The sequence below is a fragment of the Lepisosteus platostomus genome, chromosome 19 (genome assembly GCF_059453375.1).
Source record: "Lepisosteus platostomus isolate fLepPlt1 chromosome 19, fLepPlt1.hap1, whole genome shotgun sequence".
NCBI classification, from domain to species: Eukaryota; Metazoa; Chordata; class Actinopteri; order Semionotiformes; family Lepisosteidae; genus Lepisosteus; species Lepisosteus platostomus.
In genome coordinates this window covers 673778-815901 of record NC_142629.1, presented here as the reverse complement: position 1 = coordinate 815901, position 142124 = coordinate 673778, and the positions used below count along the sequence as shown (strand labels likewise).

The 142124-nt window shown below is 47.0% G+C and overlaps 3 protein-coding genes and 1 long non-coding RNA gene across 7 annotated transcripts in view; 2 read left to right on the top strand and 2 right to left on the bottom strand.

Annotated features, from left to right (window-relative positions):
• The window catches only part of LOC148644755 (neuronal pentraxin-2-like), an 11832-nt gene extending 7045 nt beyond the window's left edge, over positions 1-4787 (top strand). For both annotated transcript variants that reach the window (XM_088612606.1, XM_088612605.1), the window contains exons 4-5: positions 918-1097; positions 1652-4787. In XM_088612606.1, coding sequence (XP_088468732.1) covers positions 918-1097; positions 1652-1879 — 408 coding nt within the window. In that variant the 3' untranslated portion in view covers positions 1880-4787. The remainder of the gene's footprint in view (positions 1-917; positions 1098-1651) is intronic.
• A 22219-nt stretch (positions 4788-27006) lies between these two features.
• On the bottom strand, positions 27007-32469 carry tmem130 (transmembrane protein 130). 2 transcript variants are annotated; one of them, XM_088612829.1, is made up of 8 exons: positions 32307-32469; positions 32017-32129; positions 31471-31642; positions 31070-31227; positions 30610-30694; positions 29796-29998; positions 28603-28718; positions 27007-27445 (listed from the first exon to the last, which is right to left on the bottom strand). In XM_088612829.1, the coding sequence occupies exons 1-8, from the start codon at positions 32447-32449 to the stop codon at positions 27254-27256; spliced, it is 1182 nt and encodes a 393-aa protein (XP_088468955.1). In that variant the 5' UTR covers positions 32450-32469; the 3' UTR covers positions 27007-27253. The 2 variants fall into 2 exon arrangements, with proteins under 2 accessions (XP_088468955.1, XP_088468956.1); XM_088612830.1 differs by having other exon boundaries at positions 27007-27395.
• Positions 32470-33917: 1448 nt separating this feature from the next.
• On the top strand, positions 33918-133099 carry trrap (transformation/transcription domain-associated protein). Of its 2 annotated transcripts, XM_088613408.1 has the most exons (72): positions 33918-34014; positions 35127-35290; positions 36231-36280; positions 36497-36607; positions 37457-37561; positions 37902-37985; positions 38283-38339; positions 38441-38566; positions 39117-39194; positions 39781-39869; positions 40042-40138; positions 40241-40379; positions 41147-41225; positions 42377-42611; positions 43127-43457; positions 43840-43937; positions 44402-44596; positions 44766-44957; positions 46165-46330; positions 46697-46953; positions 47296-47496; positions 54363-54514; positions 57461-57660; positions 58154-58371; positions 58958-59155; positions 59330-59590; positions 59686-59847; positions 60144-60240; positions 60641-60762; positions 61498-61668; positions 62008-62076; positions 64251-64271; positions 65765-65884; positions 67343-67462; positions 67559-67723; positions 68293-68474; positions 69283-69481; positions 72557-72685; positions 73142-73408; positions 73910-74116; positions 74446-74604; positions 75110-75244; positions 75684-75794; positions 76638-76784; positions 78949-79162; positions 79476-79601; positions 80044-80190; positions 81861-82060; positions 82425-82546; positions 83429-83642; positions 85410-85589; positions 86490-86636; positions 87063-87182; positions 88606-88893; positions 89016-89153; positions 89420-89532; positions 89807-89942; positions 93777-93968; positions 97638-97833; positions 98620-98885; positions 99862-99962; positions 105082-105283; positions 106123-106284; positions 109785-109875; positions 110176-110375; positions 111230-111491; positions 117730-117955; positions 118171-118388; positions 120325-120509; positions 121586-121789; positions 125064-125258; positions 131280-133099. In XM_088613408.1, the coding sequence occupies exons 2-72, from the start codon at positions 35191-35193 to the stop codon at positions 131562-131564; spliced, it is 11532 nt and encodes a 3843-aa protein (XP_088469534.1). In that variant the 5' UTR covers positions 33918-34014; positions 35127-35190; the 3' UTR covers positions 131565-133099. The 2 variants fall into 2 exon arrangements, with proteins under 2 accessions (XP_088469534.1, XP_088469535.1); XM_088613409.1 differs by lacking the exon at positions 64251-64271.
• Positions 125929-131353, bottom strand: LOC148644753 (uncharacterized). The gene is made up of 2 exons (XR_015928605.1): positions 131222-131353; positions 125929-126433 (listed from the first exon to the last, which is right to left on the bottom strand). It is a non-coding gene; the product is annotated as an uncharacterized LOC148644753 (long non-coding RNA).
• Positions 133100-142124: the final 9025 nt, after the last annotated feature.

The window sequence follows — 142124 nt, the reverse complement described above, 5'->3', positions numbered from 1 at the left end:
CAGGCACTGCGCTGCACGAGATCTGTGCACAGCATCCACATGATCTCTCAATAATTCATCACAAGAAACATCCACACAGTTGGGATAGATTAGTGTTCTTGTTTTGTTTTTTTCATGTTGTTTTTAATTCAGGGAGGGGGGGGGGGCTGAAAACTATTAATTTTGAGAAGTCAAGCAATTTTTGTGTTTTTTTGTGTTCAATACGATGCTGCATGGTTTAATTAAAGGATTTTTATAGCCGTCTACTCAACCTCATTTTTGTTGTGAATCAATAAGCCTCTTTTAAAACTTAAACGTGTAGGCTGTGTTGCCATCAGTTTGGAGTCAATAATTCACTAGTTTCTGGAATTGTAATGTGAGTTCTGTGAAGTCTCCTGGGCTCCTCCAGTCCGGGGTGGGCAAACAAGAAGGAGGGCAAAAGGTGAACTACCTTTTCATTCGGAGACTAGAACAATATGCTGTATAGTGAGTGAGCGCTCGACAGCAGACCCTTCAAGCCACTGAGTCAGTGGGTTTACAGCATTATTTCTAATGGTCCAACAATGTCACCCAGATCTTACCTGGAAGATCCCAGCAGGTCCACCTTAATGACCAGGCTTAATAATCTCTTACAGACATCCGTGTCTCTTCCCACAAAGCAATGTCTAAATGCACTTGTTCTAGTCTTAGAGAGTGTGTTTTGTTGCTGAGCCTGAAGTCATTGATTTGACTTCTGTAAGTACCTTTCAGAGATCTGGTCACATGAATCAAATTGCCTCATCATCGCCTCTGTTTGAAAACTAACACATCTGGGTTCCCATCCGTGCAACAGGCTGTGCATGACACCCTTCCACATGCCTGTGTCAAGACTGCACTGTTCTTCTGCCTGGTGCTCTTGCGGTGGGGTGGGGCTCTCACATGCTCTGTGTGATCTGCAGGTGGCTCAGCTCCCTCTGTCAGTCAGCGATGGCAGGTGGCACCACATCTGCATCACCTGGACAACCAGAGACGGGCTGTGGGAAGCCTACCAGGATGGAGAGATGCTGGGCTCTGGGGAGAATCTGGCCCCCTGGCACCCAATTAAGCCTGGTGGAGTCATTATCCTGGGCCAGGAGCAGGTGAGCAAACACTCGCTGTCCCCTGTGGCGCGGAGACAATAAGATCACAGTAGCTTCTTCTCACGCGATGTGTATCTCTTCATTCTGAGGACATGCATCTACTATCTCTCCAACCTCCACATGGTGAAATATTAATGCAATAGAACATAATCTACTGACTGCTGTTGCCTGCTTCTATCAGGGGCTGTGCTGCTCGTAATAAGAAGTCAGGTCATGGGAGGCTATTTATAAATGAAGCACAGGTTTAGACTGTGTTTCTACAAGGCGATGGTGGGAATAAAAGTCTGGAAACATGTTGGAGAATACAATTAGTAGCACGCTGCTCTCTGTACTCTGTTGCACTTTTGCCTGTGAAAAATGTAAGTACTTCCCCATGTCATCTAGCATCAGGAAATGCCTTTTGATGCTATAATTAGTTGGGACCTGAAATGTGAATCTTATTGGAAACATCAACATAGAACCACAAAGAGCAAAACCTTCATGATACTGATTAACAGGGAAACCACAATGTTCTAGAAATAATTATGGATCCGTTTCCTTCGGTCACCCCACAGGACACTGTAGGAGGGAGGTTTGATGCCACGCAGGCCTTTGTGGGGGAGCTGAGCCAGTTCAACATGTGGGACCGTGTCCTGCGACCGCTGGACATCGTAAGCATGGCCAACTGCTCCTCCTACATGCCCGGCAACATCATCCCCTGGGTCGACAACATCGTCGAAGTGTTCGGTGGCGCCACCAAGTGGGCACTGGAGATGTGCGAAGACCGGCTTTTTGATTCGTAACTGTTGCAGTCTTTGACCAGACACTCCCCTCTCCTTTTCCCCTCCTAAGCATCGAGAGACAATCCTCCCGAAGACACCTCATTTAAGACGAGAACTTGGACCTGGTGTTTGGGTAACTGGGTAGGCCAAGATCTAGAGTAAGGGTTTCACTGTGTTTATACATACCAGCATACTTTATCAAAAGCCAGATGAATTTGACACAAAATCAGTCTGAACATTTACATGAACTTCATTCTTTTTTCATTTTTTTGGTACACTGGCTTTACATTTGTGATGGATTGGAAAAAATGGTGCCACTGGAGAATATATTTTCATTTTCAAATGTCTGTTTAAGAGAGAGGTTTTTTGTGTGTTTTTGCTGTTTTTCAGCAGACCATGTGAAAACAGGAAGGGAATGGATTTTGTCTTTAGACACGCATAGTTTTTTGTACCTACAGGGTTTTATATAATATTGCACCATATATGAGTTTAATGTCTGCACAAGCAAATACAGTATTCTGTACTCAACCGAGGCAAGACCACAGGACAGGATTAGAATTTGTTCTACACTGTGTTGTGCTTTTCTACTCTAAATCTAGACATCCATATATTTTCATAGAACAAAAACAACAAATGCGTGAATTTCTAGTGAAAAACAGCAAAAATGCAGATGAAATGGAGTATAAATGTACCACTGCAGATATCTGTCACTGGCCCCTGTTGCAGAAACCTGGTCAAGGTGGCGAGAGGTCAGAGCGCGGTGGTCTTCGGCTTCAGGAGGCCCAGTTAACTCCGCTGCTCCGACTCCGAAGGCCCAGGGCTGCAGATCCACATTCGGAGCTCGCCCCTCTTCCCCACCCAGTGGGCCATTTGAGCTGTGCCTCAGTAGTGTTACTGCTGGCTGTTTGTGGCAGGAGACAGTAAACCCTCTGAGAGCTTGCTGCTCATACCATTTTGCATTTTTTTTTTTAAGTTTCAAATCCCCTCTCTTGGTGTTGTCCAGTGTTTTTGCAACTCATGTACTGATGTTTTGGTGTATGTTATCCATCTTTTAAGAGAGGTTTGGAATGCCAAATGTGAACATTTCTATCCTTTTAAATATTTCTATCCCGTCTGTACACATCTGATACAGTACGATCCCCATCCTCTCTCCATGTGCCGTTCAGAGCTATCCTGGGTGGTTTAGAATGGGACGGGCTGAACAGAACGAATGTCGCAGCTCAGGAATCCTGGGACAGGACAGGCTGGATGCCAAGCGAAATGCCTTACTTGATGATTTAAAGAAACTGGGCTCATATCCAGGACAGTTGTGCTTTCTTAAGTGGTTAGTTACGCCCCACACGCATGCAATTGTTAACAGTGCTGTAGCACAGAATCATGAGATGTTAGGCTTTAACACATACTGTGTTCAAGATATGGTCTGTTTCTGTAACCTCCTTCTCCTGCTACTAATTTGAACACATGCATGAGCACATTTCTGCATTAGGACCATAAAGACAAAGAGGCTCGGTCACTGCCTGAAGGATTTCTTCATTCATGCAGCTACAGAGATGTAAAGGGTCACTGACTGCAGACCTGCTCTGAGTTTGCGGTGAAGGCTGAGGTGTCTGTTTCACAACGGTGCAGATACTCTCCACTGCTGGCATCAGTATGCAAGCCACAGGGACCCCAGAGCTGCACCTCCACAAGGAAGCACAGGGGGCTCCAGCCTGCAGAGCTCTGCTTATGGTCCAGGGGGTGACTACACTCCTTTGAGTCAAAATTATCTGCAGTTAATAAAGAAGAAATCTATTTTTGTTTTCCTTTTTAGGACACTTAGGTTCTGTGGTTTAAATCTCCTGATCTGATGCCAAATTAGTTTAACATACAAACACTGTTAGAAGTCATATCTTCTTTGTTATCTAGTATGAAGAACTAGTATCTAGATCAGCGCTAGACATCCAGTTTGCATGGTAGATCAGGGCGAATTCTCAAGCCTTTGGCTGCAGTGTCTTATGAGAATTCTGGTACATTCTGTACGTACATTTTCAAATCTCAGTCTTTTTACTCTTGCAGGAAAAGCTTTGTTCGGAAATAAACAGTGGAGTCCATTTTATGGCATAAAACCATGTTTCTACACACTGAGTAAAATATAATGGTCTTAATGTACCTGTGTAAAAACCCCTTCCCCATCTTGATATTTGCACATTATTACCTCTTTTTGCAAATAAAACAAAAAAGGGCATATATAATTTATATATATATCTAGGAAAAGTACTAGTTTTCCACAATACCAAATAAATATTAAAACATTTTAAAGTGTAACTATTGAAAATATAATTAGAGTAATATATCACTATTCATGAGTTTAGCAAATATATTTACAGAAGCAGCTGTTAGTTAGAACCAGGAAAATGATTATCTTTCCTGTTCATGTTCTTTGAACCTCTGTTTTGAAATTTTATATGTGTATTATTTTTTCAGAAAACAAGCATCAAAGAGATGTGGGAATTTACTGAGCTGTACAGTATGTGCACAGGCCTGTAAAAGGGTGACATGATTTTAAATAAAGAATACCAGAGATAGTCGTGTTTGTTAGACTAATGGCCTTTTTCATGAGCACGAAGTGCCAAATAAGAAGCTCCAGGTATGTCGGTAAAGTAAACTTCTTCTGCCAATGAGGGAAGTGAGACGTCTGTGGAGGAAGGACACAGAAAACGCAAAACTCATTCAGCTTTTGTTGAGGTTATTTTGTTTCTTCACGTGCTGTGTCTGTTGCTCGTTTCTTGACGCTGTAAACCGTGTTCTTGAGACTCATTGTGCTTGGTTGAGATGCTTAAGGATGTTGTTTTACAGGCTCTACAATTACCTGTGCAAAATGTCCTCTGAAGTAAAGGCATAGCTTTTTCTTCTCTACCCATCCATTAAAGGCAAGATTAAAAAAAAACAACAGTGTCCTTCTTTATTTGATGTTGATGATTCTTATTGACCACTCACACTGGAAACAGTATATTTATGGTGCCAAGATTAACAAACGCCACATTTCTGAGCACTACTACAGTACGTGATGATACAGCTGGTCCTCTGCTCCGTGCTTGGAGTTGCTAGTTTGGAGGTCTGAGCTTCCCCTGCACTGGTCTGGTCTGACTGTTGGACAGTCAGCCAGAAGAGGAGCAGAGCCCCAGTATCTCCAATTCCAGTAAGCAACTGAATGGAGGTTACTGCTCTAGTTGGGGAATTAGGGGTAGTGACAGCAGCCACATGCACTCTGCCTGTTCTGTTGTGCCGTCTGTTCATCATTTCCACAAGCGAAGAACAGTACCCTGTACGTCAGCTCCCTCTCTCCTTCACATTCATCTCCGCTGCCTGTGAAGCTGCCCCTCGCTGACCCCTCACTCTGCAGGGGGTCCCAACCTCCTCGTCCTCTGGCCAAGACAAACCCTACCGTGACCAATTCCTCAAACAGTGTCAATACAGTTCATTCTTGGGCGCTGTGGTTCCTAGCAAATGGGTAGCTGGGAATGTCATGGCACACAGTGGCTGAGCTCTTCTGGGCATGAATCAGGATACATACATGCACCAGCAGTACGAGAATATTGCTTCAGGTTATTTTAGAAAGTCACATTAGCTCAGCCAGAGCAGCCGTCTCTGGTCAGACTCCGCCAAGCAGTTGAGACTGAGCTTGATAAAGAGGATGTGTGTGTGAGAGCGAGAGAGTGTTTACGAGGCAGGGAGAGAGAGAGAAGGAGATTTAGTAAAAGGTCAAAGGTTTTGGCAGCTTGAAAATGTGCATTATGGAAGGTGTTTAAATACCCTGCTACAGTGGGCCACAGAGCTGATGACGACACTAATCCTACACGGGCAGCTGCTACGCTCCTGATCCAGGCCTGGAATATTCCTCTCAAACCGCCCTGCTCCCAGGCTGCAGTCCTGACTGCTGTCAAGATCTAAATTGGGAAACAGAAGCAGCCCTGCATGACGTCACAGTGCTGATCCAGGGTGTGTAGTGTCCTTCGTCACCTGGCCAGCTTGAACACAGTGCACACACCACCCAGACAGGGTCTGTGGTTACCATAGCACGTCTAAGATATTAATTAAAATAAGATTATCAGAGATTTTTGTAATACCCTCACGTTCCAAATGGGATTGAGGATAAAGTCACTTGATGCAAAGTGAATTAATTTTTTGATGAATGAGGCTGGTGATTCAGTTTTGTGCACAATGCTAGATTGGACAGGCCGCTTACTCAACAAAGCAAATTCTCATAAAGGGCCCTCTAAACCAATCCAGACCCACTGCATTATACCTCCTTCTGGCAGGTGAGCTTTAATTTGTTTAATGCTTTTGAATGAGTTTTTTGCAAACTGGGGGGAAAAAGCAAACAAATCTGAATGCTTTCCAACAAGCTAGCCTGGTATTGTGGAAAATCCCACACTGGCAGGCAGACAGGAGGGTGTCGCAGGGTTAAGAAAGACCTGAAAAGCACATACCGCATGAAGACGAATTCCTTGTGCGTTGGCACCTGTTGAGCTGGAGGTTACTGCTGGAAGTGTGCTCTGCTGAAACTACTTCCTGAGACTGGACTGTATCTCCACCCTGGAGTCAACGGGTGAATGGCGGCTTCGGAATCGGGCCAGGAAACCAACTGTACAGGAAGTCCTACACTGACGGGCTGAAGCAACTCCACTTACTCACTAGAGAACATTACGACGGGGCCTCATCTAAGTACGTAAAAACCTCAGCAGTGAGGAAGTCAAGCCAACAGATTCAATGTCTGCAATGGACTATTTTAGAATGAACAGTGAAACAAGTAGAAACTCGGCGCAAGATTGTTACACAAAGGGCTGTGGGAGTCTGGAACGTCTTTTCCTTTTTGTGCCTGTTGCTTGCTCCTGAACTAGACAAGGAAAGTAGCAGACGGATGGATGGAAACTTGGCGTCTTTAACCCAAAGATTGTGGGCTGAAAATTACTACCAAAAAAAAAAAACAACTTTACTTTTGAATTTTATCCCAAATCCCAAAGCTACAACGATGACATGGCTTTGAAATAAAACACAGCTCTAAGACACAGCTGACAGCTGTCCTCCCTGTCACAGAGCCTGGAAATGTCCTCACTGGCAGCTCAACTCTGTTCATAAACATTCCATTCCCCCCCATGTTTTTTTTTTTAAAGAGGTGATAAGAGGTGTAAAGGCTTGCAGTTTGTGGACACGGTGCCCCCACAGCACAACGTGACACCTGGAAAGCAAGGCTTCCCATCTTTGAAGCTAAAAAGTTTAAAGCAGCCTGGGGGTTTCCAGTCTATTTCCAGAGCGGAGGATGGCGAGAGGCCGTGCGGACTGAGCCGCACAAGGAGCTCCGCCTGCCTGAGCACTCGGACACTCGGCTTTCCCACAGGTATCCCCTTCCCAACGCTGCGCCCTGCCGCCGGGTCCCTCAGGGCTGCCGATGACACGCTGGGACGTACAGGAGCTGGGAGCCAGTGCAGTACGCCGCCTGGCTGTGGAGGCACACCTGGGTGTTCAACTACCTTTTTCCGTCTAACTGTGGCATAACTCTAGAACAGCTGTTCCTTCTGTAGGAATTGGGAGCACTCTGAAGGGTCTCCCCGTTTCTGGGCTCGCTGACAGTTCCTGAAAGACGTCTCATCTCGTTCAGGAGCTCAGCAGGCCGGCCTTGTTGGTCAGCATGTCTTCTGAACGTGCACTTCAGCATCAGAGTAAGGAATGAGAACAAATACTGCCTATTGGCTACAAAGTGCCCTAAAACCATGGCCGAGAGACATACTGAAGGCAGTGCAGCCTGATAGGAACCACAGGGATCCGTGATCTGACTCACCTTCTGCTGAAGTGTGCCTGGTGCCACATGGAGACTGAAAGGCAAGACAGAATTGAAACAGGCCGAATGGGGTGTGAACAGCTGACAGCTCCCTATCTAACCTGTGTGAAGGTCACTTTCCTCAAGTCAGGGGGCTGGGATTTAACGAACAGCCCCTGGTTTTTCCCCAACAGGTCATCAACACAGGAAATCGATGCAGAAGTGAATGCTGCCATCTTTCTTGTGTCCTCAGGCTGCTGGACAACACCTGAGGCTGGCAGATGGCTCACTGACATGTAGCCAAAACCTGGCAACGTTATATCCATCCCTTATCCAGAGACATACCATCCTACAGAGTCGCAGTGAGGCTGGAGCCTAACTTGGATGCACAGGGAGCAAGCTGGGTTAGCAAAGCCATCACACACCCAGAAAGTAGAGACACCAAGTGACTGAGCCAACGTGCATTTAGAAGTTGAGAATAAACCAGATCAAATCCACATGAACACAGAACATGCAGACTCCACACATAGGGTACACCAGACCATAATCACACCAGGACTCAGGAGCAGTAAGACAACAGCACTGTTCTCCATACCATTATGTATAGCCTGATGCTATACATTAATGCACAGGTTTCATTAACGTGACAATTTGCAAACATTGCCAGACAGGGAATGCTAGGTAGAAGCACAAAGCAGGTATTATTACAAGAGGCGATGGTGCAGAACAGAACATACTGTCATAACATTTCAGACAAACCATCGCCCGTATGCTCTCTGTAGATTTATGCCAATGACATTTTCTAAAGCTCTGACAGGCACAGACCAGATTTTTTACATTTTCAAGAGATGTGTAGGCAACTGTAGTTAGAGAACACCTTTATTAATTCAGATAAATGAAGAGAAATTTGAAAGCCAGCAATCATCTACTATCCTTATAGACAGAAGCACAATTTCAAGACTCCAATACTGTTAATTTTTGGGCTCGAGTACAAAAGTACTACAGGACATATGTGACATTCATCTACAGCAGTGCAGACCTATTTTTAATAAAGAAAAAACCTAACAGAAAACTGTAAAATTGAAGGCCTGTTGCAACAGGATTTGGGATCAGATGAAAATGTAATCTCTCCACACCGGGCTTAACTGAGCTGTTCCGATTACAAAACTAAGAGCTTTGGAACAAAAACATTCGCTTCTGCACATACAGTAGCAGCACAGCATTTCTTTGCTATAATAACAAACAGCATAATTTATTAATGCTCGGCATCTGTCTTTCAAATTAAATGGTGCAGTTAATAGCATGATTAGGATTGCCTTTTAATCAGACCTTTTGGTTTCCTCATGCTCTCTGCTGACTAATCTTAAAGCTGTGGAAGTTTTTCAGCTTCCCCCATCAATTAAAGTCTCTGTACCTTTTCAGTGCTACTTTACATCATTGAAGGAGCAGCTAGCTTACAAACTCCTTCTTGACCTGGACAGCTTCTTGGGTTTACGCGTTTATCTACGAAACACCAGTCGTATGTTCCTCATCTTTCACTAAGGCAGTAAAATCCCCATTGGTTGGTCCCTCAGTGGCTCAAGGTTCAGGAACTGTGTTGATCTGCTCTGGCACTCTCCCAGTCTGCGTTCAGAAAGCTATAATTCCAGACTGAACAGGGAACCTCCACTCTTGTGTTACTGGGTGTAATTTGCTCATGAGCTTTGTTTCATTTTAAATTTCATGAAGCGCATGTCTTATTGTGAAAAGTTCCATCTCGTATTGTTGAGTTTCATGGCACTGTCTACTTATGTACAGTAATTCTTTAAATAGATTCTTGGCGTTAGCATATGCACAGAGTGTATTTTAACCCTCCGCACCTGCAGTCATGACCTTCTCTTCAAGTCAAAACAAGTAGGATAATCCTGAGCAACAGCGTTAAATTAAAGCTCTTGCTTCAAAGTGCCAATTAAAATGCCATTGTGTGTGCTGTGCCTGCCAACAGCATAACTGCACCGCTCAGCTGAGGGACATATTCTGCCTGAACAATGAACATTGTGACCAGCTGATTGCATACAACACATGGATCTTTCAGGTCTGTAATTATTTTCTGAAGGGTGTGAGAGCAGACAGTTTTGGGCTCTGGTTTTATACATGAAGTGTGGTTTCTTTCAAGGTGAAAGAAACGTCCTGAACTCTCATTATCTGCACATATCCCCTTCAGCCTAACAGCTTTATTTATATTACAAAGACAAAACATCTTTCCCCACTTCGTCTCTCTCAATCCACATATTTCTTTCCTAAAGTCTGTCTTGAAGTGTTCCCAAGCTCTCTGGGGGGTATATTGTGCTTTAAATTGGTTTTCAGCAGTTTGGTCAAAGTCTGATAGCGATAAAATGACATAACAGGGTAGCATACTTCATTCTGGGGCACTAACCAACCTGACTGAGGAAGTTACTCACTTACCAGGAATGAGCCAGGGAGCCGCCCCAGGGGTACAGCTGGGGTGCAGGGAGGGGAGCTGGAAAAGGTGAGCATGGAGCTGTGTACAGCCAGGGAGTATTTCTACACAGGGGAGCAGAAGTGTGACATTAGAATTTTACCTTCTCCGAAAACCCTGTTGTATAATTACCATTTGTGAAGCTGTGGAGAACTGCTGAACCTGCCTGCAGTGTAAGGCTTTTGCTCCAGATCTACAACAGTAGATCCCCAGCAGCTCACTCATTAAAGCTCTTGTTCGTGCGACTGATTAAGCTCTTTTACCAGACGTGGCCTGCCTGAGCAGGGAGGTGTGAGTTGGTTGTGATCACGATTCCCTAAGCAATGCCACGGTATCATCTGGACCGCCAGGATGGGATGCCTTGGCCACACAGCTGTGAGACACCCGTGAGCTACAACACAGCACAGGGATCCCTGCTGCAGCAGAGCCAGCTTGGAGCGGGCAGCACCCCCTGCTGGTCTGGAATGAGGGAGCAACTGGAAGCCACAGCAATCAATAAGTATCACAGAACCGGCAGGCAATGGGAAAAGAAAAATAACCAGAAATGACACTTCACCTTTAAAAAAAAAAAAAGAAATACACCTCTATAGCTACCATAAGCCCAACATATGAAAAGTTTCACGAGCCAGGATGCTGGGAATGGGATTTTCCCCACAAGGAGAACTGGGCCTGCTCCGAGCTGTGCTCTAGATGGAAGCTGTTAACTGAACTTGGAGAAGGAAACTGCCCCTCTACTCCTCCTTCTGACTGGGGGTCCCAGCCCCCTCATTCCCCAGCCAGGGGGCCAAACCTGAACCAAGGGGTCATCCTACCTCAAGTGTTCAAACACTCACGAAGCATCTACAGTAGCTCTAGGATGTCATTGTCCCTCGCGAGCTCTGCCTAAGAACACTGATCAAAAGCTAGAACATTGCTTTTTCTTTCTGTGACGCCATGGGTCTACCCTCAGCTGTGAAAATCAGGGGCAGTTTTAACCTAGGATAATATAATTTATAAACCCTGGCTTTAAACTACTTCCAGCTGCATCACATAATTTAAAAAAAGGCAGAAGGGGGATTTCACAGAGCCACATTGGATCACAGAAGTGTAATTTAAATGAACATTTTTATGGATGCTTCACAGAACAATTTAAAACAGACTTTGCGGATACTTCAGAGATATTGATTAGAGTTACCTTTATCTGCAGTTGCCAAAGAGTATTCCTTTACAGACTGGCACTGCAATAGCTAAATACATATTATAGTGCTCTTGTAATCAGGACAATAACAGTTCCCATCATCTCTCCTTTAAATTCCTCAGGTGTTACTAAAATCTAAAATGAAATTGGTGCTAGGATGATTGTTGCCAGAAGCTTAATTTTCTGCATTCCATTTCCTTTGTCTGCATTTCTCACATTAGGGAGAGAAAAATTCTTACATTCTTGATCAAATTCCCAGGAAACAAAATGCAGCCCAGTACTCTGCTCAGGAGACGTGTTCAGAAACACGCACAGCAAACTCCTCTGGAGCCACAGCTCATCTAGCAAGGAGAACACCACCCCTCACTGCTGCCATTTGTATCCCCTGCCTCCAAGTGTGAATCAATTAACTAACGACTGTCTGATTGATAGACCAATCCATTCCCTAGCTCACTCCAGGTTCTTCGAATTTTCACATGAGGGAAAGCTTATCTCAGAGGTGGGAATCAGCTCTTTATCAGTAAATGAAAAGTATTTGATTTTAGGGTGACTGAAGTCCTCACCCCTTCACCACATGCCTGCTGCACAGGTCATGTGAGGTGCTCTTGTAAATGCTCCCTTTAGAAACAACTTAATTAAGCTTAATGAGGATTTGGTGATGGATAGCCGGGGGTGTGTGTGTGTGTGTGTGTGTGTGTGTGTGTGTGTGTGTGTGTGTGTGTGTGTGACAGTGGCAGGGTGGTTAGCACAGCTAGTGCACTCAGTCCCGGCTCTGATTCTGGCCTTCAGGCGTCTGTCTGTACAGACTGTGGACGTCTCCTCTGTGTCACCAGGGACTACGGCTCTCCTTCTGCTTATCCAAGACTAGCTAGCTAAACAAAGTTAGCCACTGCAGGTGGTCACTCAAGAGGAGGGCCACAACTCATCCCTTTAGCTGTCCAAGCGTGTGGAGAGGCTGTGCTACCTGCTTTGGGTTAAGGGTCTACAAACTAACCTTTTCTACTGTGTTAATGCATTACAAGTGTCCCACATAAATGGCTTTGAATTGCAGTCCTTCACAACTACATGACAACTGGGCTGACAAATCTGCACTGTGCTGCTTGTCACATCCTGTTATACCGTCCTGGCAAATATACGCAGGTGAGATGGGTTTATCATTCATTGTCATTGACAAGCATGTTAACAGCATTAAGTCTAATACTCCCAGATTCTCACTATTCAGATTAAACCCACTGTAAAATTGAAATGTCTGTGGGAGTCTTTAGTATAGTTTCTTAAGACACAGTAGATTTAGGTGGACATCAAAGGCTTGTAAATGGAAACGATTCGGACTGCTGGTGTCCCTTCTGTGGATCAGTTCTCATACAGTACCTAGGCAGGCTCTGCTGGGAATAGTGGGATATTAAAGCAGGCCAGTGTGTCTCTGTGGCTGTTCCCATGAAGTCTCTCAAGTGTCTGTGCCTCTGACTCACTCACTGTGTCTGTTTTGCACTTTGCTCTCCTATGAAACAAGAAGCAAAAAAACAAAGACGGTCCAATACAAACCTCTCTCTTCACCAAGTCAACAGTATGTGAATGAACCAGACCCTCCCATCTGATAAACAACAGGTTCCACCACAATAGGCCAGGAACCAGTTCTCTCACCCCGGGTTGGAACATGTCAACAATCTGGCAGCACTTCTCAATGGGGGTCAGATGGGACAGCTTTTGACTTCCAGGTCTGTGAGATCTTTTTTTTTCAGCTGGGATTCCCAATCCATGTCCTTGTGATGCCGGGTCCTGCTGGGTTTTGCTTCATCTGAGCTCTTGTATTTTTAATACACCTCAAATCAACCAATAATTTATGGAACTTCAGGGAATTTGATGACAGCTCTGGGAATGGTAGCACTTTTATTTTGCACATAACAGTTTCTGAAGTATCTTCATATTTTAGGAGAGGATAGCAAGCAAAAAGATTCCATTTATCAAACCGCTTCAGGGTTTAACAGAGCAATTGAAAGTCATGCTGCTTTGAAAACCAAGACATTGGAACCACCAGGACAAGGACTGGAAGGTTCTCAACAGCTCGGCCTGTCTGAGGTTTTATTCACGGACAACTTTTGGTTTGTGTCAAATAGTCCTGGTCACTGAGCATTGCCATGATTTAACACAGGCTAAGATGCCTCAATGAAATGTCCAAATGGAAAATGAAAGCAGAGAAGTCACACATTGCCTGAAGCAGCAGGTGTGTTTTATGAATTGACGCAGTGTTTTGTCACAGTGGTCTCTGACTGACCCTCCCCTGTGATGCCTATCAGAGCTACGTCAGCAAACGTCCAGCGGCTCTGTGCCTGGGAGCCCGTCAGGTTCAGCACTTCCTGTCGGAGTCCAGGCAGACCCGAGCAGATTACACTGTCACGGGCTCATGCTGCTGCCTCCCGGCTCATTCCCCATGGCTGAACGTGCTCCCTGCAGATATATTTTCAGCAGTAAATGTATCAGCTGGCTATTTTTATTAATTTGTTTGCTTGTGTTTTTCTCTATAACCTTCTTTTGCCAAAAAAGTAATTTTCCTTTTAAAAATAGCTGTTTTCTGAGAGCGGGATAATAATTCACAAAGCCAGGCTTAAGTTTTATGTCAGATTTTTTGCTAATGCTTGGTAACGTGGCTCGTTCTACCTCATTTGACTCCTTAGCTGGGAAGTGGTAGCCCAGACCCAGAGTTCCCACTGGCCCCTTCAGCTCCTTGCAGCGTCTTTCTGTTTTGAATAACCCCCTTTCTTGTCAAACGTGCAATTGCCACTCTTGTTTGTATCCACTCTATCTGAATGGGCTGGTTGTCTCTCAAGTCCTTTTGAAGATCACTGCTGACTCCATGCACGCACCCCTCCAGCTCACTTCAGGTCGCAGACATCAGCTGTTTCACACGTGGAGAGCTGGCCAGTCTCACAGGACAGCTAGCACCAGCTGGAGGAGGTCTCTGCAGGGTTGTCCTACCCCAGCCTCTTCAGAGCTCAGACTGCCCTCTCTTTTGTCCATGTCGTATAGTATTACAGCCCACAACTTCCAGACTTACTAAAACTCTTACAAAACATACAAAACTCCGCATGATGGGGGAAAACCAGGAGGGGCTGAGGATTTAATCGAGCGAGAGTGAGCTTTGTGTTCATTTTGCAGGAAACGTCAGTGTGTTCTGGCCCAGAGCTGCTCTGGGCGGGTAATTGAGTTTGAGACGGGGCCTGGGGAGGGCTGACAGCGTGACTGATACACAGGAGCTGTATATCCTGGCAGAGAAACACCTTTAATAATGCAGGCCGGCCCTCTGTCTCTGTCTGCATCTCTCCGAGAGGGGACAGGAGCTGTGGGCTCGGATCCATCCACGCCCCTCCCCCAGCCAGCCTGCCTACGGGAGGTGGGGAACGCACAGACAGCGAGAGCCGTGACACCATGGAGCTCGCTGAACAGTTTTGCCTTTTTGCGCTATGACAAACACCGGCCCGTGCTTCCGTCCTGATTAATAAGCCATCCTGAGGGGCCCAGAGCCACGCCGTGGAGGCTGTCCTTGAACCCTGTGCCGATACGCCAGGCCGGCCGTCCGCAGCAGCTGCACTTTCCCCCATCAAAGCAGGCGCCGGCCCCTGTCTTCCATGTAATTACTGTGGCCCAGTGGGATGCAGGAGGGAAGCTGCAGGCTGCTGGAAATGAAAGGGGATGCGATACGAGCAAAAGACACTGAAAGTGCGTCATATTGGGGGACTGTGTGTAATCAAAGCCACAAACAGGCCGCCTTGTTCAGTACTCACCGCGTCATCTCGATTGCCCAAATTGAGGAAATATAAAAAAAAACACTGAATTTCTTATTGCAACAAAAACATGTTCAACAATAAAAAAACACTATATTGTGATATTGTGAAAAACACACTATGATGAGCTTGGATGGTAATAGAAAGGCCCTGAAGCAAAGCACAACCTTCTCATACAGTCACAGCCAGGCCAGGGAAAACACCTAGAAGAGCAACTGAGGCTGTCATTATGGATCCAAGCACATTACTGCCTCCTGACATCTCAACAACAGTGCGATTGAGCCTTTGAGGATGTTCCTGGGGAGTGTGGAGAGCAGGTCTGGCTCTGGCCCTGTCACCTGGAAGGCTGTGGGTTCAAACCCCAGGTGACACTGTGTCCAGGGTCTCACCTGGTGCTTTGTGCAACCTGCTTCTCCACAATGGTTTCCATCGCATACACACTGTATTACTGGGGTGCAAATGTAAGATGCTTTGGTAAAACTCAGACACAAACTTTAGCCAGCAGTAAGTCCTGCTGATCCATTTGTAAGTCAAGACAGTGTAATTCCTGCCAAACCTTCAGGGGCTCAGTCCAGCACAGCTGGCGTTAAGATCTTGCCCTCATTCCACCCTTCGTCTCCTTTCACCATGAGCAGAGAACGTGAGATACAGATAAACAGAAAGATTTCACAGAGGTTCTTTACTTTACTGCCCCTGCAACCCTCTGGTTCTCAAAATCCCACTCCTTGGCAAGCACCCCAGGATAAGAACCACTGCATCGGAAGAATATTTAAAGCTTTTTTTGCTCAACATTAGCAGCCTTGTCCTCCCTTGATCTAAAGTGGTCGTGTTAGATAGATCAGTTTTCATATATTAACTTTCATATGGTATATGAACTTTGTAGCTCACCAGTTATTCCACGTGTCTGTGTGTCCTGATACAGTCTGTCTGTGGTGCCCAGGGGACACTTGATCCTGTACAGTATGTCAAGCTGGGTCAAGATACCTTTTAGATAATCCTTCATGTGCCAATTCAAATGTCTGGATCCTTAGCTTTTCAAAAGGTCAAGAGACACTTGTGGTGCAGACAATAAGCTTATCAGCACCTCTCACGATGGTGCTGGTCACTCTGTGTAGCAGTGGAATTGAAGAAAAGTACAACCTGGATTATAAATTGCACTTTTAAGGGTTCCTTTCATGCGACTGTGGGGTCTTTTTTTAAAACGAGTACGTGCTGACTCCTGGAGTTAATCTGATTGTATGAACAACTAATGAAACTGGAGGATATTAACAATAAAAAAATGTCTAAGAAGACTGTTACAAAGTGTTAGAGGGATGGGCCTGTCATAGTTTGTGGAAAAGGGGACAAAATTCACTTCCTCTTCATGACACAATCAGCATGATGAATGTTCAGTGGTGCTGTTTGGATTGTAACAGCATTAATCAAGTAGCTGCGGTTAACATGCAATTGTCTCTCTGTTGTGCCCTGTTGATGGCTGCTAGCTCTTTATGAATAGATGGTTGTTAACTTATGAACAGGGTCCTATATGATTGAGCAAAGAGTGTAGGAAGTGATCTGCTGCCGTCTGGAGCACAGCAGTGCAGCACTATGGGTAATGTGTGGAGAGAGCCAGCTTGTTGGACACAGCATGGGGAGCAACTGGGATACAGAACCTCTCTCATGACACAACAGGGGTGTGTGCCACAGGGACCCGAACCCACAGCCCACCAGCCACAGGTCCAGATACTGTACTTACCCCCACACTACACTGCACCAAGGAGCACAGCCAAGAACATAATTCATTTATTGTACGTTGCTTATAAAGTGTTAAATAAGGCATTGTAGCAGACAAACACGTGTGACTGCATGCCACCCTTGATTGAAAGGTTTGGACATGAACGTTTTTACTCTGTAGAAGATAAAGAGAAATCTTTAAAGCCACCAATGGACACTCTGAAAATGTAGCAAAGAATGTCTTGGAAGAGAATCTAATGACACAGGACTCTTTGGTTTCCAGTATCTAGACATACCGAATAACACAGAGCACTTTATAAAGTATTCCCCTGGAGCTTTAGATACTGTAAACAAGAACACAAACTCAAAACAGATCCAATCACTTACCTTCGTTTTCCGAAACAACTAGTATTTTTTTGAACCCTTGTCCCTATGTACCTCAACTCTTCCCTCTGTCAAGAGTTCTCATTTCCTTTAGCATGAGTGGGGTTTTAATTTCCTGTGACAGGACTTCAAGGACACTGTGTGCTCTGAAATAAATGAATTGGGAAGGGAATCTGTGCAGCTGGTGCACGAGGAAACAGAGCCAGGGTCTGTGCAGGGGAAGACATTAGGCCTTCCTTTGTTTACTGTTCTTCAATCTAAAAGTCAATTAGCAAGAACGTTTGGAGGAATGTGGCCTGTCAGCCATTCTGCTCAATTCTCACAGATGAGAATTGCCTCCACACTCCCGCTTGAGAGGAAACTCTAATGCTGGCCAGGGCTGCGCAACATTCTTCTCTCCACTGGCGAAATACATCACCCAGCGCCGACGACGGAGAAATGTGTGAGGGGAGTTTGGGATGGAGGGCGGAATCGTTTTTCTTTTTCTTTATTACTCTTCTGCACTTGTTCAGACTCACACTCTTTATCTAAGACTGGGGAAGATAAATACTACCCAGTTCTGAACCCTGAACTCAAAGCAGGTCCAATCCCTCAGCGTCAGACAGGGCCAGGTGAGAAAGGAGAGGACAGAATAAATTAAACTCAGAAACTCCCATGTGACACTGCTGTCTGTCAAAACCTCATTCCCTCACTTTCCACTTATGGCCTTCTCCATTTAAAGGGATATTAAAGGGTCTTGATTGCCATATATTTACGGTAACCAGAGCATCAAAGCACTTGAAACTGCCACAGGATTGTACATTTATCCTCTGAAGCAGTCTTTGCTCTAGCAGCGCTGTGGTGTTTAACTGAAGAGCCGTGACACAGGCCTGTTCATTACGCTGATGACATTAACCTCAGTTCATGGCCAGGCTGGTCAAGAGCCCTGTGTAGCTGGCTTTGGAAACAGTACAAACTACAGTATGCTCCTGAGGCTCATGCTTCGCAGCAGGTGCAGATGCTGGCCCAGGGTCTGCTGTCCCATTGCTCTCACAGACCCTGGACAAGCCTGTGCCTGTTTGGAGGGCTCTGAACCCCAGACCCCTCATGCCACCATGATGTTGGTGACTGTGACCCCTGCTATACTATATAATCACTCTCTACTCAGCATCAGCTGAACGATAGGGCAGCCACATTACCACAATATTAAAAATGATCTTTTAATTCAATTTATTGATCTTTTAGTTCAGGGACAGTTCCTTTTATAAACGGCTAATGAGAAGATTTTGCATTTCCTTTTAAAGACAGTACTGGAAGTGATCCCACTGAGCAGATTACGGAGCTCAGGATCTGAGGATTGGGAATCAGGGATTAATCCTTGTTCCGAGATTGAAGAGATTAGAACCGCAGCACAGCGCAGCATAACCCAGAACAGCGTTCTGTCCATGGGTGCCACCAGACCATAGTCAAATTCAGCAGTCATTTTGAGTTTTATATACACGGTTGTACAGCAAACTAAACTGAATAACGGTATTTTTTAATATGTATGTTGAAAATAAATTAATTGAAGAGTAAATTGACAATTTGTATTGAGCACAAATGTGTTTCTATAAAGTTCAGTTATATATAGCTGTTAATGCTGTTCACCGTGGCTGCCACAGAACTCTGAGATTTTTCAAAAATGTATCTTACACTCTAAATACTTAGTCAAGGTGATGCAAGAAGAGGTTTCATTGTGGTTAAATGGCATTTCCGTCTTATCCATCCCACTGCTGGTAACCTGTGTTAAATGACAGAGAAAGGAAACTCCAGACGCTTCCTGATGTCCTCAGCTCTGGTCTCAGCCTGACCTTTCCCAGACAGCTCTTCCTAATTTGCACACCAGGGTGCAACAGTCGCTCTTTTAAAACATGGGGGTGAAGAGTGTGTAATAATTAATAAGCACTAATTAGATCTTATATCTCTCCCGTGAGCCAAGGAACGGGGAAAAAAAGAGATAAAAGAATGCAGCTCCCTGCCTCCTGCAGTGTTTCTGCGAACTGAAGCTTGTTCGTATTTCCCATTAAAACCCACGACAACATACCGAATGGAAATAATCTGGCCACTTCTGCTCGTTTTGTGTTTTCCTGCAATGTGTTCTGTACAATTAACCTGGAATGCAGGTCTTTGTGCTGTGAGAGGAAACAGGATTATTTCATCTGTTAGAATCTGTGGGGAGTTTGCACATTCATCCTGTGCTCACTTGGGCTTTCTCTGAGTTCTTCGGTTTCCTGCCTCAGTCCAATGACAGGCCAAGGTTAGGTTGCATGAATGAGTGAATGTTTGTATGTGTGTGCAAGGAACTGTTCCATTGAATTTCTATGAATTGTTAACCTCTTCTACTATACAACATACACATTCATATACATACAGAACAGGCATTTATCAACTGGTTGGCTCATTGGTGGCAGAACTGTGTGGTTTGTGCTTTATGGAGCGAGAACTTCTAAATATATGTTGCAAGACCCATGAGAGGAGCAAAACGCGCACACGAGGGCCAGGTGAGCTCTGGTTTGGGACCCACCTCTTCTGCCAGCCAATGGCGTTTCTGGGTGGTGACATCATTACTCCTCGGATCTCACTTGCTGTGCCCAGTCTCCCTGTGCTCACCCGAAGCAGACGCCTGGCTGTCAACAGGCTCTAATTGCAGAGCACCTGCAGGCACGCAAGCTTTCTTTCTCCCTGAGAGTATTGCCACTTCAGTTAGTAGAATCCTCCTCATTCTCAGTCATTAAGCAACTGCAATGAAGGCTTTGAATACTTTGCTCCTCCTTCTGTATCTGCAATGTCACTGAATTTCCAATTGCCATGTGAGACAGGGTCTCTGGCCTCACCAGCCTGTGCCAGCCTGTGCCAGCGTACCTGGGGACAGGTGTCATGTAGCCCTGACAGAGGGCAGACACAGCGGCTGTACAGTCCACCGAGGAGCGCCGGCTCTGGCCAAACGAACTGCTCACAAGCACAGACTGGTGTACATCTGCACGGACAGCTCTTGCAGGACAGGAGGCAGTGGGTGGGAGTGGGAGTGGGCTGTGTGGGCTGGTCTGAGTGACTGTATGTCACTGCAGAGCCAGGCTATTAGGTAATCCTGAATCAGTGTAGCAACTGCTCAAAGCACATGGGTCTTGCCAGCCTCAAACTTACTGTTTCATGCACATTAATCAACACTCCTCAGGCTGGTCTTCCTCGTATTATTTTTCTCACAGGTCACTAAGTTTTATAGTGCCAGTCGTGTCCTTTCACAGCTGTTGGTCCTCACTGCATCTGATATTCTCTGAGCTGTATATTTAATACATTTTCGCCATGTAACTTTGACATGTCATAATTATTCTCTTCGTTAAAGCTGACATGAAGCAAATCCCTGGAAACTTCTGATAATTTCAGGAGTGGTGTAATTTAAAAAATCCCATTTTTCTAAATTAAAGGTATTTGTCATTTCTCGCATCTCATACATAAGCTGTCAATTTTAAACTGAGGTCTTGCTTTAGAATCTGGGAATAGTTTATGTTCATATTCGATATTCAACAGTGCTTGATAAACCTGACAGAATTTCTGGATTCTGAACGTAATTGAATTTGGAACGTAAATACCAAATGGGGTATTTTCTTCTTTTTTTCCCCACACTGTTCGGGAAGCAAATGTGACAAGGAGAAACTAGGCATCCAAATAAATCTTTTAGCAAAATAGTATTATTCATTATTATAAACATTTTATTTTCCTGGCAGAGGATCAGTGAGCGCAGAGCATCCAATTTTCTCAGGAGCCCTGGAGGTATGTGCAGTTAACATACACTAAAGAAACCTGTACTTTCCCCAAGTAATTAAAAAGGAATCTATTATGTTTTAAGGAATATGAGTTTATATGAATGCTACTCCCTTCTGCTACTAAACACCTCTTTCACATAATTTTACAGTGTGATAGAGAGAAAGTTAAAGGGAACACTAAATTTCTCTGCCAGGGTTATTCAGTAAGATGTGCTTATATGTCTTGAAAATCTGATAATATTGCAACTTCCTTTGTCTTGATTGCTTTGCTGCTCTTCACCAAGGTATTTAGCAGAGACTACCGCACTCTTCTCTTCTCATTACAGAATCCTCCCACGTCAAGTTTCTCTCTGCTCCCAGGTCAGTGAGGAAGAGCCAGCAGAAGCAATGGCCAGGTGCTGTCTTTTCTACAGCAGTGTTTCCAAACCTTCTCCCCAGGGACCGACACAGCGAAACCCAGCCTCGCGCTGGCCTCTCCGCTACAGGTCAAACCCTCCCGTCTTGACGCGACCGCACTCTGCACACGGCGCAGAACAGGTGAAGCCACGCGGCACAGCAGCGCACTTCATCGGCATCCGTCACTGCCCGAGCCTCTCCCCTGCGCAAGACGTGCGACTGTCCAGCATTCTTGGAACCTGCAGCCGCAGTGGCGCTTTGACTTCTTTCTGTCCCATTCGAAAGGGAACAAACCCGCACGGCAGAACAACAAGTTGCTCCGATCGCCTTCGCTAACGGGCCCTGAGCTTTCAGAACGGGTCTTCTCCCTCGCGGCCCTGCCCGCGCTGCCCACCCGTGTGAGGCCCTGCCCTTTCCATCCGCTGCAGAGAAAAGCGCCAAAAAATACAAAGAAGGCCTGACCCCTTCTCTTTCACCCGTTTCAAATCGCGTCAGAAAGGCGACGGGCCCTTTGATGTTGAAAAGGCCCCAGCTGGTACTTCTCCTTTGACGAGGCTGTTCAGATACATGAAACATGAGGTGAACTCCGGTTAAAGACCCCTGGACGAGTGCTGTTGCCACCTCTATTTCCTGCTCAAGAAGAAACTGAGCCTTGGCTCCATCGGTTTCGGGCTCTGGTCTTTATTACTTCAAATCTGAGTCCTGCAGCTTTGTGGCTCTTGGCTCAGATGGTCAGGATGGCAGAATGACGGGAGCTGAGTCAGTGTGCCTGTGACAAATACAGTGTCTTCAAAAACCATTCTCTCCAGGAGTAAAAAGGCACTGCCAGTGAGGCTGGCCAGACCTTCACTTAACAACATCCTGGACTGAAATAGTGGAAATCCTCCCCATTATCCCTTTCCTTCTCAGAATGATTAATTCTGAACTCTGAATTTCAATAAACTACAGATGAATGCATCTCCCGGAGGCTGGATCTGTAGGGGCCTTGCAAATCTCTTTCAATACGTTTCACGCTGCAACAGAATGAGCAGTTCTGGCTCAGGTGTGAGTCATAGCAGCCAGGACTTGTACCATGAGGCTAGAACGTGATTCAGGATATTTTACTGAAACCAAAAGGCTCCCAGCTGGTTTGTGATGATGTCTAATGTGCTCCAGAATGCCCGCGCAACTAAATTCAGAGGGGAATTACTTTCACAACTGTATGGAGAGAGGGAGTGCAGGTCATCCATTAGAGAGGGGTGTTTTGCTACGGCCATGCTCTGTGTGGCCTGGGAGGCATGAATTCTCAATGCGAGACAGCAGCTTGCTGCAGCTGTAATTGCAAAATTTCTAACTTAAGTATCCACACTGGTTAATGAAACCATACAACACAAAGCACTGGAGGGCTTTTATAGATTTAAAAAATGTGGTTTGTACAGATGTCTTGTTTTTGTTGCAGCAGGGACTACATTCACAGAATTCCAAATTGAAATCCCCTCCCAACAACAAAAATATACTGTGTGTAAGTCCTCTTATGTAACATTTTTTTTATCTGATAAAAGAAAATAAAGAGCAGCACTGATGTCAGCAGCTGGAAATGCAGAGATGAAGCCTAGCTTTGATGTTCCAACATGAATGAAAATAAAAATATAGAAGTGGAATATCGTGGAGTTACAAGCTGCCATCTGGACAGAGAGATAGCAGTGTTATTGTATGCCACCTGCCTTTTAAACTGTGGAGTCTCACGTCCTGCTCAGAGCCCAGGGTAAGGGGAAATGTCACTTGAAAGCCTGATTGAATTTCAGTAGCAGACATCAGTGCTTTTCGTGACAAGCACAGCCCGATCAATATGGGTGTTTAAACCACCGCACAGCAGGAGTTTACAGTTCATTTCATTTTTTTAAGTCTGCACTTAAGTGTTTATTTACACAGCTGAGACTCTCAGATCTGGGTTTAAGAAACTGTATGATTGCTGGTGCAATACACTGAACAACACTCTCAGAACATGTTTGTACATGGTTTTCACATTTGTCTCATACATGGTCTAATTTTTAACTATGCAGCTTAAACATCAGCATCTGATATTGCTGTAAAATGCTGTGTTACTCAAATCCTTTACAACCCTTAGCATGACAAATGAGGTCCTTCCTGTTAAATTGGTCTAATTATACAGCACAGATCAATCACAGTTCCTCTCCTGTATTATAATTTCACAAGCCCTTTCTTTCACGGATATTAATTACCAGGTAAGAAGCAATGGACATGTGGCTCTAGCTCATCAGAGAAGCATAGCTACATCTTCATCAGTAGCTGCTTCCTTTAGAGGAGTTTCTGCAAAGCACAGTTATAAATGTCTTAAAAAGGTACTGCTTTCTTGAGAAGTGGATTCAAAACTTCCACGTGCTCTTGAAAATACCACAATCCTGAAAGATACTCCTGTATAAGAATCTAATTTTTTCTGAGGTATACATTGAATGACTTTATCCCCTTTTTTCTAACGCCAAGTCATCTGTTTTAGGACTCTAAATACACATTAGCCCTCTCAGGTATTTATGAACAGATCTCTGAGAGGTCACTCAGCATCTCTGCTGTGAGCTAGGGAGGTCTTGTTCGCAATGTCTTCCTCCTTGGGACTAGTTATTTGAAAGAGGATGTGCAGAGGAGCTATCTCAGATTAGGTTAACACAGAGTTAATGGTGTTGTTATTATATAAGATGCAGTATTTACTATAAAGGAGAAGCAAGGAGAAGAAGGCCTGTGTCCATTCAGCATGGGATCAGCGAATTGGGAGTCATCGTGCCCCAGGTATTGAAGTCAAGTGCTCTTTACATTCCCAGCTACAGCCCTCCACAGGGACACAGGTTTTCAGGCAGGCTGATGCCATTCAATTCAGACAGGAAAAAAAATCATTTTAAATAAAAAAAAAAATCCTAAAACTGTTTTTAATGCGGCCAGAAACCTTGTTAAATCGTGAGAGCAAGTGAGAGAGAAAAAAATCCTTTTGAAATGTTTTTTTTTTCTCCCGACTCAAGGAAAAAGCGTATTGCAGAGGCTGTTCATTAAAGACAGGTTCCTGGATGGCCTTGAGATGGGTTGCCATAGTGAAAATGAATGTGGATGCGGTCTAGTGCATTCTCATTCTTAAATATTCAGAACAAATGTTTTTGTGACAACATGGAGTGTAATAAATAGAATGAAAAAGACAGTTCTGCCCTTAGTATCTATCAGTCTCTATCCTGAGCAGGCTGAACTGCATTGCACACACAATTCCCCAAAGAGAAAATGAAATGGGTATTTTGTACACAGGGTTTAAATTATGAAAACAATGGGCAAAAGTCAGCTGTTTAGAAAGAAATGTAACAGTATCTGCCATCACTTTTGTCTAAATCATCTTGAGACTTCCAGGATTAAACATTTTGATCCACGTCTGGTGCATCCTGATGGACTGAACCTTGGGGAGGGTGACAAAAAATATCAAGTTGGCAAAGCAAGCTGGAGCTCAGCTTGAACGGTCCCCGTCAGCCTGGGCTGATGTGTCAGAAGTGGAAAGCAGCTGCTCCAGTACCAGTTGGTTCTCCTTCTCTGTCTTGTAAGACCATGGAGAAAACCTTAACATACCTACACCCCCAGCTGCAGAAGGGTTTGAAAATTCAGCGCTCCGTTTACACTCTTCCGACTGCCAGTTAATCTTGTGTTGCTTTATGGCAGAGATGCCCAGCAAAGCATTAAAACTGAGCACTGAAAAACAACTGTCAAGACAAAGACTGCACTATCTGGGGGACAGCTGAAGAAAGCACAGAGCAGAACAGATCAAGGATCCCCGAGGAAGACGCTTTGTTTAAAAGCTAAATGTTTTGCCATCTGACAGTGTCAGCGCTCCTCGGCTCTTATACTTGTGTCACTGTTACACGGCTGAGGAACCGGAGAGCAAACCGGCCGTGGAGGTCGGGGTGCTGACAAGGGAGGAGGCAGGGGGACGTGGCGCGTGTGCGTGTGTGCGTTCGTGTGAGGGCATGTGTTTGCAGGAGCGCGTGTGTGGATCATGGAGGGGCCAGGCGTTGCACTGTGCCATGTTACACTGCCATGGAGGGGCACCAGCCAGGCCCCCTGGGAGATGATGGAAAGTGAGACTGGTGCAACTCCCTGCACAGTTGTGAATTTATCCGAAATGCTCTCCCCTCCATCTGTGCATACGTAGAACCCCAAACACATGAAAGGCTGTGCGTGCTTATTTTCATGTATAATTTATTCTTCTGCTTCAAATCAATCAAATGATCAGTGCACCCTCTCATTATTATTGCAGAGGGACTGCGATCACCACCGCCTGGCTCCGTCGTCATTCAGGTGTCGCTACGGTACCGTTCCCAGCCTCAGGCAGCGTCCCGTTGGGCGCTTGTGCTGTCTGGCACAGCGAACCGACTGCTCCAGGGCCGCAGGGACACACTTTCATCTCTTATTCATACATTTCCTCTCCAATACGCAACATACCATCAGACGAGCTAACAACAAGCTGAGCCAGCTGCCCCCCCACCAACATTACCGTCCCTCACTCGCAATTAAAAACATTTTCTACTGGCCAAACCCCACCACCGGCCTACTTTTAACATCCAGCTTAGCACTGATTGTAAATAAAACTATTGGATGTTTTTTTTTTCAGGAATTTTAACCGTAGTCATCTTCTATCTTTGAAATGCTGCGTGCAGGGATGATCAGATTAAATAACGATACCAAAGAAAAAAAAAGAGTTGCTCTGCTTTTTGCTAATGACATTTATGCAACAACCTCTTATTCTGCAAGGTTCCTTTCTCCCAGTGACACAGGGGCTGGGAGGTTCACTGTATCCTGGATTTTCCCCTTTCCGAGGGCACTCTGGAGCTACACACATCTCTCATCAGTTTAACCTGTTTTTGAACAGATCTTTCAGAGATCCACCTCCCCCTGCCTGAAGCTGGTGCATCCTGCAGTCCAGTTAACCAACAGTGAGGGCCTGTCCACAGCCCTGCATTCACACAAACAGACCTCTCCACACAGCTCCTGACAAAGGGGTAAAAAAAGATACCACTTCACTGCTTTGGAAAAATCTAAAATAGACCCACCTACTTGTACTTGTAAGTATTAAAGCTGGAGTGTAAAGAGGCAGTGATTTTCTGCAATCTGAGACAAGGCTGACAAGTGGGGACATTCATTAGGAACGTAGAGAATGTCACAAAAACATTCATCACCACCACCCCCTTCAAAAGATGGATATCATGTCCACCAGACACTGCAACACAACCAGCTATGAGCTTTGTGTCTTGCACCAAGTTCTTTTGACAGGAACTGAAAGAAAAAATCATTTTATCGGTCAGGCACATGTGCGCTAGAAGTCATCAGTTGAAGGCTCTTTTAAGTCCCAAAGGTGTGACAGCACTAAATTATAATAATAATTATAATAATAATAATAATTGCTTACACTTATATAGCGCTTTTCTGGACACTCCACTCAAAGCGCTTTACAGGTAATGGGGATCCCCTCCACCACCACCAGTGTGCAGCCCCACCTGGATGATCTATAGATGGTCTATAGGCCAGAGCAAGGTGACCAGCAGAGCTTTGACCATCTGCAGCTAAAGCAACAAACACAAGCAGCTTCATCACAACTCAACAGACAGCAAATATCTTCATATTAAATAATTTTTAATTCAATAAGTTCTCACTGTGTGGTGCCCACCGAAACTCTTAATACGAGCTTCTCATTACAGAAACATCTTTCATCTTCAATGCGCAGCACTCAAAGAGCAGCGTGCGCGTACCCTCGTGGAGCTCTCCACTAAAGCCTCAGCACTCCGCTCATGGCCTTCTGGGATCAATCGTGATGCCTGGATTCAGGCAGGTAAGCAGGCAGTGACCACAGGGCGGGGCAGCGATCAGATAAGGTACGTCACCACAGGGCCTCCCGGGTTGCCAAGGAGAGGAGTGGCCTCCTCATCTCTACCAGCCTTCCCCGCCAGCGGCACAGAAGCGGAGCAAGTGGATCTGGCCAATTCCTGGGAGATCTCCAATTCCGGGCTGCTGGGCGAGACTTTGTTCAAGCGGGCGGTGAAATCAAAATTGGCCTCCTGCAGAACAGAAATGCGCGCCCACGCACGCACACAAACACACACAAATGAAGTCAGGAGCGTGCGTGACAAAGATCCGAATGTTGTGCACGGCAAAAACAAGTTTAAGAATGTATAATTTTGCAGCAGCTGGCCCGGGAGGTGCTCATCTGCCTGTCGGAGGCCTGCGAGGGAGGATCACACACCACATCCCTTAGCCCTGCCTCACTGGCACTGCACAGCAGCACGGCTGCGTCAGGCAGCTCTCTGCACCGCAGGCCTCCCGCTGCAGGCCTGGCAGGTGTGCCCATGACGCCACCGGCCCACCTCGGCCTCCCAGCAGCGTCCTCCCTCTTCATCTCCACAGCACCGGGGACAGGAAGCCTCAGCAGTGTGGAAATGTCAACACTTTGATGCAAGACACAACAAAGCTCCTTCTCCCAGCGAATCATCTACAATCACACTACACAGAGGAGTGCCTGAATCTGAGGACGCCAGCGCCATGCCAGCACGCTGGCTCATCTCTACCGGCAGGGCAAGAACCCCCTGCACTGGGGGGCTCCCAGTCAGGAACTGTCAGCTCGTTACTTGGTTATTGCCACTTCTTTTTAAATAGGGTTTCTGTTCTTAAAACCACCCAACAGGATGTGTACGTGGCATCGAGCCTGCACCCGTTCCAGAAACGTGTCCTCGTTCAAGCGCGTCGCCCAGCAGCTGGGCCTGTGGGGACGGAAGACGTTCTGATGCACCGTATCCGCTCACACATCGATCACTTATGCAAGTGCACAGATTCAAATGTTAGACCACTGTGTCCCAGATCAGAACCCAGGTTGATAACCGCTGCCCCAACATACGATTGCGATTGATGAGTCTTTCCTGCCCCCTTGTGGACATTTATAGAATGGCCATGGTGAATGAATGCGTTAAGCTGACACTTGTATCCAAAGTTACTTACATACTGCAGCGCCCCACCCAGAACCTGAGCCCACACCCTTCCAGTTACAAGTCCAGGACCCTGCCAGCTGGTCCACACTGCTGCCCTTTAGCAGGCTTGTAGCAGCTTCCTTGTAAAGACCGACTCACTCTCCATTCTGTTCTCCCTATCTGCCACAATCTGTTTTTGCAGAAAGGCACGCTGGCGACATCACGATGGCTGTTTTATAGGTCAGGCAACTCACCTCCACCCTGTGCTTGTGAGTGAAGCGGCGGGGGCGGCAGGCGGTGAAGACGATGAAGCCGAGGGTGATGAGGATGAGTGTGGCACAGGGCAGGATGAAGAGCACGTGCTGGGTCGCTGTGGATCAGTCCGCACGCATGCAGGGTTGGCACAGAGAAACAGAGGAACAGGGAGAGATTGCTCACTAACTAGCATGGCATCCTGAAGCTTTCCTTGTCCCATTTCTCTGTAGCCCATAAATCATGTAGCAGACAAACTGAAGTGATCACAAACAGCAAAGGCCCCCTTAATCAATGTGTTAATTTCAGAGATGTGGCCCCAAAACTGCACCTTGACTTAGCACTGGTGTCATCACTGATCATCTGCTCACACAGAGTCACAAGCTCCGCGATAATGTGACAAGAGCCAGGCTCTCTCAAGGTCTGTTGCCAATGCATTTAGCAAGCTGCATGCCACATTAGTGTTAGTCACTTTCATGCAAAGTCACATGTCTGGACAGCGTCTACAAGCATGGCAGAGGGCAGGCACTACCAGGAGTGAAAATTCTGAGCTACGGCTGGAACGTCAGTAGAGAGAATAGAAGCCGATTTGAGTTTTAATTTACAAGGGAGGGATTATTTTATTTCAACCTCAGAAGATAAATTTAACATGGCTTGAAACAGGCATGACACAGTAGCTGCAGATTTGTTCATGCAAATTTCCAGAAATGTATATTTTCCTTCTATACCCAGTGCCTGTTCCTTAACATCAGAGTGAAAAAAGAGAAGTCATGCAACAAGAGCTTCTAGGACCGTTCCCTTGGCGAGACAAATGTTCATGTAATCATACGGATTCAGTTAACAGGCTGAATTAAAAAGCAGGAGATTGAGAAGAGCTAAGAAATTGTCTCCATAAACGCCTGGCCCTTCCTAGGATGAGATCACCAGCACACATCAATCAGGCGCAGCTGTGCACATGAGCAAGACCGACTGATCGAAAACCACAAAACGCAGCGAAAGGAAGAATCCCTCCCCGCCAGCACCACGGAAATCAGTTCTACATTCCTTCCCGAAGAGCGCTGCGAGACGAAAGCACATTCCCGCGGGCCGGCAGATGGAAGTGTGAAGACCCTCAACGCAATTTTAACCCCCTCCTGGAGAGGAGAGCCGCGCAGCTCCGCGGCCGGGGTCCCAGTAGCCCCCAGGCTCCGCTCACCGTCGCTGCCCACGGTGAAGGCGTGGAAGGTCTGCAGCAGGCTGACGTGGTTCCTGGCGGTCAGGCGGAGGCAGTACCTGCCGGCGCTGCCGAAGGTGTAGCGCAGGCTCAGCGTGGTGCCCTGCAGCCTGACCAGGTGGCACCGCACGGGCGGCGCCGGGCCGCAGTCTGGCACCATCGCCCAGCACAGAGTCAGCGGGGGGCTGGGAGGGGAAGAGGAACATGCTCACAGAGAGGAATCATGCAGGACAGATTTTTACTGGATGTAGAAATTTGGAGCTGGGCAGTAGATTGTTTTGTCTCTGGCCTGCAGTTCTGTTCAATATCTCACCTTCTACTTTTCCTTCCTGAATGCTGTATAAATATACGGACCAGCGCCGAGGCACCACAAACCGCTACATGTGGAGCAGCCCTGCCCTGAGGATCGGAGAACCGCGGCTGCGTTTGACACCCTCAAACCACAGAGCCAGGACCTCTCCGGGTCAGAGCTCCGAGGTGTCACCCCAGCCGGGTCTGGGCAGTACTGGGATGAGGGAGCTCGAAGGGACTGTGGTGTGAGTGGCCCAGTAGCGTGAGGACCGAACAGTGTGCTGTCGGACCCTGTACACCAGGGTCCTGCCTGCCTGCTTGGTCATTTAGGATCCCATGGCACTGTCTGACAGACCACTTCCTGCCTCCCTGGAGCCCCCCCCCGAGTGCGAAGCGTGAAACAGCGTCTCTCTTCTCCAGCTGACCGGCTGTGGGCTGAGCTGCACTTCGATGGCTGATGAAGCGAGCCCCCTCCTGTGTGCACCGAGCGGAGCTGGGCTCTTACCTGCCATTCACAGCCAGAGACAGCAGGGTGCTCTGGTCCACCTCAACACTAGGGGGGCCCGTCACCTCGACACTCCGCACAGCGTCTGTAAGCGGCAGGGGGAAAGAGGGTCACGACCTGCGCCGCAGCAGCCAGACAGGCCACAGGCGCCAGTCTGCAGGTGCCCCAGAAGGAAATAACCGGATGTCTCGCCCCGAAATCCACTTTATCTATGGCTCATGCACATAGATCTGTTAACACGAAAGAGGTCAGTGCTCATCACCCTGAGAATGAAGGGGGTTTCTGTATCATTTCATTCCAGCGTGCCATGATTTTTGAATGTGACATAATTGTAATAGTGCTGCATAATTTTAAATTGACAATGTCATTAGAAAACAGTGCAGACAATGCACAATAGAGACACACTCTTGTAACCTGGCACACTTGAACTTGTCCCTTGCACCCGTATTGGAGACCCTACCCAGCACTTTCAGATCGCTGCTGTACGTCCCAGATCTTGGCGAACGGTGCCTGTCCTCTCTCTCGGTCCAGTACGCTTCCACCTTCAGTCTCATGGTGTAGTTCCCAGAGCAGGAGTAGGTGTGATGCACATAGGACTCTGTGCTCACTACCACATGTCTGTGGGCAGTTACAAAAATATAAGACCTATTATTAAGAACATTAAGAAAGGCGCTGAAGTTTCCGTGAATGGCACTCATCCACACCCGTTACATCAGCACTACGCAGTACCTTAATCGAGCTAAATAATGACACGCACTCACGAGTTGAGCGATTTTAACAGCACAGAGCGACCCCCCCGCTTCCGCGCATGGGTTCATGGGATATTCCACACCGCTCACGGCGGAGTTGACCTGAACTCACCCGTCCCCCAGGTCCCAGGTGTAGGAGAAGGACGCGGAGCTGAGCAGGTGTAAGGGGTCAGAGATCTCGAAGGCAGCCTCGGTGAGGGTGTCGCTGGCAAGTTCCCCGTTGCTGCGAATGTAGGTCTTATTCCCGTCTAATTGACGGAACCTCAAGGCGCCCAAGACTTTCGCTGTAAATATCCCACAGAACGCAGTTCACCGACAGAACTCCAAACTTAGTCCAAAAACTAAAATAAAATTGTTTCCTCTTATTTTATTTTACGTAGGCTTTTCCGAGACTGGTCAAACCACCGCTGTCGCGTTTCATTCTGTAGCTGAAACACAGCCGAAAAGCGATACCTGTGCATCACCTGTGTGTTAAAGTAAAACAGGATCAAAGACTGGCCAGGTTGTCCAGGCCGCTGGTGCTTTAGCAAAGCTCAGCTTTCCAGACAGCCTCGACACCACCGCTCGGGCAGGTGAGGCTGTTCTACACCTGACTGCGTAAAACCCACCCTGCCGACCTGGAGAGGCGAAACGTGAATCTCATGGACCACGATGTTACCTGCAATCCCGTTCGGACTCGCCTCGTCTTCAGGCACGTCCGTCCTCAGGTAGACCACGGTCACAGACAGGCAAACAAACACCAGAGCGTCTTTCATCCTGCCGCATTGGCCCCTAGCAGAGCAAAGCGTTTTACATTCAAAGCAAGAAGCAAGTCTCACACCAGGTCACCTTGGCTTCGGCAATAAGCATTAACGCAAAGACACCGGCAGGAAAGACACATCAACTTGCTTTGCGCACACGAACTGTTACCAGATGCACAGACTTTGTGCAAGAGGACACCACTCGTACCAGTCGGACAGGACTTCTCTGTTTCTGCTGGGGTGGCCGCTGTTGCAACGACGAGTCGAGCGCGTTCTCAGCTCCACCCGCCCCGCGCGGCGCGCACTACTATCTCCTGTCCGCGAGACCCGCCCCTCCTGGCCGCAGTCCATCACGAGGAAGACGGGGGGCTTCACGCAGACCCATTGGGGAGTAAGCTGATAGCGTGTCTCTGCTGAATAGAGCAGGCGTTTCAAGGGCTGGGGGTCCCACACGCTGTGCGTGCGCCCCCGGGCCATGTGCTTGTACACTGTGGATCAGTATTCAAGACCTGATGAAAACAACAAGCGGCAGGTACTGCGAGCTTACCTGAAGAAAGCGTGGGACACTGTCACACCACACCGCGGGACAACACATTTAAATGTACTGGTTTTCACATGAATAATTAATAATAAATCCTTACACTTCTATCGCGCTTTTCTGGACACTGTACTGAAAGCGCTTCACGGGTAACGAGAACTCCCCTCCACCACCAGTGTGCAGCACCAGTCGGTGGGGAGGAGAGCAGCGTGATGAAGCCAGTCCAGAGATCGAGATTATTAGGAGGCCGTGATGGGTAAAGGCCAGGGGGAAATTTGGCCAGGACACCGGGGTAACACCCCTACGCTTTTCGAGAGACGCCCTGGGATTTTCCGAGAGTCGGAACTTCGGTTTTATTTCTCATCCGAAGGACGGCGCCCTTTTTACAGTGTAGTGTCCCCGTCACTATACCGGGGCATTAGGACCCACACAGACCTCAGGGTGAGCGCCCCCTACTGCTCCACTAACACCTCTTCCAGCAGCAGCCTCAGCTTTCCCAGGAATGTCCCCTCCAGGTACTGGCCAGGCTCACACTGCTGCGCTCCAGTGGGCTGCCAGCTGGGAGTTGCAGGGTGATATGGCTGGTGGCAAGATCATTAAACGATCTAAGAGTTTGGTTAAAATTAAAAAAACAGGATTGAGCAGAGCTACAGTTCTCGGGACAAGGTCAAGGGCCCCTCTTACTAGCGTGCGTTTTTACAATTTTCTGCACTGTTTTCTAAGATGTTGAGATATTTTTAAGCTCGTTTATAATAATGCTAGATTGTGATGATAATAATAATAATAATAATAATAATAATAATAATAATAATAATAATAATAATAATACATATACTGTTAGAACCAACTTAATAATTCGTACAAAAAGCGTCATTTTTTAACATTAAGGCCTGTCAGAATGAAATGATACACAAACATCAATCATTCACAGGATTACGAATGCTGACCGGTTTCATGTTTACAGATCAATGACTAATGACCACAAAGCGCTGCGTTTTGAATACTTTAACACATTAGAAAGCCAATTGATTTCATTGGCCGGTTCTACTGTCGCTTCCATATGACATCACAAGCACGACAAGGAAGACCATCGAAATCGATGGTCTTAGAACTTAATGTATCATTCCGCCGGGTAACAAAGTAGATCCCAGACGTTTAATTATTTTCACAGATCATTTAAAAAAAATAACTATTACTTTCAACTAAATGGACGCAAAATTGAAATATTTAAATAAAAAATAGATTTTTTCCGTCTTGTTTGTAGTCCTAATTACGGAATAAGAAAATTACTGGCGATGGGATATACACATGCACCACTTCACCTACACTCGCATCGCCGGAAGTCGTAGTGGAGCGCTTTCCTGTCTGTGTTGAACGGGTGAGTTGAGGCGTGATTGTTACTTTTTTTAATATAAACAAATTATATCGTTAGTTTTGACGCGGTGCTCTGCAAATATGTGTTTTTAAATGTTTCATGGATGAGTGCGCTTGGAGATAGGGGCCCCCGCTGTGTCAGGAAACTGAAAAAAACGTGAATGATTGGGCCGAGACAAGAGGGGAGGGGGGGCCGCCCAGTGTTTTTGAAGTGTAGGGTATTTAATTAAAGAACTCATTTTGTATTCACGAATAGCTCGCTGCTCCGAAAGGGTAAAACCCGGGTAAATTCGGATAAGCCCCGAGCTGTCGGCTGCACTGTGGCGCGCCGTGAGCACCGGACGCAGCTGCTTCTGTGTGCGGCGGCTCGTCCCGCGCTCGGCTCGGACCCCGGACCCCGGACCCGTGCGGGGTGCCTGCTGTCGTCGTTTGTTGTTTTCGCATTCGTACTGCTGGTCGTTTCGTTGAAAACCTCTTAAACCGTATCACTGGACTCCCCCTTCGCAGGGCTATAGCATGAACCTCGCTGTCCATTTCTCGCACATGTACACCACCTGAGTTGCACCTTAGCATTATCACTCGTGTCAGAAGTGAAGAGATTCCTGTTGCTGCTGAGCCGGCGCTTCTGTTTCGCTTTGTAACGTTTGACAGTTTCAACTACGAAACATTTCAGTGTCTCTGACCTCTTCGGTGGGGGGGTTATTTTTTCTCATGCTGAAGAAATATTCGAACACGGATAAAACCTTTGTATGAAGCTGTAGTGTGAAATTCGGACAACGGTTGTAGTTTCCAGTTTTCAAGCCTTTACGCCAAACCCCTCTTTCGAATTAGTATATGTACCAATTATTATTTTCATGGAGGTGTCATTTGAAGAAGTGGAAGCAAACGACACAAATTGGCAGACTTCACTTAAGTAAACTTTAATATTGGGGAAAAATTAGTCGAATTATAGTTCAGAGGGGCAATTTCATTGTACTGAGTGGAGAAGCGCGGTTTCTGTTTTTATCCCACCCCGGGGATGGGCAGATGAAATCGCAGTCGCTGCCTCGCGGTGGAGGACTCTGCCCGTCAGCGGGCGGCTCGTGCGGGTCTCCTGACCGGTGCGCTGCCCCCCAGGTGTGCAGACGGCGGTGCTGCTGCTCCACGCCGCCCCCTGTGAGTGCTCGGTCCTGTCGGAGCCATGGCCTTCGTCGCCACCCCCAGCCCCACCGTGGTGGACCAGACCACGCTGATGAAGAAGTACCTGCAGTTCGTGGCGGCCCTGACGGACTGCAACACGCGTGAGTGTCTCCCTCGCGGCCCAGCTGTGCTGCTGCCCCTCCAGACAGTGCCCGAGGCGTCCTGCCCGACACCCACAGCTCCTGTTTGTGTGCACTTGTCAATCCTGCCCTGTGGCATCAGGGCACTCGAATATTGCTTACGACAGTGGTTCCCAGTCCTGGTGCTGGAGACCCACTCGCCTGCTGGTGTATGTTCCAGCCGAGCCCTCCGTTACATCATCCAACCCTTCATGGGCTTAATAATAATCAGATGAATGTGAACTGTTAGTTCCCAGCTCATGAACTTGTTGGAGCTTTGACTGTTGTAATTTACAAGTGAAGTAAAATCCCAAGCTCGTGACTAGAGACGAAATGCCAATATGCAATTGAAGCAACTTCTTAGATGAAGTAAGGCTACAAGGATCTGATGGAGGTGTGATGGTGTGTGGGGCACCAGGACCGGCACTGGGAACCCCTGAGTCATGGCATTGCAGTAACTGCACCCGGACAGCAGGTCCTGCCGTTATTAAGCACGGGGTGTGAGGCGCAGGTGTGCTCTCGGTTTCCCTTTTGGTGCTGTCTTGAGGTGTATTGTAGGACTGGCGTTTTCATCTGTAGTTCAAGGATCTCAGGGAGTGGAGGAAGTTCACCAGTGAAGGACAGTGGACCGAAACCTGAAGTGACACTGTGCAGAAGTCCTGTGATGAGAGCGATGTGCTTTAGCCCAGCGGAGGGAAGGCACGTGGGCTCACGAGAGTCTGTACGGGTGAAGGAGTGTGTGTGTGTGAGAGAGTGTGTGGGTGTGCGGGTGAGCTGCTGGACCTCTTTGTTTGGGCGCTGAAAGTTAAACTGATAAGATCTGAGAGCTTCTGCAGGTACTGTAGCCCTGAGCCAGTGAGGTATTACACTGAGTGAGCGGTACCTGTTCACCCCTCCGCAACACTTCTCGCTCTCCCTACAGCTGATGAGACCAAGCTGAAGATGATGCAGGAAGTGAGCGAAAATTTTGAGGTATGTTTTTATTTCATTTTAACTCTGTGTGACTTGGGAATTAATCAAGAAAGATGAGATCTTTCTGTTTGTGGCTCGGAAATTGATCACTTGATTTGTATTGGTGGTGGGGGGGGGGAAGACGCAGACACAGACACATGTTTTGCCCCAGACCTCCTGGCTCTGTCGCTGGTGCTCTTGTGCAGTTTCACCCGACTGCTTTATCTGTTTTTTCAGAATGTGACTTCGTCGCCGCAATATTCCACGTTCCTAGAGCACATCATCCCTCGCTTCCTCACGTTTCTGCAGGATGGGGAGGTGCAGTTCCTGCAGGAGAAGCCAGCACAGGTCTGCTCTTTGCACCATGTCCTGCAGTCGCCTCTCTAGAGCAGGGGTTCCCCTAGTCTGCTGGTGTCTGCACCTGCTGAACTCGCTCTTATTTGTTATTATTTTAATTCCGCAGCCTATAGAACCTGTAAGCACTGACTCCTGAGCTTGCTTACCAGTACCTCTCATGTTACGATGTTATCGTGTTGTTATGCTATTAACTGGATGTGATCAGTTTGTAATGAAAAGACACTGGTGGGAGTGACTCTGTATCAGATTCTCTCATAATGAGTTTTATTTTTCCCTTCTACAAAGGCCCACTTTCTTACAGTTGAACCAACACACTTTGATTAAATTATTCCAATTTCAATATTTTAAGAGATGGACAAATTCCATTAATCCGCGTTGAAGAACTTGGCTGAAGCAGAAGCCTCTGAGACATTCAGAGGATTTTGCTCCAGAAATAGAGACAGTGTTCCTTCAGGACCAGGGTTGTGACCTGTTGCCCTAGAATACTATGCACAGTAATGCCGATAACATTATGAGGGGAGGGTTGTGGCCCGGTGTGAAGTCGGTACAGAATAAGTTGAAGATATCAGCTCCGGATATCAGAGCACTAGCTAATTTATGTCACTGTCTAGCTAATTTGTGTCACTAAGTGCTGATGACTTACTCATTGGGGCCATTCAGAAAAATGAATCTGGTATATACTTGCGCTCCAAAAGGTGTGTAATATGTACTTTTTGAGTAGTTGTAGAAAGTTCATGATAGAAGATGAGCATGAGCAAATGTCTTAGAAATGCTGATTTTGTTGTTGAGTCGCACTGCGTTGATGTTTAACAGTCCCGTACATGTGTGTCTGCTTTACAGCAACTGAGGAAGCTGGTGTTGGAAATAATCCATCGCATTCCCACCAATGAGCACCTGAGACCCCACACCAAGAATATCCTGTCTGTCATGTTCCGCTTCCTGGAGGTGAGGACCTTAGCTGGCCCCTGGCCGGACACCTCAGGGGCCCCAGGGCTGTGCTGAGCAGAGGAGCCTTGGTCACTTTTACTTGGGAAGCTCCTAGTAGAAGAATTTCAATGTAGAAATGTTCACACTGCAGTTTCAGTATTTTAATTGTTTTTTTTAAATGAGGAGCTAAGAATATAAGCTGAAATGACAAGAGAGGACCAGTTTGATCCCACCCAAAACTGGGAACTGAAAGGAAGGGAAATGCGATGAAACTTCATAGGCTGCTGCGGGTCAAAGTGTTTTGGCTCTGTGGTCGTTGTGTGTATCCAAGATGAAGCCTGTAATCTCTGTATTTCAGATCGAGAGTGAGGAGAACGTGCTGATCTGCCTGCGAATTATTATCGAGCTGCACAAACAGTTTCGGCCTCCCATCACTCAAGAGGTAAGGCTCAAACGGAGCAGTATAAAGGGCACTATCTGAAACCGGGCATGTATTGAAAGATTCAGACTTGGAAGTACCTTGTCTAGCTATCTTTAGAATTATCAAAGGGTCGTTTAAGTTAAGTTAACAATAAGGTTGATCGCGAAATAGAGAGCCTGCACAAATCAAAACTCCTCTCTCAGGTGCTGTTGCCTCATAGAGTGTTGCAATATTATTTTCTGACCATTCCCACGATTGTATAAAAGCAGAATCTCCCCTCTCACCAGAAACATGTACCTTTCAATCTCCATCCCACAGATTCATCACTTCTTGGACTTTGTGAAGCAGATCTATAAGGAGCTGCCCAAGGTGGTGGTAAGTGGTCAATGATTCTCTCTGTATTTCCCCCTTTCCTGAGCTGCCGAGGTCTCAGGCCTGCGTTTTTACAGTCCTGCCCTGGTGTGCTCTGTTGGCAGAACCGCTACTTCGAAAACCCGCAGGCCATCGCGGAGAACACGGTGCCCTCGCCTGAAATGGTGGGCATGATCACGTCCGTGGTGGTGAAGACCGCGCCGGAGAGAGAGGACAGCGAGACGCGGACTGTGAGTGTTGCTCTGCCTCCCCGACACCTGCGGTCAGCTCGAAGGGACGGAACCCTGGCCTTTCTGGCTGCGCCACCCTAACGCACGTGCCCATGCCGAGGCTCCCTCGCGCCCAGGCCGCCTGTCGTTTTCTCACGGGCGCGCGTGAACGCTCAACAGCTCGAGCACTGTGCGGGTAGATGTTAAACTATAGGCCACAAACGGCGCACCTTCTGTGTGGTTTGGTGTGAGCAGCATTGTTTTTTTTTTTTTACTGTGTATCACACTTCAGCTTCCTGGCACAACCAAGGCAGGACAAAACAAGAAAGATTTCAGGGCTGTTTGTGCCTTGCTTCAAGAAAGAGAAGATCTCTTAGGCTAGTAATTTTACATGTGTGCTTTATCTGGCCTGATTGTCCGAGAACTCCCCGTGCCCAGGTGCCGGTGTAAATCTCTCTGGCTTACCTCTGGCTGCGACTCGGAATGCGTGTTGCCAGTAACGACACTAATCGTAAACACACAAAAAGACTGAGCGCGCCCCAGCCCTTGCTATCTCTGCGCTTTCTTTCAGCACACTATCATCCCTCGCGGCTCGCTGTCCCTGAAGGTGCTGGCAGAGCTGCCCATCATTGTGGTGCTGATGTACCAGGTAGGTCTTTCCTTAGGGAAAACGATTGCCATCATTTCTGTTGCGGTCTTTCTGTCAGGATGTTAATTATTCCAGGCAAGGCCCTTAGAGGGGGCTTGAGGTTCTTTCAGTAGGATGAGACAGGGAAAAGATAAGTTGAAGATCTGTTGACTGTAACGTAAAATCAGGAGTAATTTGTTACATGCCGAGTTTGTTGGCTAGCACCTGGGGGGAGGCATGGGGGCTGGGCTGTCAGCGTTGCTGCCTCACGCCTCTTGGGCGCTGGGGTCAGTTTCAAATACACTCTGGCAGGTTAATTGTGGTGCTAAGTTGGTTGTGTGTGTGTGTGTGTGTGTGTGTGTGTGTGTGTGTGTGTGTCGCCTGGGGATGAACTCCATTCTGACCTGGCCGCAGTCCTGATTTATGCCCATTGCTTCCAGGATAGGCTCCAGGTTGCTGTGACCCTTTCCAGGAAAAAGTGGCTTTCTGATTATGGGAAGATGGAAGTTGTCACTTGTGTATATGCTCTTCTATGTGCAGTACATGAATAACCTGTGCTTGGTAATACTATTTTCTATCCAACTGATTGCATTGTTCTCTTTTGCAGCTTTACAAGCTGAACATTCACAATGTGGTGGCGGAGTTTGTGCCTCTCATCATGAACACGATCATGCTCCAAGTCTCTCCTCAGGCCAGGTAATCATCCTGCCACCAGAGGGCGCCACAGTCCCTCACGCAAGCCCAGATCATGCAGCTTTCCACCATCAGCTAGAAATATACTAGACTTGATGACAAAAAAAAAAAGTAGAAATGTATTTAAAGCACAAGTGAAGTCATTTAATGTCATGAGCTGAACTTCTGCTTGCAGGCAGCACAAGCTGTACAACAAGGAGCTGTATGCTGACTTCATCGCGGCTCAGATTAAAACCCTGTCTTTTCTGGCCTACATTATCCGCATATATCAGGTACCCCTGAACTCTCTTCTTCATCTCTTGCTGCTGCTGTTCTGTGTCATGTGCTCTGCGACTAAACGCTCCTCTTCCTCCGGTGTCTCTTCCTTCCCTCAGGACCTGGTGGCGAAGTACTCCCAGCAGATGGTGAAGGGGATGCTGCAGCTGCTCTCCAACTGCCCCTCGGAGACGGCCCACCTGCGCAAGGAGCTGCTGATCGCGGCCAAGCACATCCTGACCACCGACCTGCGCAGCCGTAAGTGCGCTCTCTGCCCCTGCGTGGCGCCTGCGGCGGACGGCCAGCACGTCCGTTTCGCAGAAGAACGCTACCGTGGAGGATTAGTCTGTCCTTCAAAAGGACAATGCGTAGTATGACGACTGGCTTTTAAGCGGTGCCTGAAGAACACAGCGGCTGGAGCCTGGTGCAGAAGGCTCAGAGCAGGTCTTTGTTTGACTCCTGCCCACCAGTTGAGGACATTAATGAGGATATTTTCCGTTTCTTCTTTAAAGCTTCGGCTTTGACCATTTTTCTTTGACGTTGGTGACTGTTGCCGCGTTGCATGATGGGGAGAGCTCATTGCTTCCTGCCCTGCTCAGCAGGACGCAGTGGGGAAAGGGGGTGCTCGTAGAGGAGGAGGGGTTCACTCTTCCCTTGTCATGTCTCCTCTGCGGCATGGCAAGGCCGGCGGACCCCAGAACGCCCCTGTTGGGCTCTCTGGGGCTCCTGCTGACATCAGCGTCAGGAACTAATGAGAGGAGAAGTGAGACACTTCCCTCCTAATTGTCACTCTGGAGGATTTTAATAGCATCGGTTTCAGAAATACACTCTAGGCATGCTAAGTTGCTCCCCCTGCCCTCCACCGCCTCCCCACTCGCTCTCTGCTTTCTCTCGGCTTCTGTGTGATACTCAAGGTGTTTGGGGTTCTGAAAGTACATCTCTTGCAAAGAGTTTACAATTAATTGCCTTCATGTTTGCTTCAGACGTGGCGAGGGTGTAAGTAACAATGACAATTTGTATTACAGAATTCATTCCATGCATGGATAAGCTATTTGACGAGTCCATACTAATCGGCTCTGGATACACCGCTCGGGAGACTCTGAGGTAACGAGGCTAACTTGGGATTTTATTTACTGGTTCGTGGGGGGATACGAATCTGGTATAACCAGGGTGGGGAGAGAGTATGGGAGAGAGAAGGGAAAATAAATGAAGGCGTGGATCAGCCGAGGAGGCAGTGTCTTCACCTAGCACGCAAGCGCTCATTTGTGTGTCTTACCGACGTTCGGTTTTGTTGCTGCGCGAGAGCTTTGTGGTAGTGGGAGACTTGAGCCATTTCCCAGAGGTTGTGTGTTTAAATGGGACACTGTGGGAGAAATGCGGCAAAAAGTTTCCTTACAATTAGACTGGATGCTCCCCAGCTGAGTTAAAAGGTTAAAAATCTTGAAATAAATTTCATCGCTTGTCTGTGCTGATGTGGTTGTAGGTGGTGCGCTGTCCAAGGTTAGTTCCATACCTCCTGTAAGACATGGGCACTGCCCCCTGTGTCCTACACTGAGCAGTGGAAGTAGATGTTAACGGGCTGTAGATTGGCTCTCTGAGATGGCAGGAGGAACAGATGTGGAACGTTGCTTGTTAGGTAGTCATTACAGCTATTAGCCACTAGGGGACTCCTGGCACAAAGCTGTCAGGGAGCTCCTTGTGGGTTTGTCAGTATGCCCGTTCCCCTTGCCCTGTCAGCCTGACTCCACTCATCCAGGGAGAGTTCATCATCCTTTATTTCCCCTTTATTTTTCTTAATTGAATCAGCCTTCAGAATCATATTGCATTACCCAGGTTGACGGAGCCTGTTCAGGGCTCTTCTTTCACATCGCTCGGCTGAAGATTTGACAGATGCCTTGAAGTCTGGGGCTTGGGATCTGATGTCTAATATTTTTCTGTCAGCGGGGTTTAGGAAGCCCTCCTTTGGTCTTTAATTGGGATTGAAGCGCTGCTTTATTTTCATAAGAGCAACCAGAAGTACCGTACAAGGTTAGACCAGAGTTTGGCATTTCTCGAGATCGGGTGGGCTCTTCTCCATCAAAGAGCGCCACAGCAGAAGAGTTGTGTTTCTGGTGCTCTGACCACCATAATTTTGTGTAGCAAGTGCTTTTAACGGGGCCGAAAAGTCCAAGAACAACTGATCTTGTGCCCTTTTGTAATCTGTCATGACCTCTCCTCCGTGGTTTGAAACGGTCCGACTGCTCTCTCTCTCTCAGGCCCCTGGCCTACAGCACCTTGGCGGACCTGGTCCACCATGTCCGGCAGAACCTGCCCTTGAACGACCTCTCGCTGGCCGTGCAGCTGTTCGCCAAGAACATCGACGACGAGTCGCTGCCCAGCAGCATCCAGACCATGTCCTGCAAGCTGCTGCTCAACCTGGTGGACTGTATCCGCTCCAAGAGCGAGCAGGAGAACGGCAACGGGCGGGACGTCCTGATGAGGATGCTGGAGGTAGGGGGGTGTGGGCGGGGCCTCTCTCTGCACTGTGGGACGGGGGGGGGGGGATGCCTGAGCTGTTGGAAACTGTCATTCAGTCGCTGGGACTCATTTTGTCTCTTTTCTGTGTTGTGCAATATTTCATCATATACATTCTGCGATATTAAGCGCTTAAGGGCATTGGCGCTTGGTGTGACTTGACTGTCATGGGAAATCACTTGCTGTTCTTTGAAACTGTCTGGCTGCTGCCCCTTTCCCCACCAAACAGCCGTAAATGCTCGACGGAGAAATATGGAAAAGATGCACCGAATGTGCAGCTGGTGCTGCTGTTTTAGAAGTATTGGAAGTTTTTGGTGTACCTGAGTTATGTTGTGAACCTTCAATTAGAGCGTGTTTTATTTCCATTTAAACATCTTTTGCGGGTACTTTTGCATACGCAGCTCGCCACACATCCAGAGCGCTTTGGTGTCAGACGGCAGCTCATTCTGCTTTGCGGTCACGAGTGAGTGTTCCCTGTCTGCGTCTCACAGGTGTTTGTGCTGAAGTTCCACACCATCGCGCGGTACCAGCTGGTCACCATCTTCAAGAAGTGCAAGCCGCAGTCGGAGATGGGCGTGGTGGACTCCGGGGCCTTGCCTGGCGTGCCGGCCACCCCCACTGCTCCCACCCCCGTGCCCACTCCTGTGCCCCCCACCCCGGTCATCCCTGCGCCCCCAGCCGCCGCCTTGGACCGGCAGGGAGACAAAGACAAGGAGGACAAACAGACCTTCCAGGTGTCGGACTGCCGCAGCCTGGTGAAGACGCTGGTCTGCGGGGTGAAGACCATCACCTGGGGCATCACCTCCTGCAAAGCGCCCGGAGGTGAGTGCGGAGGGATTACTGCATTCTCGTGTCGTTGGAAGAACGAGGGAGGCTGTAGGAGATTTGATGCAAGTGTATACATTCCTAAGGGGTACTGATGGGGTCAACCCAAGGAGCTGTTTCTGGCTTCACAGTCGCCGCAATTGCAGACTAAAAAGGTCTTTCATTTAGGCCTGAGAACAGGAAATGGTTCTTTACGCAAAACATGGTGGGTGTTGGGAACTTGCTTCCCAAGCAGAGCGTTGAGGCCCAGTCCCCTTTTGACAAAATACAGGAGGGATTTGTTTTGTTCTGTTGATGGTCTTGTGTCCGTCTGTGTTTCTTGGCTTGCTTTGCTCACCCTGCCGTGTCTTCAGAGAAATACCTTCCGTTTGTCTTGCAGAGGCTCAGTTCATCCCTAACAAGCAGCTGCAGCCCAAGGAGACTCAGATCTACATCAAACTGGTCAAATATGCGATGCAGGCCCTGGACATCTATCAGGTAGGAGGACCTCACCTTCAGAAGCTGGTGGCCTACCTTTTTAAGGGCCACCCATATTGTGTGCTTGTAGAACACAAATACAGAGGAAGCTCAGTGAATAAGGGAGACAAAGCTCGAACGAGCCTTAGCCGTGGCTGATACAGTCATTTGGGCTCCACCTCTTAAATCCTCCTACCCACGCTTATGTCCCTCTGTTTTTGCACTGAGCTCAAAACACTGACACTACTTGAATTTAGCACACCATTGTCATATAAATGCTTTTTAAAATTATAGCTGCTACTATGTTCCTATCTTCAAGAAGTTCATTGTGTTCAGGTACGTATGACCGTAAACTTGAACATCGTAAATCTGTCTAACTGGATAGTTATGGCGGTCCACTTGACAGCGTGCTGTTAAGCGGCGCAGTGGCCTTGTTTCTGGCATGCTTGAGTCAATCCACGCTGATCCGGCGTGCCGCCCTGCAGGTGCAGATCGCTGGGAACGGGCAGACGTACATCCGCGTGGCCAACTGCCAGACGGTGCGGATGAAGGAGGAGAAGGAGGTGCTGGAGCACTTCGCCGGGGTCTTCACCATGATGAACCCCCTCACCTTCAAGGAGATCTTCCAGACCACGGTGCCCTACATGGTGGAGAGGATCTCCAAGAACTATGCCCTGCAGGTAAACTCCCCCCTCGACTGTCACTTATTACAGCCTGATTGTTTCATGTAACTGACATCATGCTGCTTGTGATCAGAATACATTTCCAAAGGCTAATGGTAGGCTGTGGAAAACCTGTTTTTGGGGAGGTTTAGCTTGGCAGTGACTTTCTGTCCTCGTCCTTCTCTAGATTGTGGCCAACTCCTTCCTCGCCAACTTGTCCACCTCGGCACTCTTCGCCACCATCCTGGTGGAGTACCTGCTGGAGCGCCTGCCGGAGATGGGCTCCAACGTGGAGCTGTCCAACCTCTACCTCAAGCTCTTCAAGCTGGTCTTCGGCTCCGTCTCGCTCTTCGCGGCCGAGAACGAGCAGATGCTCAAGGTGAGGGCCTGGCGGTGGCGATGGGCGGGAGGAGATATCGCCCAGAACGAAAAGCCGCACTTCTTCTCCGTCGACTGTTAAGCTCACGTTTTCCTAATGCAAACAGACACATCTTTCTGCAGACTAGTGTGTTTCTGGAAAACGAGCTGTCAAAGGAACCGTCTCTGAGTTTTTTTTTATTTAGTGTTGTGCCAATTCTGGTTTGGCTGTCCTATGCTTCCCTCAGTGCTTGACTCTAGTTCAGAGATGGTTTCTAAAGAAACTGGTCATGATCTTCTCTTTCCGTTCTTTAGGTTTTTAATTCCTGCTTTGCTGCTAACGTTTCTTGTCTGGCAGTTCTAATGGTTTTTCCAGTTTCTTGAGCGTGTTCCCTTTTGGAAGGCTTGATATCGGCAGGAGTGCTCTAACAGCTGTCTTTCTTCTTCATGCCCTTTTCAAAGCTGCAGTTTCAGCCTCCTTCGCCTGCCCTGGTTCTTTTTACAGATCAGGTTCTTATTCTCGTGTTTGTATCCTGCAGTGGCCCAGAGCTCTCTGACAAGGCCTGATGGTGCCGCTGAAAGCTGGAATGGTATCAGCAGCTCTGAATGAATTTTAATGAGTTCTGTCAAGCCTGTGAGAAGCTATGGCACTTCTTTCCCAGATTGATGCCTTAACCCAAGCTGTATGAAGTGAAGGTCACTTTAAAATAGTATTTGTTATAAAAAACGAAAGTGTGTCTTCTCATTTTTCGTCAATAGCAGCATCATGCAGCTCAAGGTTGTGAGCATTTAATGATCTGTAACTCCAATTTAAACGTGTTGATTTGTTCTCCCTGTGATCTGCTACGTTTCCCCCCCCCTTCTCTTCGGGGTGTCTTGACTGCAGGAATGAGAGTTTAATGGCGAGATGGAGCAGCGGTTTTAAAGAGCTTTTTAAACACGGAAGGCTTCAGCTCTTCTGTTACTTAATGGGCAAATCACTTGGGTTCCACAGGGCCGAGTCCTGTGCCCTTGAGCTTGGGCTCCACGAGGGAGGGTCAGTTCAGTTTTAGTTCCTTGTTCTCGGTCACCACTGAGCATTCCCTGAATGGGAGCAGGTCGAGGTTTCCAGAGCCTTTCTTTTAGCCGTTTTCCCCGAGCAATCGGCCGAGCTGAGTGTCCTGTGGGTGAATCCAGCCGGGCAGCAGTGTGTTGGCCTCCCCTGACGTCTGCGTGCTGCTCTCTTCCAGCCCCACCTGCACAAGATCGTCAACAGCTCCATGGAGCTGGCGCAGTCGGCCAAGGAGCCCTACAACTACTTCCTGCTTCTGCGCGCCCTCTTCCGCTCCATTGGGGGGGGCAGCCACGACCTGTTGTACCAGGAGTTCCTGCCCCTGCTGCCCAACCTGCTGCAGGGTAAGTTCTACCAGCCCTGTGCCCGGGGCAGTTCCCCCAATTCATTCCAGTGTTTCATTATCTGCTGCAGCCTTGATGGCTGTAGTGTGTGAAAGGTGGTGGGCAGCAGGGTGGTGCAGTGGTTAGTACCCGGAAGGTAGAGGCTTCAAGTCTCAGCTGGGACATTGCTGATGTACCCTTGAACGGGCTACTTCATTCAGATTGCTTCAGTAAAAGAGAGTCAAATTGATAGTGCATTAGTATGAATGAGTCCATATTGTAGTTGTTGTTAGTTCAGTGTTGTAGTTTGATTTCTGGGTAGATCTGGAATTGCGCATGGAAGGCAGGACAGCCTCTGACCCAGTTTCTGTCCGCGGGCCCCTGCAGGCTTGAACATGCTCCAGAGCGGCCTGCACAAGCAGCACATGAAGGACCTGTTTGTGGAGCTGTGCCTGACGGTGCCCGTGCGCCTCAGCTCCCTGCTGCCCTACCTGCCCATGCTGATGGACCCGCTGGTGTCGGCGCTGAACGGCTCGCAGACGCTGGTGAGCCAGGGCCTGCGCACGCTGGAGCTCTGCGTGGACAACTTGCAGCCCGACTTCCTGTACGACCACATCCAGCCTGTCCGCGCTGAGCTCATGCAGGTAGAGCCCCACGCCTACGTTCTGCTCGCTTGTCCTGAAAGACCAGAGGGGTTCTTACAGACGATAACAGCTCATACGATTACACTTTTAATAAAAAACTACCCTTGGGAAGAGAAATAAGAGCACCAGGGCTCGCTTTGAAGCGGGACTGTACAGTATTCAGTAAGTGAGGATTGTTTAGATCTTTGATCTGATGGTGCTGCTTTCTTGCTAAGGGCCCTGTTCCGCAACTCACTGAACACATTATTACTGCCTCCTAGGAGCGCTGTATTGTGGAACTGTTTACTTGGCCAGTTTGGGGGGATCTGATGCTGTTGTGCTGTTTGTTTCCCTGGGGACCAGGCTTTGTGGCGCACGCTGAGGAACCCAGCAGAGACGATATCCCACGTGGCGTACCGCGTGCTGGGGAAGTTCGGCGGCAGCAACCGCAAGATGCTGAAGGAGTCCCAGAAGCTGCAGTACGTGGTGACCGAGGTCCTGGGCCCCAGCATCACCGCCGAGTTCACGGACTGCAAGGCTTCCATCCAGCTGCCCATGGAGAAGGTACCCCACTCTCTCCCCCTGCCCGGGATGGTCCCATGCTTTTGCGAAAGTAGGAATGTCAATCCGTGGCTTCCAAACCAGTTGCGGTCCATAGGGAAGCAAATACAAAGCAAATTGTGCATGTTGGTTCTGTGCTGCTTCTGTGTTTATTGGTGCATCAGGCTGTGGCTGGGCTGTTCGCTCTGAGTGGTGGAGAGATGCAGCATGAGGAATGTGCTGCACGAGCAGAGGGCTTCCACTTCCTGTGAAAGCTCACTCTTCTTGAGACTGAGCGGCACACACACGCTCCTCAGAGGCTGATGGCCTGATCTGGTTAATGCTTGAAGTGCATTGCGCACACGCACACACACACCCCTTTCCTCTCTCCTTTCAGTTTGTTTTTTTGAGAAAGTATTCAGCACTTGGTAGTGGGGGGTTCTCCAAAGGTCACCCTATCTGCATAATTTCATATTAAGAGACTAATGTGTGAGTGATTGGATTTCGGCTTGTGGCTAGTCAACCGATGCAATTTCTTATTTCATGCACTTCTAAATGAATTCTCCGAGGAGGAGGCTGTCGGTGTGTGTCCGCAGACTGGCGGGGAGTTGGGGGGCTTGAATGGAAAATAAGATATTTGTTCTCCTGGGTACAATGCAGTCCTTACTTTGCTGTTCCACTTAACAACCTCGGGAGTGTGTGTAGTTTTTTACCAGCGGTACTGTTGTTTTGGGCTGGTGTAGAGTTGGTGTTAGCACTGCGTTGTCACTCTGATGTCCTTCTGTTCCCTTTTCCACTGCAGAGGCACTGCATTTCTGGTGTGAAAAGAGGTGTTGAGGCTTCAGGATGGGATGAGGGTTGCAAATGTGTTCTGGTTTCTCTGGAGGAAGGTGCTTTGGTTAGGTGATAACCTTTAATCCATCTGCGACATGTAAGAGCTCTGAGGGCCTGGAATCAAGAACAGTTTATGTGCCACTTTCCCTGAAAGATGTTTTCCTATAAGACATTCGATGTGGACGGGTACGCCTTAAAATGGATAAATACCTCTTCAGATGTGTTAATTACCCGAGGGGATTGAATGATTTTCCTTTCTGGCTTTCTTTTCTAAATTTGAGTTTCACGTAGCATTGAATTCATGCAGCGTTTTTTCATCCCGAAGGATCCTACAGTTCCACGGAAACGTTTAATGTCTTACCTGAAGGAGAGCACCTGATGTACCCAGGCACCCAGCTGGGCCAGTGGCTTTAGGCTCTGTCCCAGAGAGAACTCTCCTAGTTCATCAGAACCTCACTTGTGTTGGAAGAATGTGTCTTGAAATCCCAGAAAATGTTGGCACATTTGTTTTTTCCTGGAACTCCTTTTTTCCCCAAATTTAAGGCAGGTTTACCTTAAGTTGTAGCAACTGCCACGTGTAGTGTAATGTAAACATTATTTTCTTGCTTGGCAAATTTAATAATGTGCAAAGATGTGTTTGGACTGTTAATGACTCTTAGACTTCATGGAATAAACAGTTTAAACCAGTTGGAGCCGCAGCAGATCTTGGCATTTAACACGCAGCTGCATGTTGGCGTAGGGAAGGGATTGCGTGACTTTGAGGGAGTTGTTGAACAGGCAGAATTACTGGTCACTACAGGGATTTCAGGGCCTGACTCGGAGTGATGATCTGGAGCTGCACCCTTGAGGACACTGGAAGCCGCGTTATTGTTTTCTAAGGGCAGGTTCAGTATAGAATTAAGTTTAGTGGGTAGAGGCTGACATCCTGCTTCTCTCTCTGTGTGGGGCACCTCTTCAGGCCTGGGTGTTGAGCCTCACTGACCATGTGGTTTGTTGACGGAAACGTCACACGCAGACTTCTCTGAGGACACAGTTGGAAACGTGTCATCCTCTTCTAACAGGATCTTGCAATAGCAAAAAAAAAAAGTCAAATGTTGCAAAAAGAAATCACAGACATAAAACCAGATGTTCACCAGAAAGGATCCTTCCTCTGATGTTTTTGTTAGAATGTTTTAGGTTTATTTTTTTGCTCCCTGATTAAGTGAATCAGGCTGATGTATTCTGTTCCCTAGTAACTCAGAACTCTCTGTTGGGAGCACAGTGTACAGCACATGGCACAGTTGGCCAAACATGCGCTTTGGCACATCCGGATGAAGACTCTCTGCCCTAGCGCCATGTTTTAGATTTTCCAATGCTTGGCCTCTCATCAGATTCCTCTAAACCTTGAAAAGGAACCAGCTTGTCAGTGTGCTCTGGATTCAGCCCTGTTGCTGCGTTTTATAATCAAATGTGGAACACGCCTTTTCCTGTAATTATTAGGTTTATATACAATTTTTTTTTATTGCTTAGGCCCGACCTGTTTGAGAGGAAATTGCCTTCTCTGACTGTTAGCAGTTTTGCCCGGGGACAAGAATGACAACTTCTCTCCTTAAATTAAGATTAGGAAGGCAAGAGATTAGAGAGAGGCGGGGGGGCTGGCTAGCGGTGCCAGAGTCAATAGCTGCAAACGCTAGCATGAAGGCAGCACGCAAGGGAAATTTGTGCCCTCTGTGTTTTTGAAGGCTTCTAAGTTATGTGGCAATTGCAATAAAGAACGAGACCAGGTAACAATTCGGTTTAGAAAGTCTGAAGTCCAAAACCTATGAGTCTCAGGTTTGTACGTAAAACTGAAATGTAACGTAAGCTTCTGTGGATTTTTAACATGAGCGTAAAAATGTCTCCAAACGAGAGGTGCCCCTGGGCCCATCAACCCCGTTTGCTAGCTAGTGAGTCTTGATCCCAGCATCTCATCCAGCTGTTTTTGAAAGAGGAATCTGCATCAGCATGGTTTGGTACCTTGTTCCATACTCCCACGACCTGTAAGGAAGCATTTCCATTTCTCGCTCTTAAATGTAGTCCCATGTTTCTGAAGGAACAGTAGATTAATAAAATGGTCTATCAAACGTATTTTAATGTTGTGCATTTCAAAGAAAGCGCATGTCGCAAAGAGCATGTTTTATACCATACACGTGTCTCCGATCAACAAGCCACTTATCCCTGTTGAGGGTGACAGGAACTTGGTGCTTATCACAGAAGCGTAGACTACAAGGTAGGATTACAGCTTCAGATTGAATGGATTCAAATACAATTGAAAACCTCTAAAATGTGCGTAAAAGTCATTAGGAAAGATAGCAGCTGCAGTTGAAAAAAATAAATGGTTGTGAAGCTGAGAATGATGGGAATATCCCCCAATGCATCGAAGTTCCATGATACAGCAGCTGTGCAAGCCCTGGACCCAGCCACAGCCTAGCCAGTCGCCAGCTCTGAACTCTGAATTTGCAGAAGCAAGCCAGTAAATATGTTCTAGATGTGTTATGGTTTTTCTGGTGAGTTAATTTCATATGTGACCTTGGTAGTGAAATCCTTGCACTGGCGTTTGGTGATTTCATTTTGCAGATGTTCAATACGGCAGACTTACTCAGTAATGACTTTCAAAGACAGGATCTTAAAGGAGATTTTAACTTTGGCATAACTGCTGTTTTTTTCGTCCTCAAAGGCATTCAGTATTACGCTGCATAAAAGCTCGCTTACATTTGAATATTAAAGAAGAGAAATAAAACAACTTTGTAAAAAGTCCGTTTCTAGCCGCACTCAATATTTCAATTTAATTACAAAGGCAGAGAAGGAAAAAAGCAGGCACTGTTCTCAACTTGTAATGAATTCTTGTCAAAGGAAAGCATCTCTGAAAGGAGACAGTGCCTTCTCCAGGTAATTAAATAGATCATCAGGCTTTAAGCTGTGCTCTTCTCCTGGCCTTAATCAATCTTTAGAAGAGCTGATGGGATTATTTACTCTCGCTAATAGGTCTTCCTGCCGACTGGGAAACACAAACTGTCATCTCTGTAATTGTGTTCGCGCGGCAAGATGGATGCCATCTCAGGTTTTTTTTTTTTGCCTGTGCCGCTTAATTTCATTTGCATGTGCTGATCCCAGCTACAGGCTACAGCTGCACGCCGTGAGTGGAATCAAGGTCTGTCTGTTCAGATTAAATAAAGTTCTGGCACTTCGCTTTTCTCTGCATAATTCATGTTGCTTTACTGAAGAGGAACAGGATTGAAGAGCTCGATTTGGTGCCTGGCACCTCTTCAAGACGTTACCACAGGCTACTTCCTAAGCACCTCCTGTTCCTTCACCTGTGGTTCTCATCTTGTTATTGTTATTCTGCAGGGTTTCAGGAGTATTCCAACTCCTAAATTGCACACTAATGTTGAGGCTTTATGCGCGAACTCTTTCTGTTTAGATCTTCTTCTTCCGATAGCCAGGCGTGACCGGAGTGTGCTCCGAGTCTGTTAGTGAGCAGTGCCGGTGCAGGTCGAAGTGTTGGTTAGCTGATCAGTGTCTCTCCTTCGCTGGTCAGGTGTCTGTCAGCTCCGGGGTCAGGATGTATGCAGGATCTCCAGGGACTCGAACTCAGCTCCTGCTCCTGTCAGGAGAGACTTGTTCTTACTGAGCTCGAGTGCTAACGGAGTTTTGACTGCCAGGGAGGCCAGGTTAGGAGTGTCTCAGTGTCTTTACTGGTCCCCCTTGACCCGTACAGAAGCCCACACTTTTTTGTCAATTCGTGTCCAAGTCTTGGCAGAAATGTTGTGCATAAGCAAAGAAATTCAAAGCAAAAATGAGCTTGCTCAAGCCTGGTTTATACATGTATGATATGATGCATAAATCTTTCAGTAAATTTCTCACCTTTTTAAGCAAGAATTTGTTTTAAAACAAAGCTTTTCAGTGCTCCAGGGAAGCTGCTTCATTTGTATGTGTGTTCTGTGAATTTCAACTTGTTTTTCCTTCAATAGAAGGAATGCTCTGAATGAGGCACATAAAATATTTAACACAGTTCCAGTTTTGTGCTTTAGAATTTTTTACTAGAAGTCACAGATAGTAAAGATGTGCTTACCAAGAAAATGTTTTTGCGGTTTTTGACCGTCAGGCTGCGTTTCCGTGGCAAATGTGTTGAAGCTGTAGTTGTCTGTAGTGTGGGAATTCTGCTCTCTCTGTTGGAAGGAACAAGGTGAATAACTTTCTTCTTTATGTAATTTGGCTGTAAAACGCTAGATGTAATTAATGGAACTAAAAAACGTTCGGGCTAATAGAATGCTTATGGGCGTAGGAGACTTGGAGACCTGTAAAGACAGATGTAAGCCGTTTTTTTTTTTGGCATGGTTAAGTACATGTTAACTATCCCTATTCAGGAAATGTGAAGTCTGTCTTTGTGCCATTCCAGTGCTAATTTACTACATCTGTACCTGCTGAGTGGTGCAGCAATTCAATTAGGGCTTCTTCCTTTCCTGTCAACCAGCCGGTCCTTTCCCGAGTCGTGCTAATTAGTTCATCTCGCTGCTTGAGGTTGAACTCGCCCGACTATTTGCCGTTTTGAATTGATTTTGCAGGAATTCTCAGAAATGGCGTTTGTTTGTCGCCCATGCTCTGTCACTCTAGCGGTGGAAACAGAGGATGAGACCTAATTTCCTGTAGACATGGTGAAGTTAGTCTTTATTTTGTAACACGTTGAGTGTGTGCTTTTTGGAAAATGGTTTGAAATGCTCTTTTTTTAATCTATTTACCTTTTTTTCTTTGTACGTTATTAAGTTCTCAAATACTCCTGCTTTCCCTGGACGGATAGGCTGTTTAGCACAAGAAGCTTTGTAGAGAAGACCTGAAAATTTTAGTTCTTCTGACTGTTCCCGAGACCCCTGCTGTGTGAAAATGAGCCTGGAGGGGCAGTCAAATACCGTCCGTTTCTTAGCGGTAACTTTCAACTAATTAGCAGAGATTAATGTGATCTCCACCCACCAAGAATGAAGGTTTTCTAGTACTAGCGCTGCAGTCCACTGTTTTCTTTGCCTGACATGCCTTATCATTAAACACCTTTTCTTTTTCTTACCTCGGCTCCTGTCCCTCCCCCTGTGGGAAATACTCGGAAATACGTTATTTACATCTGCTTTTTAAAAGAGAAACTGCCTGGATACCAGACTTGAGAAGATAATCTGATCAGCAAAGATACTGTACACTAAGTTTTCCATTCACTTATTCTTGCCTTGAAGGTTTTTCCTTTCAGAACACGCAACAGCAGTGTCCGTACGGCCCTTTCAATTTGGTGTGCTCAGAAGCGTTCAAACCGTGCTTCAGCCTTGTGTTATAGGGGTGGGTTAAGAGAACAAATCAACTTTCCTCCGCTAAGTAACTCTAAAGTTTTTTTTCTTTCTATTTCTCTTATCAATTGTGCAGTTAAATGAGGGCTTGACACAAGATTCATTTCAGCTCCAGGGAGAGGAGAGCAGAAATGCTCAAGTGAGCGAGGAGGGTTAGGAGGCCATTGAGTGCTGGCGATGAGACAGCCACCTCTTCGCACAGCCCAGGCAGAAATCCCACTGGACTTTATTGCTTTATCACGTCAATACTGAGAGTCTCGGCCGTAAAATCAGGAACTTAAATGCATGGTCTTCAGATCATAAGCCTGAGCTATTGGCAATTTCTGAGATCTAGTTTGGAAAAGTAATTCCTGGTACTGAAATAGATATTAATGATTCCTCTTTGCCTCTCGATGTGAGGAGAATAGAAATCGAACGCAGGGCATCGTGCTAGTGTCAGCGTCTCTCCGGGCTGCAGACAGAATCTTGCCGCAATCTTATCTTGGCTGCCATACAGCTTTTTCAGAAAATTTGACTTGTGCGTTCTCAAGGCTCAATTAAAAGCTCAGCATCACTGTGCATTAACTCTGCTTGGAAATGTCGGTGAGATTCAGCACCGCATATAGAGAACACGAGTATCATCCTTTGTATTTGGGCAAATGGTGTAAACTATAAATGCGTGGCTGCAAGCCAGGTTTGTCGTGCGCTAATGGCCACCTGTGTGTGTTTCAGGCCATCGAGACTGCCCTGGACTGTCTGAAGAGCGCCAACACTGAGCCATGCTACCGCCGCCAAGCCTGGGAGGTCATCAAGTGCTTCCTGGTGGCCATGACCAGCCTGGAGGACAACAAACACGCCCTGTACCAGTTACTGGCACACCCCAAGTAAGACTGAGGTGCCCACACACATGGCCACCTGTGTAGATGAGAGCAGTGTCATGTTATTTCTTACATCATGCATGAGTGTCGTTGAGGGCTCGATTGGGGTGTCGTTCTTGACTGTGCTGCGATTTGCACTGCAGAATAGGATTCAGAATTCATTTGTAAAGAAAGGAGTTTATGTAGTTTATTTTTAATCTAGAGTTACAAAGGAAAGGCGTACAATTTGATCAATTCAGTGGGACCTGGAAATAAACCTCCGTCCGCCTGCACTGCAGTGATGGGAGCTGCACCTGGGTCAGGCTTATTGATGCACGACGTCCAATGGCACAGGCTGTACAGGAAACATACATATCGTGGGCTAAGAGTTTGTGTGCTGTTTTTCATTGCATCTTCTTTTTAGCACAAACAGTAGCAGGATGCACACCTGCAGCCTGGGCGGTGGGCGGCTCTGGGTTCTTCTGACTAGCCTGTATCCGCGTCACAGCAAGGCGAACAGTGTGCTTGTGTGCAGGTGTATTTGGGGTCATTCAAACAGCAACCGGGAGGGAGCGCTAGGCAAGGCGCTGCTGTGATGCACGCGGTCCTGCAGGAGGACGTGCTTGTTGATAAGTGGCTGCAAAACAGTCTGCAGTCAGGTTGTGAAAAGGCACAGAGTTACATAGAACGTCAAATCTACTTGGGTGATTCGTAATTAGAAATATTTAAAGCTTGTTGGGACTTGTCTATAAGATGTTTAATAAGGGACACTTGTGCTGTGGCTCGTGACTAATTTGGGGCTGACAATCTGGAGCCTCTTTTTGCTCTCTCGTGAGCAAGAGCAAACTGCCTTTATTAGCCAGTTCCCTGCTGTGCCAGTTCTTTCTTTGCCAAGGTGCGAGAGGCTAAATGTGTGAAAAGTGTCTTGTTTAGTCTTTTTTCTATTTGTACTTCAGTCTCCATGACCAGACTCATGCTAGGCAGAATTGATAAGTCCAGTGATGTGTTTTCACAGGGAGGGGAGTGTGTCAACTAATTGATGCAGTGGCAGATAGATGTTCGTGAAGCGAAACCTTTTTTTTAAGGAGATTTGGCAAAAAAGCAGTATTGAGACCAGTATTGAGCTTTTGAAAGTTACAAAGCACAGTAATTGCTTGCCAGATGTTGCCCATGTGGGTTTGCAATCGCCTGCTTTGGTCTGCTTGTGCTTTCTCTGGTGCTGAGGTACTCTGGGACAGGCTGCTCTGAGTGGTGACCAGCAACACCAGAGTTTTCATCTAGGCTTGGAGTTTTTTACGTGGGGGGGAAAAAAGGTCTCTTGTCTTGGCCATTTTTGTGGACCCTGATCTCTCTCTCCCCCCCCTCTCAGACTTTACTTTGCTCTCCTGTTTCTGTTCCTGGTTTAACCTTCCTGTCTGGGGCACAAAGCAGGGTAATTACTCAGAGCCAGTTATGCTAACTGGAGGGAGGGTCACATTACTATCATTGATCCCTCGTTAGGGGCTAATTGACTTTCCCCTGTCTGTTTATCCTCAGAGGCTGGAGTTTGCAGTGGGGTTGAGATAATGCAGCGTGTCAGTTATGATTTGGAGAGTGCTTCGCTCTTTGTCAGATTCCTTGATTCATGATGTCCTTTCCCTTTTCGGGTTTGTTAATTCCGAAGGGCTTTCAAGAGGCGGAATGCTTTCTGAATATTGCAAATGCCAGGCTGTAATTGAGTTCCATTCAAGTGACAGCGCAGTGATTCTGAAATTTATCCGACTCTGTATTTCTGAGCTGCTGTCCTTTTCAAGACCGGTAATGAAAGAAAAAGGAGCAATCAGTCACAATTGGTCCCAGGCAGCTTGCATTATGAAACATAAGCAAAAGCATGAATTAAGAATAATATAGCGACCCCACTGCTCAATGATTCACCCACCAACAATGGAAAAAGACAAACATGAAAGATCCCATTTGGCAGAGCTAATGGAAGTCCATGATGCTTGCGCTTGGCTTGTGTTCAGAGAAGATTTTAATGTCACCTGCATGTTGGGCGTCTTCTTAATGTAAAACCTGTAATCTGTGTGAGGAATAGAGATCTGTTTGGCGTAAAGATCTTCTTCATTTTAATCAGCACTAAACCTGCAGTTCAAGAGCTTTCAAAGTTAATTTTGTATTAATAACCTGCAAAATATGGAAGTGGATGTTTTTCTTGACCCTCATTTTTTAAATTGAATTAAAAGGTGCAATACACTTCATTTTCTGTGTTTTCAGTGTTTATTTGATATCTCTTTCTTTCATGAAAACGTATTCCTTGCCCTCAAGGTGTAGGTAGTTTTTTTTAACAATCAATATTTTCATTATCATAATTGTGATTGTTGTACACTGCTATATTTTTTGTGGAAAAGAATACTGTTGAGATCTCTCGAGAAATGGGTAATAAAAATAAGTATGAACGGTTTGCAAGCATATTGGTAAACTCAAGGACAGAAATGTGAATTAAACATGCACTGTATTAGGGGTCACCATCACCTTTAAACCATGCTTGAGGGTTTGAAGAGGCAGAACTCTCAGCAGGTGATCTGTGAAAAAAACTTCAGGCCTTGTTTTTTTTTTTTAGAGTTTTAACGCTTTTAACTGAAGGAATTGATTTGACCGTAGGCAAGTTCAAAGATGAAACGTGATGAACAAAAGTATAAAAGCTGAGCAGCATGTAACGGAGAGATGTCTCCAGTAAAAGGCTGGAGCATCCAGTTCTTTGATTTGAAATGTTGATTTTTAAAGAAAGTCTGTGTCTTTTATAGTGCGACACATCACCATGTCATTGGATGCGGGTGAAGACTTTTGCTCCTAAGCAGTGGACTGGAGCCTTTATCTTGTGCGTGGTGTGTTAAATTGGACGTGAACTCCAGCTGAGGCGGCGCAGCAGAAGTCGCGTGTTCTGTGTTCTGTTCCCCCTGCTGCTTGTAACTCCCCCGGTTTCTGCTTTGCCAGCTTCACGGAGAAGTGGATCCCCAACGTGATCATCTCTCACCGCTACAAAGCGCAGGACACGCCCGCGCGCCGCACTTTCGAGCAGGCGCTCACCGGAGCCTTCATGTCGGCTGTGATCAAGGACCTGCGGCCCAGCGCCCTGCCCTTCGTGGCCAGTCTCATCCGGCACTACACCATGGTGGCTGTGGCTCAGCAGTGTGGTGAGTCTTTCAGCTTGGTGGCTGTTCGTCTCTCCTTATCCAACTTGTTTACTTTTCTCTCTTGGTGTCTGTCTTCCTCGCTCTGGTTCTTACCTGCTTCTTTCTGAGTTTTTTTTCTTCTTTTTCCGGGTTTGTCTTGGGTGCTTGTAGGGCACTATATAAAATTACCCTCTTCTTGGGTGGGGCTGAATTCCTAAAGTATTGCAGTGCTGCGATTAATGTTGCCAGATTCTAGTCCATCACTCCACATTGCTCTTTTGGTTCTTGTTCCTGTCTGGATGTTAAAACATTGTTCAGAATTGTTGTTAAGCAAGGACCAGTGACTTATTCACAGAGCTGGAAGGAGTTCCCGAAGCAGGAAAAGGTATCTGTGCTGTGGGCATTCATACCTCTTAGTAGATGGATTAGGTGGGCGCAGTCTCTAGCACAGGCAGCTAAGGATGAAGTCTTGCCCAAGGTTCAAGCTTCTTGTTTTCCCCTCTGTGACTGGCAGGGCCCTTCCTGCTGCAGTGCTACCAGATGGGCAGCCAGCCCAGCACCGCCATGTTCCACAGCGAGGAGAACGGCTCCAAGGGAATGGATCCGCTGGTGCTGATCGATGCCATTGCCATCTGCATGGCCTACGAGGAGAAGGAGCTGTGCAAGATTGGCGAGGTGGCCCTGGCTGTGATCTTTGACGTGGCCAGCATTATCCTGGGGTCCAAGGAGAGGGTGAGGATCTGTGCTGGGCTGCAGTTAGCCTCCCGCAGGGCTCACTGTTGATATTCATGCCTGTGGTAGGCTTACCCAGTGTGAAGAAAACAGGCAGTAGACCTGTCGTGTACCTCTGGCGAGGATGGCTAAGGGATGTTTGAAAGCTCAGCTTTTGAGATGTTTCCAGTATCCTTTCTCAGTGTCCCTTTTCTTAACACATCTTTTCTGGGTTATGAATAAATAAGGACTCATGCTATGCCCGAGGGTATTAAATCATGTTGAAATGTCCACTGCCTTTAGAGCTCACCTCTCGAAGAGTGTGGTGCCTCTCTGCTTGCACTACAATAGCTTTCTGTAGTAAACTTATTTAAAAACTATATTGAACTGTGCTGGGACATCTTGCATCCTTACAAACGATAGAGTGTACTAAAACTGTTCTTTTCGACATGCATTAATGTAAGCATCAGTAAGAATTCTTTCTTCGTTTCAAAATCCTAATTGGTTGAAAACCGATTATGAACGCTTCTAGCTGTGCTGTCTATGTTGCCGGATTCAGAGAGGAGGGGAGGTTGATATAATTTGTTTTATTTCTGGTCCCCCCCAGGCCTGCCAGCTGCCCCTGTTCTCCTACATCGTGGAGCGGCTGTGTGCCTGCTGCTACGAGCAGGCCTGGTACGCCAAGCTGGGCGGCGTGGTGTCCATCAAGTTCCTCATGGAGCGCCTGCCCCTTATCTGGGTTCTGCAGAACCAGCTGACCTTCCTGAAGGCTCTGCTGTTTGTCATGATGGACCTCACGGGTGAGGTAGGGAGCCCATGCTGTCACATGTTGCTACTGTTGTGCTTCCTGCTTAATACTCCTCTTCAAGGGAACTGCTGCAGTAGTAGTTTCTATAACTGGAATTACAGTTGACTCCATAACTTATCGGTGCAGTCCCTTCCAGCTCTCCTCTCATTTTCCCTTCTTCCCACTGGCCAGGTGTCGAATGGCGCTGTAGCTATGGCTAAAACCACTCTGGAGCAGCTGCTGGTCCGCTGTGCCACACCCCTGAAGGACGAGGAGAAATCCGAGGAGCTCCTGGCCGCGCAGGAGAAGTCCTTCCACATGGTGACCCACGACCTGGTGCGCGAGGTCACGTCCCCCAACTCCACCGTGCGCAAGCAGGCCATGCACTCGCTGCAGGTCCTGGCACAGGTCACCGGCAAGAGCATCACCATCATCATGGAGCCTCACAAGGAGGTAGGCAACTCGAAACGCACCCAGTCCAGGCATGTCCTTTCCCTCTGTGCGGTGCATGGCACAGAACCCGAGATCCATTGTTCTCCTGTGTCTAGGTGCTGCAAGACATGGTTCCCCCCAAGAAACACCTGCTGCGCCACCAGCCGGCCAACGCGCAGATCGGCCTGATGGAGGGGAACACTTTCTGCACCACGCTTCAGCCACGCCTCTTCACCATGGACCTCAACGTCATGGAGCACAAGGTCTTCTACACAGAGGTGAGCCATTGTTCCGCACGGCCTGGAGGGCAGGGAAGGGAAGCCTTTCCCCACAGAGGGGGGGTTCTTTCAGCGTCTCAGCCCATTTCTTTCGGAGGCCTCGTGTGACGGTTCTGCTGCTCGGCGGGTCTGCGCAGACGTCTTTCCCCTGCCCGCCTGTCCCCCGACCTGGCTGCCTGGGCTGATCGGAGCTCTGCAGCGGAAGTCCCGTGTGCACGTCTTGAAACCCGAAAGGGGGTGCGTGGGGGGCAGGGAGGGCTGCGAAGCTTTCCTGAGGAGGCCCTGTGTTCTTGCAGCTGCTGAACCTGTGCGAGGCGGAGGACGCTGCCCTGATGAAGCTGCCCTGCTACAAGAGCCTGCCGTCCCTGGTGCCACTGCGCATTGCCGCCCTCAGTGAGTCCCTGCTGCGCACAGCCTCCCCTGCCTCTTTAAAGCGCTCGTTTCAACAGGAGCTGGTTTTCAAGCATTTATTTGCCTTTTTTGAAACTTTTTTTTTTTTGGCTGTGACCATGCTCGAATCTCAGTCAGCTGAGCAGTCCTCAGTTATTCCTCTGCGTTCCCTGGTCATTATCTGCACGTGACAGGTGTATGTTACATGTATAGAATTTACACAGTTACGGAAGAGGTTGTTATACCCGGGAGCATGCCCATTTACATAGAAGCAGGACATTGCAAATGTGTACTTCCCCACTGCCTGCACGTGCACATGAGTAATAGTCCAGGCGTGATTGCAGACCTCTGATACCCTGCCTTACTGGGGCGTGAAAGGATCTCATTATTTTGTCTTCTCCAGATGCTCTTGCTGCCTGCAATTATCTGCCTCAGTCCAGGGAGAAAATCATTGCGGCTCTCTTCAAAGCTCTCAACTCCACCAATAATGAGCTGCAGGAAGCTGGAGAGGCCTGCATGCGGAAGGTTAGTATTCCCTGGAGCCTGGTGTCCCGATCGCGTCCGCCATCCCCAAGAACGCGCCCCGCCTCGGCGGCTGTTCGCTGCCGCGGAAAATCAATGCAGGACAGAGCGCTCTGCAAATGCACTTAGAGTGAAATGAATGTGGTTGTAATACATCATTCCCCCGGAGTAAAACACATGTGGCTGTTATTGAATCGTTTTTTTTTAATGAACATATACTCTAGTTTTACTTTTTCAGGGAATAGATTGTGCACAGGAGGCTCACTCAACAAATAATAAAAAAAGACCTTTATAATTGTAGTTTAAAAAACGCACATTGAAAACATGTAGCTCTCTGTGCATGTATGACATTAGAAGTATGGGTATTGATTGAATGCTATTGACATGGTATTGATTAATTGAACATTCACGATTGACCTGATGTGTTATCACTTTATACCTCATTGTCTTGTGATGTGACATTAATGCTAATGACAGTTTGCAACACTGGAGCTCTACTGAACATTTGTGGAAAACACATGATTGATGTGTTGCATCTGGAGCTCAGAGACCAGTGGTGACAAGTGTATTCTTGTCTGGGCTCTTTGAGATGGAATGTGTGTGAGTCGCAGACATACGGCCAGTATGGTTTCTGACAGTGACCAGTGACCAGAGCCAGTGACACTCACAGCAGACATCCTGCTGATGACAAACTGTTTCGCCATTGTCTTGCATTCATTTCTTGCCTTTGTGTTTCAGTTCCTGGAAGGAGCCACCATTGAGGTGGACCAGATCCACACTCACATGCGCCCCCTGCTGATGATGCTGGGGGATTACCGCAGCCTGACGCTCAACGTCGTCAACCGGCTCACCTCCGTTACCCGCCTCTTTCCCAACTCCTTCAACGACAAGTTCTGTGATCAGATGATGGTGAGTGGTGCCCAGCAGTCAATGTCATTTCCTCCCATGTGTCTTTCGTAGGTTAATCTGGCATAGACGCTCTTGGGGTGTTATATGGGATGCATCCGAAACTAATCCTTTGCACAGCTTTGTTTAACTGACTTGGTTATTCAGTTGAATTTAAAGCGTAACTTGTTCTAATCCCTGAGATGCCTAGATGTGGGAAAGTGAACTTGGGTTTATGTCTTAAGACATTCACCTGCGACCCATTGGTAGCCTGAGGTAGTTTCGCTGCCGGTGTGTGTCCAGGTATGTGTTATGTGCAGAACTTAAACCCGTCTCCTGTCGTCGTTCTCGTTCTCTGCACAGCAACACCTGCGGAAGTGGATGGAGGTGGTGGTGATCAGTCACAAGGGAGGCCAGCGCAGCGATGGCAGTGTAAGTGCCCGCGTGCTCTGCGTTTCACATGGCTGCTCCCAACAGGCCAGTGCCCAGCTCTGGGGCTAGCTTAACAGGAACAAGTTGTCTAGGAAGCTCAGAGGGCTGCCATAGTGGAAGAAGCACTGAATTCCTCCCTGAAGTGCAGATTACCTCTCTGCTGAAACTGCTCTCAGGTGTGCATCCCAATTTATTTGGCCTTGGTCCAGCACTGCCGGGGAACCTTGGCGTAGGTGCAGTTGCTATCTCTCTTCACTTCTGTGGCAGTGGGCATCTGTGGCTTTGGCCCCCTATGGGCTCTGAAGGACACCTTTGGCATTGTGTCTCGCACATCCACAGCTCTTTGTGTAAAGAAGCGCCTCCTATATTTTAGCCCAAGATGCAGTTCCTGCTAATTTCCACTTGTGTCCAGTCTGCTGTGCAAGGAAGGTGCTGCCTGGCAGGGTGACTGCAGGTTGTAAATGTTAAGTGTGGGCTATGGTTTTGCAGTTTGATTGAATGTAGGTGGCAGATCCCAAAGGGTGTCGGGTTCGTTATCTGCCAGACGGAAAGACATGAAGGAAAGAAGGAATATCTCCTTTACTCGATATAGATAGACGAGACTTTATTGATCCCGAAGGGAAATTGATGTGTTACAGCAGTCCAGCCCAAGAGAAGCAAAAAACAGACATCAGAATAGATAAGTTAAATTAGGTACAGTAATACAAAATAAATATAAAATAAATACATAGGTGTGTGCAAAATATGATCATAGTCACTGTAAAATAAAATATGTGCAAGGTGTGCATAGGTATATACAGATTAAGTGTCCAAAAAAGAAAAGTACAATGGTGCAACATGCTGTCCATAGATGAGCAGATGAAGGGCTAGCAGTCCTAGCCTAGGGCAGTGTTATACACTCTGACTGCTGCCGGGAGGAAAGACCTGCGGAAACGTTCCCTTGAACACCGTAGCTGCAGCAGTCTGTTGCTAAAAGATATGCGTCATTTCTCCCTTCCCCCCCAAAAAAGACTAATCCTAATTAAATGCAAATAACCTCTCCAATCCTTTGCCTTTTAACTTCCCCACTTTCCTTTCTGCCAACATCTTTGACTGCAAATTAAAATGGAGGTGCTGCTTGTGTAGTGTGGGTGCACAGGTTTCAAACCACCTCAGACTTGTGCTGTGAAGTGAGGACTTTGTTGCCCTGAGCGGAGCAAGAATGAGATTTGCTGAACAGCGTGAGGCCGCATCTGGGCTGAAGGGTTTGTGGAAGTACGTGACGGCAGCTCTGAGATTTGTCTTTCTGCTGCTGGTAAATGATAAAGAAACTGTTTGTTGTTTTTTTTAAGAAAGGAAGCAGTAGGAAATTGTGGGTGAATCAGACAAGCAGCCCTTGAATCATTAAAGTGTAGTCAAATTCCAGAAAAAAATGTTAATATTCTGGTGCCCAGCGGTTTAAGAAATGATAACGTGGGTTCTGTTCAGTCCCCTTCTAGCATGATCTAGGCCTGGTTCCACAGGCACCCGATTGATTCAGTAGCACATGACTCTGCCACAGGAATGTGAGTTGGCCTCTTATTATGAGAAGATCTGGTGAATAGAAGCAACCCTGTCTTAGAGGGTTATTGTCTTGTCCAGTTAGGGGATGATACCGAGTATGGACTATTGCAGGCCACCGTCCGTCCAGCAGGTGTTATGTGCCATCCTTAAATTCACCCATTATTTCAGTTTTGTTCAGACCACTGAGTCACGAGCCCTGTGCTTTTAAGATGCTTAGTGACTACGTGAACTTAAACCACCTGTCAAAAGCTGTCAGAAACCACAGCTGGCCATACCCGACTTAATTGAGCCAGTTAAATTATTCTAGATTAATCAGGGCATGCGTGTTGCAGTGCTCCGATGATTTTGGAGCGGCCTGCGAGGCCTGCTGCAGTGCCGCGGGTCTCCAGGACCAGGGCTGTTGTGAGACAGTGTGGACCTTGGTGTCCTCTTGTCTGCGTGTACTGGGGGGGCAGCAAGGGGAGTAAACACCTGCTGTGCAGGAAAGGACAGGAGGCCCAGAGAGCCTCTTGTGCAGCAGGTCGGCCTTCTCCAGTCTTTCCTGTGCCCACCTCCATGCACTCTCCCCGGGCAGTGCACAGAGTTGCCCTTGGATTTATTTTTCCCTCTTGTTGTTTCCCCCTCCGGTTCAGCCTGCCTCGGAGGGTGTCGAGGTGAGAATGTCGGTCCAGCGCCGCCTCCCCCTTCCTGTTGTGCAGTTTGTTAGTGGTTTCTCCTTGTGACGTTGTTTTGTTGTTTTTTTTATGTGTTTTCTGGTGCTGGTGTTGCTGCCGGTGTGCCCTATATTTTCCGTTGCGTGTCTGTGTGTATTGCTATCGAGCTGTGATGTGGAGTCGTTTTGGGGTGCGGTGATGTTTCTCCGTATCGAGCTGCCATTTTCGTGCGAGACATTCGGGAGAGAGGCGAACTGCTGATCTCCGGGAAGTTGTCTGGGCAAGGCAATGTTGAAGGCAACATTCAGTGCATCTCAGAAAGTGAGAAAAATGTAATGTGACTGAAATTACTGTCTTTGGAGTACTGCTAGTTTTTTGTGAATAATTTAGGTGTTTTTCCCCACTGCTACCCAACCTCTCTCTATCTCTGAATTTTTCATGCAGAGAATTAAAATTTAATAAATGATTGAAATGTTGTCGGGAACAGCGCACAGTGACCCGGTTGAGTCGAGTTTTGCCAATAGCTGTCCTGTGTGATGATAATGCTGAGGGTCTCAGTGGAATTGGTTAGGGTTTCGGCATTCAGATCAGTGATGTATCTTAATCTCGCAAAACTGCACCAGTTGTTTCAGTTTGTCGCTTAAAAAAGGTATTTGAGTTTTGTCCTTTCAGTTCTGATCTAGATGGTGTAGCTGGAGACCTTTGTGGCAGTTTGCAATGTCCCTTGTTTGTTTACATGCAATTAAGCCACTGTAAGTGCTTGATTTATTTGTAAGACATCAAACTAAACTCTCAACAGCCTTTGATGCCTGCAGTATCAGCTCCTGTTGTTCTCCCTCTGGGGGAGTTCCTATGCCTGTAGCTGGACAGTAAGAGAAGCAGAACATGTATGAGATTCCATCATTTATAATTAGGTTTAAGGTGTTCAAGTGGTTAATCTCTCTAACAGCCTCCACTGAGAGAGGAGATTTACGTCTCTTAAGTGCCTGGCTGGACCACAGCCTCTCTCTGCACTGGTTAGGCTGCCTTGAAGGACAGTGTGTCTGTATTGTGAGAATCGGCTCCTGTGGTCCTTAGGAGAGCCAAGCAGAACTCGGGACGGGTTTTAAGTGCGTGTGGGAGCTTGCAGGGAACCGTGGCTGGTGTCAGGTGAAAACAGTGTGAAAATAAGTTGTTTTCCCCACCGCCTGTACATTTGCCCCGTGTGTCAGAATGCTTCCTTCTGTAGTGTGTGACAGGGGGTGGTGGATAAACCCTGTTCCATAAATGACACTTGTTGAAATGAGGGGGGGCACTTCCTGTGTGAGCTGGACTGTTCCCTTCGGAACCCAGCAGACTTGACAGCCGGCAGGACTTGGGCTCAGTGCTGGTGGCGGCCCCTGCGGTCGGCTGAGGTTAGGAGTTTCCTGGGAGAGCTGGCCGTATGTGTGTGGTGAGGGGGCTGACGTGTGATGTGTCTGACGTGACCCCACCTTGCCTTGGTCCTTTCACAGGAGATGAAGATCTGCTCAGCCATCATTAACCTCTTCCACCTGATCCCCGCGGCGCCCCAGACCCTGGTGAAACCCCTGCTGGAGGTGGTGATGAAGACGGAGCGCGCCATGCTGATTGAGGTAACCTCCAGCCGCTGGTCTGTGAAACCCCTCCTTTCTCTTCTCAGAAGCCACAGTTAATTGTAGCTGGTGTCTTCATAACACTGACGTGAACGGTCTGATCATGTTTTTTAATCAGAGCCTCCCACTCTTGATTTGTGCCTCTTACATCTGCAGATCCTTCATTAAAGAGATTTCAGTCTCCGGTGGTTTTTATCTTCATGTTTTTCGAAGGCAGGGTACGTTTTTAATGTTGCCGAGGCATATCAAGGGCTAAGCTGCAGGGGTTCAAAACCAAGCTGTTTTAGCTAAAAATCCGGCTTTAGATATTCTTTCACAAGCTTTTTTTTTTCCTACTGTACTGTGTTCTCCTTTTACATCGTCAGCTAATATCATCATGCCTGTAGAAAACAAAAATGCAGACTAGTATCAAAAAAAGTTTTAAATGCACACACTCGCTGGCCAAATCCCTTCCCCAAGAGCTGCCCAATCCAATTCCCATTGCTCAATCCCCTTGAGCCGAGGCTGTGACAAGGTCCAGTGTGGTACCACCGGTTCTGCCCGGCTTTCTCTAGGATTGAGATCCAGGCTTTGTTCTTGCCAGTGAGGAAGTTAGTTCCCAGTTCCTCCAGCGGACAGCACTGATCACAGTGCTGGTTCATACGACTGGGGGCTCTTGAGAATTTGCTCGGAAAGTGCTTTCCATTTGTTTCACAGATGAGAATTTGTCCCTTGCGTCTTGATCTGGCCTGAGACAGGGTAAATGATTTGTCCTTGTGTCATTGTGTTATTTGAGATGCCACTTTTAAAGGTTCTATAAGTTTATTATTATTTTTATGATGATGAGGATTTGGTGCGACCCACTTTCTGAAATAACTTAAATCTAAGTTATTAGTTATTGACATACTGCGTTAGTCATAACAAGATGTCACACGTGCCGGATAAGTTTAATTCCATTTATTTCAAGCTCCAAAATAAAACTATACAAACAGGATGGGTGGAGACACAAAAGAGAGAAAAAAAATACACTATCTCCCACTTTAACAGAAACCAACAGCAGAAAACAAAGATTTCTAATCCCGTTCACTGTACATACTAAAACCAGGAGACAAAATTACACAGAAAAGGTCTTACCCTATCGGACCTGGGGCTTTAATATTTAGAACAAATAGTCAGTTGAAAACAGCAAAGCCTTTCTGCTTACAACTTACAGAAAACATTTCAGAACCGACTAAAGCATAACAATCGGTACTGCGTGGGTCAAGTCGGCTCGGGTCTCTCGGGGTTTCTTTTAAATTGGGCTCATCCAGTCAACAAAAGACACGGGGTATCAGCCCACCCATCCAGTCCCCTCCGAATTGTCAGCAGCCTAGACTGACGCCGCAGAGGCAAGGAAGACAAAGAAAATCAACACGCCCACCACCTTGGCAAAGAGAAACAACGCCCACCGGCGTCACGTTGTGGTTTGTGTGTTGTCAGGCCGGCAGCCCGTTCAGGGAGCCGCTCATCAAGTTCCTGACCCGCCACCCGTCTCAGACGGTGGAGCTGTTCATGATGGAGGCCACCCTCAACGACCCACAGTGGAGCCGCATGTTCATGGTGAGAGCTGGGCCGCCTTCGCTCTTGATCGTGGTCCCGCAACTCGTGAGCTGCAGCCAGTCCCTAATCCCGCGCTTGCGTGTGCGTCCCTCCCAGAGCTTCCTGAAGCACAAAGACGCCAAGCCCCTGCGGGACGTCCTGGCCGCCAACCCGAATCGGTTCGTGCCCCTGCTGCTCCCAGCCGGCACCCCGGCGGCGGTGCGCCCTGGCTCTCCCTCCACCAACACGGCGCGGCTCGATCTGCAGTTCCAGGCCATAAAGGTGACAACGCTGACGACCAGATGCATCCTATTTTTCTTTTTCTTCTCTTCAAGCATGCAAAGTGACAGACTTGTAGGGCTTAAGTTAAAAATGGCAGATATGATTCAGAAGGAACAAGTAGGGGTGGACTCCACGCTGGAAAACAGAAAGAATAAATGCATTGCCACTGTTGAGCCTTCTTCACCTGACATACTTCCTGCTCTCCAGCGTGGAATGATCATTAGCTGGTTGCTCTGCAGCCAGCACATGCTGACACAGGTCCCTGCTTGAACCTCTTCTGTAGATGATTCCTTGGAGCTTTTTCTTCCTTTTTTTTAACCATTTTCCTCAACGTTCAGGAGTGCTGCATTGCTATGTAATGTGGCCCAGAGGCTTCAGATGTGGAGTTTAGTCAGCTGAAAATTTAGGTTGTAGAACATGCTTTTCTTATAGCATCATCTTCAGTGTAATAAAACAAACAGAGGTGGTAGGTTTTGTGTCCCAGTCCTGTATTAGCGCTCGGCAGGGCTGGTGTTTGTGTTGCTGGCCTAGTTTCCTGCGCTGAGGCGTGTCTGCACCCCTGCCCTCAGATCATCAGCATCATTGTGAAGAACGACGAGGGCTGGCTGGCCGGCCAGCACTCCCTGGTCAGCCAGCTGCGGCGTGTCTGGGTCAGCGAGGCCTTCCAGGAGCGACACCGCAAAGACAGCATGGCCGCCACCAACTGGAAGGAGCCCAAGCTGCTGGCCTACTGTCTCCTCAGCTATTGCAAGTAGGTGCCCATCTTACACGCTCATTGTACTACCAGAGCGCAAAGCCTGGCAATACAACAGTGCTGGAGACCTCTGAAGCACGAGAATGGTTACAAACCACCCAGAGCGGCCAGCAATGAGCAGATCAGTTTGGAAATACCTGTATGTGCAAGAGTGTGCAGAGGAGGTCAGCTGTTAATTAGAAATTCGTTGGAACAACTACAAATGAGAAGAGTCCATTTTAGGCCATCCAGCCCGTTTGGTATGTAGTTAGTAGATCTGATCTTCTCCAGCTGTTTCTTGAAAGATGTCAGGGTATTGACTTTGGGCTAAGCGGTACCTCCTTTTTTTGGTTTTAAATGCACTTCTGTGTAGTTTCTGCTTGTGCCTCTGGTTCGTGTTTCCCTGTTAACTCTGAAGAAATGCGCTGGGTGGACTTTATCAGACTTTATCAGGATTTTGTTTACTAGTATGAGGTGCCCCCTCAACCTGTGATATCCCTGTCCAAGACTAAAAAGGTTCAGTTCCTTCAGCTTGTCAGTGTGGGACAATCAGAGCAAGGTGGTTTCCAGCAGGGTGGGAAGTGGTCAGTTCCAGCCTTGTCCAGGGACGCTGGTAGCTGTGTATTGATGGCTATGGGTTTTTGGGTAAGCTTACTGCCAGATTACACTGATAAAACCAAATGCAATTCTGTGTCATTGCAAGAGAGTAGATGTTGGCTGTCATTGTATTTGTGAAATCAAGATTTTTTGGTCTTAAATGATAATGATCTATTTTCTGTCCGATTCCTCCAATTCAGTTTTTTTTTTTACTCTGGTCCTCTTCCAGGCGTAACTACTCGGAGATTGAGCTGCTGTTCCAGCTCCTGCGGGCTTTCACGGGTCGCTTCTTGTGCAACATGACCTTCCTGAAGGAGTACATGGAGGAGGAGATCCCCAAGAACTACAGCATCACCCACAAGAGGGCGCTGTTCTTCCGCTTCGTCGAGTTCAACGACCCCCACTTCAGCGACGAACTCAAAGCCAAGGTGAGAGTCTTGGCTTTGGAAACAGGCGCCTTAAACGCATACCTTTCAGTTTAAATGAAAGAATAGCGGTTAAGCCAGGGTCCCACAGGTGAAAATGGATCCCCTGAAATATCTTAAGCACTGTGCAAAGAGAAGTTGAGGAGCAAGTCTCTTTTGTGAGCACTAGAAAGAAACTTCATGTGTCAGTAGGGATGCCCACATGTTTTGAACTTTTTCCTCCCTGTGAAAGAAATCTGAATTTGAACTTTTTCACCATTGATGACAAACAGCAATGAAATGAGCTATGTGGCTGGCAGGAGGCCTGTTTTATTTCGCTAATTAATAAGGGACACTGCTTGTTTTGTGATCTTTCTGTGCCATTTGCCTCTCCGGTGACAGACACTGATTCCTGCCTGCACGGGGCCTTATTGAATATGTATAGCTCTTCTGAAAGGCCTAGGCTGACACACTCTGCTGGGCTCTCAACGGCAGCACTCCACATGATTGTGCAAAATGAAGCATTTAAGAAGACTTATAAATATTTATTTGTGGACGAGGGTGACAGCGATCTTTAATTGAGCCAGCATCTTGTAGCCATCTGCTGTGAAGAGCAGGCAGCCCGGCTCCTGATTGTTTACGGCTTTATTTATTTTCCTCTCATATCCAGGAGTAAGCTGGGAATAGGTGCAGGATTATCCGTTCGAAATGCTGTTTACGTGCAGCACATGCGAAGTATATGGATGTGTAAAAAAACGTAATGCAAAGACGTACAGAAAAACATATAGCGCCGTCATACATGCGTTTGGAATGCACATCGAGCTCCCATTTGAAATGAGGGAAGGCAGGCTTGCACCTTCTGCCAAGAGGGCAGCCTTTTTTAAATCTTTTTTTATTTAACCAGATAACCTCTGTAAGCCTTTAGTAAACCTCAGCATTCTGCTGGAGCAGCTTGAGTGAGGGACATCGTTCAAAGGTTCAGCCCGCTCCCCTCTAGTCCAGAGTCAAGAGCTCTGACCACTGCTCTACCCTGCTGCCCTGAGCCTGCCTGCCTTGTGTGACACTGCAGGTCCCTCAGTCTCTGCGTGGGTGTGAGCACTGAATGGATGGGGGCTACAAGCTTGCAGGGTCTCTGTTGTTACATGACAAGCCAACAGGCCAAGTGTACTGAATCCAGTACAAAATTAAGGTCTGGCCAACTTCGCCATGTGTGGCTTTTTGTACACCAACGTTCTGGGTAAAACGGTTGACCTATGAAATAGCCCTGTTTTAATAACGTGATCACTGGACTGTGCAGGCCTCAGCCAGTGCTCAGAATTAGCACCCATAACAGTCGGACCTTTTGAGGTTTTACATTTTTTAACGTCCACAGCTGATCCAAGTTATGGATTCCTTTGGGCATTAGTTCAGTGATGGTCTGACTGACGTTTGAGATCCCCAGTTACCTTTCCAGTGACCTTAGCAGCGTTTTCAGTAGGAATCAAACGTTCCTTGCTCAAGTGTTACTGAACCCTGGGTATCCTTTCCTTTTAAATCTCTGTCACGTATATATATATTCACGCTGAATTTTTTTAATTCGATTTGTTTTCTCTGGCACAGAGCTGATGCCAGTGTTACTCCTGCTGACATTTAAATAATTGACTCAACAAATGTTAATGAAAATGCCACGCTCGGAGAAGGTGGGGAGAGGGAGCTTGAGCCGCAGCCAGGGGTGTGCGGTTTTGATTGTGCTGCACAGCTCAGTAATACATTATCAACAGCATGGTGGCCAGATTGCCTTGTCTTTCTGAAATAAACCCGAGGCTTTTCCCGGGAATGTTAAAGGGTGTTCGGGCTGATTTTTCGTGTCTCTTCCCAGATTTCATAGGTGGGTGTAAGAGCAGCCTGGAGCAACTCTCCTTCGGCAATCAGCACAGCTCAGGGTGCTGTTATTAACACTGACTCTGTTTCTGTGCCTGTCCTGCTCATCCTCATAACCACTGGACTTGCACTTTACACAGATGAAAACACACACTTCTCAACTGCAGGCTGATTGAGAGGAAATCTTTGATCAGCTAGGAAAGTGGATGGGTCTTGGAGTTCCCAGATTCTCTAGTCTTGATCGGGTGTTTTCAGCTAGTGGATGAGGATTTCGGCACTTGGGCCAGTCAAGATCTCGGTTGCAGCTTTGGAAGTTAAGCAGACTCCTGTAGCATTCCTGGGCCAGGTCTTCAGTCTCCAGCTGGGTGTGCATGTGTCAGTCCTGCTCCTCGCGGTCCACAGCCCAGAGTGTTATTGGTGATTTTTGAACACCTTGGGCAGCTTCAGGTGTTTAATTTGGCCAGTTTTATAGGTTTACGTAACGCCTGATTTATGCAAATATAAATATACTTAAAACTGTTTTTGTTTTATTGCAGAATATATTCTATTCTTTATATTATCAAATGTGTGTGGTGTAGGGTATAGCCTAAAATAGAAACCTACTGCTATCGAAATAGGAAATTCAATACATGCACGTGGCTCAAGAGTGAGATCTGACTGAAGTAAAATTCCACTTACAGAACCGAACTCTTAGTAAATCTTTTAAGATAAGATCACTTTATTGACCATGTACAATTTCTTGTATTAGGAATTTGTCTTTTTGCTTACCCCAGCTTGCTCTCCATGAGACACGCAGACAGGGAGAGAAGCTGGGGGTCAGAGCGCAGAGTTGGCCATTTATTCGGTGCCCCTGGAACAGTTGGGGTTCAGGGCCTTTCTCAGGGGCCCAACGGAGTAGGATTCCACTGCCGGCCGCGGGATACGATCTGGCAATCTTCCAGCCACAGGAGTTCCTCCTCGGCCACAGTGCCACCGCTCCGCCCATAAAAGTATTACCTGACCCCGACGTGACCTGAACACCCAACCTTCTGATCTGGAGTCCGACGCGATACTGTTGTGCCACGAGGTCACAGGTTTTACGAGACTGAAAACAGATTCTGAAACAAGACGTGGAAGAGCCACATCATGCCCGTAGGGTTACACATGTGCCAGTGAACGGATTAGTGAAAGTAAAGTCGCTAAGCCCAGAGTGCCGATTTGCCATTCGTTCGCTGGCTGCATGACGTCTGTTCCCCGCAGGTGCTGCAGCACATCCTGAACCCAGCCTTCCTGTACAGTTTTGAGAAGGGGGAGGGAGAGCAGCTCCTGGGACCCCCCAACCCTGAGGGGGACAACCCGGAGAGCATCACCAGCGTCTTCATCACCAAGGTGCTGGCCGCGACCCAATCCGCGCCCCGTACACCCCCCGCGCCGCCCCCACTGCACACCTCGCTGCAGGGTTCGGGAACTTCAGCTAACTGAGCGACAAAGGATTTGTGAAAATATTTTCAGTTCTCACCAACGCCAGATGACCATCATCAAATTGCCTTTAATTGATATTCCACATAGTTTCCCAGCCTCACCTGGCTTCCAGGATTTAATCAGGGTGATGGATTGTAGTGCTGGATGAATTATGATTCACAGTGTGTAATTTTACATTTACTACAGTGTCTCTGCCAAAAGAGTAGGTCATAATAACGATTTGCTGATGGAGTGCCTCTGTCCTCTTCGCAGTCACTTTCTTAGCCCATCACCTGATTGAATTACACTGGTAGGCTGCTTGTTTCTCTGTATGCCATGCGAGGGAGTGGACAGTAGCCTGTGACCCCTTGCCCCCGCCCTCAGGTCCTGGACCCCGAGAAGCAGGCGGACCTGCTGGACTCCCTGCGGATCTACCTGCTGCAGTTCGCCACCCTGCTGGTCGAGCACGCGCCGCACCACATCCACGACAACAACAAGAGCCGCAACAGCAAGCTGCGCCGCCTCATGACCTTCGCCTGGCCCTGCCTGCTGTCCAAGGCCTGTGTGGACCCCGCCTGCAAGTACAGCGGCCACCTCCTGCTGGCGCACATCATCGCCAAGTTCGCCATCCACAAGAAGATCGTCCTGCAGGTCAGCAGGGTCGCTCCCAGTGCAGAAGGCTGGTGTAGGTGCCAGCCTAGCCTGCCCATGGGCATTCCCCTGGCTACCCCCAGCTGGTAGCCTTTTCTACCAGCCCTTTTCTACCATTCAGCACTGAAAGGGCATTCAGTGGGTGAAACTGGTTTTAGGACATGGCGGAAGGGGATGATGGCTGGAAAGCCATTTAATCAGAGAGGGGTGTTATTGTGTCATGTTTTCAGGACAGAGCTGGATTTATTGGTGCATCGTGTTACAGTCTGGCTTCTTTAGTGTCAGTGGTCGAGCCCTTATAAAGAGTTCATACTCATATGACAGATTGGAGCAGAGAGATTTAATGTAGCACTGAAGTTTTGATAGAGCCATGATATATAGTGAATGCATGGCGCAAGCAGGCTAAAGCCATTGTTTACTGTTTAAAATGCATGGTGAAGCTGCAGCGCTCACAGAGGCCGGTGCCATGCTGAGATGCCCTCCCTCACCTGCTCTCCCCAGGTGTTTCACAGCCTCCTGAAGGCCCACACCATGGAGGCCCGTGCCATTGTGCGCCAGGCCATGGCCATCCTGACCCCTGCAGTGCCCGCACGCATGGAGGACGGCCACCAGATGCTGACGCACTGGACCCGCAAGATCATCGTGGAGGAGGGGCACACTGTGCCGCAGCTGGTGCACATCCTGCACCTCATCGTGCAGCACTTCAGAGTGAGTCCACGCGCTGCCCGCTCTGTAATCGCCAGCATCCTGGAGCTCAATGCCTTTATGTGCTCTCGCCCTGTGACCATCTTTAGTGATTTGGTGTTTTTGTGTCCTAAAACACATGTTCGTGAACTGTAAAAGCATTCGCATACTTGAGTTCTGAATTAAGTCGCAGATGAAAGAACAGTTGGGCTTCCAGGTTTCTGATGGCACTCAGTGAGCCATCTCTTCAACACCCCTGACCCTCAGCAGGACTGAGCAAAAGTATTATTGCGAGATGCGCGGTGTTGGTAGATCCTCTGTTCACCTGAAGCATTTTGTGCCTTTGCGTGCAGGTGTACTATCCCGTCAGGCACCACCTGGTCCAGCACATGATCAGCGCCATGCAGAGGCTGGGCTTCACCCCCAGTGTGACCATTGAGCAGAGGAAGCTGGCCGTGGACCTGGCTGAGGTCATCATCAAGTGGGAGCTCCAGAGGATCAAGGACCAGCAGGTGAGAGGTGACCGAATGGCGCCGCCTGTGCTCCAGGCTCGGTGGTTCTCTCTCTTGCTTCATGCTTGTGCATGGAGCGCTGAAGCCATTACTGGCCTACCAGTCGTCAATGCCACGCCTTTCTCCTTTGAAGCTTGACAGCAGTGACCGTGTTTAGCGACGGACGCGAATGATCGGACTTTTTCAGTACGAGACTAAGCGGTTTGTGGGGGAAGCGAAAAGAATACCAGTGTACACTCAGCAGATCGTAATATCCAAATAATCTCCGCCACCAGTTCGAGAGCAGTTGCACATCTCCGGGTGGTGCTCGTAGATCTGAAAAGGTTGGGAGAAGGTTCCGCTTTTTTAAAGCGAGTGATGTTTTCCCGAATTGCAAGATTTCAGCTTCTCGGGGCTCGTACACCGTAGAGCCCCGGAGGTTCGTCATGGTGACGGTCGGTGTTTTCGGCGGCCATGCGGGCTTTCCTTGGCGCCGGCGTGACGGCTCTCGTCTTCCTCCCTGCAGCCGGAGGCGGACGGCGACGCAGGCGGCAGTGGCGAGAGCAGTGGCAGTGCGTCGGGCGCGGTGAAGCGTGGGCTGTCCATGGATTCCGGGCAGGATGTGAAGCGGTTCCGCACGGCGACGGGAGCAGTTGGCACGGTGAGTGGGGTGCTCCGAGCTTGGGGCGTCGTCTCTGCTCTCCGGGACTGAACCTCCTCTGCCACAGCCCTTCCTTGTGGACTCCGTTTCGGCACCTTTAAAACTTAGTGTCGCGCCCCCCTCTCTCTATCGCCTATCAGTTCACCTTTTTTAACTTGTGTTGAAAGTAAATTGGATGTGAAGAAGGAACATTTTACTCTCCAGCTGAAATCATGAGTCTTACTGACAAGCTCCCATCTTTTTTTTATCACTTTTTCTAGATACGGGCCTTAGAAAGTCAGGCCACTTGTAATTTCACATTTGCAAGCTGTCCGGATCCTTGTTTCCTTTCTTTTTTTAAGGAGCGTGTTTTTGTATATAAGGTTGTGTTCCATTTGAGGAACCGATATGGGGTGTCTCTGCGAGAAGGAGACTGACAAGAATCTATTTTGTTTGGCAGGTGTTTGGCCGCAGCCAGTCAATGCCGGGCACAGAAACGTTGCTGACCAAGCCGGTGGAGAAGCAACATACTGACACGGTTGTCAATTTCCTCGTCAGGATCGCGTGCCAGGTAGGCGCAACTTCCTCACATTGATCCCCAGCTGTCAGGTTGTTCATCACAGGAAACGGGAAACCAGAAATTTTTAATCAAGTCCCGCCTGTACGCCCACAGACGGCTCTTGTTCCAATGTGAAACGAGCTACAATTACAGCCCTTTCTCATTAGGATGAAATAATAACTGGATGAAAATATAGGCAGAGCAGTTTAGTTAGCATAACTGGGTAGGACCTAAGTAGGAGGGCTGCAGGAGAATGTGTGTTCGCCTGGCACAGCAGGGAGATGGAAATGGCAGAAATTGAAAATCAAGCCCTATTATAAGAGAGCATTTTAGGCAGTTATTATTATTGCAGTTATTATTTTTACAGTTTATTCTTCGCCTTCTGAGTCTTGCCGAGCTCTACCTTCCCTGCTGCACAATGCACAGCGAACACATTCGAGTCATTTAAAATAGCTGATTAGCCTTCAAGCTTATTGTGGATTTGTAGCAATTGCTTAATTTTAGGTTGTGTGCCATTGTGCACGGAGGGTTTGCAGAACCACTTTGTTTGCTGGCTTGCTTGCCCATTTGCTCTTAATTCACTACGTTGAAGTTAGCATTTGTTGCCCTAATAACAGCTTTCTCTCGATAGAAAGAAATTGCAAGAAACAACAGGAGAGTTTTATGTCCAAGGATATAAAAAAAGGAGGATTGTAAAAAAAGGAGAGTATCCCAGTGTTCTGCATAACCTGCATGACTTAAATTTATAGTTATTTCTCTAATTAGGGTATGTTTTCCAGCACACTGTGGATCTGGGCAGAGGCACTGGATTTGGGCCTTGTTAATTAACGCGAGTTGCATCGTTTGTGCCTGCAGGTTAACGACAACGCCAACACTGCGGGCTCGCCCGGAGAGCTGCTGTCGCGGCGCTGCGTTGCGCTGATGAAGACGGCGCTGCGCCCGGACATGTGGCCCCGCGCCGAGCTGAAGTTGCAGTGGTTCGACAAGCTTCTCATGACTGTGGTGAGCCAGGCCTGTCCCTCCGTGATTCCCTCACTTGAACTGTCCTGTCAGTTTTGCAAAAGCTTTTTCATCAGTGCTGTGAGTAGAGACTAGGGTTAAGCCGCACATCAACAAGCAACTGCAGGGTCATTTGCAGCAGGATAAATGTTGGGGTTCAGACCAGGGGTTCTACCATTCACCATCTTATCAAGCCCCGTTCAAGAGTTATCTACAGACAGCCGAGTTTACTACACGAGCCATTCTTTTCAGAATACACAAAGGATTTTAGAGTAGACTGCTGTGGGGGAGCTGTGAATTTTTTGGGCTGTCATACTGGGTAACTTCTGCAGCACTGCAGGAAATTTAAGGTAAATGAGAGAGGAGACCGGTACAGGTGCTGGCGCAGAACACGTGACAGGAAGCACGGGGAGCCGTTTCAAGTGATCAAGGCTCCCTTTGTGGGTTTTACGAGGCAGCTGAGCTCTGCTTGGAAGCAGCAGGCTGGTTGTGCAATTAAGGAGGGAAAGAAAAATTGAACTCCTCGATTACAGCAAAGTGTTATAATGGCAATTAAAGTAGGGGTGTCTGTATCTGAAAGTATTTTTTAATTCCCCCTCGCTCTCTGAACTGCAGATGTGTGCAGTCCAGCAGACTTCTGGAATAATGGCCAAGTTCTGCATGAAGGCATCCCGGACAGCAGAGCTGGGAAGGGATTGTTTGTTTTTTGCAAACAAAAACAGTTTAGCGGCTGGACGCGGTTGCCTTCTTTTCAAAGCCACCACATTGTAGTGTATGTGGGCCACTTACAGCATGAATTCAAGCCGTGTGGCGAAAGGGAGAAGAGGGTCTTATTTTGGGCTGCAAAACTAAATCAATACGAGAGTCAGCACAGGGAGGAGAATCAATAACCTTAATTTCTGAGCTCTGTGAGGACAGGAGGAGAGGGGGCCGGTTTTAAACAGGGTGGAAAAGCTGGAGCTGCACGCGCAGTTTAATGTCCAGCCGGCCGTACCTGCACAGCTTGTTAAAGCCGTTGCTCAGGGCTCTCTTCAAGAGCTTTCCACGGGCAGAGTGGGCGAAAGACCTGGCCACAGGCAGATAGGCTTCTGAGAGCTGGGAGGGCAGTGCTTCGGTTTTGTATCCCTTTTATTTTCTTGGCGTTTTCCAGGTTCCTGCCAGTTGTGTTCAATCAGATGCGTCGCGATCGTTCTTTTGTATTTCTTCTCCTGGAATGGAAGCCAAGCAGCCTGATCCAATGCGAGATTAATCCTGGGTCCCCTGTGTGGAGCTTTCTTTATTACTAAACCTACTTCGTTTTGCTATCTTGAGTTTATTTTACAAAAACACAGCCTTTTATCTCCTCCCCTCCCCCCCCTCTCTTTTTCTAACCACTGTGTAGGATTAGTGAGGCAAGGTTATCTCCATTTTCTTGGCAATTGACAATGGCTTATGGTTTTTATTTGTTCTTTTTAAAAATCTGGATCATTGCCTGCTCGCCAGCTCTCCTTCGTCCCCGGGAGACCGTCAACAAACAAGCGTTCTGTGTTTAGAAGCTCCTCTAGTCCCTGAAGGAAAAATAGAAGAAATGGTTATTGCATCTGATTAAAAGTAATAAACAGCACTCTAAATCGGATTGTTGTGTTTTTGTTGTTGTGGGTGTGCCAGTGATTTAGGAACACAACGCCAAAAAAAGCCCTGGATATCCAGGGTAATTGTGTTCTTGAACATAAAAAGGACGGTCTGCATCTTGTTTCCCAGGAGAGCAGCCTTCTGTTTCTCAGACCGGATCGATACCTTCAGAAGCTTTTACTCATGGAATCCATGCTTATTCTTGGTGACTTATTAGTCATCAGCACGTTTTCAGAGCATGTGGTTATTGTAATTGCTGTAATTATTGTTACTATTTTATTTATAGGCCTTTGGGTCATCTTCAGAGAAAATCATACACCGTGGGTATAACGCGATGGATAAAGCACTGTGGCCTTTCAAAAATTAACATTTATTTGTGTCAGCACGTGTATATTTAACTGCGGAGTTACTGACGTGTGTGCTTGGCACAGTGCAAACCAAGCACAGAGATAAGATAAGAGCAGTGGTGTTTCTCAGCTGTGTCTGATTCCAGGTTTGGGTCAGAAAGAGCAGATGGATTATTCGGGTCTCTAATGTGTCCTCCTCCTTCCAACAGGAGCAGCCCAACCAAGCCAACTACCCCAACATCTGCACCGGGCTGGAGATCCTGAGCTTCCTGCTGACAGTGCTGCAGTCCCCAGCCATCCTGGCTCACTTCAAGCCACTGCAGCGCGGCATCGCCGCCTGCATGACCTGCGGCAACACCAAGGTCCTGCGGGCCGTCCACACCCTGCTGTCCCGCCTCATGAGCATCTTCCCCACCGAGCCCAGTGAGTGTCCCTGTCCGTCCCCGGTCCTGTGTCCCGAGTCCACGCAAGGCTCAGCGGTTTGGGGAGCGCGGGCGGCGTGTCCCCTTTTGTGAACCAGTTGAGCTTGTCGAAATACTGCTGGACATTTTTTGGGGGGCTTGTAAAAATAACGTTTTTCCCGCCTTCTGCAGTGCCAATACTGTCTGCCTGCACAGACAAGCCAGCCACTTCTCTTAGTGTGCCAGGCCCCCGGGCCGCTTTGAGTGGGGTGTGTGTGGTGCAGCGTGGCGAGAGAGGGATCCAGCCAGCTGACGGAGTTGTGTGTCCCTGCCAGGTACTTCAAACGTGGCCTCCAAGTATGAGGAGCTGGAGTGTCTCTACGCTGCAGTGGGCAAGGTCATCTACGAGGGCCTCACCAACTACGAGAAGGCCACCAGCTCGAACTCCACGCAGCTTTTCGGTAAGACCGATTGACGCTCGAGCCCGCAGCTCGGACCTCTCTAGAAAAGGTCACAAACTGCTGCAGGTTAGAAAAGGGGAGGAAATGTTAAATCCAAATTTGGGATGTTTTTTTAGTTGATCTGTCGCGTTTCGTGTTTATGGGGGAGGTTTGATCATAAGAAAGGTTGCAAAAAAGAGGATGTCAGTCAGCCCATCCAGCTTGTTCTGTACTGGGGTATCAGATTGGTGCCTCAAAGTCAACCCAGTGGACACAACAGGACACCATTGGAAACTGCACACTGGCTTCCTCCAAGAAAAGACTGGATGACTTCGTTTAACTACCAATGAGCTATATGACCTTGTCTTTTTTGTGAACTTTCTTCTGTCTTTTCTAAATTTAAATGGGCCAATAGATATCGGCGATTGCGCGTCTTATTCGATCTGCCGTTCTTGCCCATAAGGCACCCTGATGATCCTGAAGTCAGCCTGCAGTAACAACCCCAGCTACATCGACCGGCTCATCTCCGTCTTCATGCGCTCGCTGCAGAAGATGGTGAAGGAGCACCTGGGACCCCAGACCACGCCTGGCACCACGGAGACGAGTACAGGTAACCACCATCGTTACTGCTAATGAGTCATGTCGTTACTTGTCACCGGTCCCATTGGCAGTGACTGCTGTTATTGTTAATGGTGCAGTCTACTCCTAGTGTCTCAGAAGCACTGTGGATAAGTGGCTGCTAACAGGCTAATTAAAATTAATAATGCGGTCTTCTTATAGCACCCCACAAGTGAAAAATCCACTTGGGGGTGTTTTACTGACCGATTTAAAGTGATTCACCAGCACATTCAATAATCCATTGACTTGCTCAGAAAGTAAATGCCATTAATAAATGTATAATTTGATTTTGCAAGTCCACGTCTCAGTGCAGCACACTTTTGAATTTGCATTGATTGGAGCAAGGTCACAGGGTACATCTCAGCTTGAAGTCACATAGCCGCTGACATTTCATCCGGCTGGTCTGGTGGCTTTTTTTGCGCAAGAGCGAGATGGGTAACGTCCCCAAGGCTTGAGATATCTCGTTGCTTACTTTCCAGACAAAAGCTGCTGTCGTCACACAGATAATAAGAGAGAGATGTGATTTCACAGGGAATGTCCCTGCCCAGGTTCATTGCTCACTTGTATTGTACTGAGAGTTGTTCTCTGGATGAATTAAAAAAAAAAAACAGGCCTGCCTTTCACCTTGAACTAAAAACGTAGTCACTCTGGAGCTGGTGACAGTGACTGAGCATGAGCTTGCAGTACCGACAACAGTCCACTAGGTGCTGCAGCAGCACAGCCTGTGTCTCCTGCAGCTGGCAGCTTTCTCAGGGATCAGTGTAATCAAGCTGCAGTGCTATTGAACTGGAGAAAATAAGAGCCTCCTGCTGTTAAGTATGAGTTTATTAAAGAAGCCAGTCTCTATCAGCACAGACTTTTACTCCTGTTTACACTGATGGCAGCATGCTGTTGGCTTCTAAAGAGCTCGTAATGACTCATTTTCTTGACCAGTAATAGAGAGCAGGTGGTGTGATTCCTGCCTGAGCTTTTCCCACTAATAAGCCCAGCAAAGCTATCCTGCCCTTTCTGTTTTGGGGATCCCTTAAGATTCATTCCTCGGTGTAAGAAAGCTGTTGAGATGAGATTAATCACAGCGCAGTGACAGGAAAGGCAACACAGATTTTTCTGCCCCACTTTTTTTTAGATCCGCCAGCTGTTTTCTCCCTGAATTTGGAACTGATCGCAGAGCTCAGCCCTTTCAAGTGTTCGAACACTTTTACCAGTGGGGCCCCTCAGATCCACCCTTTTGAATCTCCCCCCCCCCCCCCCAAATAAAACAGGACCAGGACCCTGACACCCTGTTTTTCAATTGAATTAGCTGGAATAAGGAATGGAAAATAAATGAATAGCTTTCCAGGCCTAAACACATAAGTCACTGATAATTTATTTAACTGGGAATTAAAATGAGAAAATAAAGGTTACAAACGAGAGGAGGCCATGTGGTCCATCTTGCTCATTTGGTGTTGAGTAGTTGGAGGCAGCTTGTTCCGCACTCCCACCACCCTTTAGGGCTTTTTTAACCCTCTCTCTGGAGAGCAACACTCTGAAGTCATGGCAGTGGACGGCCATTTTTCCGTTGAAAACGATTTACTTTGTCGTTGGACCTGCTGTAATTAACCCAGCCCTAGATGCAGGTCAGCTGACCAGCCCCTTCTCTTGACCTTTGCCCCCCCCGCCCAGTGACCAGTGAGCTCGTGATGCTGAGCCTGGACCTGGTGAAGACGCGGCTGGCCGTCATGAGCATGGAGATGAGGAAGAACTTCATCCAGGTCATCCTCACCTCGCTGATCGAGAAGTCCCCTGACGCCAAGATCCTGCGAGCGGTGGTGAAGATCGTGGAGGAGTGGGTCAAGAATAACTCCCCCATGGCTGCCAACCAGGTACCTCAGCACCCATCTTCCCAGCGCCGCATCGAGAGCAGCACCTGGGCAGTTTGTTTTGTTTGCTTTTGTGATCCCCTCATTAAAACCGTAGCCATTATACTTTCAAATTGAGATGAGCGAATAAGAAACCTTTTCTAATGCAAAAGATTCTCTGAAAGCAGTATGGGGCGTCTGCACCTCGTACCCAGGTGCCTTCCCTTTGAAGCTCTTTGATGAGGCACTTGTGCTTTGAAGTGGGGATGCAGACAGAACAGATGAGGGAGACACGCTGAGCCTTGCTGACTCGCGATGCATTAAAGATAAATGGGACAAATGTCAGTTTCTCCTTTCTCCCTCTTACTGTGCTTGTTCCTCTACACAGATGCCCAACCTCAGAGAGAAGTCCATTCTGCTGGTGAAAATGATGACCTACATTGAGAAACGCTTTCCAGAAGACCTTGAATTAAATGCCCAGTTCTTAGACCTCGTTAACTATGTCTACAGGTAATTACAGCAATTAATCAACAGGCGCATTACATTGCTCTGTCCATACAGGTATGCAATTCATCTTCTAGTTATGAGGAAGTAGCTTATTTGGCACGCAGGCTTGCTGTGCAGCAGACTCTGGAGCAGGAGCCCAGTGGCTCAGCAGGAAGTACCTTGTCTAATGTGCTGTACTTATCCCATGTGCCTCATGACATCACTAATCACTGACATCAGAGTATTGACAGAATGTCCGTCTGTCTTGACATCTCCCCTCTTTTTATCAAACTGAGCTTTCTGTTATCCTTTATTTGTTGGGATGTTTGCATCTACAGTAAACTTTACTCTTTTGACATTTTTCTGCAGTTTAATGCAGTTCCAGGGTATGGCCAACATGTTAGATTCAAGCTTGTTAGCGGAAGATCTGGTAATGAAGGCTTGTAGCATGAGAAACGTTACGTTTAAATATAGATTGTGCTAATTATGACAGCTGAGTTATTATTTAGCCAATGTGGTAAAAATGAAGCTAAATTTATCTGATTTCAGGTCTTGTGGTCTAGAAAAACCTTGAACATTTTTGCATATTTTATCAATAAAACGTAGGTTGTAGCTGTTGTGTGAACAGGTCTCGGCTTTCTCACTGTGCACCTGATATCATGGCATAATTTTATTGCGTTCCTCACAAAGTAATGAGAGCACATTGGTAAAACGCTTGGTGGACTAGAAAGTTAACTGAACTTGCAAATTCAGTTTCAGAAAGTGAGTTACCTGGCCGCTTGGGTTTGTTTTCTTTAGCTGCTGGGTTAAACCCGTGCTGCCTCCCTGCGCTCAGACGTAAGTTTCCGAGCGCGGTTCGTTTCCGGTGCACACTGGTGACCTCGGCCTCCTGTTTCTGCCGAGCAGGGATGAGAACCTGTCTGGAAGCGACATCACCTCCAAGCTAGAGCCCGCCTTCCTCTCGGGCCTGCGGTGCAGCCAGCCCCATATCCGCGCCAAGTTCTTCGAAGTCTTCGACAGCTCCATGAAGAGGCGCGTCTACGAGCGGCTTCTGTACATCTGCTGCTCGCAGAACTGGGAGGCCATGGGCAGCCACTTCTGGATCAAGCAGTGCATCGAGGTACCGCCCACGCCGGTTCTGCCCGGGGAGCGCTGGAGGGGTTGGCAGCAGTGTGCGGCCATTTCTTGAGGGCATTCTTCCAGGTTTAATTCTTCCCGAGTCTTGTGGTTTTAACTTCATTTTCCAAGCCCTAAACAGCTCGTGGCCCTTGTAAAATCATTTTCTCTTAGACCTGAACTCAGCTTCAAAGATCTAGTATGACTTGCTTTCCGTGTGAAAGTTCTGACGGGTGTCCACACATCGCTCAGTGCTTCCTTGTGCATCTAGATTTAAGTCGCAAGTTTTAAACCGTTGGAAGGTAGAGGCCACGTCTCTACATTATGTACCAAATACACATTCATACAGAATCTTTTGAAGGCAAAAGGATTTTAGGTTTTAATTCAAACTGCCAAAATATTCATGGTTGAGGTCTTCAAGAATTGTAATGTTTGCATACTACAGCCACTCTTAACATTTGTCATTTAGTGTACAAGACTGCTGGTACCCGTTTGCAACATACAGTGACTATACAGGGCTTTGAGCATCAAATATGTTTCTTCATTTATTTAAATGAGTTTTCTGGCTCTAGGGGATTCACCCTCTGACCACTCTCCATCTTGAGTCTGCAGCCTAGTGCTACTGCTTATTGAGAATTTTCCCTTCCTCCTGCTGGCGGGCGTGTCAATACTGCTGGGCCATAACAGGTTAAAATCTCCTGGCCTGCAGATAAACAGAAATCCGCTTTTCACAAAACTGACCCATCACAGATGCACTTCAGGCACCTAGTGTGTAGTCTAGGCACTGAATATTTCAGAGTTCATATCTTGTTTGAAGTAAATATGCCTACAGTGGCACTTGGAACTCAATTATCATAAAACACAATGTATCTGCTTCATTGGTACAGTTGAAGGAAGGGTCTGTAGCTCCTGGTTTATTACACGGCTCAGCCTGCTCTTGCAAGGAGCATCTGATTTGCTTCCCTGAGTCTGCACATTTTCTACCTGCCTGCCGTCTGTAATTGATCAGCTCCCAGATGTCCAGTCCTCCGCACACAGCTGCCTTGTGTTCTGTTCTGAGAAGTTTACATTAAACAAAAAGGCATTCGTCTTGACCACAATCAATGGAGCTGCCTGTCGGTTAATAATTAATGCTTTCTGTGTATGGCTTCAGCCTTGGCACTAAGTCTCGGAGGGAACGCATCTTATCATTAAACAGACAGTTATTGTTTCATTCAGCTCTTTATTAACTTATTAATCTTTTCGTGATAGCAGCCTGGAAGTGAATGTACTTGAGGCAGAGCCTGGCTCACGGGGAGTCATTTTGTAAGGGTGTGAAAACAGTCATATGAGGACACTATTTCCACCCAAACTGGACATGCGCTCTACTGGCCAGGCACTCAACCTGCTGGCTCGGTGCTTAGCAGAGCATCTCTGTCGAGACTCCCTGTCCAGGGGAGGGAGTGGACAGGCGCCTAAGACGATGGGGCTGAGAATGTGGGAGGTTTATCTCCAGCTTAACGAAACCCCCCAGTCGGCATCAAAGTAAATCGGCTTTTTTTTACCTTTCTTGCTGAATATACTGATGAGCTCTTCCTCATGAGTTGTGTTCAGGGATAACGCTCTCCAAGCTGCATGCTGGTTTACAGGTTTGACCAAAGCAAAAGGCAGTAAAGAAGGTGCTTCCACTGTCGACCATGTTGGTGGATTCTGGGGCGGCGCTGCTACACGCAGGCATGAGGAGTAGTGCGAGCGCCCTAATGGGTCAGATCTTTGCTCCCCCCACCCTCAGCTGCTCCTGGCCGTGTGCGAGAGAGGGACCACCATCGGCACCAGCTGCCAGGGAGCCATGCTGCCCTCCATCACCAACGTCATCAACCTGGCCGACAGCCACGACCGCGCCGCCTTCGCCATGGTGGCACATGTGAAACAGGAGCCGCGGGAGAGGGAGAACAGCGAGACCAAGGAGGAGGTGAGGGCCGGCAGCAGGGATAGCGGAGGAGGTCTGAGGGGCAGAGCCTTGGCACAGTTCTTTTAAGATAAGATCTCTTTATTGCCATATACAATTTCTTGTATTAGGAATTTGTCAGAGCGCAGGGTCAGCCATTTATACGGCGCCCCTGGAGCAGTTGGGGTTCAGAGCCTTGCTCGGGGGCCCAACGGAGTAGGATTCCACTGCCGCCCGCAGGATATGAACCGGCAGCCTTACAGCCACGGGCGCAGATCCTTAGCCTTAGCCAGATCCTTTCTGTGGATTATCTCCCAGAGGGCCATCCTGCAAATGAGCAACTAAAGTTACAGAAGCGCTTCGGTAAAGCAGGGCTGACGCAGTCTTTGCTGCTCGCTGCTAAAACTCAGGAACTTCCCTCCATTTTGCCCCTTTTACGGTTGTGCATTTTTTAAGTGAAGCTCGTTCTAGAGAGTAAACGTTCAGGCTTGTTCTGTCGGGATTGGCTTGAGTAAATGTCTCCCGTTGTTTAGGGTGCGAAGAGTCGGTGCTCGCTCTGCTCCTGCTCGTGTGCCGTTACTGTGCACGGGATCTAGAGTGGAGCCTAGGATGTTTTTGTTTTTGTTGTTTGTTTTTGTTGGGCTTCTTGTGCAGAGGAGTGCCCAGCTGTGTGAGCCACAGCAGTTGCCTCTGCATGTGTTCCTCTGTCTTTAAGCATCTCAGGGCATGAATTGCATTTCTGAGATTGATAGCTAATGCTGTAATTATGCTAACCCAATAATGCAAATGAACCGCCTCATCGTTTAAAAGAGATTAACCGTTGCAAACGTGGGAGAGGCAAATGTCTGTGCAGTTCCAGGTGCGCATCTCTCTTTTTTTATATTTGATTCCTAATTGCTCAATCACCTTTTCCTCCCCTTCTAGGATGTAGAAATTGACATTGAGCTCGCTCCAGGGGACCAGACCAGCACACCCAAAACGAAGGAGCAGGCAGAACGAGACGCAGGGAACCAGCTCCACATGCTGACCAACAGGCATGACAAGTTCCTGGACTCGCTGCGGGAGGTCAAGGTCAGCAGCCCCACATCTGTCCGGTTCTTTTAAGAAGCTCCACAAAGCTGGAGGATACCTTGGGGTGGAGCACTGTGTTAGGGGACTGTATAAGACTCTTTTGCGATATGCAGGACAGCCCTGTACTGTAGCTCAGTAAGAAATGCCCGTTTGTAGATTATGCTAATCCTCTGGAATACACACCTCTCCCTGGAAGGTGGCATTAACACTTCTGTAGGGCCAGCGGAGTCCACCGTCACAGCTGGGGATAGACCTTCCTGCCCAGCTGAGCCTCTCCCCCACCCCTGAAACAAAGCTCTCTGCAGTCGTGTAGCCTGCTTGAATGTTCATGTCTGCTGAGAGTCTAGCTCCTAAGGGGCAGTGGTGCATCGTGACCTATGTGTCTTTTCAAACAAATCTTCCTCTTTCCATCCCTCCCTGTGCCAGACGGGAGCTCTGCTGAACGCTCTGGTTCAGTTGTGCCACATCTCCACCCCTCTGGCGGAGAAGACCTGGATCCAGCTCTTTCCTCGGCTCTGGAAGATCTTGTCCGACCGGCAGCAGCACGTGAGTACCGCTGGGCTGCGGCAGCGACTGGATCTGGGCGTTGGGTGCAGTTCAATCCCTTTCCTTTTTTAATTTCCTGTTGCCTTGGATGGTAGGTGAGCAGTTTCGGGTCCTGTTCCCAAACCCTACCTTCAATGTCACACGGTGTTAAGCGGATCAGGAGCAGAGTTTTTGCTTCTGCGTGTTGAGGGTTTGAGGACGGGAAGCACCAGACTGTTATGTTGTCTCAGTTCGGCGTTGCTAAGAAACTGCGGTGGTCAGACTTGCAAAACAACACAGAGCCCAGATTAAATTTAAACTTTGACCCATCGGCCAATTTTGATATTGGAAAAGCTTTTGGCAAACAAAGAGCTGCCGTCAAGAACTGGTTTGTAATTTGCGTTCAGCGGTTGGGTCGAAGTTTTAATTTAATCCGAACCATAGCCTAAATGGGGCATCGGTTTATTGAGGAGCCACATCCGGAGATGCCTTTCTGTTTTCTGATTTTTTTTTCTTGTAAGTGGAGGAATAAAAAGCTGTGTCAAAAAAGTAGGTCACACATTTAAGCGAATCAGATTCTTTACTCTCTGGTGAGGCTAGTTCTAGGCTTTTCGGAGAAGTTATTCAACCTGTTTCAAAGATGACAAAGGAGACGGAGAATGTGCACCGCGGTGGCCCTGTCGATTCAGTGAGCTCACAGCCGCCTGTGTGGAGAGAGGCCACTTCCGAGAGAACACCGAACTGGAAAACAAATCGACCTGCTCTAAGGGGAAATTTATTTCTCCTCGTTTGTTTTGTGTTTTTGCTTCTCATATAAACATTTGCTTTAACGAACAGTTTGAGGGCATTCCTGCTTTCTGAGGATAAGAGGAGCAATTTGCCTATCGCTAAGTTAATTATGGTCCGTATCAGTACACTCCGAAAGCGGAAAGTGAATTCAGTCATGCCAAGTGGAGACAGGAATAAATTAGCTCTGGGCTTTGCTAACAACTCTCATTTTTAAACTGGCGAGTCAGTGTGAGGGTGAACAGCACAGGGTTGCAAGCACGGCTGACTTCCTGTGATGCTGGTGCTGCTTCCCTAATTTCAGCTTTATGCAGCTGGTTTCCTACATAGTCCTGCGACAACTGAGCAGGGATGAAAAAATCCTTCCTATGTGTTGGTTTTCTTAACAAAACACTGAATGTCAAAATAATGTGTAAATATAAACTTTATTTTTGTGTAAATGTACCTGGTTCTGCAAACGTTAATTCTTGTTTTTAGGGGACAGGAGTGGGAGGTTTGCCTGTGTTTTTTGGGAACTGATTTTTCTAAGGCTGTCCCTTCAGTAGTAGATAAGAGAAAAGTGTTAGTTCAGGCCCCCTTTTTTCTCTGTTCAAACTTGTCGGGCAGATGGCTTAATGTGTTGTGTGATCCTAATGGAGGCATCCTGTCCTGCTCTCAGGCCTTGTCTGGGGAGATCAGCCCTTTCCTGTGCAGCGGCAGTCACCAGGCACAGAGGGACTGCCAGCCCAGTGCTCTCAACTGCTTCGTGGAGGCCATGTCCCAGTGTGTGCCCCCCATCCCCATCAGGCCCTGCGTGCTCAAATACCTGGGCAAGACGCACAACCTGTGGCTGCGCTCCACGCTCATGCTGGAGCAGCAGGCCTTCGAGAAGGGGCTCAGCCTGCACATCAAGCCCAAGCAGACCACCGAGTTCTACGAGCAGGAGAGCATCACACCCCCACAGCAGGTGCGAGCGCCCCCCCCCACCCCCCAACGACAAACTTTCAGTATTTTTTCCAAATTCAGCTGAATGGCCTTCGTCCAATTTAAAGCAGTGGTTCAGTTCCCGTGTCTCTGGGTCCTGTGCAGGAGATCCTGGACTCTCTGGCGGAGCTGTACTCCCTGCTGCAGGAGGAGGACATGTGGGCGGGGCTGTGGCAGAAGCGCTGCAAGTTCCCCGAGACCAGCACGGCCATCGCCTACGAGCAGCACGGCTTCTTCGAGCAGGTGAGCCGAGCGAGCGAGCGAGAGGGCTGGGGAGCAGGGTGGTGTGTGCACACACACAGGGCCTCACCACACGCAAAGGGGCCTGGGCAGAAACAGCTGGTCTTCTAGAGTGCAAAGGTTGTATGTTCTCCATCCCAGGACTGACTCCATCTAAAGTATGAAATCCAGGTAGTGTGTCGTAGCCAGGTCTGAAGGTAGTGATCGTGGCATGGCGCCGTCCACGTGAGCCTGTCAGTGACCAGGGTGGGCTGTGTGTTGTCTCGCAGGCTCAGGAGAGCTACGAGAAGGCAATGGAGAAAGCACGCAAGGAGCACGAGAGGAACAACGCTTCTCCTGCCATCTTCCCGGAGTACCAGCTGTGGGAAGACCACTGGGTCCGGTGAGTGCTCTCAACAAAATGCATGACACCAGGTCTCGTTTTAGACCACTTTCTGTGCCTGCAAAGAGGTGCACAAAACTGATAATGTATTAGGACCATATGTATGCAGAGCTCATCCCTGGTAATTGCTCTCCTCCAGCTCTGCAGAAATAATTCAGAGCCAGATGACATGACGTGCCAGAATAATGCGTTCGGCTCCAGTGACGTGTGTCCTTGTACAGACCTTGCCTCCTCCTCACTTCCTTGCCCTCTTCCTCTCTCTCCTGCTGTCTAGCTGCTCGAAGGAACTGAACCAGTGGGAGGCGCTGACGGAGTATGGCCAGTCCAAGGGCCATACCAACCCCTACCTGGTACTGGAGTGTGCCTGGAGAGTCTCCAACTGGGCGGCCATGAAGGAGGCACTGGTCCAGGTATAGAGCATGACCGGGCATGTACCACTGTCCCCAGTCCCCTCCCTCCTCCTGCCTCCGTACTCCCAGTTCTCTGCCCCTGTTAGTCAGCACAGTGATGCAGCTCAAAAGATGGGGGCGATTGCTTTGATATCTCGGAGAATGGGTGTTCCCTTAAAGACTCGGGCAGAATTAATGCAGAGAAAATTCATTCGTGCTGAAAATGCAAAATTTGTATTATAGCCATAATGCTAATGTTTTTTTTAATTTTCTGCACTAACTATAGCAGTGAAAAAAGCAGAACCTTCTTGTTGAACATTTTTTTGAGCTCACGTGGTGCTCAGGCTTGGGAGGGCGAGCTGCCAGCCAACAGGGTCTGGAGACAGAGCACTGATACAGGACAAGAGCTGCTTCCCATTTAAAATGGCAGGAGACTGAAGTTCTGGGCCGCTTGTTTTGTGTTCCTGGAGAGTCATTAATCTGTCTTGGAACTCTGGTGTCTTAAGCTGCAGAGCAGGGTTAAGAGCCCTTTTTTAAACCAGGGCTGGCCAGCGTCTCAGCACTTAGCTGTGAATGGGAAGAGAGATTAAAGGAGTCAGGGTGTGTGTGGGTGGACAGCCACCGTTGTGAAGGATGCTCTCTCTGTTGTCGGCGCTACTTCGGCTGGCAGAGATGATGCATTGCAGAGCGCTCTGGCCCTGTCCCCTCCGAGCTCCTCTCGGGCTCCCCATCCTGGCCCTAATGACATCTCCCGAGTGCTCTGTCCTAGTAGATCAATTAACCTTCCGCTTGCTGTCCCTCCCAAGGCATGGCTCCGGATCCCGCTCCACTCAGCCCAGTTTTCCCACTCCATATGTTTGATTAATTGGTGTGCAGTTGAGCCCGGCCTCGACCACAGGAGTCATGCTGGCTGCAGTGCTGCGTCTGATACAGGGGCGTGCTGTGCTGGCTCCAGAATCGCGCTCAAATGCATGGCACTGCTGGCCTCTCTGCATTTATTTTCTTTTCCAAAAGAAAAAGGCTTTCCTCTGCTCTTTCACTAGAGCCAAGACCAGGACTAAAGTATAAGAAACTGGGGTATTCACAAAAAACGGAGTAGGCATACTTTGTGGTGACTTTCCAGATGTTTTGTTCCGTGAGATTCATGACCTTGTGCAGCTTTGTTTGTATTTGCCTGGATAAGCCAGCGTTCCTTCACCTGGGCGAGTTACAGCGCATGTAATAATACAGGTAGTGTGCAAAAAAGGGAAACACTGAGGGACACCAAGTATATTGAAACAAGGAGCTTCTGTACAGGTGTGGCTCATGCATTAGCTAAGCAAACCACAGCCCCAGCATGCTTAGAGTCATGTATAAAAATGTTAAACAGGCCTGGTTGTCTGTGAGTATGGCCAGCATAGCTGCAAGTGGAGTCTTCAGACATGTAAAAAGAGGGGCGATGGTTGGGCAGGAGCTTCAGTGACCAGGAAACTCAACTTGCTGATGTTTCACGAGTGGCTGTGTCTTAAGGGGATTCCGGCATGGAACTGGGAACCAAGGGAAAGGCATTGGAGAAAAAAAGGCAGCACTGGGTGGAAGCGCATATTCCAAGATCGGGATGTCTCTGCACCAATTCAGAGTGCACTCGCTCGTCTGTCAGTTTGGGTTTTGATGGGTTTCATCAACATCAGTTTGCTGAGGACTCCACAGAGTGGGATACCATAGGAGGAACTGCTTGTCACACCTGGTGCAAAGAGCTACCAAGCCGTGGAGAAGTATGATGTGTTCTTGATTCATCTGTCCATGACGAAGGGTGATGGACTACCTAAAGAGCTCTACAGGACCAACTTGGTCTTGTTGGTTCCATAATGTGGGGTGCATTCATTTCCTTAGAAGGCAAAGTCAAAGCTAATTGCCCCCGGAATGGTACCGAGTGATTGTCATCACCCTGTGGGGCAACAGTTCTTTCCTGCTGAGGCGGAAAATACCTTCATCCACAGAAAACGAGTCGTCGCTCAGTGGTTTGTTCGTTTCCCACCTCCTGGACCTTTCTGTCGGGCATTTGTGGAGAAATGGTGCTGCATCCCTCCTGCAGAATTGCTAACGGCGGTAGACTCTCTCATCCGGCACATACTGGCCGTACTGGCTGCACATGGTGGCCCAGCAGCCACATTAAGTGACTTTCCATTGATGTTTCCATTTTTTGTCTGCTACCTGGTACCTAAACTAAATTCACAATAAAGAAAAGAGATCCTTCAAATGCAGGAGGGAGAAAAAGTCAAACCCCTCCTCTTCTCGTGTTGATTGAGGTAAGCCCTCTTCCTCAGCTGCCTTCCCGGTCCTGTCCTCCTCTTGACCCTGTTGGCTGCTATTGGTTTCCTGGTTCCCAGCTTTATCGAGGCGTCCAGTTACGACGCTGTAAAGACAGAATAGCTCCTGGATGTAACAGATGTGCCGTCGCTGCTGAGCTGTTGTTCAAGGGGACTCTGTCCTCAGGTGACACTTAATTAAATTGTCCACTGCCGTCTTCCCCCTTCGCTTACTGTGTCATATTTACTGATCTGTCCTTGAATAATTGCTTAAACATCTGCGTGGGGAGTGATTTATCAGAGACCCGCTGCCTGCTGCTGGGGAGCTGTGGTGCAGAGAATGGGAGTGTTGGTTTCAAGGCCTCGGGGGTCTGATACAGGCGGAATTGATCAGGGCTGACAGGCCGGTGTCTCTCGCTCACAGCGGAGGCGACAGCGAGTGCGCAGGCGAGACAACAGGAGGTGCAGTCCTCCTGAAACGAGGTGCTCTGAGAAGAACAGATCCTGCGGTGTAGTCAAGCCCCTACGTGTCTGTCCTGCACATGGTGGCAAACTCATGCAGGCTTAACTCATGTCCACTTTTATGCCTGGCGCCACCAGATACGGTCTTGAGGTCTAAACCAGAGTTAAGACTTGGAGCTCATTTCTAGACCTCTAAGAGTCTTTTAATTAGAGCTTCTAGAGTCTTTAATCTTTAGTTTCTATATGTTACTTTTTTTCCCATAGAAAACATCAACTGTTATGCCCTTTGTCTCCACGCTCTTAAAACTAGATCATGGCTTCATTTATGATGCTTCTGCACAAGGGGGGCCCTTGTGAGAACATGCAGCAGTAAACGGCTAGGGCTTTTAACATATTTTACAAGCCTAAAAGCCCTTTGCTGTTGATTTTGGGTCCCCCCCCCCATTCGTTCTGAATTCTGTTGGTCTGTTTTAGCCAGTTGTACACACTGGTGTTCGAATGGACTGTGGGCCAGCTAATGGACGCCGTGTTGACAGGCGAGCTACAGTGTACGCCACGGATAACACGGCAGCGCAGGCTGTGATCACAACGCCGGTTCAGCAGATCACAAGCCCACAGCCTTGGGGTTACTAGCAGGAAGTTAAAGCAGATGTGCGGAGAGCTGTTCCAGTTCTCTGTGCCTGATGAGATCTGTTGTGCCCTGCATTTTCACGGGTGTCTAGTAATGTTATGTAAGCCCCTGGAGGAGTTCTTAATTACATCGCATCTTGAGGAAGGGTTCTAAAATAGAAAATGTTATTAAAATATAACCAATGCTCATTTTTTTTATATGTGCATACTGTTTAGTTGTGCCTTACTGTTTTTCATTAGATAATTCTTCTATATGTCAGAATATTGCGGAGGAGTGAATTAGATCCTAACACAAGGAGGAGTGCAAGTTGCAAACTTGACTCCCCAAAGCTTTTGTGATGGTTAATTTTGTTGCACAGGCATGTGAAACCCTGTCTGTAAATGGGTGTAGATCCAGCTCTGTCCTTTAAGGGGGTTTATCAGCCCTTATGTTAATTGTAGGTGGTCAAACGGAGCTCCTGTCTCTCTCTGCCAGGTGGAGCTGAGCTGTCCCAAAGAGATGGCCTGGAAGGTGAACATGCACCGCGGCTACCTGGCCATCTGCCACCCCGAGGAGCAGCAGCTCAACTTCATCGAGAGGCTGGTGGAGATGGCCAGCAGCCTGGCCATCCGCGAGTGGAGGAGGCTGCCCCACATCGTCTCACACGTGCACACGCCTCTGCTGCAGGTGAGGGTCTCGTCCGCGCAGACGCACAGGAGCAGCGACGGTGCACCTCAGATCGGGGCACAGACCCCTAAACGCTCAGGTATAAGGAACGCTCCTATTCGAGCATGCTCAGTTACAGGAACAGAGGAATTATGTAAGCTGACAGTGCACTGCATACATTTCCTTCACATGGTTCTGTACTGGTTTCAAAGGTTTTGTGCAGGTGTTCTTCCTAGGAGTTCATCTTATTACCCAATTAAGAGGGTACATGAGTTTGTGGCAGTGACTGTTAATGCTTTTATTGCTTCTGTAGTCTCATTCAGTTCCAGATACACTGTTATATTAGGTCGTTGTTTTTTATCAGATGGTGATAAAATTACGATGTGCTTTTGGGATTATGGTTCAGTGTCTTAACACGTGGAACAGCGGCCTGTCACGGTTTCCAGTACAACCTCCAGCGTCTGGAAGTGCTTGGTTGCGATTTACCTGGAACTGGTGCATCATCTCCCTCTCGGTGCTGGAGCTGAGCTGAGAATTGGCAGGAAACTGGAATTCATGCTTTGATTCGGGTGCTTCACCTAAAGCTCGTTTATTCCAAAGGGCCTTTCTGTGTGGCCAACCTGCGGAAGTGCTGGCCTGAGTGCTGATTGAGCCCTGTGATCATGGGTCGAGCCTGGGTCATGTCACCGGCTGACTGACAGCACGGTGCACAGCTAGATAAGGGTGGGATTGGTTAGCCAGGGCTCTCTGGGGTCTCAGCGACCCTAGTGACTTGCTGCACACATAAAGGCCCGCGGTGTTGTTGGTGAGGGACACTCCCTTACACCAATCAGTGTAGCCCCTCCAGCAGGGGGCGGCCCAAGGGGGAGTGGCTCAAGGTGGGCGGGGTCTGCGTACACTTCCTCACTTTCCCCCATGTGCTGTTGTGGCGTTGGTAGCAGCGAGCCGAGACCTGAAATCAATCATGCGAGTATAACTAAAAAATAATTGGCAAGTCTACATTTTAAAAATAAAGTAAGATAAGATGGCTAATCAAATTTTCTTTCCTGGACAGAAAAACAAAGCCGTTGTTTATGCAGTCTGGGTATTCTAATCTGCACAGCCGGTGTGAAATAATTAGCTTAGTTTATTACGTTTAAGAATGTAATATAATGTAAATTTAGATATAATGTAAATATAAAAATGTTTGTCTAACATGCATGTGTGTTTGTGTGAAAGGTAATTTACTACACAATTTGCTAGAAGGCCAGGAATCTCTCTACGTGCAATGACTTAATTCACTTCTCTGCTTCAGCAACAATCTGAGGCATAACGGTGAACAAGGCATTGTTCCTTTCAATAGAAACCTTTTATTAAAATTCTTTGTCAGCACAGGGGACTGAGAGTCTGACAGCTGAGCCATCAATGTAATCTGCCTCTGCAGAATAGCGGGCTTCTGACTTGATGTTCACTCTCCTCGTGGTGCACAGCTTTCCTGTGTGCCACGGTGCCGCAGGACCACTTTGGCAAAGCAGAGCTGTTGGTCTTGGTTCGTTTTAAATGCAAGAGACCCCCTGGACTCGTGCATAATTGTTAGAGAAACATGTATTATAAATGTACTTACATCTGTGTGTAAGTCTGTGTGCTCTCTACATGCATACATTGTAGTTTTCCAAAACTTAAAGAGTAGAAGGATTTCGGAGATTGGCAGCCCTAGCTACCATCTTCTCAAAACCCTCCTGTTCACATGATCCCATCCCTTCTCAGCTGGACAGGGAACGTAGGGACGTGCTAATGAATAATTATGCACCATGTGCAGGGTGTGATTAATTTCAGAGGAAGGAGGACATGAGTTCTATACTGCAGCTCGGCACGGAAATGTATGATGTGAAAAAACGTTGCCATACTTCATCATTACCACCTACGTGCTGAAACATTTCCTGGGAGTTCAGTTGGCAAGAGTGTGTCAGTCGTGCGTGTTGGGCAAACTCTGAAGAGTCTCAGACTGTCGAGAAGGGTGTCACCTCTGTCAGTGTGGGGGCAGAATAGGCTTGTGGGCACAGAACTGTCTGGAGATAAGGACCCACAGTAAGACCAGGCTTAACCAGGAACATCTGATTTCCTCCCTCTTAACTCTGAAGCACTGTAAACGGTATCATCCGTTACTTAAATAATTGCCGGCCCTTTGAAGAGTGAAAGTATCTCTTGATTATTCTGCTCTGTGTTTTGGTCCTTTTATGACGATATTGATCTCATCACTCGAATGTGAGTTTTGCTTTTGGATAGGTGAAAATGGAGTCAGCCCCCTTTTTCGGCTGGTAAAGAAATCATATGGGAATAGTTCGTGCACATTAATACTTGACTCGGAAGGCTTTATTTAAGATAGTGCTAAATTACGTTCTAAAGGTTTGGACGCTTCGATTAGCTTAACTGTATTCCGCTTATCCAGTCCCCCATGGAGGTCTGTCCTCAAGGCCAGGGGACTGGGAAGAGCCACCTGCCATGACCCTGATTCTCCCTCACAACACCTGGCCTTATAAAGGAGGCCGAGGAGTTCCAATATCAACGATTAAAGACGACAGGGATGGCAGAAAGAGACTGCGGGTTACAGCAATAAGTTTAGAACGAAGGTAATTACTTTTCTCCATCAGATACTGTTTGATTAAATACCTGTGAGAAAATTAAATTTACATGATGAATGGGAGCACAGAATGAAGGTTATAACGTAGCATCAGCTGATGCTACAGATAATAGTGAAAAATATTATATTGCCTAATTTATTTTGTTTCGAGAGATTTGATTTGTTAAATGTGGACCTGATTTAGGACATTTATCTTTGAAAGTGAGGGATTAGAATTGAATACGCTGTTATCAGCGCTCCCCTCTTCTCTCTCCCTCTCGGCTGCCCGGCTGTCACAGTTCATTTCAGCAGTGGCTGCAGAGCACAGTGTGTGGTGCTGGGTGTCAGGCTCTATATCTCTCCTCTCCCCTCTGCCTGGCTCACTGCAGTGTGCCCATGGCTCGTTCAGGTTAAGTGTGCCTGAGAAGAAGCAGTAATTACTCCTCGGGTCTCAGTATTGGAGCTCCTGACTTTCTACGTGTTCGAGGCATGGGTTGAAAGCTTGGATAAGCTTCATCTAATGGCTGATTGATCGGTTTTCAAAAGGAAGAGCAGCTCTGGTATGAGTTGGTTCGGGGTATCTCAGGATCTTCTGTCAGGCGCTGGATACTTTTGGGTACATACAATCATTTGTTGGGGTGCAGTTGAACTTGGGTTTTAATGTTTGTTTGCACAGGTGATTAGTCTTCAGATAAATTAGTACATTTAATGGCATGTTGATGGAATGGAGGACTATGCTGTAATCTTTTAAGGTAATTTGCAACAAGAGAACAACATTGGTTTTCTGCTTAGTGGATATTAACAGAGCAGGCCTGCCTTCATCTACTCCTAATTAAAAAACAGTTTGTTTGTTGTCCAAGCATTTTTGATGGACCAATCCCAAATGATCCAAGTAAGTAATTTCCAAGCAGGTCCACAACCTGCGTTGCACCCAGTGTTAATTAGTAACACTCAAGAAGAAATGTCTTGCTGTGCAGTTGTGCTTATGTGTTGTAGTGAGGAGAGGCATGACCGGTCACGGACTCTGAGGACAGAGGACGTCTTTTCCCCTTACAGCTGTTTGAAGATCGTTTTTGTTATTGTTCGTTCAGGCTGCCCAGCAGATCATTGAGCTGCAGGAAGCGGCCCAGATCAACGCCGGGCTCCAGCCCACCAACCTGGGTCGGAACACCAGCCTGCACGACATGAAGACGGTGGTGAAGACCTGGAGGAACCGGCTGCCCATCGTGTCGGACGACCTCTCCCACTGGAGCAGCATCTTCATGTGGAGGCAGCACCACTACCAAGGTACCCACCAGCGGCCACTGGTCCTGCAGCAGACAGGGCCGCCCTCTGTCCCTGTGTGCGCCAGCCTGGGCACCCCTCCTCCCAGCCAGCGGTGCTGTAGCTCCAGCGCGAGGCCCTGCGTCTTGATGGGCGTGCTCTGTGGAGCTGTTTTTCAGCTTTGTCCTGTTTTTACTGTCGGGATAAAGAGGGAGACCCAGGCTTGTGTCCCCGGACCTCGGCCCCCCTTGTTTTCGCTCCTGTATGTGTTGGTTAGGCTTTATTTTTTCGTGACTAATGACAGACACCTTACACACGACTGTTTATGGCAGCCCTTCTCGACTGACTAACTGGTGTGCTGCTCCAATTTGGAAAAGGTCATGCATGAGAAAAATGAATGCATTTAGATCGGTTAGTCCCCCAAATTACTGTGCTTCACGTGCGGCGTATACACACGAGTCAGAGGCCAGGCTCTAAAACTGTTCAGGTGGGAGTTGCCCATTGTACTTAAAACAAAAAAACAGAGAACAGCTGAGAGGAGCTAAGCTAGATCTCCATGGCTGTCATCAGTTCCTGTCAGGATGAGGTGACTAAGCAGTATGAGGCCAGCTCAAATTGAACATTTAAAAGGTTTGGTTTATGGTGATGAGAACGTGCTTGGGCTGGTGATGTTTGAGGGTGGGGAAGAGAGGGGCCTCAACATTTTTATCTTCATGTAAGTGTTCTGTGGGAGGGAAAAGGTGGAGAGACACTGGCAGACTCAGGCCTTCTCCCAGCCGTGCACGACTTGCCATTTCTGTTCCCCTTCAGCCATCGTGACCGCCTACGAGAACAGCACCCAGCACGACCCCAGCTCCAACAACGCCATGCTGGGAGTCCACGCCTCGGCCTCCGCCATCATCCAGTATGGCAAGATCGCGCGCAAGCAGGGCCTGGTCAACGTGGCGCTGGACATTCTGAGCCGCATCCACACCATCCCCACCGTGCCCATCGTCGACTGCTTCCAGAAGATCCGCCAGCAGGTCAAGTGCTACCTGCAGCTGGCCGGCGTCATGGGCAAGAACGAGTGCATGCAGGTACAGGGCACACGCGCCCCCCTCGCCCGCCGTCCCGGGACCTGCAGCATGAATTGCCCACGAGCAGCTGTGGCTTTATGGAACGAACCAAATGGGGGCTCTTGAGTCATTTTAGCAAGCTAGCAGGCAAAATAAAAACCTTCCCTTGTACGCAAAACAAAATTTTCACTGTTGATAGGCCTTTATCTCACGATACAATGCGCCAACTTCTTTCCATGCGCTGCACATCTCTGGCCCGGTTCTGGATGGGTTTTAATTTACTGTGAGGCTAACCACCCAGTGCTTATCATTTTTAGCTTTTTTAAAGTTTTTTGGCTTTTTGGAGTTTTGTGTTCTTTTAGAAATTGTCTCCTTTCATTGCAGAGTAGCTCCAAATCCAAATTGCCCGTATTTAGAGAGCTGAGAGGGAAAAAAGAGCCGATGTTCATGTGTCGAGCTAATAAGATTGAAAAGGTGATTTGTGTTAGAGCAAATACCAGTTTAAGGACTTGCTGTGTGTCTGAGCTGCGTCAGTTAATCAGACTGCTCTCTGGACTGTGAAAGGAGGCTCACAAAAGAGCTTGGAAGGACTTTTTAATGTGGTTTTACCTGAATTTAACAAGCACCATAATCCTAGATTTAAGAGTAAGGCTAGTTTTGCAGAGCAATCCTGTTCTCCCTTGGCGAGTTACTTGGAGGTGGTGCGCGCTCCTTTGGTTCTAGGAATATATTTTTGGATGTAATGACAGATGAATGTACAAAACAAAACCAAAATTCTGGAAGTCCAAAACACAAATAAGAGGCATAGCTGAACAGCACAAGAAAACGAAGGGAGAGGGCAGAAGAAATCACAAAGTGTTTGTCCTGTTCCTGAACAATAAACTTGGGGTGTTAACGTGTGCGCAGTGAGGGGAGGTCGGTGCCCCTGGCTAGACTCAGCAACCCCCCTCTTCTCCCGAGTGGGGCAGCTCCTCCCTGACTGTTTCTCTCCTGGCAGGGCCTGGAGGTCATTGAATCCACCAACCTCAAGTACTTCACCAAGGAGATGACGGCCGAGTTCTACGCCCTGAAGGGGATGTTTCTTGCCCAGATTAACAAGTAAGTCCAGTGATGGCTGCAGCACACACACACCCAGGTTTACTGCTCCATCTGTGAGGAAACCTCCTGAGATAAGTGTCCTGCCGCATGTTAGATCACTTGATAAAGTAATCTACTGTGCAGCTTTTCTTGGAGTTTAGAGAATATGCCTTTCCATAGAGTATACCATTGTTTTCTTAAACTCTTAAATTCCTGCTGATAAAAGCATCATCCAGATGAAGGATGCTCTGTACTTCGTCTGGAAAGCAAAAAGCCTTTCTGATTTGTTTTGTCCTCCTGTCTTGACAGCCATCATGCAACATTTCAGGCAGCTGTTTTTGTTCTGTTTTTTCCCAACATGCATGATGACGCTCGGAGCACATTCTTGTTATAGAACTCTTTGGATGCGGGATCCGCGTTCTGTGCCATTTACCCTGGCATCCTGTGTGCCAGCTTGGTTCTTAACGAGGCTTGTCCCCGTTTACCCTCCTGTAATCAGCAACCGGGGGTTTCATGTGGATCTGCTCCATCCTCTGCACTCAGTGCGCTGGCAGGCAGTGTGGGAGCAGGGAAACACAGACTTGCTCCACAACTACAGAGTACAGCGCCAGAAACCTGTCAGAGCAGCGGCGGCGAAGCTCGGCTGTTCAGTGTGAGATCATGACCTTGCCATCCCGGCACCCCCTCCCTGTGCTGTGAGCCGCTTTCTCTCCATCGTCATCTCTTTTTTCCTCACCTTTCACTGAGGATTTAGGCTGCAGTCATTGTTCCCAAACAATCAGAATCTTAATAATTCCAGCTCTACCTGAGTGCATTTTAAACAGCTGCACACTTTAAAGATAAGTGAATCCCAACCTCCCTTAATTAATCATTTATTTAAAAGAGGAAACATTTCTTAGTTTTTCAGACACCGACAATTGATCAGTAACGCTGTACTTGAATTCTTTACCGAGAGCTGCTCAGCAGTAATGATCGATGTGACAAGGGATTAATAATTAGAGTACTTCTATAGGACTCACAGTTTAAGTCTGGGGCTTAATCAAAGATCAATCTTTATCTCTTCTCTGCATGCCTTTGAAGCTTTGAGGACGACAGCCATCTTGGTGCGTGGATTGTTGTTCTATCACTTGTGGGGAGTTGCTGCAGGAGCGTTCATATGGTTGCACGATGAAAAAGGCACGGATCTGTTTCTTCGCTCCACTGTGTTCGCTGTCTTGGCGTGCATGCAAGCAGTAAGACCTGTGGTTTGGGGTTGCAGCGGTTTGTTGGCAGTAATCCAGTTAGCGCAGCAGAGTGCGGGTGTAGTGGGCTTGGGGAACAGTGTCAGGGCGGGGCCCCTGCCAGCTCTCCCTGGCAGCTTCAGGGTGGGGTTGGGTGAGCAGGATGCAAGCAGGCAGAGCCCAAGTCTCTCTTAGGAAGATTGATAGCATGTCACAGGGCAGGCACAGGAGCGCGAGACGGGAGATGGAGCCTGCTGTTTGAAATAGAAGGTGGCAATAAAGTAAGTCGTTCATCAGGCGGCTGCCACTGTAATCTGCAGCGCTCTGCAGCCTGTGACACCTGAAGGCGCTGTGTGGAAGGCATGCCTAAAGCCATTTTTGGAAAATGGGACAAATGGGCATTTTATAACTCGCGGTTTTGACAGAAAAGTTGTTAAAGCAGCTGCATGCTGCTGCGCTGCCTGGAATTGACAGATACCTTATGTGCCGGAACACGTTCCTTTCGCATCTCTAAAACTGTAATTTAATTTTTCCCCCCAGGTGATTTCACCAACTTGCATCCCCCCCCCTCCTCCCCCACCTCCGTTCCCAGATACGCTTTGCTAAAATCTTTAAGTAATCTGTGCTGAACAGATTTCCAATTGATTAGCAATTTACAGCTTGCTGTGGTGGTTGGCTCATTCACACCATTTAATTTGCACCTTATTGACGCAGAGTTGATAGTTTTGGCCTGGGCAGGGTATCGCCGAGCAAGAGTGAGCCAGTGGCTTCTAGCTGTGAAACTGTTCGGCTCCCAGAGTCAGAAGACACTTCTGCCTGTTAGGGAGAATTGAATTGTGAGAATTCTCACAATCCATGCTCACCTTTGACAAAATGAAATCGTATGGTGCTGAATGCTTGCTCTCTTAAGAATCGTAAGGGATGTTGCTCTTTTTAGATCAGCGTCCCGTGAGATAAAAGTAAGAGTATTTTGGGGTTATTGTACAGGTCCTATACAGCAGTGCATGCATCTGAGATGTGGATGTGGTTTGAGAACTCAGTTCTGTCTGTGTGACAATTAAACAACTTGAGTCAAATTACAGATGTGTTAATTACAGTGTTGGCTCTTTAATTACATTTTAATTGCGTGGTATTTACACTTTGACATACAAGTATTTAAATATGAATTAATAACATGTATTGTTATTATACTATAATATTACATATGAATGAATAAAATGTAAATAATTACCTATGACCTAGAATGGCATGCTGCAGTAAAGTACATTTTGTGTGAGCAGTGTGAGTTCATGCTTTGGTTACAGGATTATGTGCAACAATGTTTATTGAATATCGTAGCTCCACTGCAATAGCAGCAACAATTCAAAATGTAAGTACACATCCAAACTTTAGTTTGAAGTATTAAACTTTAACTACATGTTCTATAATTACACATTGCTAAGGTATTTACATAACGCAGTTACAATTTCAGTATAGCAATATATGCATTTCAAAACGTAATTGCTGCACTGTTACAAGGTTGTTACAGCGTTATTGCACCGTAACTAGCGGAGCAGTGTTGTATCCCAGAGGCTGCGCTGGGGCTGGACCTCAGGCTGCCCTCAGCCCTGCTCCTCCAGCGAGAGGCTTGGAGTCTTTCCCCCTGCAGCAGCAGCGCTGTCTGTGTAATAGCTGCTGACCGTGTGCCCTGGTGTGGCTGTCTCTGAGGTACGACCGGCCCAGCCTCGGCCGACACACGGCGGAGCCTTTGGCAGAATGTGGGTTCAGCCATGTGTCTGGGTAGCTTGTTCTATTCTCCTACAACCTTTTGCATGAAAGAATTGCCTCCTTTTCCTCCTGCTTGGAGGATCTGTTTTTTGAAAGAAGCCTGGGTTTTGTTTTCAACGGCAGGACCAGGGAGCTGGTTCCATATCCCCACAGCCCTTTGGGTAAAGGAGAGTGGCCCCATGGTTTTAAAACCATGCTCTTCGGTGTCTTTACTGTGCCCCCCGGTTCATTCTGGAGACGTGCACTGGGCTGACTTTGTCCCTGAACGCTCCCTGTTCCCGAGCCGGTGGTGCGCCTGCCGGCCAGCAGGACCTGTGGGCTGGAGCTTGCCAGCGCTGAATTCACTTCATCATTCTTTTAAACTGTTGCAGCCCTCCAGGGAAGAGGAGGGTTATTAAATGTGTATAGAAAGAATAATTAACTCAATAGTAATTTGTGAAATCTCAGTATCAGCAGAACTTTTCCTAACCTCAGCAGTGCTTAATGTAATCATTACCTTTTCACACTGCGTGAATATAAACAGCATAATCGGACTTCGGGGAGGGCCAAGCTGGGGCGGCGCAGACGTGCAGTTCTGCTCCTGCCTCCAGGGGGAGTGTGTCGGGGACAGCTGGCCGCTGGCTCCTCTGCAGGAGCGCCGCTGGGCCAGCGCCCTCCTGGGGTTAGACTGAGCGCCGCTATGAACTCTTTCACACAGTGCCTGTGAGGACCCGCTCGGATCACCATCCTGAGAACTGTAAGCCCTGCTGGTGACCATGCTGTTTCTGGCGCTGCTCCATTGTTACGGAATGCCTGTGACTCTGAGACCTATATCCGATTCTTATAATTGGTCGTGTGTTCTTTATTTTATTTTAAAATATATTTTATCATTGCATAGGGCATCCTTGAGTTTGGAAAGGCACTTTATAAATAATTATAATTGTTATTAATAAATCTTATGTAAAGATAAAGTATATTTAAATTATGGCTGTTAATGATAAGGACTGCTTGAGAAAAATGGCCTGTATAGCTGCAGCATTTTGGTTTGTCAGAGGATGCATTGATTGCACTTGCACTGTATGGGGATACATAACCACCACCAGAATTTTTCTTTTCGAGGTATTTACACATTCAAACCTACCTCCAGTCGTGCTAGAATCGTGCCCATGTTTATTTCCATGAAAGCAGAATTGTTGATGATTCCAAGACCTGTGACAGGGTTTAGGGAAACATTTAGTTATATTTTACATAGCAGTTCTGTGGGAGCACTGTCAACTAGAAAGAAGAGGGTGAATGAGTTTATTTTCAGTATGGACTCTGGTTTATTAGTACTGGCAACTCTCCAAAACATTGAAGACATTCAGAATTCGACTGGCTGCCCAGAAGCTGCCCAGCCTTAACCAGGGTGAAGCTTTTGGGCGATTAAGTGCCCTGTGTTTAAGGGTGGAGATTTGAGAGGATTCAGTTACTTGAAGCAGAATGATCAACACTATAGCCGCTGCCTTTTTTTTTAATAGAACTGCAGATTTTTTTACCATCACACTGTCAAAAACCTGTTCCTTTCTAGCAAGTTTCACTTTCTTTATATGTCACTGAAGCATTTGAAGTGCACCTGTTATCTTTGGTGTGAAATGGAAATTAAGGGCTCCTGCACTGACACTTTTATCTGCTTCTGGATTCTGTATTTTAATTTTTATAATGAACTTCAGAAAGGAGAGTACGATAGTGAAAATCCGCATGGAAGTTTTCACCTTCAAATTAATGACTCTGACACCCTTCTAACTGCTAAACTTGATTCAAGGTTTTCTGCAGCGCAGTGTAATACAATAGCACATTTCTTTTAGTGCGTGGGCAGTGAGAGACTGGTAGAAGACCAGACTGGAGACTGGTTGAGAGACAGTACAAATGACACACGGGTAGCTTTGCTTTTTATAAATGTTTTCTGTTGTATATTGTGGTAAATATAGATAAATGTGCAGCAGAGCACTGTATAATTGTCAAAAGCAAGTACAGCACAGAGAAATGTAAAGCATGAGAATGTAACAGAAGTAAAATGCACTATCTAAGCTACAATATAAGGGAATACAATGGGAAATCTGATGATACACTGTGCCGATCTCCCACACATTTCCATCAAAGTTTCTGCTGACCCTTCACTTCTGTGCACCCTGCAGGTCGGAGGAGGCGAACAAGGCTTTCTCGGCCGCAGTGCAGATGCACGATGTCCTGGTCAAGGCCTGGGCCATGTGGGGCGACTACCTGGAGAACATCTTCGTCAAGGACCGGCAGCTGCACCTGGGCGTGTCCGCCATCACCTGCTACCTGCACGCTTGTCGCCACCAGAACGAGAGCAAGTCCCGCAAATACCTGGCCAAGGTGAGGCCTCACCTCTCTTCACGATTGCTCGAGACGAGGCGCATCACCAGTGCTTGTGAGCTCAGAAGCAGGGAGTGCCTTTTGGGATGACCTCATGACAAAGACTAGGAATACAGCCACCAGGATTTACCTTTTCGAAATAAAAGGTCACCAGCCTTTCTCGCACACAAATGCTAGGAATTTGGGGTAACCTGTGGGGAGACTGAGGCACAAATGCAAAGTTTTGGTCTCTTCAGCCTGCAGTGCGAGGAAGCTGTAATTGTCTCCAGACCTGGTGCTCAGAAATGCTCAGTTTTTCTTGCATGTATTCAGAGGTTGAATCAGTTGTAACATTAAGCAATAGAGCTCTGTGGTTTCTTAGAACTGAAACAAGCCCACAAAGTTGTTCAGCAATTTGCAGACAGATGACAATAGGGAAGAGAAAAGTTTTGACATCTCTGCTTTGTCTCTCTGCACATCAGCCTGGTTTACCCATCTCTTTTATCTGCCTTTGAACAAAGTTTGTTTGCCATCCAAAGCCTGAGTCATAAAGCATTAGCGGAGCACACAAGTAAACTCTTCTTTCATCCTGGGACGGGGTTCAGCTGCCAACAACGAGAGGGAGAGACAGATTGAAGACCTACCTTAGCCTGTGAATCCCAGAGGTGGAATAAAAACTGCTTCAGCAGCCGCGAGTTTATTAACTTGTGTGGCAGTAGCTGGTTTTTCTGCTGCGATCGTTACGTTTCTTTTTCTCCCACAGCTTGGAAGAATTCTAGGCTTTTTCATTTTTAGAAAATCCTCCGCCCTCCTTCCTTTTTTAACGTTTTATTTCGTTCTGTTCCCTGTCTGTGCTGCAGGTCCTGTGGCTGCTCAGCTTCGATGACAAGAACACACTCGCGGACGCGGTGGATAAGTACTGTATCGGGGTTCCCCCCATCCAGTGGCTGGCCTGGATCCCCCAGCTCCTCACCTGCTTGGTGGGCTCCGAGGGCAAACCGCTGCTCAACCTCATCAGCCAGGTGAGAGCCGACTCCTGTCGGCCTGCGCAGACCCTCTCCCTCCCCTCAGCTTGCTCACTGGTTTCAGTGTCTGCTCATCCCTTCATTTAGGTGTTTGTGCGCGTCGGTCTGTCTGTCGTGTGAGGCTGCGCCTAATCAAGATTAATGCCCTGCACTGATTCTCCAGGAAGCCTCTGTACGGCAAATTCCATTTATCCAATTAAGCGTTCAGATGAGTTTTCATTTTCACTGATGGCAGTTCTATTTTCTTTCTTCCCTAGAAAGCTTTTTTTTTCCACTTAATACCAAACAACTGCCTGCCACTGGAATAGAACTTGTAATTAAACTGGGGATTAATTCACATTTCTTAATAGCATATTATTTCTGGGTAATTTAAAGCACTTGAACTTCAAAGAGCAGGAAGCCACATGGGCCTTTCTCTTCTTCCCAGAAATGATTGATCTGTTTGTGAGGGGCTCTCAAGAAGCACAGCAGTGTGAGGGAGGGGCTCCCCCTCACCTTCAGCCCAGCACAAACACACTAATTAGATCCTTGTTTTATCTGGAAATCTTACATCTTTGTTTTTTTCCCCATTGACATTTTAATTGTTTTATTCTTTTTCTCCTACAATAACATCCCAAATAAAGGAAAACAAATAGCTTCTGCATATATTTTTGTAATCCACTATATCCAATGCAGTGTTTGTTGTCACCAGTTTTTTTCCCCCTTGGTTCTGCATGAAGGATTGTCGAGGTCTCTGTGCAACAGCGGTTTTTGATAGCTCGCCTCAGCCTCATCAGAAAGGCTGTAAATGTTAGTGCAGACGAGGCTGGGGGGCGCTGTCAGACGCCTCCTTCCTGTTTCAAAAGTCATCGCTTCTATCAAGTTTACACTTGCTTCTCCACTAATGGGCTGAGAAGGGGACACTTCACAGCCAAACCTGGTGCATTAGCGCCCATTTAGCTTGTCCTCTGGAGAGCTGTGAAAGTTGCCTTTCGCTTGTGGGGGGGTTGTGTCTTTTTGCCATCGTGGGCTATTCTTCATTTTCCTATCAGCACCTAGTTGGCATCGGGTTTCTGTCTAATGGGCTGGCGCTCAGCTCTGCACCGAGACCTGAGAAGAGCTGCGGCCTGTTTCAATAACTCGCTGGTGTCATTAGGCCTTTTGCCTCCCCTTGTATTACTGTTTATCTCCTTTAAACGCTATCTGGGCGTTCTCACATTGTGCTGCCTCCAGAATTATGTTGAAATAAGAAACCGGGGGTTGTAATTAGCTGTCCTTCTTGATGCCCTGGTGCCTACTGGCATGCACACTCTTTACCGACTCTCAGTGAGGTAGGTGGCAGTGGGGAGGGGGTCACATCATCGCTTCTTTCTGTCCCTCCTTGACTTCTCATTCATTGTGTCCTCCCGTTCTGCCTCCATCTGCAGTTTTGTGCAGTATAAATTTTTCCTCGCAGGCCAGCACTTGTAACAGTATGTTGGCTGACTGGTGACTCAGCAGTCATGAGGAAGGTAGGCTAATCACATCAAGAAGTCAGAACATATTCTCTTAATTTTCTAAGCTTCTGCCTCTGGGTTGACAGGGCATTTTTCTGTAAGTTGAGCAGGTTTCTGCCAAGTCCATCTTTTACTCAACCTTCTTTTTCTAACATCTCCAAATATACATCACATTGTTTGCATATATTCTTCTTCAGGTATGGTAATAAAAAGCCGACATCAATCTCTTTGATTCATTAGACATGAAAAAGCACCAACCTCCTCCAAAACAGTCAAGCTTAAACTTGTATACAGGTCTCATGGGGCTTCACTGTCTCTACACAGGGCAAAGGCTTGTTCGTGACATTGTGTGGTTGGTCCATGTTGAGGCTGTCTGGGTATGACTGATCAATCAGTTGATTTGTAATTGACAAATTCACATGATTGGGGAATTAGCCCTGATCTTGTGATTTATAATGAAGGCAGTCTGTGAGCTATTTAAATCCGTCAGTAGGTCTGTGCTTAGAGGCCTGTGTTGAAGGATGAGCTGTCAGACCTGGTGATGAAATCTCTAGCAGTGTTCAGCAACTGGCCATGTGTTTTCTCTTGCTGGGTTGTTCAGGTACCCTGGCCTCCTTGGCAGTCCCTTCCCTGTCCATTTCCTAACTCTCACCATGGACTAGAAGAAGCAGCAGACCGTGACAGTGCACGGAGTTCCTTATGCACCTCTCCCTACAGCAGTTCCCAGCAGAGTGTCTTAGCCATGTTGATTTGCAGCTGATGACTTTGAAGAGAAATCACCGTTTGGAATTTTAAAAGGAAAAAAGAGAAGAAAAGCAAGAAGACAAATGAGGTGTCTGATTATGTAGAAGCTGTGCCGGCCGCCGACTCTGGCTGCCCTGGCTGGACTCGACCTCACCGGGGTCTCAGCGCTGCATTCGTCTGCTCTCTGATCTCCAAGCTGACAGGTTTATCTAAGTCAGCAGCAACCAGGAGGCAGAACCAATTAGCCTGCGAGAGGGCTCAGTGAGCTGGTTCATTATGAAGTCCTGCGAGCCGTGATTCCGACTGTGTAGTGTAATGGATAGCTCTGGAGACAAGACGAATTATCCCCGTGATTAAAATCGTCATCTGGTTTGTGTGACTGTAATAGCAAGAGCTCGCTGCCTTTCCTTTTCCCCTCTTGTCTTGTTCTTTCGGATTTTTTTTTTAATGTTTCTACATGTCTGCAGCCAGTTTGATCTTCCTGACAGGTGACAGACAGACAGCATCTGTGACAGAGGACATCTGTTCTCACCACCGATTGTACCTGTGTGGGTCGGAGAAATGGGACGGGTTGTCAGAAGTATTAAATATTGAAAGACTGAAACTGAAACATTAGTTTATATTGAACCTCAAACATCTGTGTTTATTTCTGGGCTCGTCAGTGTGATACTTTCTTTTCTGAAGAGTTCCCTTTCCATTTCAGCAATACTGTCTTACATTTGAAGAACCATCTGTGCTTGAGAGTCAAACCTTTCTCTGTTCACCCTGCCTCTTTTAGAATTGCCTTGTCTTACAAATACTCAGAGCTGTGTTCTGTGTTAATGTACAGTACCTGTGATAATCAGGCTTAAGTTAAAAGCATTCTCGCCCAACTTGATCTTGATTTTCCTGCTGGTGAAATCAGTCTCAAGCCTGCAGTGGAGATTCTCATTTGGTTCTGCCTCATTAAAGCATCTATTAAATGATACTCCAGCTTTCCTCATCAGTGACCTTGTCACCTGTTACCCTGCTCGTGGATGGTAATTCTGAAGATTGCGTTTATTCTTGCAGAATATTGTGAAGTTATAAGGCTCTATCCACAAAAGTAATGACAGCTAAAATGGTGGTTATGCTTTTAGATATTTTTTCTTATGACTTAACACCTTGTTGCGAATTAGCCTGACGGAGCCGAGGTTTGGGAGTGTCAAATTGATCCCTTTCCCTTGAAAACCGAGCCACTGCCCTACTGTCTGCCACGGCGCTTGTGTCACATGTCAAATATCTGTCTTTGTGTGCCAGGTGGGACGCGTGTACCCGCAGGCCGTGTACTTCCCCATCCGCACCCTGTACCTGACGCTGAAGATCGAGCAGAGGGAACGGTACAAAAGCGGTGAGTGTGCAGGCCGGGCCAGGCTGGGGCACGAGCACATCCAGGGCCGGGGGTCATGCAGACGGCCGCAGTGTCCGCCAGGGGCAGCACCTCTGCTGCTTTCTGATACCTGCATTGGCATTTCTGCAGCAGAGCCAACACGCGATCAGGCTAGACGTGCAGGCTACAGCCTGCTTGCTTTTGTGTTCAAGTGCATTTCAACGAAACGCACCGAACGAGCTCTCGTACAGGTGCCAGTCTGAACTGCATTTCTCTCTGGCAGCCACCCTGACCTCTGCCCCCCTCCCCCTCTCTGTCCAGACTCGGGCCAGCAGCAGCCCAGCTCGGTGGGGGCCCAGCCCCACTCCGCCTCCGACCCCGGGCCCATCCGTGCCACCGCCCCCATGTGGCGCTGCAGCCGCATCATGCACATGCAGCGCGAGCTCCACCCCACCCTGCTGTCGTCGCTGGAGGGCATCGTGGACCAGATGGTCTGGTTCCGGGAGAACTGGCACGAGGAGGTGATTCGCCGCCGGGGGCACCAGCGCCTCACCATTCTTAACCCAGCCTACAAATCGGCCTCTTTATTTCAAATTGCGTGGGTTGCAGGCCAAGGATGGCCCGAGGCTAATGCACCAGCATCTCAGAATCCCGCAACGTGATCCGTTGCTGCCAGGAGGAGGGTTAGGCTAAGCGTTAGGCAGGAGTGTACAGAGGAGGACACTCGAAGTTGGGGAAAAAAACTTAGTGCTTCAGTGTTAAAAAATGACTTCTAGTTTTGCATGAGTTCTAGTTAGCAGCCTGTCTGGTTTCGGATCAGGATTGATTAGTACGGCAGGTGTGGGAAGGTTCCCGGTGCCACAAGAAGAGACGGCTGTTTAGCGCAGTGCGTGACACCTGCAGGTGCTGCCTAGATAAGCATTGGGTTTACCCCACAAAACGCCTGGCAGTGATTGACTGTGTGTGGAGGCGGGGGGGTAGACTTCTCCGGAGTGTTTTCTCCATCCTGGGGTTTTTTAGCTCTGGAGTTGAGCACAGAGTAGGGGGACTGTCAGATCCTGCTGTGGCTGTCGTTGTACCCTGTAGCATGACAGGCACCACCATCTAGGCAGAAGATGCCTACAGAAGCATCATCCAGTTTCAGATGTTTAGATTGGCAACATCCCACAAACAGAAGCCACACAGAGCTCTGTACGGAAGACTCGTCTGAGAGCAGCTGAAGTAAAAACACTGAATCACCTGGACGTTGCATATGGCATCACTGTGCCGTGCTGAAATCTTCTCTAATTGCAGCCGCCCGTGCGTGTGTTCTACAACACTCGTCTCTCGGCAGTGCTGTGTACAGCACCTCACTCCCGCGCTCTCGTGCTCTCAGGTGCTCCGGCAGCTCCAGCAGGGTCTGGCCAAGTGCTACTCGGTGGCGTTCGAGAAGAGCGGCGCGGTGTCGGACGCCAAGATCACGCCGCACACGCTCAACTTCGTCAAGAAGCTGGTGAGCACCTTCGGCGTGGGGCTGGAGAACGTCTCCAACGTGTCCACCATGTTCTCCAGCGCCGCCTCCGAGTCGCTGGCCCGCCGCGCGCAGGCCACCGCGCAGGACCCCGTCTTCCAGAAGATGAAGGGCCAGTTCACCACAGGTGGGTCCAGAGCTCCCCAGTGTTGTTCTTTCTCCACAGCCGCAGAATAAGAAGGGATCCGTCTGTCCCTGCAATGGGCAGCTTTGTGCGTTGCTGAAATAAGTGCTCGTGTACAATAAGGTTTACTGTGTGCCTGCATCTCTAGACATAAACTACAATTTGCAGAGATAATGAAGTTTTGGCTAAACGCAGAAGTGGCATTATTAATAAGTGAAGCTTTTAAATATTTACTGAATTTCTTCAGTTTTTTTTAAATCTGTTGGTGCCTTACATCTCCAATTATGTGTTATGCACACTGTATCTATAGTAGAAGTACAGAAATCTATAGGTTTGCAGCACTTGCGGTGTTACAGCGGCGCAATTTAATTTTATATTTATCCGGTTTCTTGTTGCAGCAAGGAGGGGGAGTGTAGGAGGGTATGTGTTTTTTGTGTTGCCACGCTGAGAGCAGTGCTATTTTTATCTTGTGCTGGTAGCCGGGAAAGAACAGTATAATCGCTGCTGCCACTGAGACTTTTTCTCTTAGCATCACAAAATCACCTAACCGATGACAGGCTGCATTATGCCAGGAGAGCTCTGTGCTTGTTATGTGGGGTTTTTGACTGCCCCAGCTGAGAACACAGGCCTGCTGTCCATGACGGAGGAGTTTTCTTGTTGTTTATGGTCCAGACCTGTCAGGATGAGAGTATTTAGAGTTACCTACTCTGACAGTCCTGTAGCTCAGCACTGACGCGTCCCTGCACGGTCCGGCGTCGTTCACTGTACAGAGCAGTTCATCCTCCTTGCATGCTTTTCAGATGCTTAAAACCTGAAGCGTGTGACATCTCCATGCGGCACTGCTTGTTAAATTAGCCTGAAAACAAAACTGAAGTATAAAATGCATCTTGTACTGAGCGTTGCGAAGTTCAGCGTAGTGGACTTGTCACTTGTAGGAATGGGTAGGGCACCACTGTGCTCTGTTGTGAGAAATGGAAGCTTTCCCAGCAGGCCAGTCAAGCTGACTTTGCTTTCAGTATTTTCCATTTAATTGCGTCTTAAACTGATTTTGGTGATCCAGCTTGAGTGCTGGGGTAACTGCATCTAACAGGCATCACTGCTCGCAGAGCGGCTTGTTACATTTCATTTGTTGTACTGGGAGACTGCATCTGAAAACCTGAGGGAGAACTAACCAAGACAGCAGCTCCACAGTGTTCAGTGCTTTATTATTTAATGAAAAGGCTCTTTACCTTTAGATTAACGAAAAAAGTTTTTTGACTTTCATGCTAAATTTTCTTCCAGTGTGCTGCTTGGTTAAAATTGAAGTTAATATTCGCAGTGCAGCAGCCTTCTGTGGTGAACCGTGGCCCAGGTTTTCTTGGTGAACAGACTGTGGGCAGACTAATTTATGTGCCTGAAAGTGGGCATTTTTCCCAGGCTTTGTCCACTGGGAGATGGGAGACCTTGGTGTTTGTCTTTGGAGGTTCAGAGAGGGGATCTGAACAGCCGTCAGCCCCAGACAGGTGAAGCAGCAGGTTTTCTTTGAGCATTTTCTGCTTAACCGTGATGTAAAAATAATAGACAGTCTGATGGGATTTGCTGGAATGTTGCTCGCAGACGTGGTCCTGACCTACATAGCTGGTCCTACATTGTGTTTGGTGCAGTGTTCTCTCCCAGGCATAAGAGCTGCATGACAGTAAATAATTAGGGTTCTGAACCATGTGATTTAATTTAATGGACGGTGGTCGTGCCTGCCAAGGTCTGTGTAGTAGCTGACATGGTGTTGATTGTTCAGAAATTGCACAGCCGTTCTGTTCTTTTGCCTTTTATTAATTTTTTTTCCTCTGAAACACGAAAGAGGAGGTGCACGCGGTTTTTTTTCCGGTGACCGGCAACCCGCAGGCGTTTGGTACAGTGGGGCAGTGCTGCTTGGCGCCGTCTCTGCTGGTGCGTTCTGCACGAGGGGTACCCAGGCTGCTCCGCCCAGGGCTGGGTGTGCACGCCTCTCACAGAGAGAACCCCAAATCTACTCTATATCCTTTGAGCAAGGACGCTGGGGGATCTGCTCTTTCTGTAGATCTGGCTTCTGCAATTTATTTTCTTGTTTTATTTCTTCCTTCCAAGTGGGGCAAAGCCTTCCAGACTGTACTGGAAAAAACTAGCTAAAGGATGTGGACTGGAAACCTTTGAGGGGAATCACCTCAATATTTTAATGAGTGTAATATGTGTCATATATGACGTAATATATGACTTTCTTTCCCAAAACTGGGCTCTTGCAGGGGGTGCTGAATCTTATGTTGTAAGCACAGTGATGAAAATCGTGGATTCTTTCGATCTCTCTGTTAGAATTGATCGGTAAAATAATCTCACTGCCAGGAACTGAGGTATGAAATGTCAACGTGTGACAGTTTCCAAATAGCACTATTACATTCGTGTCCCCTTCACGAGACATCCAGTATTGAAGAGGCCAGTGACACAGAGTGAGTGAGGTGTTAGTGCTTGTAAGACAACACTGCTTTCTCTTTGGCGTAATACACTGGAATATTTGATGGCAACTCAAACCATAATGTGAATTTTTAGTTAATTTACACATGCATGTATATAAAGAAATATCTGGTATTTTACTGTGGATGAACTGATGTGATCTTCAGATGATCAAGTATTAGCAACACACTCTAGTTGGGCTGAGTGGTCTCCTGTCATTTCTCACCTTCATTGAATTTCGACACACGTGTAGCTTATAGTTGCATGAGAATGGAGAGAGAGACGCTTCTTGTCATTTAGATGGAATTGTTGGATTATCCATGTAAACTCTTGAGAATAACATTCCCCAGGTTAATCCTCAAACAAGATGCTGCCATTATCTTCTCAGCCATCACTGGAGCTTAAAGGTTGTAGGTCAGTGTTGAAGGACATGATTGATTTTTAATGGAGCCATTATCATAACCCATCTTAAGGCGTGATAATTAGAAAAGATTTAAGATTATTGAGCTCATGTTCAGAAGCTGTTGAACTTTATTAAATGTGTGCTGTATCAACAGCCTTCAGGAGCCCAGAGTATGCTTGTCTTGTGGTCTGGCCATTTTCCTGATTTTACACAAGATCCGTGAAAGCATTTTTTTGTTTGAGATGTGCTGTTTTGCTACAGGGTTTAGTTAAATAATTCATTTTGTTCAATGTTTCACAGATGACCTAACAGTTGTTAAGGTACTAAAGAATAATGTCTTTTTATTTAGTTTTACAAACCTGTTTTAGAAGGAGCATTGAAATCCTCATGATAAAATACATTGACTGCAAGTAAAGAATCCTGCCCTGACCTTTGTTCACGCCTGAGCACTCCCACGCTCCTGTTCTCCACTCCCGGCTTCATTTCTCTTGCCGCCTCCTCCTCCTCTTCCCTCTCTTCCTTGCCTGCTCCCCTTTTCTCCTCCTCTCCATTCCTATTTCTTAGTCCTCTTTCTCTCGTTCCTCAGCTAATGTGGCTGTGCAGGGGGAGACGGGGACACAGACAAGATAAAAACTAGCATCTGTCAACCAAATTGTTGTGCCGGCTCATTAATTCTTTAACAAAGGGGGCTGCGGTGCTGAGACTTTCTGCTGTGCATGAGGAGAAGGAGGATGAAAATAGAGCAAGGCAGCCATCGCCAGCTGCACATCCCGGGACCCCTAAGAGCGCGGGTCGTGCCCTGCCCAGCTGCAGCGTTCAAGTAAAGCCGGTGCGGCCACTCAGGCAGAACAGTTTAAATCCTCGTTCTCACTGGAGGACCACCTTGAATTCTCTTCAGGGCTCTTGCACCGTCTTTCCACTGCGGAGCTCTGCCTGCTGCTCGCTGGTTCCTCTTGCAGCAGCGGATGCCTGTGTACACAGATGTGCACACACGTGAAATGCCTGCTGTGTCCCGGGGAAGCAAACTTCCCCTAAATAATCCACATGAGCCGTGCCTGCCTCAGGTTCTGCATGACCAGCCTGTTCTGTAGTGATCTTTTTTCGGTTCTGGTTGGTGGTGTGGTAGCATTTTAGAATTGCGTATGCATCAGTTGCCTCCTGTTGATCGAGCGGTTTTTGAGATGTGTTGAGGAGGCCTGTCTTGCTTCACTTGGCATGTTTTGGGGTTAAAGGTGAAAGGCAAGGTGTGTGAAGGACGTGCTGGTGTGGCAGACAGTTTGAACACTTTAGACACAGGACAACGGCCCTTTATCCACCAGAGCAGTGGAGTGATCAGCATGTTGCACCAGGTTTAACTTCAGCTATACTGACTTCTTTTTGTACAGCTAGAGGCAAACATCTGGGACTCAGTTTGCCAAATGATTTTTCCAAGAGGATTCAGGACATCTTTTTTTGTTTTTTATAGTGCTCCTGAAGAGAGGGTGCATCTTTATGCTGCTTGATCTTATAGAAAAGGGCTAGGGAGTGTAGGACGTATTTTATCTTCTGTAAGGCTTTGTGAAAATGGGGAAAATGTTTGGAGGAGGCTGATCATCTGTAACCCATGATCTGTAATTCTCACTGGAAAAGTATCAAAAAGTAGGTACGAGTAGGACGAAATCAGGTATATCTTGGGTCTCTTTTCTAACCTGGGATTGATATTAGTTTGAGAAATATCCATGATCTTGGAAGTGCTGTGTGAATGCTGGTGTCACTCATACCCGTTTTCAGAGTTTTTATCATTTTTAAAGAAGGTCTGGCTGTTGCCTGTGGTCTGCAGGTTGTTGAGCTGCTCTCAGGCAGTGGGAGGACTGTGGGTGTCTGAGGGACAGCTGGTTGCTGGGGTTGCTGAAACCTGCTGTGTTTTCAGCTACGTGCTGAGTTCTGTTCACAGAGTTTCTTTTGCTGGAGGGCAGGAACAGTATCTTGCCAGAGACCTACGATATATTTAGGGCCAGGCAACCTCCACACTGAAGGCATTATTCATTTAAAAAACATTCTCTTGTTCAGACTCACTGGCCATTAGAGACAGATTGTTTTCTCCAAGTTGGGAACTCGATTCCCATATGATCAAACTGCACATGGAGCAGAAAGCATGAGGGAGAAAAATCTCCAAGCTTTTCCCCTGGTCCTTCATTAATCTGAAAGGAGAAAACACTGTAGCTATATATAACCAGCAGGTCCCGCAAGCCTTTTACGAGTCAGTTAAGAAGTATTAATCGTAAAAGCTCTGTACATGGCACTACTTTTTTATTCACTAGTTACGTAATATACACAATGTTTAATATCTGTCTTCTGTAAAGAAAATGACTACAGCAAAGTGCCCTTTGTGTGTTCTGAATTTTCTATAGAATAACTCGGAACAGTGGAGGTGCCTTAAAACCCCTAAATTCTGATGTTAGGGATTTTCTCTAAACCCTTGTTCATCTCGATTTTAAATTTAAAATATTTTTTTTTAGAGATACATGCTGCTGGCAGTGCCCCTGCGTGAAAGTTAATGTCTGATGTGTAAGCCCCATTCCAGATCTGTACCTTGCTTACAGCGTGCCAGCAGCGGTTCAGCTACCTGACTCGGATGGACATGGCCCAGCTTGGGAGGGGGGGTTTAGTGTTACATAAGGAAAACTGCTTCTAATCAAAATGGCAAGCAAAACATCCGATGCCTCCTCTAGTGTCATTAAATGTGCACGTTCCTTAGACCGATTCCCCAGTCATGCAGAGCAAGGCGTCGCCTGGCAGGCTTCGAAAGTCTCCGGCTCACAGCTGGCGTGAAGGTTGTGAGGCTGAACCTCAGCCCTGCAAAGACCTTCCAGTGGGAAGAGACTGAGCAACTTTCTAGCTTTTCTAGTTTCTGTCCACAGAGTGCAGTTTGGAGCTCATTACATTCTCTGTCACTGATGACAGAAAACATCCTTGAGGTTTTATTTAGAAACTTTTTGCCTTCTTGAGCAGAAGGTGTATATAGCTCAGAGAAATCTGGTCCAAAGGCCCGTGTCTAAACAAACAGCTGTTTTATGTTCATGAAAGACCAGTGAGAGGTAAATACCTGGCTGTGGTTTGTGATTACTGAAGAGCAAGGCTCATTAGTTGTGGTAGCTGGAATGTTTTTCAGTAAACTGGTTTCTATTCACAGTCTGTGTCAAGGTTGAAGGTGAAAGACCAGCGTGATGTCAATGGAGCAGGAATGAAGATGTTTTTAGTGAGCTGCAGAAGTTAGCGTCTGCTGTCTTGCAGTTACAGCCACGCTGACCCCTCCCTGTGTGTGGTGAGCTCCTTGATCTCCCCTGTGGGACACCACTGCTAACCTCAGATCTTCTCTCTGAACCTTGTCTTCAGACTTTGACTTTAGCGTACCGGGTTCCATGAAGCTGCACAACCTCATCTCCAAGCTGAAGAAGTGGATTAAGATCCTGGAGGCCAAGACGAAGCAGCTGCCCAAATTCTTCCTGATCGAGGAGAAGTGCCGTTTCCTCAGTAACTTCTCAGCGCAGACTGCGGAGGTGGAGATCCCCGGGGAGTTCCTCATGCCCAAGCCCACACACTACTACATCAAGATTGCCAGGTACGCTGCAGCTCGGGGCATCAGAGCCGGCCAGCCGTGTGAGTGCACTGCTGAAGGGGAGTGTGGGTTGACAAGCAATTGTACCATGAGGTCACAAAGCCTAACAGCAGAGTGCAAAATTGCTGCCACATTAATAAAGGTGGGCCAAGGAATATATGGGGTTCAGCGCTCGCAGGCAGGCACCACCGCCTGATGCTCTCTGGTTTCTCCTCCAGGTTCATGCCCCGGGTGGAGATTGTCCAGAAGCACAACACGGCCGCCCGCCGGCTCTACATCCGCGGCCACAACGGCAAGATCTACCCCTACCTGGTGATGAACGACGCCTGCCTGACGGAGTCGCGGCGCGAGGAGAGGGTCCTGCAGCTCCTGCGTCTGCTCAACCCCTGCCTGGAGAAGAGGAAGGAGACCACCAAGAGACACCTGTTCTTCACCGGTGAGGCTCCTCAGTCCCCGACTGCACCCCTGCCACCCCCCCCAGCTGCAAGGGGCAAAACAGCTTGAGCGTGAGGCCTTTGAATTAAGCAACGTTGCCGGATTTAAAAAAACTGCAAGTCTTCGTAGAGCATTGTCTGTAGCTTCAAAATCCGCTCTTAGAAATATTAGTTGGCGGCTGAAGACACGATTGTGTTTGGGAAAGTTCTGCTGGACTTTATTCCTCTTTGCTGTTCAGAATACCTAAGCATTCAGGAAGGAGAAATGTCTTTTACCATGTCTTCCCATATAGTTTTCCTAAAGCTCCATGCTGCCGGCTGAACGTCCTAATTAGAAACTCAAAAGTGCTTTTTGCGCTCAGTGTGAAATCAAATTTGATCTCTTCCCAGTGCGTTTCACTAAGCCCCTTATTAAAGCAGCTGCTCACGAGGGCAGAAAACCAGAGTGTATTGTTTCCTCCTGGAAATATTGATCGTGATTTATGTAATTGTAAGTGCGGTTAGCACAAACGCACTGTCAGATCGGTTAAACAGGCACAGAATGGACACCACCCACCCGGGAGGCTCGCTGAACTGCAGCTTTTCTGGATTATTTTGATAAAGAGCTCTACACTATTGAGGGGGTTTAGCGCAGCTTGCTTGGCAACACGAGCTGCTAGGAGGCAGTTTGCTCTGAAGGAGTCAACAGGTCACAGCTACTATGAGTGCAGTGTTTGCGAGCCGTTCTCTCACAAAGGATGGCAAAGAGAGTCAGATTGGGGTCGGCAGAGCTTCGGTCCTGCCTGCGCGGCACAGGAGGCAGCGGAGGAGGCGAGAATGTACCTGCAGGATACAGGGGCCGTGATGAATGAAGAAAACCGCGTCTGGGAGCCCCGGGGAGATGGGAAGATGAGATCTAAATTACATCTCCATGATAGTCTTATCAGGGTCATAACTCTTCCAGGTCAAAGTTCAAGGGGAAGCTATTGGAAACAAATCAGTGCCGAGAGCGGTGCAGAGAGGCCTTTCTTCATTCTTTTGCCATCTCAGATTCACAGCCTTCTGCCCCATTTAAATTCTCTAAACTCTTCTCCTTTTCAGGAGTCCTCTGCCGTCCCTTAGGATAAAAAAGATTTTCCCTCAAACACCACCACACACTATCTGTGCGATACAATCGAGATTAGGACAGAGATGTGAACTCTGCATTTGTGTCCACCCAGGAGACTCACTGTGTGAGTTACACACAAGGTGCAGGGTTTGATACCTGCCTTGCCATCTCCTGGCCTCACCTGGCCGGTAAGGAGAGTCGTGGCTATTTCAAGTCACACGGGATATTCGCCCTACAGAATTAACTGTTTGGTTTTGTTTTATTTCTATGAAACTATTTAACAGTAATGTGTCTATGTATGAGGTTTAAAAAAGCAGGATAAAAATGGTTTTCTGTGTCATTGGTCATATCAGACTCTCTGTTGAAAAGAAGAACAATGTGTACAATCTGTCATTTGATTTGCTATAACACCTTTGCCGCAAAGTGCTTTATAGAATTACACAGCAGTTGACAGTATTGTACAGCAAACAGCGGTCCATGTGCACACACAGGATAGAAACACAAACTCCCAGTGTGAGAAAGCGAACCCGAGTGCCACGGGCCCAGTGATTGTGGATCAGTGGTGTACAGCTGGTGCTTCTCCCCTGTCAGTCCTGCTCAGGGGCTGGGCTCCAGGTCCTGGTCCTGTGAGACTGTAGATGTGGGAAGAGTCGAGGAAAGAGAGATTGCAGAGTGTGACAGTGTTGACACAGCCTGATTGTCGCCTGATTGGGCAAATGTTTGCTCAGTCCTGTCTTGGGAATTTTTGTTTTACTCGAAATAATTTAAAATGTGTCTCTGAGCTAAAACAAGCCGTCATCCCTAACAGTCCGGAGCCATGCCTTCTTATACCTGCTGGGTCTTCCTTGCAGTGCCCCGAGTGGTGGCGGTCTCCCCTCAGATGCGCCTTGTTGAGGACAACCCCTCCTCGCTGTCCCTGGTGGAGATTTACAAGCAGCGCTGTGCGAAGAAGGGCATTGAGCACGACAACCCCATCTCCCGCTACTACGACCGCCTGGCCACCGTCCAGGCCAGGGGGACGCAGGCCAGCCACCAGGTACCTTTATCTTTCAAGCTCACAGGCTTCCCAGCACCAAGGACAGCTCAGCACAGAGGCACTGCAGCACCAGGGACAGCACTGCTGAGCACCACGCTCATCTCCTGCCATCCTTCTCCGTGTCGCAGGGATGCCCTCATCAGCACGATTCACTTGTAACTTGTCTGCCCAGTGTAGGGATGGAGAAGTGTTGTGTGTAGAGCAGGCAGGTGAGGCAGAGGCCACCTGGGAGTGATCAGAACACATCCTGATCAGTGAACAGAATTGTTTTGTGCTGGATCACCCTTTGTGTTTTTTTAAATGGAAGTTTTTTATTTTTGTAACAGTAAGAAAAGCCACCATTTTAGTTAAAGAGGAGAATATGGGGAGAATATCTACAAAGCTGTCATCTATATATACACACTTATACAGCTCACTCTTCTCCTTTCCCTGAAAACATAAGACAATTGCAGGCAATTTGAGAAATGTCATGATGGTGCTATTAGAAGATGCTGAAGCCGCCTCTTGTCTGAGCTTGTTTGAAACGCATGCACGCATGGACATGGCTACAATACTCACATTGCTAACTGATCCCAATCAGCTTTGTTATAATAATGAGGTTATATTACTGTAACCTCATAATCTAAGGTTAATTGAACTCATCACGAGTACATTCTCACTTCTAAAGCAATTCGCACTTTGCATGTGTAGCAGCTTCCAAGGCAGAGAGCTGCAGCAGTTTAGGCCTTTCAGGGCTGACCTTCAGCTCTAGGATTAGGATTGTGCTGCAGTTCACTCTTGGAAAATTAAAACTGTTCACTTAGTGCTGTTCCCTCCTTGCACTGACTTTCCTCGTGTTAGATGGGTGAGCCAGTAGTATTGCCATGTACTGTAGTGCCAAAAATGTGGGTACAGTGTTCATTAAAACAGAGGAGTAGAATAACCCCAAAATATTAGGGTTTAAAAGCCCAGCTGTGCCTCGGGCAAGAGCAGAACTCTTATCAGTGCTGCTAACTAGGCAGGTCACCTGCGTACTTAATACTTGCAGTGCACCAGTCACCACCAGGCTTCTCCCTGTCCACATGTCTGCTGCCCAGGTTCTGCGGGACATCCTGAAGGAGGTGCAGGGGAACATGGTTCCTCGCAGCATGCTGAAGGAGTGGGCTCTGCACACCTTCCCCAACGCCACCGACTACTGGACCTTCCGCAAGATGTTCACCATCCAGCTGGCGCTCATCGGCCTGGCGGAGTTCGTGCTGCACCTGAACCGGCTCAACCCGGAGATGCTGCAGATCGCTCAGGTGGGCCCGGGCTCCTCGGCCTCAGCGCCACGCCCACGGGGTGATTTCAGTCACTGCACTGCTGCTTTAAGAAAGTCACATGCACTGGCCCTTTACCCTGCGAGATCAGCCCTGCTTTGTGCTGTTTGCAGTGTCATCCTTTGGCTAATGAATTTATTGGGACTCATGGAGGTTTTCCCTGCGTACGTTTCTGCCGCTGTTGTCTGTCGTTAATTCAGACAGAACTGTGAGTGGATGCAGAGTAAATTCAGATCTGTGCTAATGAATAATAGCTTAATTAGGAAAATAGGTCAACTTTAATACCCTGGAAGGTCCCACTTTCCTTTGGGGAAAAAAACAGGTTGGGGGGTTGTGTTTTTGGAGAAAGAGAACAGTCCTACCTTGTTTCCTCACTCAGTACACAGGATATTATTTCCTGTGTCTAATTAGGCTACTCCAATGATAAGGACCATCCCATGCCAAAAAGACTTGATTACTCTCCAAAACCTGCAAAGCATTCAATTAAATTGACTGCGTACAGCTGATAGTATCTGCGCTAGTCTGCTCCACAGCAGGCTTTGGAATCCTTCTGGGCAGTGGGCACATTTAAAAGGCATTATTCAGAATGAAGCTGTCAAACACTCTGGCTGCTTGCAATCTTAATCTGCCTCTGCTGACAGGAAATGCAGCTGATAGCACTGGGCATCTGGAATTCAGCATCAGGTCTGTCTTTGCATTATTGCAGTGTTCTGCAGTACAGATCCCATTAATCACAGAGAGATTATGTGGAGAATGTTAAAAGATTAGGAGATTTATATTTACACTGGAAAAAAATAGATTTTTATGAAATATCTTAGTGTGTACTAAGATTTGTGATTAACCTATTTCAGGCTGAAGAGGAATGCTTTTTTCCTCATTTTACAAATTGTTCTTTCAATGCACGCAATGCCAGTGCAGTTTTTTTCGCCCACAAGTTTTAGAAACTTATTTCACACTTTAATGACCATGAATCCCTTTTCCTGTTGGTCTACACGGCAACGGGAAACCTACAACCATTCTGCAACCTGCAGCCAAATTTTAAATTTGCTAATGTGAATGTTAAGAGTTATGAAATAATTTCAGCAGTCAGACATCTTTCAAACAATTAAGCAATTGGGTATTACTTAAATCACAGGCTGATGGCTCAGGTCTGCTCAAATTTGGTTTCCTAACACTGAGTATACTCCTATTTTTTCAGGTTGTGTATTTGTTCTTTTTTGGCGTTTATAAAACCTTGGAATTGCATTGGTCCAGTAATACCCTGCCAAGCACTGACTCACAGATATGTTGTCTGATCTGCTTTCTATTCACACGTAGTGTCTCTCCCTTTAAGCTGCTATTCTGTCTAGCAATGCTCTGATGTATTCTCTGTGTATTTCCATAGAGAATACTATGGAGTACTAATATATTAATACAGGATACGAACATTAATACATTCATGATCATTAGTACGAATACAGAAATACGCAATGTATATTGCTTAAACAGAAGTGTGAACAGTTTTTATACTGTAATGCCTTTAATGCTCCATTAAATACTTTGGATGCAGCAGCAACAGAAACTGAGCAACTTTGATTTTGTGGACTGTTACTTTATTCAAGAAAAACAGTTTCTGAGTGTCTAGATCAGTGTTTCTTAACCTTTTCTGCAGCCTATACCCCTTTGATTTTCAAAATATGTTCTCACGCCCCTTACCAAAAATCGTTGACTAAACTGGTTTTCAATGATTTACCTTTAAAAAATCTGGCATGTCTCACACCTCAGGTTAAGAGCCACTGGTCTACACTGTATTCAGGAGTCCCAGGACCTAACCTGCATCTTTTACACTAAATCTTATGGGTATAATTAGTTCCTTTACTGCTGATTTGCTGTACATGTGCAGTACATTTAAGAACATGCCCCCTCTAATGCCCAGACAGGGTACGACTGTATCAGACGTTTGTCATCCTTCAAACTGGTACTTGGAGTTCAGCTTAGCTGAATCATAGAGCTTGTACAAGCACAGGAGGCGGTGAGGTTATCGAAGCAGACCCATAATAGCCTAATCGCATGGCTGTTACCACTAAGACTCAAGTGCAATTGTATCTCAGCTATTTTATTTTCCTTCCCTTCCTCAATCCAGCAGGGAAGCATCTGGGGTTTGGCTTCCAGGCGCGAGGTGCTTGGATTTCGGTTTTAGCATTCATAGCGCGCAGCCTGAGCAGGGGGCTTGCTGGGAGCAGCACTGCCTCTTATCAGCGCCTTCTCGGGTAGCGGCTGACCTCAGGAGCTGGAGGCCACTGGGGTAAATAATAGAGTTAAACAGCTTTCTATAAAGCTGTCAGAATAGCCTAGCTTCTTCCAATAACACTGTATTTTTTCTCAATAACACACACTTACATAAAAACAAAGAGTGGTTTTATAGAATTACAGCACTCTGCCAGGTCCTGGTTTTCAGTGGTAACTGCAGTTTTAACAGATAGGTGGCTACATGGATTCACCCTTTGGATATGTAGGGAAATGGGCACCAATTGCTTTGACTGTGTGTGACTATTTCAGAGATGCAACAAACCACTGGGTTTGCTTTCAAATGAAAAGCGATTGATTTCTTGGTATAGTTTGTGTCTCACAGCCTGGTGAGTTTTAGTCTAGGACTGCAATATGTTCTCAAAAGGTTACCTGAGGTTACTGCTAATCAGTCTGTTAAACCCATCATTAATCTACACAACAGGTACCCTGCGTTGTTGAAATACAGACATTAAATTTGGAATTTATTGTCTTGCAGGGGCCTGCTGCTGGTTTTTATTGTCATCTTATGGTGATGTTCTTTCTCAAACCCCCATGCGTTCAAATCAGTATTGAGATGTGTGCAAGGAACAGGCTTCATGTTTATTATTTTTTTAAGGGAAGGAAACTTGTGCAGTGAATTTCACTAGTTTTACTAGCCATGGCTGCCAGTGTTTTCATGCAGTTGTTTTAATATTAAATCCTGTTTATTGTGTAATCAAGTGTCATTCCCAGTGCTAAATTAACCTTAAAGAGTCCATTGCTGCTCCTGTTGGTCATCCATTCTTCTGACATTTTCTCTTGCCTAAAATAACTGTCATTTTAATAGTGCAGATTCTTCCTGTTGTTACGTTGGAATGGTATGCCAGCTGTGAAATGGTTCATAACCCCCCGAAAGGCCCAACATTAATGCTTTTTTATCTCAGAATTTCAGCAGTGCTGCTCATAGAAATGGTTTTAATCAGACTGCTGTCTCTTATCGCCATGGCAGGACACTGGCAAGCTCAACGTGGCGTATTTCCGCTTCGACATCAACGATGCCACCGGCGACCTGGACGCCAACCGCCCCGTTCCCTTCCGCCTGACCCCCAACATCTCCGAGTTCCTGACCACTATCGGGGTCTCTGGGCCCCTGACCGCCTCCATGATTGCTGTTGCCCGCTGTTTCGCCCAGCCCAACTTCAAGGTAAGGTCACAGTGTCTGAAGCAGACAGCTCTGCTGGTCGGGCTCGGGTCATGCCAGCGCAGAAGAGCTCAGAGTGGGAGTGTGGCTGCCATTGATTTTAAGCGTGGTTCTGGAATTTGTGTGATGACTTTACCATAAAAAAAATTCTTTAGGTACAATGTGAACGCTCTCATGGTGCAAGAAGACATCTGAAGGCAGTGTTTTTCTTTGTTGGGATTTCAAAGCGAGAGCTTGATCTATTTATCATGTGCAGTTTCAATTTCTCTTAGTCCACAAGCCATTTATAGTCATTGGGAACCTCTGTGATCTTGATGGTAAAATCTCATTTTCTTGCTTACTTTAAAGATGCTTACTTTCCAAGAAAGGCAGGTGGGTGACTAAGGCCAAGGAAAGATCAGTGCTGAAATCTGTAAGCATAGTGCTTCATCATCTGTAAAAACTGAAGGATTTTTTACAGTATCGATTATTACATGAGATGTGTGAACTGCTGTTTGCTTGAAGCTACAGTTGTAAGGATTTTCAAACCATTTTGTTGGTTCTTGAGAGAAAATGGAATTGCTTGAATTCCTGAAGTAGATGTTGGTGTTTCTCTGAGTTTTAAAACCTCAAATCCAAGGTAGTCAGCTTGCTTGTTGCCCCCCAGGATTTGTCACACTTATTAACACAATCCTTTTTAGAAGCACTTTTTATTAAGATTAAGTATGTAAGGGCAATGAAAAACCATTATCACACAACCATATAAATGTTTTACTTGTCAGGAGCTTTTATCACATTAAAAAAAGGAGGTTGGCCTTGGATGTTTATGATGTCATAATCTGCTTTTAACCAAAGCATAGTCAAGGCATCTCCACAATTAGAATACAAGCAGACCCTGCAGCAGTACAACTAAGATAATATTCCACCTTTTCCTTGTGTTAAAACACTAAAAGAGATGGAAAGAGGATGTTTTTTATTCTTCACTGGCTGTATGGATACATCTTTGTAGCTTGTTTTTTAAATGCGATGCAAAATAGATTTAATAGGAGCACATATTAAGCACATGCCCTATACAGTATGTGATTATAATTAACGCTGACTCCTCCATTAACACAGCATCTATATAAGAAGTAGTTCAGGTGGGTAGCTGCGTCAGCATGCGTAGTCTGCGAAGGAACAGGAAATAGGTTTATTCCATCCTGAAAAGAGAAGAGAGAAAACACAATGTTCTGGCTGTGAAGCCTTCTATGGGTGTGTGTGCAGAACCGGAGTGACCCTCAGCTGGTTCCTACCCTCGCTGCTTGACCTTGCAGCTGCTCACACATCACATAGGATCAGCACCCGTGAGCAATATGAACGACAGCCGGAAATCCAGAATGCGCTTATCAGGTGTATAAGCCTTCCGCGGATTAAAGAAAATATAAATAAGTGACTCCAATGGATTTTGCCATTGTGAACACAACCCAGTGCTTTGGCTAATAACCTCTGATAAAGCAGAATTTAAAAATGAAATTGGTGACATGAAAGTTTACTGTCATGTGACTAACACCAAGTTCTTCTAACTGTTGTTCTTGCACTCCACCTCTGGAATGCAAGCTCTTGAGAACAGAGCAGACGAAAGATCCCCCAAGTGAAATCCCTTGGCTTTATAAGGGGAAGGATTCACAAGGGTCTGCATCTTTTGGCCCCGTGACCGAGGCAAACTGCCACCCTTTGCTCATGTTGGGGAGTCACATAACCCAAACCCTAACAGCGCTGTCCAAGGGTGTTTATGCTGATGAAACCTACGCAGAAACACAACTGCAAGTCTTTAGAGGGTTCTGCTTTCTAATTATTGTGCAACTGTCAGAACTAATGAGGTAACAAGTCGAGGGTTAAAAGATAAGCTGGACAGAAGAGCACACAATGTTTTGGCCATGCAGCGTGCCGAGGGAGAGGAAGAGGGAGAGCACAGGTAGGAGAGGAGGAAGTGGGGTGAGGACAGGGGAAAGAAAGAGAGGGTGATTACCAGGACATGGGGGCTCAGGTCACGAGAGGAGGTGTGTAAATGGAGAAATGCAAAGGATTCATTTACAGGTTGATACTTTTCATACCTCCCCATGTTAACTGTCCCTCACGTTTCTACCTAATTCTCCTCTTCTCTCAACTCATTCCTTCGCACATCTTAACCCAGAACTGCTCCCCCTCGAAGCTCTTAGCAGTAATGTTCCCACATCCCTTAATCCACTATAGTGTAGATCTGGAAGACACATGGAAAAATACAGAAGCACAGGGTGACTAGATGTCATTTACTAAGCAGCTGTTTCATCTGCACGTGCCCTTGAATGCCACAGCTAGCAGCATGTTTAGCTCCCAGTGCTATGGATGTGTGGGGTTCATGCCACCGAGATCTCCCAAAAAGCAAAAGAAAATCAGTTTACAAAACTGATTCTTTTATACCTGCCCTAAAGAAAAGGGTGACTTGTGTTTGCCGTTTCATCTGTAATTTTGAAGTACTGCATGAATAAGCCATGATGTGAAGATAAGGTACATGACACACCTGATTAAAGAGTGCAGACAGGAAGGAAATCGCACTGGAGATAGGGAATGGAAGTTGTGCTGGCGCTCACTGCCTGTGCAGCTGTCAGTGTGATTTATGAACTGTACAGCTTTGATTTAAGTGTGAGGCATCTCTGAGGGTGTTTCAATGTGCATTTAGTAAACCTGCATAGGCAGAACAGTTTTGCAGGCATCAAGAACAAAGCATATTAAAATAATTTCCATACACAGTATAGACCATAACTGAAGCTTAATTGCCAGGAGTACGAGTGTGCTGCAGCATATTTTGGAATGTCCTGGGCGGAAAAAGGGGGGAGTCAAAGGATAATTAAAAAAAAAAACATTTGTTTTCCTGTCTGAAGCGCGTGGGCCTGGCAGTGCTTTAAAGTCAAAGGTTCCAGTCCGCTGGCAGATGTTTCCACTTGAGGTCTGCGACTCCTTCGGAAACGGGGATGTGGCCGTCCGGCCCGCGGCCCGCAGGCCCCCCGAGAGCCAGGGACCGCAGACTGCATGGCCTCCGCTCACCCACGCGGAGGGGTTTGTTAAGGCACGCTCACCCTTCCTGCAGCTGAAGGAGAGCAGTGATGAACTCAAGTGATTTACAAAAGGCCATTCGCTTCATTTGTGCTCAAAGCTAGATGCAGCAATGTTTTTATCTTACTTTAGCTGCCATTCCTTTACGAGTCTCATAAAGCTGAGCCTGCAGCAATGTTTATATTGCATTTATGTCTGTCATCAAATTAGGAGCTAAACTCCTTGATAGAATAAAAATGAATTGCCTTCTTTAGTTCAGGATGTCAAAACTGCTTTCTTTCGTTCAGAAACATCTGTTTTCCTAGACAACCATTTTCTGGTCTGTGTATTGGCCGGCTGCTTTTACCATTCAGGTAAGCAGGAGTCTGCATCCTCACCGTGTCCTGATTTTAGCAGAGCACCTGTAGTGATTCACAGTGCGGTAGAGTCTTCAGCTGAAATCTCCGAAGGCTTTACTTCTTCCTAGCTGTCATATCTATCTTTGTGGAGGCAAACTGGTAAAAAAACATTGCTTGATGCCACAGAAGGGGCATTAGCATTGTGTGCCATTAGTGTTGCATGAAGACCTGTGTGCAGTACAGCCTGAGCCACTGCTTGTGCATCAGAAATCCAGTAGGCAGTCATCCTATATCCAAGCAGAGGTATCTGACTAATGGGGGGAAAAAATAAATTATGAATAGACTTGTCTGGAGTCGTGCCTACAAATCTGAGAGTTTTTTCCTCACATTGTTTTGAGCTTCAAGTCTTAGGAACTGAAAACTCCTTCCAATTTAGAGATAATGTTTAAAAAAGACCCAGAGGGAGGAGCCAGTTCTTGCATTGGTACTAAGTGATAATATCTTATTACTAATTAAAAACATTGTGCCATCAGTTGTTGTGACTCTAATCCAGAAGCAAATCTCTTGAGCTTGGCACAATAGAAGGCTCCTTGATTCATTTTTTTCCAGCATGGTACCAGCTCCACGCTTGTAACTCATATGGCAGAGAACATTCATCAGATAGGTGCAATAATTGCTGAAGAAATAAATAGAAGTAAATATAGCCTGTAATCATACAACAAAGTTGTGATTAGTAGTCACTCTTACAGTTCAATGGCTTTAATTCATGGTCCCGTTCGAGTTTGACCTGCAGAGACAGCAAGAATCTTTACCATTTACAGATTGCATCTGCACATCTGCCTGAGCAGCACTGAGCATGTTGTGAAGTTCCTCTTCATATTTGGCTGTGCTTTTTGGTGTTTTCTTCATGTTAAGACTGGTATACCTCAGCATTCCTTTGATCTGTTTTTTAATAAAATGTTACCCATGCATCTCACTTGTTTGCCAGAAATTAGTTCTCTCTGACACTGAAGGAGCATAATCTATTTAAAATGACAGCACTGTTTCTTTGTGAACAAAGGCACTGCATCTTCCAAGTTGTACATTCTTCTCCTTTCTTCTCATTGAGCCTTGCAGTACATTGAAGTTGAGCTGAGGAACAGTTTTATGACTTTGCTTAGTTTTAACAGGCCTCTGTTATTGTAAGAACTATTTGCAACAGAGTTGATAGAAATGTAGCTCATTCTTAGTTTTAAGAGCTGATGTTGAAATGACTTATGCAGGAATGGGATGGGCCCGTTTTTCTGCAATGGCCAGGCTGTTGAAACTGCCCAGGAGTGAGGATGGGGAGACTGTGGCCCTGCAGGGGGTGCTCTTGAGCTGTCTTCTAGACAGGTTCAGCCTGCTCTGCAGTGCTCAGCTTGACTGGGCTGCGGCCCCATGCAGGCTGCACAGCTGCAGGAGGTTATAGGGTGTTACATTTGATTCTGTTTACACTGGGGCAGGTTTTAAAAACAACAGCATGCTACAGTACCCTAGGATAGCATTTCAATTGTTTTTCACAAACATTTTAACTCATTGAAGTATGTTCAAGGCGATTAAATAGAATGTTTCAGTAAATGCAGAAAGGCAAGTTTTGGGGTTAGATGTTTCCTTAAACTATTTTTAGTTGATGTCATGACTATTGTATTACGATTAAGAAATGTAGGTCTAGTGATATGTTATTGTTTCATTGGATGGGGATGGTGATACTGGGTATTGATATTGCATTAGACCTATTAATAGAACCTAAAATGGAGCCCATTTTTAAACAATATGAAGTAAACCCTGTCAATCTTATGCCATTAGAAGTTCTGTCATAAGCTCTACTGATTTTTATTACATAATCAGACATGCCATTCTGAGTTTGGTTGTATGAATGCAAGCTACAGTGCTATTCACAAACTACTGCCTAATTTAGCAACAATGCTACATTGTAAAATCAAATTACAGGTGCAGTTTTTTCACCTGTCAAATAGTGTAAAACAACAGACTGTTTTTTGTACCAATGCTGTTACTTTTCATTCTCATACTACAAGCATCCAGTCTAGAACTTCATTAAGCAGCAGATTCAAGGTGAAAATATTATGAATTACAGATTAAGAGGTGTTATCTGGCTAAGGATCATAAAACAATTACTGGTGTTACATGTTAAATGTCTAATTAGTAAGTGGACTTGATGTTTGTTTTTACAGAGCATTTGGACAAGGTATAAGCTATAAGGTCAAGAGGGATTTTAGTTTTTGTGTGACCCAGTATATGATTTTTATTAAGCATGTGAGAAAATACTAAACCTCTGAAGATCTCTCCAACCAATCCTAGTTGCTGTTGCCCTAGGTAACAGGTATTGATTACTGTTTGAAGCTGTTCAAGTTCGGGGCTTTTTTGTAGAAGCCGAGCACAGCCCCCAGTCTTCGCTTGTGTCTCAAAGTTCCTCAACTCTCAAAGCAGCTTGTTAAAATTTTTATAGACATGCCGCAGGAGCATTTTACCACTGCTGGTGTTGCAAAGACCGGAAAAAAAAATAATAGAGAACGTCAAAATAACATGATTTATCACCTGCAAGAGCTGCCTCTAATCTCGAGGTTGTTCCGCTCTCTTCCTGCCCCTGTCCCAGGTGGATGGGATTCTGAAGGCCGTGCTGCGTGACGAGATCATCGCCTGGCACAAGAAGACTCAGGAGGACACCTCCATGCCCCTGTCGCCCGCGGGCCAGCCGGAGAACATGGACAGCCAGCAGCTGGTGTCCCTGGTGCAGAAGGCCGTGACGGCCATCATGACCCGGCTGCACAACCTGGCCCAGTTCGAGGGTGGGGAGAGCAAGGTCAACACGCTGGTCGCCGCCGCCAACAGCCTGGACAACCTCTGCCGCATGGACCCTGCCTGGCACCCCTGGCTCTAGGCTGGCCGTGCTCTTGGAGGCGCAGGGAGAGAGGGCCGTGGGCGTCGTAAAGGGATCTTCTTCAAGTAATACACTTCAGGGCTGCAAACATGCTGGGCTTACCCACGCCCAGAATAAAATAACCCAGGATATGGAAGGGGCAGTAACTTTGTTCTCGGACTGCTGAGGAGCGCTGAGGTACCCACTGAAGAATGCACTGTGGAAACGGTTCTGTCAGAGCCGTGTGGCAGCCTGGGGGAACCGTGCTCTACTAACACACTGGATGAGCCGGATCTCCTGAAGTGCGCAAAGTGGTTTGATTGTTGTGACGTCCCACTGTCACGTCAAAGGGAGCGATGTGCAAGCTGTCTGTCCCGTGTCCTGCATCAGTATAAAGAGCACAGTATTCAGCTGAAAGCTTAAGCAGAATCATTTATTGAAAATGACATTTCTGAAGGGCGTTTTTTTAATTTATTATTATGCATACTGTGATTTCAATTGCTGTAACATCAGGTAGTGAGGTGCTGTAATCCACCTGCTTATGCTGAGACATTGTGAGCAAAGCACACACATGCAGCCTTGCTGGGGAGGAAAAGGTCAGGCCAATTACCGTAGCCCCCCCAGGCCATTCCTCTTGCTGTCGTTCTCTCTATAGAGAAACACATCTGTGGAACTGTAGCCTCAATTAAAGGAGGTGACGGGAGCTAGCGATACCCAGATGTGGATTTCAGTTAAATGTTTTAGATGCACACCTTAAATGTAGATTTAAAGGTCGTGTTTTCTTTTTTGTTTTCAGAGCAGCCCGGTTGTGTTGGAAATAAAACTCTCAATCAGAGCCAAAAGGGACCAGAAGTACAAGAATCGCTGATTTGGGGTAGCACTGTTATCATGTAGGTCAATCTACAAGAGTACAGGCCATCCAGCATCATTTCACTGGCTTGTCTCAATATCATTTTGTTCAATACAGCTTACAATTCTATTTAAGCAGTGCATGTGAATAATGTGCTGTATTCTTTTTGAGTTACTGCCTTTTAAATGTAATACAAACCTGAACTGAAGGGTCAGTGTTTCTGTCCATTAGAGAGACTTCTTGACTTTGCGTGTTGCCAACTGTGGTTCCTGCCTGTCTTGAATCTCCACTGAAGGCCATGCTGAACATTTTTAATTTTACATGCGAGTGACTTACTGGATGTGATCAAATTCAAAGAAGGACAAAATGCATATATGCAGCTTATATTTTTGTATCTGGATTTTTTTTTTGCAAAAAAATCCACATTTACCAGTAAGGGTCTCCCATAGACTAGTGTGACAGTTCCCAGCAGGTATACTTCATTTTAATAGAAAGAAGATGAGGGAAAAAATAAACCAAGTGAATGAAATAAACACTTATGTATTTGTTAAAAATTGAAATGCTCGTATTCGAACTATAAAATGCTGTGACCTTTTTTAACCCAATTTTGTAAAGGTACTGTAACGCATACAAAATGTTCCATTCTTGGGGTTCAGGCTGAGATGTACAGATGCATTTTGTAGAAATAAAATGCTGTTTTGTTAAAGATTCTCAATGGGTATTGCTTACCCTTCAGAAACAAAACAAATCGTTAAGGCTGCTGTTCAATTCTTGATTGAAACCTCCTACAGGTGCTTTTGGAGATGGAGGAATGCTTGCCACACTGCTGCTCCCTATCTTTGCAGGAGGAAAACAAACTAGTGATTTATTGTGAGTCTTCAGAGTTTTCACACTTTCATACCACATGTACTTTTGTTCATTAGCTTTAGTACCTGCAGCTTTTACAGCTGGCTTCATCCACTGCAAACAGCGATGAGATACTTGGCACATGCGTCCTGTATAAATTAAATTTGGGAACACTATGGAAATCGCCTTTAAGGAAGGATGCTCCTAGGAGCTTCCGTTAGAGCTGAGGAATCTTGTTAGTTTGAAGATCTGAGTATGTACTTCTGCAGTTCTGGTATGCACTGCTCTAAGACCAAGGAATGTTAAACAGAGCGTGTATGTGATGCATTTCATCTTGTGTTGAAGATATGTTTCAACTAAATGTTGAAACTATGGTATGTTTCAACTTTTTTTAATGGCATAAATGCATTTTGTATTAATGCAAAATGCTCCAAGAGGCATTCTGTCTATGTTAGATCATTATTCCCCAGTCAGAGTTGATGGTCTGTCTGGCAGAGGGGGCTGACAGCTGCGAGACAAGCTGCTGAATGATGCATTACTCCAGTGATTGGAGTGCCTGTGTGCTGCCTGATTCACAGGCACTGTATCACTGCTGCAAAGAAATAAGCTAAACCACAGCACTTTTTCTTCAAACATATTGGCCCAGTGCTATTTTGTCAAGAAAAGGTAAAGATTTGCATCATGTTAGCATAGAAACCCTTGCAATGTTAAGGGCAGGGTAGTCTGCTGGTAATACACTGTGCATCTGTGATTGCCTGTAGTATTAGGTTTGTAACGCCCAGTATCCTACAACCTGCCTACTCAGTTACATGCAACACTCACTTCTGAGTCCATCTACAGTACAGCCTTTGTTATAGCAACCAAGCTGAGAGCAGAGGGGTGATTTGTTAAAAACAAGGGTGGTCCTCATCTTCCTTTGCTGGATCCAAATAAGCTCAGAGCACTCATAAGGATCACAAGAGTACTCTTGGCTGACTAGATATCTTCTTGAAAGGCCAAGTCTGACACTCATCTCCAAAGGAGACCCTGCCTTCATGCTATGGTTTGCTCAGTGCAAGGTGTGCTCACAGAACTGCTTGTCAGCCCTACTGCCAATCACCTTTCAAGGCTAGAGGAACATGCAAACACAGACAAAACAAGTTCTTGATGTATCTATAAAACACCCAGAGGAGATGCTGTGTGAGGGAGATGTCAGTGTCAGCACTTCATCTAGTCAGATCTGTCAGCGGAGTCTGTTGCAAACCTAGTGCAAGTCTAAGTAGCTGCGAGTCTGAGGAAGCAAGGGAGCTGAAGGCATGTTCTCCGTGTGGCCACCTGACTGCTGTACTGAGGAAGCCTGCCAGCTGGATGGGTGCGCTGAAAAGGAGAGAGCTGAGCTCCAGGAACCTGCTTCCAGTGTAGGGACCCTGGGAGCTGGTCCCTCTCGGGAGACCGGCCCTCGTGCTCTCGAACCCGAACCCCCCCTGTTAACAGCCGGGTCCTGCTTTGCCATGGTGCTCCAGTGCAAAAGGCAGCTGCAGCCATGATAAGTGTCCGTTTTATCTCTTGAAATCTTAAGATAGAAATGTGGCCTACAGTCAGCTCTGTACTTCCTTTTAACTAAATGTTGGTAATTCTCTGCAATTTCCTCATACAATTTATTATATATATATAAAGAGACGTATTTAGTTAAATGGGAACCTGTTTTTTTTATTTACTAAATCCATAATGTATTTTTTTTCAATACACAAATAAGATGTTTGTGGTTAATGGTCATGCTGTGGCTGCAGGCATTTTATGGATGGTTTTATAAACCTAGCATGGGTTATTAACAGGAGTAAAAATCTAGCCAGGAGTTTTGACTTACTCCATCAGACTTCCTTCATTCGGAATTCCAAATCAATAACACTCCCTATTGCCTAATTAAAAATCAAGCTTCCTCTGCAAACCTTTACTTTCTGTTCTCTTCAGGAAATCAAAAGACCTTTGTTTTAATTGCACCCAGCCAAATGAGTGTCAGATCAGTGTCCAGCTGCCCTCTTTAGTTCTGTGGCACGGTGGTGCAGGGCTCTGGGCCTGGGTACATTTCTAGACCTGGTGTGCTGTCTGTGTGGAGTCTGTATGTTCTCTCAGTGTTCATGTGGGTTTCCTCCGGGCGCTCCAGTTTCCTTTTTAAAGACTAATAGTCATAAAATCATGTTGCCATGCTAGCCTAGCCTTTCAATGTGGTAGAAAGTAGAGTCACCAGGGTTTAGGTGTTGTGAAATGGCTGGAGGCACACATAAAATGAATACTAGCAGGACAGAACCCACAGTCCTCCTGCAACCATTCTGCATTCTCTCTCCTGTGAGATCTAGAAATCCATCTAGGTTTTAGCATTGTAATTCATGTATAAAGTTTATTTTGTCTGTGTTGAGGGACTGGAGTGACTCTTGGAAATATTATACATAAGGTTCGATTGTGTTTAAATTAATTTTAAATCATAGGAAACAAAAATAATGAAAAAACATCAGAGCTCACCAGGCCAAGAAACTACAGGCTCCAAGGGGGGCTAGACAGTGTCTTTCCTCCTTAAAATGAACTTATCTGCAAGTGAATCTAAAGTAATTCTTTTGATTCTATTGTAATGGATCTCTCCTATGGAATTTTAATGATGTTAAATGTTTGATTGTGGCAGGATATTATGTACAGTGTCTTGCAAAACACATTGATTAATGCACAGGAGGAAAATGTCACAGAAGTCCTGAGTTAATCAATATAGCAAATGCTACACAATGCTGATTGTAATTATTAATTCAGATTGCCTTAGGGTGTTTTTTTAAATTAACTCTTGTCCTCTCATTCTTTTCCACTCTTTAAGACAAAACGTGTATTTTGATGCTAATTCTGTACGGCCAAATGCAGTGGTCCCTTCTCTTAACACTCACAAAGCACCGTTTAAAGAATCTGTTGCACCCAAACATTTCCTACTATAGTGTATATTAAATTATTGTAATAGATTAGCACCCTGGACATCCTGTAAGGGCAAAATACTTTTTCTTAATGTTTCTTTGGCTTGTTCATTGTTCACTATTACTGTGTACATATACTGGCATTCAGCGGAAAAGTGGATATTTCCTTTGCTCCTTTTTTTTAACATACTGTACATCATGTATAGTAAAACAGTGCTAAAAAAGCCATTTTACCCAAATGCACTGAAATGCTAAGCATTAGTTCAGTAATAGCAGGTGTCTCGTACTTTCACAAATGTGGTGTTTCTGAGCTCTGCATGCAAACACATCTCCTCCAGAATCTCTGTGTTTGGCGGGAAATACAATATTTTGCAGCTGGTGTTCCTCTCTGCTGTCTAATGGCAACACAAAAACTGCCCTTTTTGAGGTGTGTGAATTGTGGGTCTTCGTTAACTAAAGTAAACAGCATGAGCCTGGCCTGCGGAGATGTGCAGAGGAGTGTGGGAAAAGGAGCAGATCACAGTTTACATTGAATTCTCAGTGAAGTGCCAGGAACGTGGAGGAACATAGGGATCTGTGCCAGAGGCCAAACACTTCAGCAGAGAATGAGACTTTTTAAATATATATTCAGAAGTTCATTCCAGCTGTGAATGCGAGAGCCAGGCTATGACACAATTTTGTTTAAACATCTACGTACTGTATGAAAGAGCACATTCAAATGCATAAGGAAATGAATAGCTGCATTGCAATCCATATGCACACAGCGAAAACAAAACTTAAAAGGGTAATCTGTGTTACAGGTTTTTTCATTATCTAAGTGTGTATAAATTATATAAGAAAGGCTGGCCAGCTTTTCACTTTGCTTGCAGTATCTGGCGCATGACGTATCCCATCTTCAACCAGTGATCTCCGGACTATGGGACCTGGCATCAAACCCGCATTAGAAATGAGTGCTTTCCTGGCTGAGCCACTCGGAAACTGACTGCTTCTGCCTCTGTACCCACACGTCCTTATCAGAAAGCTGGCAGGCTGAGACTGGGTGCATTCCTGTTCTCTCCCACTATCACAAAGCCAGCAAGCCCAATCTAGTCCGCGTGCCCCTCCTGGGGCGAGACCATGGGGACCCAAGAGCCGCGTTCCCCCGCGCCGCCCTGCCTCTGGAGCCCTTACCTCGGTCCCACTGGGCCAGCACCCCGTGCGATCCCGTCCCCGCGTCGAGCCTCTGGGACCTTCAGCCATGCGATCGGTGGGATTTCACCTGGGGGCAGAAAAGAAATCCATCAGCTCCCCCAGCACAGCTGTTGGAGAGGAGCTTTCTCCAGTGACTTCCTCAGTGGCGTGAGGAGACGTGCTTAAGGGCTATTTTCTGCTTTCTTTCAGGAGACCTGGAGAATAATTACATAGCGCCAGGGAAGGTCATCCTGGCAATTGTTTTGTTGAAGCACTGAAAGGACTGCATGCCAGTATGATTCATAGTGTGAAATTGTACTTTGATGGAACCATAATTAGATTCTTATCACTTTCAACTAGGCTCAGCTCGCTGCTGTATAATTGTCCTGGATTATCTGCCACACGTCTCCTCGATTAAAAACTACAGCGCGGGGTTTTAATGGACTCTGTTCCAATCAACACGTAATGAAGACTGGCAAATTCAGCCCTCCAAATTAATCCAAGACAGCAGCCTGTGGAATGGTAGTAATGCCGGGTGACACTGACAGGTAATACTTTCTCATAATTATATTACACCAATACAGACCGGCTCCGGCTGAACGCCAGTAATGAGGACATTCTCCACAGCTCCTGGGCTACAGGCAGGATAAGGTACCTCCTTTATACCTGACACCTTTATTAGCCCAGTGATCCACCATACACATTCGATTTTAAAGTAATAAGAGAGGATTTTGCTGTTCGTGTTTTTTTTTTAGTGTCATGTTTACAATTTGTAACATCAGTTCGTCAGTCAAATCTTCTTTGTATACTTAGCTTCAAAAGAAGTCTGACTTCTGAATTCACAAAGTTCTTACCAGAAGAATGACAGTTTTGTTTGTGGCAGCTTCACTGATATTTTATTGCACTGACATGACACGGGTAAATTTGTTTTATTGATTAATATCTGTCATGAATGTTGGCACAGTGATTAGCTTTGGTACCTCACAGCGCTGGGGGCCTGGGTTCGACTCTTGGGGTGCTATCTGTGTAGAGTTTTATGTTCTCCTCCTGCCTTGTGCCTTTGTGTTTGTTTATGTTTGCCAGGATAGGCTCCAGCTCCCCTGCGAGCCTTAACTGGATAAAGTGGTTAGAAAATGGATATATGGATGAACTGGAATGTTGTCATGTCAGGAAGAGCAGCAGGTCTCAGGACATGGACAATATTGCACTGTGCAGAAATGTTTCCAGCAAGCACTGCAGGTAGGCATCTGCAGCGACTAGTCTCTCCTGCCCAGACCACCACAGCTGCACCTCTGCATTGTCTGTTGTACAGCACAACTAGCTGATCATTATGTACAGTATGTCTGTATAATGTCACTGATTCCCATCAGGGTGGTTTGCAATAACCACCTCTGCACTAACGGTGAGATCATTTTTTAAGGGACTCGGTCTAGCTTCCAACTTACTGATGGCGAAACATGATAGCATTGTTCTCTTCTCAAGGGAGTACCGATACTTATCTATGACACTCTGTGACAATGTTCTCGTCATTCAACAGGTTAAATCATTTCATCAACTGTGCCCCATGGGCTCTACCATTAATGGGATGAGTGTCCCCAGGTTGCTCCACACAAGCAAACTTCAGACTAAGTACTGCCCAGGTCTGGCTACTGAAACCTAGCAAGATCAGGCTTCAATCTGGTAAGTGCTGGTAAGTCCACCAACCACCATACTGGTCCTGGAAGGCAGGTGTGTCTTCAGGTTTGCCAGGTCTCTATGAAGCAGCAGCACTACTGGCAGAAACTGTTAAACAGGTCAATTCAAGCCAATAATGAGCCAACCGAGGATGTTAATAGTCCAGCTGGACTGAAACTCGAAAACGTACCACCCCTTCAGATCTCAGCTCTGGCTGATGGATACTTCTCTCTCTTACTTCAAAACAGACATCCAATGTTATTTTCCACCGCAAATGGAAAAGATGGAAGTTCTGTACTATGCAATGTCTCAGTTGTCAGTCTGTAAGAAGCTTTGCTCTGTTACTGTTGAGATATATTTATATTTAAGCCCATACTGTTTGTCTCTTCCTGCAGAAAGGGACACAGATGATTCTGTCTAAATTACAGTTTTCCAAGTGCATATAAAACAGAAACTGTTTGGACTTCAGCAGACAACAGACATTTTTCAAAAAGTTAAAAGTTAAAGGAATAAATGCAGTAATTAAGAGCATACAGTTCTTTAAAAAATAATACAATTTTTATCCAACATTTTTAGAGGGATTCAATTTACACTAGACTTCTGCCAGGCTTGTAATTACAGATTCTGTAAGAATTCTGTAATTCTGTGATGCTCCAATCATGACTTGTTACATCAGGGTGTCTCTGAGATCAAACAGGAAATTGCTTATTGCACTTCACAGTCTCTGAGCAACAGGATCTTGCTTTGAAGGCAGGTAAGTGTGAGACGTGCTGGGTTTCAGATGCAGCACACACCTTCTTGTTACAGGTCTTATCTGCGCACTAAGCAGAGCTGCTCCAGCCAGCTGGGAAGCATGGCTCGTTCTGCAAGAGGAAACTCAGCAGGGAAGCGGACTGCATTCCTATTATCATGTCAGTCTGTCTCAGAGCACTTCTGACATCTCTCAGGTCTGTGTGGGAAGCAATTCCCAATCCCGCTGCTCCGCGATGAAGGCAGACACGGAATTAAGAGCCTACAAGTAATTTAAAGCTCAGACACTAGAAGAATTACAGCTTTTCTGCCTTGAAGTCTTTCACATTGGGTTTTGTTCCTACTGTATATACTGTATGTTCATTATGCATTGAGCACACAGTACAAATTCATTAAGAGGACATTTTAAGAAATAGATCAATGTGGATATATACATATACCCATCCAAATGTGTTTTGTTTGCATGTAAAAGGCCAAGTTGTTTGAAAAGCCAACAAGGCGAAGCTTCTTGAAAGTCTTGGCAAAGCAGAACAGTAATAAGGTGGATCACTAGAAATGTGTGTAGGATGCAACCCTGTAATTTCTCCCCTCACAGTGACTTCTCTGCCAATTTCTCTTCATTCAGACTTGCGCACAGAACAAAAAAATTAGATCCAGTTTTTCTATACAAAATTGCCTGCCAGTCTTCTGTTATTAAATTTGACCACAGGAAAGAAAAAAAAAGAGCCAACAGTGCACCTTAACTCTCTAGTGGGAGTTCTGGAAAACAGTGAACAGCACACTACACCCTGACCAGGGGTTCTCAATACAGGCAGGTCCACTTTCAAAGGCTTTTTTTCCTTTCGGGAAATTGGGATCAGTGTAGCTGAGACCCCTGTGACAATCAGGCAAAGAGCACGCTGTTTAAGAGATTTGAAGAAATCTGAGTTGTCGTGGCAACACTGGGTCCTCAGCAGTAAGGGGTCTGTCTCTTCATAGTGTGTGTGATGCTTTTGTATTAAGAGAACATCCATTTCTCCGCTTAATACGACAGCCCCACTTTCAAACATTTCTTTCAATGGGGCTATTTTTTTTTTTTGCTTCCCCACATCAAGGGTTTGTTGATTTTGTCTTAATGAGGAGAAAAAGCCCTTTTGACGACGACATCAGCACTGCTGATTTTGGTGCCTGGGAGAAGAAGAGGAGAAATAAATCTTGGCTTCTCTCCCCTGACCTCCCTGTCTCTTTTGTTTTTCAAAAATAAAGGTAATTTATAGCAAGCACTAATTAGGAAACAGATAGGCCCACTGCACCCCTGCTTCCAAGAGACATGCAATTAGCTCTCATTACAGCCAACTCATTAACTCTTTAAAGTTCCAAGCCTTGCATCAGAGCAGCAGAAGAAACCCTGGGCTTGGGCGAAAGGGGACGAGCTGGTTTCTTGAAAGATTACACAGCTCTCCACATGCAAGACAGGCAATGTGCAGCCATTTTCATCGGGAATATTTTACTTCTTTAAAAGAGAGAGGGGGGATTTCATTACAGATTCGTTAAAGCACTTAAAGCCAGGTTGTTTACCCTGCATGGCATCAGCATGGCAGAGCATCAGCAAAATCAAGTTAGTTTTAAGTTTCTTGACAGCTGTCCTCTACCTGAGGATGCAAGCTCTTTCCTCAGAATGTCACATGTACTGTATAAGAACGTAAGAAAGACTACAAAGAGGAGTTTGGTAGTTAGTAGCTAATTGATCCCAGGATCTCACCCAGCAGTTCCTTGACAGATGCCAAGGTACCAGCTTCAACAACATGGTTTAGTAGCTTGTTTCCTACTCCCACAACTCTTTGTGTAAAGAAATGCCTCCTGTTTTCAGTTTTAAATGCACTTCTTAGTTCCCACTTGAGTCCTCTGGTTGGTGTTTCTCTCCAGGAGATGTGATAATAATGCAATCCTGGAGGGTTGTCTTAAAGGGGATGATGGATGAGGCAGATGGCTGCCGTCGGGTGGGGGAGCGAGGTTCGATGGACTGAGTGTCAGGAGTGTCAGATCGTGCTGGAGCAGAATGCCAGGGTTCCCTGCTCCTGCCTTGTCACTTTCCATTATCTCTGAAGAGCTTTGTCTCAGCCAGCACAGGGGTTAATCCTGAAGAGAGCACTGCAAATTCATCCTTGGCACCCAGGGCTAAATCAGCTGCCGCACACTTGAGAGCTAATATGATTCCGTTCTGATGCCTCCTCCATTAACTGTTCATCTCCCTTTGGCTCCTGCAGCTCTCCTCCCTCCCCTGTCCTGGCTTCATTCATCATTGCCAGGGGGTGATTCATTGCACACCTCTCATAAAACATGTTACTTTTGTTTCTGTACAATAAAAAAAAAGGAAAAATG

Bases quoted from the DNA above. Each gene is read 5' to 3' on its own strand.
- tmem130 (XM_088612829.1), bottom strand. From the start codon at position 32,449: ATGGACTGCGGCCAGGAGGGGCGGGTCTCGCGGACAGGAGATAGTAGT. The intron at 28,719-29,795 runs GTGAGCGGAGCC...ACTGATCCACAG, and splicing joins CTTCACCGTGGGCAGCGACG to CGACCCAGCACGTGCTCTTC. The intron at 27,446-28,602 runs GTGAGTTGCCTG...TCTGTTCTGCAG, and splicing joins CTCACAAGCACAGGGTGGAG to GAGGCCAATTTTGATTTCAC.
- trrap (XM_088613408.1), top strand. From the start codon at position 35,191: ATGGCCTTCGTCGCCACCCCCAGCCCCACCGTGGTGGACCAGACCACG. The intron at 35,291-36,230 runs GTGAGTGTCTCC...CTCTCCCTACAG, and splicing joins CCTGACGGACTGCAACACGC to CTGATGAGACCAAGCTGAAG. The intron at 59,591-59,685 runs GTAGGCAACTCG...TCCTGTGTCTAG, and splicing joins TCATGGAGCCTCACAAGGAG to GTGCTGCAAGACATGGTTCC.